We start from the raw sequence: 144,179 nt of genomic DNA, 5'->3' as shown, positions 1-144,179 counted from the left end.
CAGGAAGCCTGCTTCTCCCTCTCCCAATCCCCCTGCTTGTGTTCCCTCTCTCGCTGTGTCTCTCTCTCTGTCAAATAAATAAAATCATTAAAAAAAAAAAAGAAGGATTTACGCTTCTGAATTCAAGGTTTACTATAAGGCCACAGTAATCAAAACAATGTGGTGTTTGTGTAAGAACTGACAAATATTTCCATGTAAGAGAGTGGTGAGCCCAGATATAGACCCACACTTAAATCCACCCACACTTACTTGGTTTTTTTTGTTTGTTTGTTCTTTTTTTTTTTAAAAGATTTGTTTATTTATTTATTTATTTATTTATTTATTTGAGAGAGAGAGAATGAGAGACAGAGAGCATGAGAGGGAGGAGGGTCAGAGGGAGAAGCAGACTCCCTGCCGAGCAGGGAGCCCGATGCGGGACTCGATCCCGGGACTCCGGGATCATGACCTGAGCCGAAGGCAGTCGCTTAACCAACTGAGCCACCCAGGCGTCCCTTATTTGGTTTTTAAGAAGGTTACTGAAGCAATCCAGTGGGGGAAGGAAAAGGAAAAAAAAAAGTCTGACAAACTGGGTGTGCAACTGAAAAAAATGAACCTTGACTCTTCCTTCGCATCACACACAACATTTTATTAAAGAGAGATCACAGGCCTTAACCTAACACCTAAAACCACAATCTTTTCTTAAAAAAGCATAATTTGGGGGTAGGCAAAGTTTCTTAGACAGGACACAGAAAGCAGTAATATTAAAAAAAAAGATAAATTAGACTTGATCATAATTATGAAGATATCATCATTCATTAAGAAAATGAGTAGGGGGGCGCCTGGGTGGCTCAGTTGGTTAAGCGACTGCCTTCGGCTCAGGTCATGATCCTGGAGTCCCTGGATCGAGTCCCGCATCGGGCTGCCTGCTCGGCAGGGAGCCTGCTTCTCCCTCTCCCACTCCCCCTGCTTGTGTTCCCTCTCTCGCTGTGTCTTTCTCTGTCAAATAAATAAATAAAATCTTTAAAAAAAAAAAATGAGTAGGTAACCCACAAAATGGGAGAAAACACAAATATAAATCTGACAATAGACTGATACTTGTGTATATAAAAAATTCCTAAAATGCAATAATAAATAAGAAACAACCTAATTTTAAAAATGAGTGAAATCTTTGGGCGCCTGGGTGGCTCAGATGGTTAAGCGTCTGCCTTCGGCTCAGGTCATGATCTCAGGGTCCTGGGATCGAGTCCCGCATCGGGTTCCCTGCTCAGTGCAGAGCCTGCTTCTCCCTCTCCCTCTGCCACTCCCTCTGCTTGTGCTCTTCTGTCTATCTCTCTGTCAAAATAAATAAATAAAATCTTAAAAAAAAAATGAGTGAAATCTTCAAATATACAAGGGAAAATACACAAATGGATAATAAGCATATAAAAATTGTTAAATATCATTAATCAGCCAAAAAATGAAAATTAAAAACCATAATGAGATATTACTACACACTCACTGGAAAGAGTGAAAAATAATAGTGACAAATGTTGGTAAAGATGTTGGGGGGGTGTAAAATGGCATAAACTTGACTAAAAGATCCGGCAGTTTCTTATAAAAGTAATTATACTCTACCTTACCGAATGCCCAACAATTTCAATCATGGGTAATTATCCCAAAGAAATCAAGTATATGTGTCCATAAAAACATGTACAAAGATGTTCATAGTAACTTCATTCATAATTGTGTAAACTTCACACAATCCATGTGTGTAATCATATCAGCATGGATAAAATATATTTATACAATGGCATACCATTTAGTTAAAAAAAATACTATTTAGTTAAAAAAAAAAAGACTACCCCAAAACAAACAACATGGATGAACTTCAAAAATATTTGAGTGAAATATCTCTTATTTAAGAGAGTGAATATGATCCCATTGATAGGAAGTTATAAATCACGCAACACTATAGTAGAAAAAAGTCAGAGCTATGACGGTCTCTGGGAGACAGGGATTAGAATGAACTGGAAGGCAATGGGGGAACTCTTTAGGGTTTAGGTTACACAGGTGCATACACGTGTTGAAAGTCAGAGAATGTACACTAAAGATTTGTGCATTTCGTTGTATGCAAATTTTATATCAAAAGAAAAACTCAGCAAATACTGAACCGAAAGTAGCAATGCACACTCTTTTAGAGGGAAAGGTACTGATGTTGCAGTGTACTTTGGTGAACTGGTGGATAGAGGATGGATAGATGGGTAGATATATGATAGTGGAAGAGTGTTCACTGTAAAATTCTGTGAGTTGTGCTGTTGTTTAGGACTTTTCATTAAAAATGCTAGAAAAAAGTAACTGTGGTAGAGCCATATTCTGTATGAATGGAAATGAGCAAATACTGCTATAGGACAAGATGTGGATCAGTCTCACAAACATAATATGGAATTTAAAAAAGGCATACAATGATACACAGCGCAGAATTCCATTAACATGTAATACAAAAGCAAGTAAACTTAATCTTTCTGTGTATGACATAATGAAGTGTTTGTCTGGGGAAGGAGGAGGTGGTGGCTGGGCAAGAGCATGAGGGAGGTTTCTGGGGGGCTCATTGTCCTCTATTTCCTGCTATGAGTGGTGAATGCACTGACATGCTCTTGATGAAAATTCAACAAGCTGTACATTCATGATTTGTATACTGTTCTGTATATATTTAAAATATAATTACTGGGGCGCCTGGGTGGCTCAGTCATTAAGCGTCTGCCTTCGGCTCAGGTCATGATCCCAGGGTCCTGGAATTGAGCCCCGCATAGGGTTCCCTGCTCCTCAGGAAGCCTGCTTCTCCCCCTCCCACTCCCCCTGCTTGTGTTCCCTCTCTCGCTGTGTCTCTCTCTGTCAAATAAATAAAATCTTTAATATATATATATATAATTACTAATATTTAAAAAGTACATATATAATACAAATCCTGATACAAAAAGCTGAGCTTTTATCTAGAAATATAGAATAAAAAGATAAAAACATGGAATATGAAAGGAAATTTTATTTTTTTAAAGATTTATTTATTTTAGAGAGAAATAGAGAGCAAGAGTGCAAGAGCAAGGGGCAGGGGAGGGGCAGAGAGAGAAGCCTTAAGCAGACTCCCTGCTGAGGAGGGAGACTGACTCAGGGCTGGATCCTGGACCCTGAGATCCTGACCTGAGCTGAAACCAAGAGTTGGATGTGTAACTGACTGAGCCACCCAGGTGCCCCTAAAAGGGAACTTTAAATACAAATAAGATCACATGATGGGCCAGTTTTTTCCCTAAAAGTGGTTTCAAAGGAGAGAACACAGGAAAAGAAAGAGGGGAAATGATCCAAATAGTGATAGAAAAAGAAAGCTAAAAATTTAAGGAATACCTGAGTCCTCAGACCGAAAATGCCTTAGGGTGTATATCTACATTTTAGAGGAAAGATTTAGCATGAAATATCCTTTTGAAATTTTACATTACCAAGGATAAAGAAAAAGACACTTCCAAAGAGAAAACAGAGAGTAAAATAAAGTTATCTTCTATATAAAGGAAAGAAAACCAGATGGGCATGATTTCTTCTTAGCAACAATGGATACTAGAAGACAATGGAATAATGCCTTCATGACTTGGCAGAAAAAGTATTTTGAACCTCAAATAGCCTACACGCCAAAATCATATGACAAAAGAACAAAAACAAATATTCAAGAACTTAAAAGAGAAAACCTCCTATAAGTATTTTGGGGAAAGAGGGGCAAGAGCTACTCAAGGAGACACTTTAGTCAAAAATATTTCAAGAAAGAAGGTACTGAAATCCATGATAGTGACATTAACCCAGGAATATGGTGGAATGGATTCCAAGATGATAACCAAATAGCAGGTGTTAGACATATCCCTCCAAACTAGTCATTTACCCAAGAGAATGATGAAGAAGGTAATTGATCTTGGTGTTACAGAAATGAAATCACATATTGTGCTTTTCTCAAAAAGGCACTGCGTTAAACTGGGATGGAGGTGAAGGGTGAGGAGGGAGTTTGTATGCTCCATTTCTTACTTTTCTGTGCTATTTGAATTATTTCCATTTGATATATTGCTTGTATAATACATACTTGTATATCATAGAAGTTGTGAGTCAAAAGATCATACGTAGTCACATTGGTTATCTGTTTTACAAGGAAAATACCAATGCCTGTGAAGGCCTATGTTACTAATGTCTCTTACTTGTTTACATTTCTTTTAGAGGGGAGAATCATGAACCAGAGTTTACCTTTTCATATCTACTTCTTTTTGGGACTGTTGCCCTTGTGGATACCGTGTACATCCTCTGCCAATAAATGTGTTGTTAGACATGAAATAGCTGACTGCAGCCATCTGAAGTTGACTCAAGTGCCTGATGACCTTCCGGCAAACATAACAGTGTTGAATCTCACCCATAATCAGCTCCGAAGATTACCATCTGCCAATTTTACAAGATATAGCCAACTTACTATCTTGGATGGAGGATTTAACTGCATCTCAAAACTGGAGCCAGAATTGTGCCAAAAACTCCCTCTGTTGGAAATTTTGAACCTCCAACACAATGAGCTATCTCACCTTTCAGATCAAACTTTTGTCTTCTGCATGAATTTGACTGAACTCCATCTAATGTCCAATTCAATCAAGAAGATTCAAAATAATCCCTTTCAAAACCTGAAGGTAAGATGAAAATGTTCATCTCCATATAAAAATTTAAAAATATGTTATCTCATGTTAAGTTTTCAAGTCACTTATGAATCTTTAGACTTTGTATCTAAATATCAAGGTGAAGAATAAGAAAACCAATCTTACCCCATTTATGTTTGAAAATGTTTTCAAAAGGGAAAATAGCATCTTAAACCAATTTCAGTCGTAAATTTTTTTTTAAAGATTTTATTTATTTATTTGACAGAGACACAGTGAGAGAGGGAACACAAGCAAGCAGGGGGAGTGGAAAAAGGAGAAGCAGGCTTCCCGCTGAGCGGGGAGCCCGATGTGGGGCTCGATCCCAGGACACTGGGATCATGATCTGAGCCGAAGGCAGATGCTTAACGACTGAGCTACTCAGGCACCCCCTTCAGTCTTAATTTTTAAAGAACTTTTGCCTCTCTTGCTCCCTCCCATTAAAAATTTAACTTAGACACAAGAGGTAGAGATCAAAGAAGAATCTGATCTGTGATAACCAAAGAAGAATCAGAATATACCACGAGGAACACAGCAAATAAAACTCTGAGTGCTGCTGATTTAGTACCTGAAGTAATAATAAAAAATGCCATATCCAAATTCTGACTTAAATGAAGTTAACAAATTGATGAATGATAAAGCAAATTGTTCAATTAAAAATTATGTACTCTTGGGGCGCCTGGGTGACTCAGTCATTAAGCATCTGCCTTCGACTCAGATGATCCCAGGTCCTGGGATCGAGCTCCGCATCCGGGCTCCCTGCTCCGCGGGAAGCCTGCTTCTCCCTCTCACCTCCTCCTGCTCTGTTCCTTCTCTCGCTGTGTCTCTCTCTGTCAAATAAATAAATAAAATCTTTAAAAAAGAACAACTACGTACTCTTGATTTAAGAACTCTCTTTACAAGATTGCTTTTCCAACGGCCACCATCTTTTTTTTCAGTGCTTTGCTTGAATTTTGCATGTGTGAAAATGTATGTTATTGTCTCTCAATCTGAGACAATTATTAAGTACTTTTCTTAAACCAAAGCCATTTTTAAAACTCTGTTTTCTTCATTTTATGGACCTAGAAAAAATTTGGCATTCTTTGACCTCATGTGCCAAGAATAGTGTACAAACTTAAATATGCTTTAAAACATTTATAAAATGATTTGCTTGCTAGTGATTTGAAAATTCTTTCTTGTGCCTCCTTAGATTCTGAAGTGGACGAAATGTCTTTGGACACAAAGACCTCAAAATCTGGTTAGAGTAATCCTTGGCAAAATGTTCTTTTATTTTTAAAACATAAATAAAAGTCTTACTCTCTTTGAACACATTGCATAAGATTCTGGCCTAATATATATCAGCTTTTCATTACCTTTTACCCGAGTGGAAGTCTGTGTGTTAAAAAGTAGCACTAGGGTGGTAAAATGTCCCACGAAACAAACAAAAATGAATATTCTGCACTAGTCATGATGCAGACTTTACGTAAGTGTCAGTCTTTCTCAATATAAAAAATCTTTTTAGGATTTCATGGACAGCAAAGTTCTACTCACACTTCTTTAAGAAGAAAATTTTTTCTTCTTTTTTTCTGTTGTTTAGTTTCAAGGCTGATGATGCATGACACTCTATGTTTGTTAAGCCACATGAATATTCCTCACATCATAAAGAAATGCTTATTATAAACAAATGCTTATTTTTTAAGATTTTATTTATTTTTGTGAGAGAGAGAGAGCGTGAGTGCACAAGTGGGGGTTGGGGGGGCAGACTGAGAAGAAGACTCCCTGCTGAACAGGGAGCCCAATGCAGGGCTTGATCCCAGGACCCTGAGATCATGACCTGAGCTGAAGGCAGATGCTTAAGCAACTGAGCCACCCAGGTACCCCTAAATAAATGCTTATTATGAATACTCCTTATATCATGAATAAATGAGCTTAAGTCCTTTTGTTTTGGTAAGAGAAATAAAATGATTCTTTTTTAAATGAATCTTGAAATAAGAAACACAATGCTTGCAATAATGGTATTTTCAATCACACAAAGATTTTTTTATTACTCCTACTGTAAGTTTTCTAGAATAGTAGAGAGGTAACTTTTTGCTGTTATTTCTGAGTTATTTCTAAGATTCAAGTACATTTAAAGGAACTATTTTTGGAGGCAAGACTAACGTACATCTTTTTTCTTTCTCAGAATTTAATCAAATTAGATCTATCTCATAATGGTTTATCATCTACTAAATTAGGAAGTCAGCTCCAACTGGAAAATCTCCAAGAGCTTCTGTTATCAAATAATAAAATTAATGTACTGAGACCTGAAGAACTTGATTTCCTTGGTAATTCTTCTTTAAAAAAATTAGAGTTGTCATCAAATCCAATTAAAGAGGTAAGAAGTAAGGTAAAATTATTTTGTGTTCTACCTTTAAGTGTGGGCAGTCCCTAACTGTGTCACATGGATAAGAATCTAAAGATTCCCAGAGAAAGGGGTGATAACGTTTGCCACGTCTTCCAGAAATCCTTCATACTTCCTGCTTGGGGACACTGATGTCATCCTCACAGAAAGAGAGAGTCCGGTAGCAGTAAGGAGCTGAGGCTCTGCTGCCTAATAGAAGTGGGTTAAAATCCCTGTTCCAATTACAGGCTAGTACTTGGACTTTGGGGAACCTACTTAACCTCTCTGGGTCTTACTTTCCTCACTTGTAAAGTGGAAACAATACTATTTATCCCATAAAATCTCTGAAAGAATTAAAATAGCGTGATAGTTAAGAGAATGGGCTTTAGAGTTGGGTTAGCTAGCTCTGCATCCGGGCTTTCTCTCCTAATGATTGTGTAATCAGGCAAATTATTCAAATTCTTCATGCTCCAGTTCCCCAACTGTAAAATTGGTAAAATAATAACTATGTCATAGGCTGTACGGTAAAGAATTTAGCAGTGTCTGGCATGTAAGTGCTCCATAAATGATAACTAGCATTAAAATATAAAAATCCTCCTATAATGGGATCTACCTAACTAACCTTCTCTTTGGATCCATGATAGTCAATTCATTAACTACTTTCATATACAGATATGTCTGCATTTTATTCCTTTACAGGCTGAGAATAAGAATATTGGAAATCATAAACTAAGTCAGATTTTTAAAAGCTGTATTCATTTTCAGAATAAAAATAGACTATGTATTGGTCCTGAGATAATATAATATAAACAAACAACAAATGAACATTTTACTCAATACTCGGGCTAAGTTTTGAACAGCATTTTTTAAATTTAGAACATTTGTTGTAGAAGTCTTATAAAATATGTAAGTAGTGGGGGGGAGGGGATAAAAATCATCCCAAAGTCCATATTCCAGAGACAGCCAGTATTAGCATTTAGGTATTTTTAGCTCCAGCTTTTCTCCAAGTGATAATAAGAAAAAACAACAGCAGGTGGAATTCAGAGTACAAATTCAAAATACACTGTGTGTCAGACACTGTGATAAGTTCTATATACATATATGTTTTTTAAAAAATTTTTTTACCTAGTCCTGTAACTAAATTATTCTTTTTTTTAATTCTTATGTTAATCCCCATACATTACATCATTAGTTTTAGATGAAGAGTTCCATGATTCATTGTGTAACTAAATTATTCTTATCATCATTTTACACAAGGGTAAATTGAGATAAGGAAGGATTGAGGAACTTGCCCAAGGTCTCACAAGTGGTTATCTGGTGACAGAACTGGGTTTCTGGCAGTGTCAGATCAGAGCCCATGCTCTCCACAGCTGTTCCGTATTGCCTCCCTCCGGCGACAGCGTATCCTGCCATTTAAAAGTAATATCATATGGAATATGACTCAGCCGTCAGAAAGGATGAATACCCAACTTGTGCATCAACATGGATGGGACTGGAGGAGATGATGCTAAGTAAAAGAAGTCAAGCAGAGAAAGTCGGTTATCATACCGTTTCCCTTATTTGCGGAACATAACGAATAGCATGGAGGACATTAGGAGAAGGAAGGGAAAAATGAAGGGGGCAGAAATCGGAGGGGGAGATGAACCATGAGAGACTATGGACTCCAGGAAACAAACTGAGGGTTCTAGAGGGGAGAGGGTGGGGGCATTGGTTAGCCTGGTGATGGGTATTAAGGAGGGCACGCACTGCATGAAGCACTGGATGTTATACGCAAAGAATCGTGGAACACTACATCAAAAACTAATGATGTAATGAAGGGGACTGACATAATAAAAAAGTAATATCATATCATGAACATTCTCCATATCATTAAGAATTATTCAAAAACTCAATTTTGATTACTGTAAAATAGTGCTGTCATGTAAGCTCATCCTAATTAATTTAACAATCTTCTGCTTCGTAGTCCAATTCCCTTTACTTACAGTGAAGTACACTTTCTTCCCCATTTTTGCCTTTTCTTCCATTAGCCTTCACATCTCACTAAATGACACGCAGTAGGAGTCGGAGCCTTTGCTCTCCTGGTGTTGAACCACCACCCAGGACTGGCTACTGCCCTCTGTATTCCTTCCCTCCTGCTGCCTCTGTTCTCTCCTTCTGGCGCTGAACCCCACCCAAGGCTTCTGGTGAGGGAGTGGGGTCAGAGCAGAAGGGATCTGGAAGCACTATCATGAAATAAAGTCAGGAGAAAAAACTGTAGTGGAAAGACAAAGAGCAAGGCTGGAGCTCAGAGTCACAGAAGGACAAGTGGGAGTCATTGTTTCATAATACAATCCACCCTTTCATTTCATGTGCTCATTGAGAACTGCGGTCATCAAGACAAACAGGATCTGCCCCAGTGGTGACTTTACAAATACCTTATTAATTACAATTATACTCAGATCAAGTAAAAGCACCAGGCACCTAACCTAGACTGGGAGGTCAGGGAAGGCCCCCTGACGAGGAGACCCTTAAATGCTTGGTGGAAGGTAGTCAGAGGCCCGGAAGGGTAAGGGGTTGGAACAGGAGGGGGGTGTTGCAGGCACAGAGTAAGGAGCGGTGCAGTGGAGGTGTGGGGAAGAAATGCAGAGAAGATGGTGAAGGGGAATGGGACTGAGTAAAGAATTGTTTAAGCTTTTCAAGAGTCATGCAGATGCCACTGTGTTTTGGTTATTAACCTCCTTTCCCCCCCAACTTTAGTTCTCTCCAGGGTGTTTTCATGCAATTGGAAAATTATTTGGCCTCTCTCTGAACAATGCTCAGCTGACCCCCAGCCTCACAGAGAAGCTCTGTTTGGAACTGTCAAACACAAGCATTCAGAATCTATCCCTGAGCAACGCCCAGCTGTACAGAACAAGCAATATGACTTTCATTGGATTGAAAGACACAAATCTCACCATGCTCGATCTTTCCCACAACAACTTAAATGTGATTGAGAATAATTCCTTTGCTTGGCTTCCACATCTAGAATATTTCTTCCTGGAGTATAATAGCATAGAGCATTTGTTTTCTCGCTCCTTTTATGGGCTTCTCAATGTGAGATACCTGGATTTGCGACGCTCTTTTTCTAAACAAAGCATTTCCCTTGCTTTGCATCCCAAGATTGATGATTTTTCCTTTCAGTGGCTAAAATGTTTGGAGTATCTTAACATGGAAGACAACAACTTTCCAGGCATAAAAAGCAATATGTTCATGGGATTGATAAAGCTGAAACACTTAAGTCTCTCCAACTCCTTCGCAAGTTTGCGAACTTTAACCAATGAAACATTTTTGTCCCTTGCTCAGTCTCCTTTAGTCACACTCAATCTAACCAAAAACAAAATCTCAAAAATAGAGAGTGGTGCTTTTTCTTGGTTGGGCCACCTACAGGTACTCGACCTTGGCCTTAATGAAATCGGGCAAGAACTCACAGGCCAAGAATGGAGAGGTCTAGAAAATATTTTTGAAATCTACCTTTCCTACAACAAATACCTACAACTGACTAGCAGCTCTTTTGTCTTGGTTCCAAGCCTCCGACGACTAATGCTCCGAAGAGTGGCCCTTAGAAATGTGGACAGCTCCCCTTCACCTTTTCATCCTCTTCAAAACTTGACTATTCTGGATCTAAGCAACAACAATATAGCCAACATAAATGCTGAACTGTTGGAGGGTCTTGAGAAACTAGAAATTCTGGATTTGCAGCATAACAACTTAGCAAGGCTATGGAAACATGCAAACCCCGGTGGTCCTGTTCATTTTCTAAAGGGTCTTTCTCACCTCCACATTCTTAATTTAGAGTCTAATGGCTTTGATGAGATCCCAGCAGAAGTATTCAAGGACTTACTTGAATTAAAAAGCATTGATTTAGGATTGAATAATTTAAATATATTTCCACCATCTGTCTTTGATGGTCAGGCATCTCTAAAGTCATTGAACCTTCAGAAGAATCTCATAACGTCAGTTGAGAAGAATGTTTTTGGGCCAGCCTTCAGGAACCTGAGTAATTTAGATATGAGCTTTAATCCATTTGATTGTACCTGTGAAAGTATTGCCTGGTTTGTTAATTGGATTAACAGGACCCATACCAACATCTCTGAGCTATCAAGCCATTACCTCTGCAATACTCCACCTCAATATCATGGTTTCCCCGTGATGCTTTTTGATATATCACCCTGCAAAGACAGTGCCCCCTTTAAACTCTTTTTCATAATAAATACCAGTGTCTCACTGATTTTTATCGTTATCGTACTGCTTATCCATTTTGAAGGCTGGAGGATATCTTTTTACTGGAATGTTTTAGTGCATCGAATTCTTGGTTTCAAAGAAATAGACAGACAGCCAGAGCAGTTTGAATATGCAGCGTATATAATTCATGCCTATAAAGATAAGGATTGGGTCTGGGAACACTTCTTTTCAATGGAAGAAAAAGATCAAACTCTCAAATTTTGTCTCGAAGAAAGGGACTTTGAGGCAGGTGTCCTTGAACTTGAATCAATTGTTAATAGCATCAAAAGGAGCAGAAAAACTATTTTTGTTGTAACACAGAATCTACTAAAAGATCCATTATGCAAAAGGTAGGTGAACATTGTGAAGTTTTAAGTATGTACTTATTTTTTTGATTGAGCTTTTAAATATTACTTACATTATGACTCACAACTCAAAGAATTTTAAAAATAAATTTCTTAAAAAATAACCTGATTATTAGGGACAGATAAAAACAAATTTAAGGAGGATGTGAGAGCTTTTGTCTGTTAAAAACTGTATACTGGTATATAACATATTTCAATATTTTTTTCCCTTAGATTCAAGGTGCACCAAGCAGTTCAACAAGCTATTGAACAAAATCTGGATTCCATTATATTGATCTTTCTTGAGGAGATCCCAGATTATAAACTGAACCATGCACTCTGTTTGCGAAGAGGGATGTTTAAATCTCATTGCATCTTGAGCTGGCCAGTTCAGAAAGAACGGGTAAATGCCTTTCATCATAAATTGCAAGTAGCGCTTGGATCCAGAAATTCAGTACATTAAGTTTATTTCAAGAATAAGGTAACAGAGGAGTAACTTTCCCAACTTACAAAGTTTCATAGTCAATTTAGGCTTTATTTGAAAATAATGTAAATCTGTTTATTCATATTTAGAGAGTACTGTCCCATGATTCTATCTCTTCTATCTCTCTATTGCAGGCCTTTTATTACCAGCTGAGTTAATTGGACCCAAAATAAACATATAAGAATATCTTCTACAAATGAATATACAATTGGTTACTGAGGTCTATGACAACTTAAAAATTTTTTAAATATTCCTCATTTAAAGAAAAGTTAGAATTATGGGAAGGTTTCTGATAATTATATTTGGAGTTTTTTTAGATGCACTCATAGTAGAATAAGAGATAATTGTTTTAGTGGATACAATGCTATTTCAACTGTGAAAGAGTAAAGTACATACCCCAATTTTTAAAAGCTTAGGTATAGTATTTTTTCAACTGGAAAGCTTTCGTTTTAGTGGTGCCCGTCTCACTGTTGATTTTGTTAAGTGTTAAAGCCCATTTTAATATACAGATTCGTGGTCAGAAAACATTTGCGGTTCATTTTGATCACTTAGTAAAATAAATATTTTAGTAAATACTTACTTATATTTTCCTGATATTTGGGTTTCTGCTATAGGTGTTAGAAGAAACAATTCTCTTAAAAATATTACAAAAAAAAAAAAAAAGATTACAGAAAGGCTTGCTTCCTGAAGGTTAATTAGTAGATTGGCTTTGTGGAGATAAAATATTCTTTTCTCTTGGTCACACACTCAGGAGATGGCCCTGGTCAAATCATTTGGTCCCACTGGGATTCCTTGACTCCTGAGCTTGAAAATTATGGTGATAAACAAAATCTTAAATAATCCCATATAATTAATGATGACTATGGTATAGTGCCTTCACATGAAATATATTATGTCATAAAATTATATGCTATGTACATGTTAGTCCTCTTCTAGAAAGACTATTATTTTAAATTTTATTTTTGTCTTACAATGAAAAGAATCTAATTATTGGAAATAGACAAGAATAGCCTTTTAAAACACCTTTATAGTTCTGGTATTCAAATATAAGAGAGGGTTGAAATGATAAGCTGAGTTAATTTCTATATTAGAAGCACCTGTTTGCTAAATTTAGGGAGCATCTGAGGTATTGCATTTTGGAACTTTGATTTAAATAGTTCAGTATTCTCAGGGCTAAGCTCACAGAATCCTGAAGTAATATCCACTGTATTGCTGGTTCTGAAAGAGTCTCTCAACAATGTGAATGTGTGGAGGACTCATTTTCACTTTCCCATTATACATCATCCTTGCACACGAGACACTTGTTCTATAGCTTTTTTTGTTAAAGTGTGTTTTCTGCCTGTAAAATAATCTCATTTTATTTTGGCATCATAAGCTATAAATAAATAAATGAATGAATAAATAAAATTAAACTTTTATGATGCCAAAATAAAATTAACAATTACTATTTTTCTTGATGTGCTTTGTATGTTATCTATGTATCAATGGTCTCAATTTCATTAAAATATTTCTAAGTGAATTTTTCTTATGAATTAATGTTTCATCAGTTTGTGAAAAGGCTTTCATTCTCTTATTTATTTGCTTATAAGATAGTTGATCAAATGGCTACAACTTAAATTGAGTTCAAATGTCATTTTTTTAAAGTTGCTGAATAGATAGAAGATGCACAAGAGATGACCCATTTAACTGAATATAAGTCACGCTAATAAAAGGTGAGAGTCTTGACATGTGTTTGACCTACACAGGAAGAAACATCCTGAACTTCAGCAAGCTGTCCTTTATAATTGTTCTCAGGAGGAGTCCTCATCCCTGGGGTTCGAAACAAGGGAAGTGCAGAAAAGGATGTTTGTCTGACCTATTTAATTTCCAAGAGTGAAGTGGCTTGCTTGAATGCTCTCAAGGTGCCATCATGTTTTCTGTTTACTCCATCTTCTTCCTGTTTTTCACTTTCAAAACAAATTCCACCTGAATCAACATTGAGTTTAAAATCAACCTGGGAATTTAGATTTTACCTAAAAATGGCATCTTTTTGACTGTAATAAGAAGTAAATGCTATCGTTAGCATTTACGAGGGGGGTTTTGTTAGCGAGGAGGGGGGTTTTCAATGCCATTTATTTAATGATGTCTAATTATTCAAATGTCTACCTTAGGTTATTTGTAAAGGGAACTCAATAGTAACTGATGGTGGCCATTGGAAAATGTAAAGATGCTCAATATGAAGAGCTTAAAAAATATTTCTTGCAATCTATAGAGGTAGAAAGCAGACTAGTGGCTGTCTGGACCTAGGGATGAGAATGGGGAGTAACTATAAGTGGTGCAAGAGATTTTGGGGTGATGAAAATATTCTAAAATTGGAATGTGGTAATGATTGTACAACTCTGTAAGTTTTTTACTAAGAATCATTGAATCATTCTTAAAACAGGTGAATTTTGTGGTATATGAATTATATATTAATAAAGCTGGTAGAAAAACAGTATTCATGGAGCAGTGTGCCTTGCCCTGTGCTAAGCATGATGGGGCACAAAGGAGATGAGCTAAATTTTAGAAAATGGGGCAAGAAGAGTTAGGGTAGGAAGGGACTATCAAAGATGGACCCGAACAAAAGTCTCCATGGAAGAGGATCAGACCTTTCAAAGGTGGGTAGGATTTTGTTGAGTGCAGAGGCAGGTGGCAGAATGAACAGTAAGATGGAAGGAAGGAGGCATAAACTTGGTGTTGGATGGTCACAGGGATGCTGCAGAGGATGGAACCATGTTGTAGAGAGCATGAGAGAGGAATTTAGATTTAAGGAGTCAGGTGTTTTGAAATTATAACTTTATGGGTTTCAATTGGCAAAACCAGAATTAAAATAAAATTCCTTCCTGTGATCTACGACTTAGATTTCTGTGACAACTCGGTGAATAGAGGATGTAACTTCTAACTTGACAGTACAAATATCCAGGCATACTCCCACATCACAGAAGGAGACTTAACGCACTAATTTTTTCCTATAAACATGGAAATCTATATTAAAGTAACCAAAAGAGGCCAATTAATTGGTCATTAGTTGCTAATTACACTAGGTGATATATTAGCCATTTTTAGCTCCTGCAAGTCCTTAGCCTTCTCCATCTTCCTGTGCAAGGGAGAAACTGGTTCTGTCATGTGACTTTCCCCCCACCCACTTCGTGAGCCATCTTGCATACATTGGGCAGGAGTCATGGGACTTTTCACTGATGGAACTTTTCTGGTTCTATGTGAGAATTGCTGGGTAGCCAGTTTTGAATTCTTAGCTCCCCTTTATCTTAAGTCAGTTCCCCAGGAAATAGACCCTGGGATGGAGAGGTACATGCAGCAGGTTTGGGGGTGTGCTCTGATTTATGAGGGAGTGAAATCAACTGGATTGGGAAGAGGGAGAATGATGATCTGCGATGCAATTGCAGGTTGCAGCAGAGGCCCTAGCAGACCCTAGGAGACCTCACAGGTTTCACGCCAAAAAGGGGACTGGACCACTCTACCCTCATCTCAGCCAATCCATATTGGATGTAGGTAGTCCCAGGGAGGAAGCATGCCCTTGAGCAAAAAGCTTTGCCAAAAACAATTCCAAAGGAGGAGCTCAGTTGGGAAGCATGAGGAGTGAACTCTCCGGGCAACTGGAAGAATAGGTGCCTGGGTCCTGAAGGTGAGATCTGAGCGGTTCCCAACAGCATCCATGACACCTTCCAAGGGATTTAAAAATTAAAATAGATATAGCTCAGTTGGTTTCTTTGAGCACTTCTGCAAGCTTCCAACCATTTTATTTTTTAAAAAATATAGTCTCTTCTAGACATTCTGGAAAACAAATGGCTTTATAGGAAGCCAACATTTAAAAAAATAATAATAAGGATGCTTTAACATTGTCAGTGTCTTCCAGTCAAAGAACAAGTTGGGTTTATTACTCACTGAACTGAAGGAGGATACACAGCATGGAGATCTAGGGGCGGGGGGGGGGTCTCAGTAAGAAGGTATGTGAAAGGTTTGGGCTTTTCTTGGGTGATTTGGGGGGAGGGCATACAGAAGCAGAGTTTCCTTCTAGATTTCATGCTGTTAGAGGAGGGGGAAATTTTGTGATGCTGTTAGAGAGGGGGCACCTTTATCTCAATAAAGCTTGTCTGTAGAGAGAAGAGACTAGAACCCAGATGAAGTTGTACTTGGTAAAGAAGTAGCAGCTTAGCCAAGAGAGGAGTGTTTATGGCATTTTGAAGGTAACACCATGACCTTATTTTTGTCTGTTCTTATACAAAATTAGGAAGTGGTCATGCTTTGTCTCATTTTATAGTGTCAGCGTTGCCTTGTCCAAGGTTGATATTCTGTGGGGATGTTTCTGTCCACCAAGAGGATAACGTGGCCTAGCTGTGAGTGCTGGGCTGGTTCTGGATGTCAGGGGCTACTCTTTGCTTTTCTCAGCGGCTTTCAATGCAGGTATCTTTTTGGCTCCTGGAAGAAATACCGTTTCATCTTAGTGAGCACTTGGTTTCCAGTGCCAGAAACTCAACGTTGTTTAGGCAGAAAGGGAGAATGTTTGTGGTCTATAACCAAACGGGAAAAAGGCAGGGATATAACCAGCTGTCGAGGAGAACTAGAACAGGGACTCAAACACGACCACACCTCATCCCTACTCCTCTCTGTACGTTAGTTAATGCCCTTGGTTTGTACTGCTAGAAGGGGGTGTGTGTGTGCACGGGATCTCTTAGGCTCCCAGTTCACGTCCACAATCCCAATTTCTAAAACCTCAGGAAAGCCCTCTGATTAGCCCAGTTTGGGTTATATGTCCATGCCGTGCCATGGCAGTGGGGTCCTGTGGTTGGCAGCACCCACCAGAACCAGGCAGATAGAATGCTGTTTCCCAAAGAGGGGAGCTGGACAGACCCAGCGGTTCATGACCACCATTTGAGACCTGTAGAACTGGCCTACTAAATACGCTGGACTTGGTGAGGTGCAAAAAGGAAACTGTGTTATTCTTTCTTCCTCTCAAAGTTCTTTTTAAGAAAATTCTGCCATTTGGTTGAAACCTCAGGCTTGTCATGGAGCTTTTCAGACACTCTTAGAGGGTACAAAGCGTTGTCCAACCTCATTATCACAAACCTCTGGTCCAGTAGTAATAACAAACTCTTGCCCAATTAGGCTTCTCTACTTCCCCAGCTGGGGTCTGCTTCCATCTGCTGGAAGACCCCTTTGATCCCATTGAAGTGGGTGATGGTGTTGGCTTCTTGTCTCTCTGCTCACTCCACCTGCTCTCCCACTGGCTAACTGAACACCTGTAGAATCTCAGGAGTTCAGAACACAGAGGAATGAAGGGACATCAAGGACAGAGACAGCTACACTTGACCGGTATGGGTATGATCTGGCCTCTGGGCCTTGGCAGCATAATTCTGGGTGGCTGGCTCTTTCTGTCATGGGATGCTTTTGTCACTTCTTCAGAGATGCAGAATCTTCCCTTGGAGCCTAACTCACAGGCGAGGCATGGCTGTGGTTAGCTACTCCCAGCACAGATTCTTCAGGTGACTTCCTGGCATCTAATAAAATGAATTCAAAACTTTCCATCACTCTGTCTCCACCCAATCTTTCAAACTTGTCTCCACTATAGCTGTATACATCTAAGGTGCTGATTGGTGTTCCTCACTGGTCTTCCAAGATAGCATCCCATAAAAGGGCCCCTGCCAAGTAAATGTGGGAAGCGCTGTATGCTATTCCTCCTTTCAGAAATACACAATGATCATCAGGGTATTACAAAGCTAAGATGTCCTGCTTTAAAGATAGGTATTTAACTTTTTATGATCAAGGCATTCCCTAAGCCAATTTGATCATAGAACCCTTCTCATCATTTGACTTGTTAACATCCTGCTTCCTGCATGTTCTGCATACCACACTTTTGCAAATCTAACCATAAATGTTAGACTAAAGTTTGTAGCAGTGGACATAGAAAGGAAACAAACACATTCCATTCTGTGAAAATATATGTTTACCGTGCAGAAATTTTATTATGTTTCTGGGGGAGACCACGAACAATAGAGAATCGGGGATTCGGGATGCTCCAGAATTTCCTCTAACCTCCTCCAACTCTGCAGTAACTATTCCAAGAATATGTTGGTACTCCGTTAGCAATGGTCCAAGGAGTTCTAGCCCCCATTGAAAACCTTAGTTCACATTTGAAGTTGTGTGTGTGTGTGTGTGTGTGTGTGTGTGTGTGAGATGTTGCTCTTTCTTCTCTTGCTTCACTTCCAGCACACAGTAAATAGTCACAAAATATTTGCTAGTGAATGATTAAAGAACCAAGTGAATGAATACACCCCGAACTCGAGCCACCTGGAACTGCTTGTGGTTTTGCTCACATGCCTGGCTCTTTCACGTTTCCATCTCTACATAAATGTGTTCTGCTTTCACGGCTGTCCTACATCCTTTTCTTGGCAAAAGCATGCAGTTTCAAGGGTTAGGTCAGGCATTGGCTTCTCCGATAAGGAGACCTAACCCTTGGCCTAATCTGACCTAACCTTGAAACTTAGAGCCTTCCTAAACACACCTCCTCCCTGGGATGAGTTAGTTGGCTTTTATCCTGTGCCAAGCACTCTTGGATAGAAGAGCTCAATCTCTTAAACAGTGTGAGTGCCTGCAAAGAGTCTACAGAGGATGTAACCTTAAGACCCACTGTGGCCAGTGCAAGAATCTGTGCAAATCCTGGATAGAAGGGGCTTGGTGTCAGCCATGTGACTTTGGAGGGGGCTCTTGGGTCAGAGCCTTTTCTCTGCTCTACTTGTTTACAGAAGATAACCTTTCAGTGCAAGGGGATTTGAAGACCTGTTCTGCTCTGGTTGTTTTGGTGTAAAGCAATCTTGACTGGGATAAACACTGGGTCAAGTGAGATCGTCCTTCCTCAGAGAAACCCTGTTACCTAAGCAGTGGTAAGAAACAGAGGGTCCCTCTAGACTTCCCTGATAACAGTTCCAACTTCCCAGCTTGGCCGCTTAGTGATTCTGCAGCTTCTGATGTAACCTCTCTCTAGTGGCTCATCTGGCATTTTCTGGCCTTAAAGTGTGTGTGTTCCCAATACCAAACCTACCCCAGAGGAGAGTGGAACAGGCAGAACTACCCCCCACCCTCACCCCCACACTCATTAGGAAACATCTGGTGATTTCTGAACACAAGAGGAGGTGCTTAAGGGATGGTCTAGGGGTGGGAAGCTGGAGTTTCTGTTAATCTTGGCACGGTATGTTTTGAACATCATATCTTTGAACAAATTCCAAGGGGTGCCATTGGGTCCACTTCAAACTTTAAGGACAGATTTGCCTATCACATAGTACATCCTCCCTGTTCCTTCTATCTCTCTTGTTTCTCTTATCTGCTTTTGCTATTCTTTTCCCTCCTCTGTTCTACACCTGGTGTGGAGGCATGCTTAGGAGAAAAACACAAATCATATTAATTTAAAAAATCCCTCAGAGGAAAATATTATTGTACCCTTGATCTATCCTTTTAGGACCATACTCTACTGCAGAGTGGCTAAGCTGCTTGGGCAGTATTACTCTTGAACTTGTAAACACCAGAATGCATTCTTCTGGGCAGAAAGGTAGGGGAAAGGGTCATTGGGCCTTCATGGGGCAAAGGCTTTTTTCCAAGCCCAGGTATCACTTCTCAGCTTGGCTGTACTTGGAGAAAATTATACTTGTGGGTGTTATCAAACAACACCAAAACACAAGGGAATCCCCTATCTAAGATGTGGCCGAGTGAAATATCTCGCATATACTTTGCAGATTTAAAAATATATGTATATCTATTCAAGTCCTTAGCCCATTTTTTTTCCTTAACCCATTCTTAAATCAAGTTATTAGGTTTTTGCGTGTGTGTGTGTGGGGGGGGGGGTTGGTTTGTTGTGTTTTGTTTTGTTTTGTTTTGCTGTTGAGTTACAGGAGTTCCCCTAAAGTTTCTAGAACCAGTTTTGACGTGTGGTGGTGGTGGTAGTTTTCCTGCCCTACTAAGCAGTTCTCCAACACCAACTGGGTGTCCTACAATTCAACTCACTTCCAACACTGTCTCCTGGGAGGTACGGTCAGATCCCATAGTTTAAGGGCTCAGTCCTGCAAGACTGTTTTCCCCACCCCTCTACGTCAGAAACCAGTCACAAGTCCAGGGTGTCCCCAGTGCTTCTGACAGACCAGCTACAGATCAATGACCCCCTTCTCAGGTTTGACCCCTTATTGAGTGCTATGGAATGTGCTATGATTATAAAGCAGGATAACCCTTATTTCTCCTTCGCTGATGATTAGTTGAGGGATGGACTTTTAATCTAGTTCTAGCGAATGAGACTCAATTGGTCAGTTTGAGAAGCTTCTGGAAAGTATTTTGTTCTTTAATGAGAGGGAGAATGAAGGAGTGGGCTGTACCTTCTTTTTGCTTTGAGGGAAAGATGGTTGGTGCTCAGGGTGCTATCTTGGGGCCACCAGGAAACAGGCCATACATAAAACACTGTGACAATGTATGAACAAAAAAGAAAAAAAAGATTTGGCATCTCTGATGATGTTGGCAATTTAGGGCACCATTCTCAGAACCAGTTTATTGTGGGCTTCTTGCTCTGTGAGTGCTTGAGCCACGGTTGATGAGAGCACCTTAAAAGCCTCATCAGTCTGCTCTCTGCTCTCTCTGTGCTGTATCTGTTCCTACACCCAGTAGATTTAGTCATGATCTATTCATAATCTCTGTGATCTAAAGCTGCTTTTTGATTAGTTTAAAGTTATTCTTGTTTTAATATTTTTCCTTTGGTAGAATCCAGAACCCTTAATCAAATACAAAGACAATTTTCCTGAGGCTTTTGAGGTTTTGATCTAGTTTACTTTTCTTTTATTGTGTTTTTCATAGAAAACAAATAATATGAACTTACTGAAAATATTCAAATAGTACAAAAGTGAGTACATCTGGAAGTAAATGTAGCTATAATTTCCTTTCAGATCTTCCCTCAGGGTTATTCACTGTAACCTGAGATTATGTGATAAACATTAATATCATATAATAAAATGGCATATAATAAAAACTAGCATCTACTGAGAGCTTACTCTGTGCTAGGCTCTGTTTCAGTTGCCAAGCATGTATTAATTAATATAACTCTCAGAAAGTACCATTATTTCAGATAGGAACTATTTGCATCCCTGGATTATAGTTGAGGAAACTAAGCGACAGTAAGAGGCATGGGTGTTGATCCATGGCAGAGATGACATGAACCTAGCGAGTCTCGCTCCAGAGTCTAGCATACTGTAGTGTCTCTATTGTGGTTGTTTGTAAATATTTGTTGCATCAACAAATGTCTTTTATTATTAAGAAGCTTTAAATTTTTTTTAAAAGATTTATTTATTCATTTGAGGGGCAGGGAGGGGCAAAGGGAGAGGGAGAGAAGCACTCCCCATTGAGTGCATGGAGCCTGAGTCAGAGGAGGGGCTCCATCTCACCACCCTGAGCCAATACCAAGAGTCTGAAGCTCAACTGACTGACCCACCCAGGCGCCCCAAGAAGCTTTAAATTTTTTTATAATCAAATCTGATAGTCTTTTTCCTTGCAGGTTCTGGCCTTGGTGTCATGCTACGTAAGGCAGTTTAAATTCTTAAACAGATTAATCACTCAGATTATTTGTTTTAAGTTTCAGGTTTCCAAAACATAACATTTCTTCATAGCAACATGGTCATAACTTCCTGATATTTTCTCAGTGATGCAGCCAAGCATCATTATACACATCAGAAAACCAATGCATCTAATTATTAATTAGCCAATATAATCAGAAGAGTTTTATCACAGAAAACACTGCTTTGACATAGTCTTTTGAAAAATCAACACTGCCACAGTTAGAAGCAATGGTTTACTGCATTTGCTTTCATGACTACATCTGAGTTAGATCTTTGCGGTACATCACCTGGGGCTCATGTTATGAGAATGGTAATTAACAGAGAAGCCTGGTAGCATCTAACATCTGTCTGAAAGACTGCTGATGGATGAACAATGGGTGTAAAAAACCTAGCATCTCGCTAGGAATTGTTTACCATGTTTGCAATTATAGGCCATTTTGAAAGGACCTTCAGACAAAAGGATCAATCATTCATTCATTGTGCCTTCCTCAGGAGGCTGGGTGGCCAGAATGTTTTATCCACTGCTTTCACTGACAATGATACTTCTTCCCCTGTCCTTTCTATGACTCGGGCCACTCTCTGTATAGATTTGAGACAATTATGATTTTAATTTGTGACCAGCTTTATAGAACAAATACCCCACTGAAGATGTTCATAAACATACCAGCCAGATACTATGATCATGAATTACCCCAATAATTAATTAATACCCAGATAGTGTATTCGTTTCCCAGGGCTGCCATAACAAAGTGGCTGCCACAAACTGGGTGGCTTGAAACAACAGAAATTTATTCTGTCGTTGTTCTGGAAGCTACAAGAGGGTATCAGGTGCTGGTAGGACCATGCTCTCTCTGAGACCTGTAGGGAAGAATCTTCCTGGCCTCTTTCTAGCTTCTGGTTGTCAATCCCTGACAGTCCTTGGCTTGCAGATGCATCATTACAATCTCTGCCTCTGTCAATACCTGATGTTCTCCCTCTGTGTTTGTCTTCAAATTTCTCTCTTCATCCTCGCATGGCAGCCATATTGAATTAGGACCCATCCTAATGCACTTGTCCTAACTTGATTACATCTCTAAAGACCCTATTTCCAAATAAGGCCACTTTCACACAAACTGAGGGTTAGGACTTCAGCATATCTTTTTGGGGGACATGATTCAACCAAAACAGATAGAATACATGTAGACACATCTTAGAGGTAGAATACTTTCAAGCCGGGTTCTGGAAGAACGTGAGCTTTTCTGTAGTCTTATTAACGGTATCTATATACTTAAAGAAAAGCATGTGCAGAGAAAGGAAGTGGTTAGTGATTTAAGCACAGAAATGTCTAAAATAAGGTTGCTCTTCTAAGAGGGAGAAGTTGTTGGCTCTATGGTTACTTGTCCCTTTGGTATAAAACATACATATACATATACATATACATATACATATACATATACATATACATATATATATATATGACTTACTCCCCTTGACTTGATTCTCTGCTCACCTAACAATCTTCCAACTTAATTTGGTCTTAACAGGAATTCCTTCAAAGGAAAAGAGCAGAAAACAGCTCTGCAGTTGTGTAATTATTAGTTAACACATTTGAATATGGGCTTATACACCAGTATTTTTTGAGTCAGGTTAGTGGAGCTCCATCCTAAGAGGCCGGTCAGCTCTGAAGGTCTTGAGCTGATCCGATTTTCCGAGTCCAAAAAATCTGTCTGAGATGTGGTAGCAAACAAGTACCGCTCCCCAGGAACTGGGTGACTTGAACCAGGCTTCACTCAGCAGTGGTTCCCCTTTGCTGCCTGTCCCTTCAAGTTATAGTACATATGTTCGGACTCAATCAGACGATTAACAGCTTAAACACTGAAAGTGCATGCTCTAGCAATGATCTCTACTTGCCTTGAGGATTTAATTGTTCGATGAACCAGAATCAAGATCCTTATGAAATAAACAAACAGAAAATCTTTAGGAAACAGATTTACAATCTTGAATGAGTGCTGTATGAAAACAGAAACAGTTGAATGTTCTAATGCACCTCACACACCCCTGAGGCCATCTGATGAGTTGCTACGAAAGAGAAACAATGAGAATATGAGAAATGTTGATGGTCCAAAACCCTGCTGCTTCTGGTTTCCTTGCATGATGACAGAGCTGGTGCTGCTTGCTCGGTTTGACCCTGAGGCCTTGGCCTCTAGTTTCTAGATGTGTCTGTTACTTTTCCCCACTCTTTCCCTCATTTTGATTCTTCACGGTGCGCTGGTGCTTTATATGCCGCAACTGCATGCTCTTCCCCTTCCCAGCACCCGAGGCCTTTTATAATCTGACCCTCCTCTGCCTTGTCTCTTACTTCTCTTAAGCACACATGTGTTCGTCTTTCCTCAAGCTCATGCTGACTGCGGTGCCTGCCTTGTTTTCTGGGGCACTCACCTGACACTTAGCTTGTGATAGAAAGCGGATTATTCCACACTGTGGGAGGAGAACTTCTCCTTTTTTACATCTTAATGCTTAACACAATCTTGAAGTAGAAAAGTGCCCAGTGCATGTTTGATCCTGGTAGTCGGTTGCAGAAAAGGGCTCATGATAGGTTGGCTGTCTTCAAGCCAATGAAAAGCTTGGCATTATTATAGAAATGTCCCATGGCTCAGAATCCAGTTTGATAACTTCCAAAAGACTAATGTATATAGTCATGAATATCAGTTAATTTATTCATTACCAGCCTTATCCATGTCTTTTCCTCACCTCAAATCAGAAAATAAACCTCCTGAGATCAAAACAGAAACTCTCTACTAAACATTAGTGGATAAACCCTGTCACTATCTTATTTTTAAATCTTGCTCAAAATTGACCCCACGCTACTGCAGATATATTCACACTCATAACTTTATCTTTCACACATATTTCTTCAGATTTAGCAAAATGCAATTGATTCCACTTAATAAAGAACTCTTACCTTTCATATCTGCCTTTGAGTTTGTATCCAGTCAGTCTGATTATAGTCAGAGTTCTCAAACATTTTAGTTATAAAATCTCTTGGTTCACTCCAATAGGTGTTTTGAATACATGCATTGTATATGGATTTTACTATCAGAGCCCAATCTTCTTTCCAAGTTCTTGGGTGAGGCACCTTGCTGTTATTCCCCTATGTCGTCTTTAGTGACACACGTTGAACTCGGCACTGAGGTGGCAGGAGTGGGCACTGCTCTTTCAAGTCCCCCCGCCTGAATACACGTTTGTACTAACCTTCCCTCATATCAGAGGGCTGGCCATCTTCCTGACCTTGGCGCATTTGGTCTTGCCACGTCTTTTTTTTTTTTTTTTTTAAAGATTTTATTTATTTATTTGCGAGAGAGAGAATGAGCGACAGAGAGCATGAGAGGGAGGAGGGTCAGAGGGAGAAGCAGACTCCCCGCCGAGCAGGGAGCCCGATGCGGGACTCGATCCCGGGACTCCAGGATCATGACCTGAGCCGAAGGCAGTCGCCTAACCGACTGAGCCACCCAGGCGCCCCCTTGCCACGTCTTTTGACAAGATCTTGGAGCCAGGGTTATCTTTCTCGGGGTGAGGGAGAAATTGCAGTGTTCCTTTAAGGCGCGAATCAAGGAGGGGAGCCAGTGTGTGCCTTGCGGACACAGCCCCAAGCTGCAGTCTGGGGCCCAATGAGCAATGAGCTAAGCAGGGCTTTTGTTTAGCTTAGCAACCGGCCGCGCGGTCCCGGGGGCCCGTTGGGGTATCTCCGGCGGGCGGAGGCCCAAGTCACCCTCCAGCCCGCGGTGGCGCTGGGCGGCTGCGGCACGTCCCCCCCCGGGCTCCCAGACCTTTGGCCCTCGCGGGTCTCGAAGCCCGAGGCAGAGAAGGGGCTGCTGCCCACAGAGGGCGGCCGCCGCCGGCAGTCTCAGCACGCCGCGGGCCGACCAGGCCGTCGGGGCAGGTCAGGCTAAAGCTACGCGGGGCTGAGCGCCGCGAGAGGTTCCTCCGCCGCCGGGAGAGCGCGCCCGAGGCCCCCCAGGCTCCGCGGCGGGCGGGGACCCCGGGACGCCCGCCCCAGCCCGGGACAGCCGGGCCGGACCCCTGAGGGCGGCGCTGGATGGAGCCCAGCAGCCCGGCCTCCCGTGGTCTGGAGGTTCAGGCAGCAGCGGGGACAGCATCTCCAAGACTGGGACATGAAGGTCGCTGTGTTGGACCTGGGGTCTCTCTTTGCCCAAATCTTCCAGGCCTCGCAGGCGCCCCCGGCCGCCCCCTCCAGCCCCTCGGGAGGCGCCGCCGCCGCACGGCGGGCGGGCTCCAGCGCGGGCGCCTCGCTCCACACGGCCCTGACCCTGACCGCCTTGCGCGCTCGGGCGCCCGCCTCGCCCGCCGCCTCGAGGGCGCCGCCCGCCTCGCTCCATCCGCCGCTCCCCGCCTCTTACCCCAGGGCCTCGGTGGCGAGCCGCGCGGCGGAGGCAGTAGGGAGCCCCCTCTCGCTGCCCGGTAGCCCGAGAGCAGCCAGGGCTCAGCCCCTGCCCCCGGGCCCCTCCAGCGGGGGCTGCAGCGCCGCGGGCTCCCCCGCCCACCTGGCGGCCTCGGCGCGGCGGGCTGCGGGCGCTGGCGGGGGCTCCGCGGGCAGCAGCAGTCTCGCCGCGAGCCCACGGACCACCCGCCGGTCTGGCCCCGGAGAGCGAGAGCCCGGCGCTTGGGTGCCCCCTGGGCCTGGCCCCAAGACTCTCTTCTTCACCCTGCCGCACGTCGGCGAGGAGCGGGCCTCGGACAGCGGCGCGGAGGACGGCGGAGACGCGTGAGTAGCCGCGGGGTCCTTGTCTGTCTGGGTTAGGACGCCTCCCTCTCCGTGCCACACCCACCTTGCCTGGCGCGCGTTAGGAAAGTTTGCTATTTGCAGGTAACCTCCACTAACTCCCCTGGGCACCCCCTTCCCCCCCCCCAACCTTGCACTTTCCCTGAGGCCTTATTGCGTGGCTTCCTATTCTTTTCAAACACACGCTGCGACGTGCTTTTGCTCAACTTCGTCAAGGATAATCCTCCGCTGTTTATTAGCGGAGAGGGACGGGAGACCAAGCAGGGCTTGAAGGAAAGGACAGCATTTTGTTTCTCTTCTGCCTGAAGCGTTCATTTAGATCGTTGGATACCCTGGTTTCCTTGGGGACTTGAAAGGAGTCCCTTTCGCTCGGGCAGAATAAGACAGATGTGCAGCCGAACCGAATACACACTTCGGCAGCTACGATTTTAAGACAGGGTGAGACACGGTGCTTGCCTACTTTTCAAAGATCAGCCACAACCCTTATCCCAAATGGGATGGGTTTTCTTTGTGTGACATCTAATTAATTTACATATGTACAACATTATCTGACACACAGGGGATTTGTAATGCTCAGGACACTTCTGATCATATACCCTAGAGCTTCCTAGTTATTGCCATAGTGCGCTCTAGTACTACGGAAACGCCGGCTGACTTTATGGGAACATTTCACTGGAGATCGGGCAACACTGTCCTCAACACACACACATGCACGCACACGCACATACGCGCACACGCGCGCGCAAACACGCGCGCACACACACACAATCCTTCCACCATCAAGAGCGGTGATGAAAACATTGCTCTAAAAATGTGCAGTTCAGAATTAAGGTGAATTTTATTTTTTAACCAGCAGAGCATACGGCGATTCTTAAGTGGGCACAAAAATGTTCAGCCTTCTGAATCCTACAAAAGAATAGTGAAATGGTCAAAGGCAGGCCAGAGGGGCCCATTCACAGATGGAAATGTCTACATTATAACCTAGGGAAGGAAGAATAGTCAGTCCTGCTAGCACAGAAGCTCTTCCCCACCAGGTCTTTCCCCCCCCCGCCCCCCCCCATGGATTGGAGAACTTCTGCATTAAAATGGATTCTAACCCTATCACAATTTAAATAACTGCATTTTCACAATACTGCGTGACATTCATCTCAGTGCAAAAATAAACAATTAAATAACATTAAGTTGTTTCTTTTCATTTAAAACAGCATAGTAGGAAATGCATTAATCAATTGATTTTTTTCAAAGGAAATTCAATTGCATTTGGATAAGTGGCTAGAATACCTATCCTAAAGAATTAAGCCTTTGTTATTGTCTACTGGCCCTTAACACTTATGCTGTTAATGTTTTATGAGCAAACAGTTTTACACACTGACTTTAAACTCTAGGCTTAGAGCTTTATACAAAAAGGCACCCAGACATTCAGCATGGCCAGGGAAAGAACTGGGTGCTGGTTTCAGTTCTCAAGCGTCTTAGTCCATGTTTCTATTGTCTGAACATTTTTAATAGGTACTTTTTGAATGACACTGTATTTGGCATTATATACAGAAGTGACTCTTCTGCATTAGTAAATGTATCCAATTTTACTGAAAGTACAGGCATTGAATTTTTGATAATTGCTATGAGAAATAATATGCACAGCATTCAAGAATCTTTCTGATTATGCGTGTTCATACTCTCCTGAGACATCAGACAGCCCTCTGAGTGCACCATTTTTCTTTTGTAGATACACAAATCCTCATATTCTCTTCCTTTCATGCCTCAATCCTTTTTCATTTATAAAGTTTACAAAGGGACAAGGAGAAAGAAAGTATTAAGCTGCTTTTTCCTTCAATACTACAGACGTTTTGCTCCTTGAAGTATATTTTTTTTCCCTCCTGGATTTCTGGGTTGGCTCTTTATAACATTGAATAAACAGACATCATTCAATGATGGATTTACATTATACAACTACAACCTCACCTGCCAGTTTGCAGATAGCTGCTACGAATTATTAGCCTGCTTGATTAATATTAAAATAGAGTATTTAGTTTTCTAAACCCCAGGGACATGAGGAGGTGGAGGTGGTTAATGAAGGAGTAGGAAGAAAAAAGCAGTAGGTAGAGAGAGTATGGAGACATGGAAACAACTGGAAATAAACCCTTGGGAAACATGAATCTAATGGTAAGACCATTACACTCAGTTACAAAGCAAAATCCTCATTCACAGTTTATATTTCTTTGAAGAAAACCCATGTATTTTACATTCTGATTCTGTACTGTTCTATTAAAACTAAAAATAGTGAAATTAATTGGAGTGGGGAAATATGCAAACTTTCTTTCAGTTCTGGATCTTTCTTCTCTCTCTCTCTCTCTCTCTCTTTTTTCCTTTTTTTACTACACTGGCTGTATAGCAGGACAAATTTTGATCTCTGAACCACGGATTTGATAAATGAATGGCCCACCGAAGAAAGGCTTGCCCTTTGCATTCCACGAGGTGCATTGGCTGCCACATCTGAACCAGAGGCAGAGGATACTGAGTTCCCTTCTTCACCTCACCTTCTTGCACTCCCCGCTATGTGATCCCACACTTTTTGTCTTCACCCTCACTTCCCCGTGCCTTACTGCCTTTCCTTTACACTGTGCACCTTATTCACACTGTTTTCCAGTCTCGCCCACACCCTGCACTGCCTCTTTGCACTTCTGAACTACACAATTACCACCTTGTGAAAGTCTTATTCTGTTTGTTCTGGAAATGTAAGAATTGCTAACAGTAGGTAAGGGAGATAGCTATATAGATGGATAATAACTATATAGATGTATATGAATGTTGGTAGATTGTGAACTTCACATGGTCAGAAAGGATTTCTATCTTTTATAAGTCATAGCTGCTGGCATATAATTAATGCCTTTTTTTTTTTTTGAGTGATTGAGTTCCATGGTCAGAGTCATGTTAGTGTGGAAATTATTGCAGTAACTGCCTTCAGGGCTTGTTAACTTGGCTGGCAATAACACGAATGCAGGGGCTTATCTCTCAGTTCATCTGTTCCTGAAGCAGCCCAGGGTTGGAGTGACGCCCGTGCACCCAGGAATCAGAAGAGTGGGATTCCAATCTCAAACCACTTGCTAGCTGTGTAATTCTGGGCAGGTTATTCAGTGTTCCAAACTGTAGGTTTTCCTACTTGATAGAATGCAGCTGATAATAATAACTTGCCTCATAGGGATGTTCTGAAAATTAATTGCAATAATATCTTAAGTGCCTAACACATGGAGAAATGCTTTAAAAATGTTAGCCATGATCACCATCTGTTTCTTGGCACAGAAATGACATTTGAGAGCATGTTTCCTGAAAGGATAGGAGGACCTGAAGGAAGGAGTGACCGAAAAAAAGAACTCATTTACAGTTAGCATCTGACTGTACTAAAAGGCGTCTTTTAGTTCCGTTATTTGGGAGAACAAATTAGAGTCCTCTAATCTTTCATCACAACTGACAGAAAATAAAGGTTACCTTCATTAGTACGACCACTGATTGTGATATAATACCTAGAAGAAATGTATTTGCCACTCTGGGATCAGACTTTTAATTTTTAGATTTACAGACACTGCAGAATAATCAGTAACATCACAAATTGTTTCCAGCCCACCCTTTGTACAGCTCTTGGCCATTCCTACCTGCTAGCCTTGTGATTCATGTTCACATATTACATCCTATTTGGACTGTAAACTCTTTGTCCTGTGCCACCGAAGACAACATATGCAATAAATAAAACAATAAATACAAAGTAAAAAATATAACAATAAATGTAAAATAAAAAACAATTTTATTAACTTTCATGGGTAATCGCATAAAAATTTAGAGGCAATTTAAATGTCCTTCCTTAGGAATAATTGCTGTCTTGAGTCTTTCTGTTTCGTTGTCTTAGAGTTTCCCCAAAGTTAGTAACGTTTTCTACTGGGACTTTGCATTTCCACAGGGATGAATAGTGAGCTCGGTAGACAATGGTCATATGACTGTTACTTTCTATTACACTCTTATGACCATTACCTTTATTAAAAATACTAATAATTTGAGTTGGTTGTCCACGTATTTGCTTAATTGTCCAAGCATTTGCTTCAACCCAAGAAAACAATTTTATTTTTACTGTCTTATGGAATCGTTTTTTATGCTTTCAATTATCTTCTTTACTTTGTTATATTTAAAAATCTCAAAAATTATACTTGAGCTAATAATTATATGTTCTGCTGTGTATTTAAAGAACACCTTTTGGTATTTTTTTCTAATGTCGTAGCTAATATATGTAGCACTTGATATGTGCCAGGTACATAACAACATTCCTATAATGTGGGATATAAAATCTTGATAGTTCTGAAATTGTACTAGTTAATTTAAATTAGGATAGTTTTTAGAGCATAGGTTTGAAGTCACATTGACTTTGACTAAATCCCACTTTATAATTTTTCTGAGAATACTAAGAATAGAATACTAATTAAGTATTCACCTTGTCTTTAAGCCTTGCCTTTTCATCCCTAAAATGGGTGTTGATAATAATACCAAGTCAAAGAGATATTGTAAGCATTAAAAGTGATAATATATGCAAACATCTCCCATTGGTGGCTGGGACATAAGCACTCAATAAGTAGTTATTACTATTGGCTCCTAATTATCATTTTCAGTATCTTTTTACTTATCACCCATCATCAGCATTCTTTGTATAAAGTACAGTTTATTGCTATGATCTTCGGTAAAGATTAATATATGATTTTCAAAACATAGCTGTCAACGTGTGTTTATAAAATACCTGTTCCATTTAAGACCCATACAGAGCTCGACCTTCTGAGTATTCGGAGCAACAATTGGAAATGAATCTTATCATCAAAGAGTAAGAAAAATAAGATGAACGATTCAGGAGAGGTTTCAGACAAATTGCCATGTGCACATGGTTAGGGGAGAAGGTGTCCATAGATAATAGGAAGGGAGAGGCTCAGGAATTTGAGTCCTTGGGACACATAGAGTCTTGGGATTAGGAAGGACATTTCAGGAGACTAAAACTGTGTGAGCAAATCATGGAGGCAGAAAACTATATGTCATATAAGGAGTTCAATTTGTTAGGAGCACAGTGTTTGTGAAAAGGCATTAGGAGAAAACCGGGGAGAGGCTTGGATTCCAGACTGTGTTTAGTAAACACTGGAGCGGCCACTAAATGTTTTTAGACAGAGAAGTGGCATGAACAGGACTGAACTTTAGAAGGATGAAGCTAATGCACAGGAGAGTGTAAGCCCAGAAATAGTAGAAGGCTCTGGCAATAGACCCCTTGAGAGGTATGAGGGCCGGGGATGCAGATGATAAAAATAAAGATACTGGGATGATAAGTATCACAAGAATGGCAATGCATTGGTGCAGCTGGAGGAAGCAAGAAGGAGAGATGAAGATCATTTTACATGGCTGCAGGGAGAATGCCATTAATAAAGCGGGAACACAGAAGAAGTGGGTTTGTTGTGTAGATGAGGAATTCACTGTGGGATGCATATTGAGTTGAAATCTTAGGAAAACAACTGAAGAAGGTGTCAGCCAGAGAGCCAGACATTCGTGAGTGGAACTTGGGAGAAGGATTAAGGACTGGAAATATAAATATGGCAGCTTCCCATGTACAGTGGTGGTGAATATGTACAGCAATTACAAATTATATAACAGCGCATTACATCCTTTGCAAGATACAGTAATCCTTTTTGTTGTTGTTAATGGGTGTTTTAAGATCTTCTAAAATGAGAGGTGTTTCTTTTCTGTGCTAGACTAGCGTTTCTCGACACATGTCCTGTCATTTCCTGTTCCTAGCCCATGGCGGGGGCTAGGAAGTACAGGAAGTGGGAATAAGCATTTAGACACTTCTATAGTAATTGACAGAGTAACTTTATGCCTATTGGCTGATAAGAAAACATTTGTATTTGTATTTTGTGCATCTTTTTTTTCCCATTTCATTTTCTAGCTAATTGATTTTTATTATGCTTTGACAATTATTTATCCACAATGAATTGGAAAAATTTTTTAAATGGTCTGACACTACACAATAGTTTGAGAAGCACCGAGACAGACTTGACTTAGATACCTTTAGACCACAAGGAGCAAAATATTTCAGGACACCAAGAGAGAAAAGGCCAGCCAAGTGATTATACTGTCTTTTTACTCTCCCTAAAATACAGGGCTAAGTACATTCAGAGTACCCTCTGGTTAAAGATGAGATTCTTCCAGTTGCTCAAATAATCCAGACTTGCAAATATGCTCTATTCACAATACCTTTGGGAGCTGGGGCCCTGGGGATACAACCTGTAGCCAAGAGTCCACTGCTCAATAGGACGGGATGTCTCATACTATTGCTTTTTTTTGTTTTTTGAAGTCATAAGCCAAAGGCTATGTCCACCATGACTCTCAAAATTCATTCACAACCCTTGATGGCAATTTGCCTTATAAAGCATAACTTGCAAACACAGATACTTTCCAAACAAAAGGAACTTTTGACAGGAAATTTGCAAACATTATATGCTTTCTTCTCTTGTTGCCCATCTATCCTCTTTGGGAACAGTCATTTGCTTGTGATTGAGAGATGATCACAATGTATTAATCTCTTCTGAATCCCATAGAAAGGAAGCATGTCACAGTGAGGGCACTGATATTATGCCCTCTGAGACTATTTTCCCATATTTTAAATTTACATTTGAGGCTCACATTCTGCCAAAGTGGTAGAAACTAAAACTCAGTAGTCTGAGATTTCTCCCATCTTTATCTTGGGTTTGAGCCACTTTCTTGGTGGCGGGGTGGAGGTGGGTGTTGCTTACATGGGACTGGGATATTCAGTGCCAGGGAAGGAGCCCACTTGTTTGTTGATAACCTCTATCCTCGCTGGATCCACTGAAATGTCCATAATCTTATCTTATCCTTCTGTATAACGCAGGTCTCATGCATATATCCACCAAGACTCTTCAAGTTAGGGCTCCCTCCCTTATTTCTGCGAGAGCCCTTGGGGTCAGCTTGTTGCTCTCATACCAGCATTCTCCATGATAGGACTTCCAGAAGAATGCCAATCCACACCACATAGCCTTTCTTTCCTCTGGGATCCTTACCCTAGGTCTCCTGAAGGATCAGGGCACAGGTCCCCTCTGATCCCTTACCGTAGATCCTTGAGAAATCCTCTAGGAATTCCTGGTGCTGAATGCCTGATTCAGGGACCCACCAGTTCATGGGAATGAGAAAAGACATTCCTTCCTCCACTAGGCCCATTACTGCACTAGTACAAATCAAGCAGAGGACTGGCTAGATTTCAATCTACCTCCTGGCTTTGTGCCTTCTCTAGGGTATAGTGTCCTTGAACGACTATTTTGCTTTGTAGTAGCCACTCAAGTCCCACTTCCTCATTTCTTAATCTCCCTAAGATTCCCTTCTCAGAGACAGAAGATCTGACCCACAGAATCTTCCCATTCTTAGGAATCTGTTTCTCTTCTGAGGGTTCGGACGAACCTCCCTGATATTTGTGTTTTTCCCTCAATCTTTTACTAGGCTAAAAGTCCATACCAATCTTGTAAGTTCAAGCTTTACTAAAAACATACACACACATAAAAATTGAGGAGGAAAAAAACCCTGCTGCATTCTATTTTCTGAAGCAATAAGCAAAAAAACTTTGGATTATACATTGTGGGAGGGGACAAAAGAACATGAAAACACTAGGGGAAAAAAATATCAGTTGGAATACATTTAAAAATACTTAACATGAGAACACTTTTCCCCTCACCAGAGCAGTGTGGATATTTGTTTAATTCAACAACAGCCAAACCACTCACTTCTTGGATATAATTTTACAATCTGTAGGCAAACATTTTGCTTTGTTACAAAAAACTATCTGAACATTCTTTGGTTCTAGGAATACTAGGTATTTTACATATGCATGTTAAATAGGACATGATTCATAAAATACTTTGTGCTATTTACTAAATAAATGAATAAATACTCTTCATTAAACATGTATTGAAAAAATTCAAAAAACTGAACTTTTATTCTTGAAAGGTAAAAATAGTCAACGAAGATACTATGTTTCATAAAGCACAGAAATTAAAGCTTTTGAAATGAGTAAATCTCCAGTTCTGAACTTGGAAGTGAATGGTGTTTGGCAATGACAAGAAAAACAGTCAAGCCAAGCCTTTCCCTACTTTTGATTAATAAGCAGATTATTAAGGCTAAATAAACTAAGTACAAAAAGAACTAAATAAAATGTTCTTTTCATATGCACATATACATGTATATTCTTCTTAGGATCATTGTCATCTTAAATTTATTGTAATGCCAATAATAAAGATGAAACCCAACTTGGAAGCTCACAAATTACATTAGGTTTTTAATGCTAATAATTAAATTTCAGAGAGTGTCACTAGATGCCTAGAAGGTTAAAATGGGGACTTCTTTTCAAATGAAACATTTAATTCAAATTTCTACCATTCATCAGTGAAGTCTTAGAAGTCATTCATGTATATCCAAGATTCTTTATAATCTAGTTGAATTAAGTGTCCCCATGGAAGAAGGTGAGCCCCTCCCCTTTAAAATCCAGTAATTTCAGGGCGCCTGGGTGGCTCAGTTGGTTGGGCGACTGCCTTCGGCTCAGGTCATGATCCTGGAGTCCCGGGATCGAGTCCCGCATCGGACTCCCTGCTCAGCGGGGAGTCTGCTTCTCCCTCTGATCCTCCCCCTCTCATGCTCTCTGTCTCCCATTCTCTCTCTCAGATAAATAAATAAAAAATCTTTAAAAAATAAAATAAAATAAAATAAAATCCAGTAATTTCAGTGCTGAATTGATGCATAAAGATAAATCCTAAGGAACTTTAATTTAATTTAAATTAATTAATTTAAAAATATATTTTAAAGAAGCAGGTGACATATTCTCAAGAAAAAGTCTACCTCAGTCAGACTTTTGTTTTACTCACTAGTTTTAACATTTTTATAAGCATGTTGACTAATGTGAGCATTCCTCAAATATGTGTTATTCTGCAAAGCCAAGATTTTTAGCATTGGAAACAACAGCTGGTATTTCCATGTCTACTAGGTACCAAAGGCTGCATTTATAGACATTATCATGAATCCCCCAAACAAACATACAAGGTAGGAATTTTATTTCCATTTTACAGATGAAGAAGTTGAGGCTCAGAAAGGAACAGAAATTATTTACTTGCACATGGCTAATGGGTGGAAAAAATAACATTCAAATCCAGGCAGTCAATCTATATCGTGTACCTATATGTATACGTGTTTTTTAATGAATTGTTTAAGATGGTAAGGAGGATAAAAATCTATTTCTGTGGTAATTGGTAGTATTTTCCCTGGAACAAACTGACTCTAAGAAATTTTACCCTTTCCAAAAATAAATCTGAAAAAATAAATATTATGTTAATAAGCAATCTAAGAGTATCTTTCTTAGAATAATACTTCTAGTAATACTGATAAGGGGACCAAATTTAAGGTTTAGTTTTGTCCATTTTGCAGTGCAGATAAAAAAGTGACTTTTATCCCAAAGCTATGACTTCTTTAAAATAAAACATTAGTTTATCAACTCTCTTCCCTTTTATTGTATATAGTATTCTTATAAATTATTTCATATATATTTAATAGCATATCAAATATTTTATTCATACTAGTAAGGCAGATAATTAGCAAGCATTGTCTTACTAGTAAAAATGGAGAAACAGCAATTAGATACGGCCCTTGCTAGGGGAAAGGTTATATCTTCACTTCAGCATTTTCTTAATCAGACGTTTCACTTAAGGTTTTAGAAGAAGCCTGATAATTAAATATTGACCACTGTAATTCTTGCCAGCCACTTATATTCATGTTTATCTAATGAATTTTTTTTTCTTTCACATAACATTTAACATTTTGGACCTTGCTTGTTGGTTTCTAACTTAATGATATAATTTTGAGTATCTGAAAAATCAAGTAATGAGGTATTTATTTTAAGGATTCTGTGGCGATTTTGAGCTGATTTTCCACTTCGGAACCACCGAGGAGGCTGGCTGAAGAGTAAAATGGACTTTTGCAGTGATAAAGTTGTCCTGTGAGTCAGTTACACATATTGCGGTGACGGAAGTTGTTTCAGAGGCAAGAGTGGCAGTTTGTGTGATTCTCTGAGATTCCCTCCATCCCCATGAAGCAGTAGCGTGCTGGAGTTGTTTGGAGTCAATTGTGTGCAACTCTTTCCTGTTCCACACTGAGTGGCACCCCATTGGTGGCTGGAAGCTGGCCAAGGAGGGAGTATTCACACCCTGCAAATCTGCAAACGGCTCACATCAGGACTTATGTTTTTCCAGAGAACTGGTTTACCAGCACACCATTGCTAATAAGTATAAAAGTATATTTACTTCCAAAGCCATCCTGATATGACAGGTAGATTGGAACAAAAGGATGTTTTTAGCAATAGCTTATGAAATTACTGAAAATGGTTCTCTCATACGAACACTTAAAAGAGGTGTTGGGAGCTCTGCCTTTCAGAAGTCACAGAGCTGGACAGTAGATAGGGGGTCCCTGTCAAGGAGGGGCTCTCAACCTTGGTTTCCTCCGCATTAGAGGATGACATTTTTACGTGTAAGACACGTTTTCATGCACAGTTGTTCATGTAATCCTTTACTCTCCACATATAAGAATATGAAAATGTGGTCCTGAAAGCACTCTATTTTGTAATGCCCATTGTTGATAAAATTAGTTTCAAATTTGTGGTTCATAGCTCACAATGAAGATTGAAGTTAAGGGCCATGATTTTATTTTATTTTATTTTATTTATTTATTTTTAAAGATTTTATTTATTTATTTCAGAGAGAGAGAATGAGAGACAGAGAGCACGAGAGGGAAGAGGGCAGAGGGAGAAGCAGACCCCCCGCTGAGCAGGGAGCCCCATATGGGACTCGATCCCGGGACTCCAGGATCATGACCTGAGCCGAAGGCAGTCGCTTAACCAACTGAGCCACCCAGGCGCCCAAGGGCCATGATTTTAGATGATACAGGGATAAGAAGAAATTATGCCCTGAGGGAGGACTCAGAATAGTTTTCTGTCTTGAAGAGTAACTCGGCTAAATGTTATCAAAAGCGAAACAAAACAAAAACAAACGAAGAAACTCTTTGAGAAACACCTTAGCACACAATACATTTTCCTTATAATGAGGAAAATGCGTTTTTGAGTTTATTATAGCCAATGGTTGAGCTGTGCTTACTGGAAATATGTCTGTTATGTTTCAGAGCTCATGATTTTTGTGAATTCAAGGTCAATATTAAATTCGGTTTAGGATTAGAATGTTTATTTTTATTATTTAATGCACTTCAGTTGCTCATTTGTTTAATACTGACACTTTAAGTTTAGCAACCTCTATTTTTGTTTCAAGCTGACCATGAAGCAGGATGCAACCATGTTTTCACATAAAACATTTATGAATTCTTCCTCATTAAAGCATTAGGGGAAAATGTATATTTTGCTGAAGACTTTCCTGGGACATGAATGGTGATTTATATGACGCATTGTACAATATTTTGCTACAAAAATTCCCTTAATTCTACTTCCAGCAATAGCAGACTAGACTGTGTCAGACCAACCACCACCTGAGTGCAAGTAGGAAGACTGGACAATAAACAACAACAACAAAACACTCAGGAGTTAGGGCGAACTGGAAAGAGACCAGCACCAAAGAGACTGAAACCCAGACTTAAATCTTCTTAATTACTGATTGGATTAATGTGATTTGGGATGGCTAGAGCCCCCAGCCCAGTCTGCCATAAGAAGCAAATTTAATTCTCTCTGAATTTAGCTATAAGCAACAACTTTATATTGTTTACCAAAGAAACAGTTTACATATAAGAATACAGAAATACTGAATATAAATGTATGGATGGCATGTTTGTACATGTAAATTCTAATGAAAAAGAAAGCTGGTGTAGCTTTTATAATATCAGACCAAGTAAATTTTAAACCAAGAAGCATTGGTTGGCTCAGTCAGTGTCCGACTCTTGGTTTCGGCTCAGGTTGTGGTCTCGGGGTCCTGAGATCGAACCCCACATTGGGTTCTGCACTCAGCAGAGAGTCTGCTGGAGGTTCTCTCTCTCTCCCTTTGCCCTTCCCCCCCGCCTCAAGTAAATAAATAAATCTTTAGAAATAAAAAGACTTAGAAACAGATAAACTGAGTATTTCCACAGCAGAGACCTGGTAACATTAATTATTTGACAAATTACCCAGGTACAGTATCCTTTTCCAGTTCATGCTGCTTTTTAACAAAGAGCAAACTTTATAGACGTATTATCCATTTCAGCAAATTAAGCCATCTGTATTGATAAAAACCTTATTTCAAAATCAAGAATTACTGAACTTCATTGAATTTATGATGTTAATGATTGTAAGACACTCTTCTGAATTTGTTTTCCACTCAGCATTGTCAAGGCCTTGGTTTTTCCACACAGCATTTTCTATGCCATTAAAACATAGATGAAACAGTTTTTTAAATACGAATCCAGTAAAATATAAAAAGCTATTGGTGCTGGGCTCTTTTTCTTTTTTTTTTTTTTAAGATTTTATTTATTTATTTGAGAGGGAGAGAGACAGCAGAGTGAGTGAAAGAGAGAGAGAAAGCACGATGGGGGGAGTGGGGAGAGGCAGAGGGAGAGAGAGAAGCAGGCTCCCCCATGCAGGGACTCCATCCCACGACCCTGAGATCATGACCTGAGGCGAAGGCAGACGCTTAACCAACTGAGCCACCCAGGCGCCCCTGGTGCTGGGCGCTCTTAAGCTGGCTTTGCAGTTGGTAACATAGAGCCAGCCTATACCTGACCCTGCTTAGGGAATGTGAATAAACACTGATTCAATACCGCTCCCATGTCCTCCCTAAGGGCATTTGTTGTTAAAGTTTACATAAGTGCTTCTGTGTTGTCTCCAGATTTCCTTCCAAGTCACTAATACGCATTATGCAAATTGGAGGGTGATTTTTTTTTTAATGTGGTAAAATATGTATAACATAAAATATACCATTTTAACCACTTTTTTTGAGAGAGAGAGAGCAAGTTCGAGCTGGGGGCAGGGTGAGCAGAGGGAGAGGGAGAGAGAGAATCCTAAGCAGGCTCCACACCCAGCACAGAGCCTGATGTGGGGCTTGATCTCACAACCCTGAGATCATGACCCGAGCCAAAATCTAGAGTCAGACGCCTAACCAACTGAGCCACCCAGGTGCCCCTCATTTTCACCATTTTTAAATGTGTAATTCAATGACATTTAGTGCATTCACAGTAGTATGCAACCATTCATCTTCATAACTTTCTCATCATCCCAAATAGAAACTCTGTAGCAACGAAACAATAGTTCCCCATTCCTCTGTTCCCCCAGCCCCTGGCAACCACCTGCAACTTTCTATCTCTATGAAACTGATTACTGTAGAAATCTCATGTAAGCGGAGTCATATACTATTTGTCTTTTTGTGTTGGGCTTATTTCACTGAACAAGTCTTTAAGGTCCATCCATGTTGTAGCAGATATCAAAATTTCACTCCTTTTTTAAGGCTGAATATTTAATTGTAAGCATAGACCACATTCTGTTTATCTGTTCATATGTTTGTTGATGAATATTTGGGTTATTTCCATCTTTTGGCCAGTGCAAATAATGCTATTATGAATAATGGTATACAAGTATCTGCCAGAGTCTCTGCTTTTAACCCTTGGGGTATTTGCTGCATCATATAGTAATTCTGTGTTTCATTTTGCAAGGAACCACCAGATTGTTTTCCATAGTAGCTGCACCATTTTACATGCCCACCAATAATACAAGGGTTCCAATTCCTCCACATCCTCACCAACACATGTTATGTTTTATTCTTTTGGATAATAGTCATCCTAATGAGTGTGACATGGGAGGCTCATCTTTTTTATGGTTTGTGACAAGGACTTTCTGATTGCAGCTCTGCTGGCCACTGTAAGATGCTGTTGGTGATGCACATCCCAACCTCAGAGATTCAAATTGAGAAATTATGGTTCTTATTTTTCACTTTTGCAACTTTTTAGACTGGCATTTTTTAAAGACTGTTTTTTTTTTTTTTAAGATTTTATTTATTTATTTGACAGAGAGAGACATAGTGAGAGCAGGAACACAAGCAGGGGGAGTAGGAGAGAGAGAAGCAGGCTTCCCGCGGAGCAGGGAGCCCGATATGGGACTCGATCCCAGGACCCTGGGATCATGACCTGAGCCGAAGGCAGACGCTTAATGACTGAGCCACCCAGGCGCCCCTTAAAGACTGTTTTTTGAGCCGTTTGAAGTTCACAGCAAAACAGAATGACAGTAAAGATATTTTGCATATACCCCCTGCCCGACACATGCAGAACCTTCCCTATTATCAACATCTCCCACCAGAGTTAGATATTTGTTATGAATGATAAACCTACATGGACACATCATTATCACTCCAAATCCATAGTTTACATTAGGGTTCAGCCTTGACGTTTTATATTGTATGAATTTGGACAAATGTATGACATATATCTACCACTGAAATACCACACAGAGTATTTCCACTGCCCTAAGAATTCTCTGTGCTCTGTTCATCCCTCCCTCTCCCTAACCCTTGATGAACACTGATCTTTTTACTTTCTCCATATTTTGCCATTTTCAGAATGTCGTATATTTGGAATTATACAGTATGTAGCCTTTTCAGATTGCTTCTTTCACTTAGTAATGTGTATTTAAGTTTCCTCTCTGTCCTTTCACAGCTTGATAGCTCATTTCTTTTTAGAGCTGAATATTTCATTGTCTGGAAGTACTTCAGTTTATTTAGCTATTCACCTACTGAAGGTAGGTCGCTTGGTTGCCTCTTAGTTTTGGCGATTATGAATAAAGCTGCTGTAAACATCTGTGTGCAGGTATTGTGTAGACATAATTTTTCACTCCTTTGGGTGAATACCAGTAAGTGGGATTGCTGGGTTGTATTGTGAGAATATGTTTAGGGGGCACCTGGGTGGCTCAGTGGGTTGAGCATCGGACTTCTGGTTTCGGCTCAGGTCATGATCTCCCGGTCGTGGGATGCAGCCCCGCTTCTGGACCTGCGCTCAGCACGGAGTCTGCTTCAGATTCTTTCTCCCTATCCTTCTGCCCCTTCCCGCTCGCACTCTTCCTCTCTCTCAAATAAATAAATAAAATATTTAAAAAAAAAGAGTAGGTTTAGGGGCACCTGGGTGGCTCAGTTGGTTAAGCGACTGCCTTCGGCTCAGGTCATGATCCTGGAGTCCCTGGATCGAGTCCCGCATCGGACTCCCTGCTCGGCAGGGGGTCTGCTTCTCCCTCTGACCCTCCTCCCTCTCATGTGCTCTCTCTCATTCTCTCTCTCTCTCAAATAAATAAATAAAAATCTTAAAAAAAAAAAAAAGAGTAGGTTTAGTTTTGTAAGAAACTGCCGAACTGTCTTCCAAAATGGATGTACCATTTTCCATTCCCACCAGCTATAAAAGAGCTCCTGTTGCTCTACTCCTTACCAGCATTTGGTGGTGTTCTGCATTTTGGCCCTTGCAACTGATGTGTAGTAGTGTCTCGTTGTTCTTTTAATTTGCAGTTCCCTGATGACCTATGATGTGGAGTATCTTTTCATTTGCTTGTTTGCCATCTGTACATCTTTGGTGGGGTGTCTGTTAAGGTCTTTGGCCCATTTTTTTAAACCAGTTTGTTCGTTTTCTTATTGTTGGTCTTTAAGAGTTCTTTCTATATTTTGGATAATAGTTCTTTATCAAATGTGTCTTTTGCAAATATTTTCTCCCAGTCTGGTTTCCCAGGCTTGTCTTTTCATTCTCTTGACAATGTCCTTCACATAATAGAAATTTTTTATTTTAATGAAGGCCCACTTGTCAATTCTTTCTTTCATGGGGCATGCCTTTGGTGTTGTATCTAAAAGGTCATTGCCAAACCTTAACTCATCCAGATTTTCTTCTATGTTATCTTCTAGGAGTTTTATAGTTCTTTGTTTGTTTTACATGTAGGTTTATGACCCATTTCAGGTTAATTTTTGGAGAAGGTTTAAGGTCTGTCTAGATTGACTTTTTCACGTGTGGATATCCAGTTATTTTAGCACCATTTGTTGAAGAGATTGTCTTTGCTCCATTGTATTGTCTTCATTTTTTTGTCCATGATTAGCTGAATATATTTGCATTCATAGATCTCTGGGCTCTCTACTCTGTTCCACTGATCTATTGTGTACTCTTTTACCAATACCAACCTTGATTATGGTAGCTTTATAGTAAGTCTTGAAGTCAGGTAGCATCAGTTCCTTAACTTAGTTCTTCTCCTTCAATATTGTGTTGGTTTTTCTGGGGCTTCTGTGTCTCCATATAAACTTTAAAATCAATTCTAGATATCAGTTTGTTGATATCCACAAAATAACTTGCTGGGATTTTGATTGCAATTGCATTAAATCTGAGATTGATTTGGGAAGAACTAATACCTTGACAATATTGAGTCCTCCTATCATGATCATGTAATATTTCTCTATTGATTTAGTTCTCCCTTGATTTCTTTCATCAGAATTCTGTAGTTTTCCTTATATAGATTTTGTACGTATTTTGTTAGTTGTATATCTAAATAATTCATTTTGGGGGTGTGCAAATGTAAATAGTGTATTTTTAATTTTAATTTTCACTTGTTCATTGCTGATATATAGGAAAGCAATTCACTTTTTTATATTAATCTTGGATCCTGCAACTTTGCTATAATCACTTATTAGTTCCAGGAGGTTTTTTGTGTTTTTTTTCCCCCAATTCTTTTGGATTTTCTACAAGACAATTAGATAGTCTGTGATCAAAGATAGTTTTCTTTCTTTCAAGTCAATATACATTTTCTTTCATTTTTGTGTCTTACTGAATTTGGTAGGACTTCCAGCACCATGTTGGAAAGTGAGTGGTGAAAGAGGACATCCTGACCTATTCCTGACCTTAGTGGGAAAGCTTCTAGTTTCTTATCATTGAGTAAGATGTTAGCTGTAGGCTTTTTGTAGATGTCTTTATCAATTTGAAAAAATTCCCCCCTATCCACTTTACTGAGAGTTTTTTTCATGTATGGACATTGGATTTTATCAAATGCATTTTATGCATCTATTGATATAATCATGTTATTTTTCTTTAGCCTGTTGATATGATTGATTACATTAATTGATTTTTGTATGGTAAACCAGCCTTGCATACCTGCAATAAATCCTACTTGGTGATCGTATATAATTCTTTTTATACATTGTTGGATTCAATTTACTAGTAATTTGTTGAGGATTTTTGCATTTATCTTCATGGGAGATATTGATCTGTAGTTTTTTTGTGATGTCTGTCTGGTTTTGGTATTATCGTGATGCTGTCCACATAGAATGAGTTAGGAAGTATTTCCTCTGCTTTTATCCTCTGAAAGAGATTTAGAGAATCGGTATAATTTCTTCCTTCAATGTTTGGTAGAATTCACCAGTGAACTTACTTGGGCCTGGTGCTTTCTGTTTTGGAATGTTTTTAATTATTGATTTAATTTATTTAATAGATTTAAGTGGCCTATTCAGATTGTCCATTTGTTTTTGTATGAGTTTTGGCAGATTGTGTCTTTTAAGGAATTGGTCTGTTCCATCTTGGTTATTGAGTTTGTGAGTACTGAGTTGCTCAGAGTATTCCTTTATTAAACTTTTAATGTCCATGGTTTTTGTAGTGATATTCCCTCCTTCATTTCTGATTTCAGTAATTTGTGTCCTCCTCTCTCTGTCTCTCTCTTTCTCTCTTTTTTTCTGGCTAGAGGCTTATTGATTTTTATTAAGCTTTTCAAAGAACCATCTTTTGATTTCATTGATTTTTCTCCATTAAATTTCCTGTTTCCAATTTTTTATTTCTGCTCTAATTCTTATTATCTCTTTTCTTCTGTTTACTTTGGATTCCATTTGCTCTTCCTTTTCTAGTTTCCTATGGTGGGAGCTTAGAAGATTGATTTTAAATCTTCTTTCCTAATATATGCATTCAATGCTATAATTTCCTTTTAAGCACTGTTTTTGCAGTATCCCACAAATGTTGACAGCAAAATCACAAACTAAAAATACAAAAATGCAAAAAAAACCCCACAAACATGGCATTAAACAGACTACAGAAATAATACTTGATAGTATTGGAGCAAAAATAAGAAGGTAAAGTGCTGCCCTGTTCCACCTCAGCTGAGAACATGCAATTCAGGCAATTCAGGTTTTTTGTTGCTCTACGCATGTCTGTGAATAAGCATGAAAGCACCCTGAGTATTAATTTTGGAATTACAAATAAATTTTAGCAAGTAGGTGAATTCATAAATACGAAATCCATGAATAATGAGGATCAACTGTAATTTGATATTTTAATGACATCAAATGGAACTGAAACTTATAATAATGATCTAGCAATTATTACCAAGTCTTCATTTTCTGCTCTACTAATTAAAAGAATGAGTGAAATTGGGGTGCCTGGGTGGTTCAGTTGGTTAAGCGACTGCCTTCAGCTCAGGTCATGATCCCGGAGTTCCAGGATCGAGTCCCACTTTGGGCTCCCTGCTCAGCGGGGAATCTGCTTCTCCCTCTGACCCCCTCCCCTCTCGTGCTCTCTCTCACTCTCTCTTTCTCAAATAAATAAATAAAATCTTTTAAAAAAAAGGATTAGTGAAATTAAACATTAAAACACACTTTTTTTGAAAAATTTGACTATATTGATGCTGCAGTGGGGGAAATTAAACTCTTCATAGAATATACGTAGGTAGTTTTTTTCAGTTTGAAAATCTGATGAATTCTTTATAAAAATATTTATAAAAAATTTTTCAGATTGTTGTTTCCTCTATCACTTTCTACTATAATAGTACAGTAAAGTTAATGCTTAAAAGTAAGACAAAATACTGATTACAGGTTGTTATTTAATCCATTTATCCAGTGTATTAGTTTGACACATAAATTTCTGGTTTTCTGGTTCAAACAGTACATGACTGGCAATTTCATATGATCTTACCTAAAAATTATTGTCCTTAATAGATTGCAGCACTAATTTAGAAATTATTGGACTTCTAAATAACCAATTTAGGTGTTTTGTTTTGAATAAAATACAAATTCTCTATCTTTCTGTAATTATATATAACCTGTTAACCTCATAGATTACTTAGGACTTTCTAAGTTTTTTATAGTCTTCATATTAAAAGTCTAATAATTTTTCCCTCTGTCACGCTTTTCAGATACAACATTCCTCTAAATTTAAAAACTTTTCCATGTGCTTTATTAAATATAGTGTGCTTGAGCTTCTCCAGATCTTTTGTAGAGGGCTTGTGAGGTGTATGCCATGCATAAAAGACTGAAGTATGGCGTTGAATAAGCTTTATCTTCAATAACTTGTTAGACTGTTGGCTTTGTCATGTCATTGACTTCTTTGTGCTTCAGTTTACCCGTCTGCAGAATGGTACTAAAAGTATTTCCTCTTCAAAGAATTAATTATGAAACTTAAATGCACTGACTTGTAGCAAGTGCTTTAAAGCAGGGACGGGGATGTGATTAGTCTCCAAGAAATGTTATCGAATATTATTATAGAACATATTTGGTATATCCATAAGAGATGTCCATAGGCCATCTTTATGAGAGAAGGAGCTTCAGCAGAAATCTGCAAATTAGATCAGAGATGAATCTTAGAAATGGCAAACTTTTGAACTCAGACTAGACAGATCTGGATAAAACTGTTTGTCCTCGATAATTTACTAACATTGCTCACCCTCAGTTTTCTTTTCTGTACCTAAAAGTAGCCACCCACCAGGGTGTTGTTAGGTTTAGCAGTAAGTTATGTAGGTCCCCGAGCCTATTTGTCTACCAAAGTGTTAGCACTCCATCCACAGACAATGTTAGTAACTTGATACTTTCTGTCAGCTGTGCATACTAGATATTGTTCACTGCAATAGTGATTTTTAATGCAAACAGGATTCCATATCTGCACTGGAAAGAAAATTCACTAAATCCTAAATCTTGCAAAAAGACATACATGGTATTAAAACCCACCTGGGCATGTTCTTCCGTGTTGACAGATGAGAAAGATTGACATCTAGTGGCGCTCTAGTAGGATTACATGCAAACATTTCAATCCCAAAGGAGTCAAATAATGTAGTTGTATTTTGCATCCCATAGGCTGTTCCTAGAAAAAAATTCATATAAAGCAAATTTCTGTTGTTACTTAATATCAGATATTACTTATTATAGTTTATTATAATTCTTTAAAAATAATGTCCTTATAAATTTTACTATCTAGGTAAATTTTTTTCATTTTTAGGTTAAATTATATTAATTCTAGGGATGCCTGGGTGGCTCAGTTTGTTGAGTGTCCAACTCTTGATTTCAGCTCAGATCATGATCTCAGGGTTGTGAGAATGAGCTCCACATTGCCCAGCATGGAGCCTGCCTAAGATTCTCTCTCTCCCTCTCCCTCTGCCCCTCCCCACCCTCCACTCTCTCTTTCTCTCTCAAAAAAAAAAAAAGTATATATATATATATATATATACATATAAATTCTACATTTTTCTATAATTTTCTATAAGCTATGGACTTCACAGTTTACCTAACACATTATAAGATTATTATACTGTTCACATTAAAATAATAAAACATAATATTGTTTTATTGGTCTTGTTGGAAAGTAGTTACTAACTTGTAAAATATATTTAAATGTGTAGAAGAGTTTACCACAAACATTTTTTAAATAGACTTTATTTCAGAACAGTTTTAAATGTACAGAAAGGTTGCTCCCTGTTATTAATATCTTATACTATAATGGTACATTTGTTACAAATAATGAACCAACATTGATGTATTATTATTAACTAAAATTCGCATTTCATTCCAATTTCACCAGTATATTTAGCCAAGATTCTCCAGGAAAACAGAATAGGATGCATCTTTATGTCTACACCTGCATCTATATTTATAGATTTACATAAAAAGATGTGTTTTGAGAGAGAGAGAGAGATTTATTTTAAGGAATTGGCTCACATGATGGTGGGGGCTTACTAAGTCTAAAATCTGCAGGATAGGTTGGCAGATTGGAGACCCAGGGAAGAGTTATAGTTTGAGTCTGAAGGCAGTCTGGTTGCAGAATTCCTTCTTGCTTAAGAAAAGCCAGTCTTTGTTCTCTTAAGGGCTTCAACTGATTGGATGAGGCCCACCCACATTATGGAGGATAATCTGCTTTATTCGAAGTCCACTGGTTTAAAGTGAGCCATTACAACCAGTTTTTCCCCAATGTCCTTCTTCTGTTCCAAGATCCTATCCAGGATACCATATTACATTCAATCATCTATCTCCTTAGTATTCCCTGGTTTGAGAAAGTTTCTCAGACTTTCCTTGTTTTGATGACCTTGAGAATTTGAAGAGTACGGTATTTCGTAGAATGTTTCTCAATTAGAATTTGTCTTACGTTTTTATCATGACTAGGCTGCGATTATGGGTTTCTGGGAGGAAGACCACAGAGATGAAGTGACATTATCTTCCTATCTTCGTAAGGACATGCTATCCTCGTAACGCATCACTAATGATGCTGAACTTGATCCCCTGGCTGAGGGAGTGCTTGTCAGATGTTTCTGCTGTAAATCTGTCTTGCCCCCTTTGTGTACTCTACTTTTTGGAATCAAGCCCACAGTCAAGGTTGAGGGTAAGAGGTGTTAAGCTCCATCTCCTGAAAGGAGCAATTACATGATTCATTTATAATTCTTCTGTAGGAGATTCACCTCTATTCACCTCTTTCCCTCCATTTATTTATTTGGTTCATTCATTCATTTATATCAGTATGCACTCATAGATATTTATTTTGCTCTTTGGACTGTAATTCAATACCACATTATTTATTTTGTTACTCAAATTGTTATAGCTTTAGCCATTCAGGGCTCTTTCAGGTTGGTTCCCGAGTCTCTCTGACATGCCCCCACTCTTTTGTAGGGTTTTGAGTACTTCTTTATTTTCTGGCACTATGAATGCTCCAGGTACATTTTTATATTTTCCCTGCCCCAGCCCTGGAATCATCTTTCTCCAAGGAACCCTAGTTCCTCCTATTGGAGAATGGTACTAGAAACCAAGATCTAGGTGCTGGGTATGCTCATCGCTACTGGGGACAGCAATGTGGTGGAGAAAGAAAATAACATGTGTGTCTATATGTGTATATTTGCAAAGCAAGGACACAGTTTTGATATGAACAATTTCCATTTACATGATACCTGTGCAAAGGCAAGGCTGCCTGTACTGGATAAATATAAAAGTCTATATGCAACCTTTGTATATTGCAAGAATATAAGATATATATATTGCAATATATAAGAATAAAATGAACACAAGTGAACTCTCCATTCAGTTTTCTTTTTAAACTCTCACTGGAAGTGACTCAATGTTTGGAGAGCTGAAAGGGGGAATAATTTAAGTCACAATGTTTTATGCATCTACATGCACTTTCCAAAAATCATCTCTAATTCATACAACTCTACAAGCAAGAGAATAATATTAGACTTCTTTTTGACAACTTATGCTCAGAGAATTATTACCAGCTCAGGACTCCCTCAAATCAAGTCAATTTTTAGACAATTTAAATGTTGCTTGATTGATATATCTTTATTGATATATCTTTATCTATTGATATTGATATATTGATATATCTTTAAATTACTAATAGATTTTCAGAGGGTGATCACATGTACAATTTCATTTCATCCTAATGAATTCTCCAAAATAGGCTGAGGCAGATTCTGATATCCTTATTTTAGGAATTGAGGCCTCCTATTTAATTACTGTGATTATTGATCCCAAGCTCCCAGCCCCCACTAGAATGTAAAACACTCAAACAAGAATGTGGAAATAGCTATTTACTTTCAGTTCTCAACTATGGTTTAAGTAATCAATAAAGGACGAAAATTGTATGCACTAAGTACAAATAACATTGAGAAAAATGTTTTTCTTTTATAAACCATATTCAAATGTAGAATATTTTTAATTCTTTTTTTTTAAATGAATTTTTTTCTGCCTATATAAATTTCAATGTGTCTTTAAGGATAAACTGACAGGATCAGTAACTTTCAGTTCTGATAATGCAGTTAAGCCTCTAATTGTGTATTGATGATGTTTATGACAACTACATAGAATATGTGTGTATTTAGAAGAGAATACATATGTATTCTCATATATATGTATATGTGTATGTATATATACATATATACATATATATATATCTTGTGTATATAAATATTTCACAATTTCAGGCTTGGCTAAGAATGATGGAGTCTTAAACTGTTTAAGCCAAATTAAAGATAAAAGTCAGGGGATTTATTCTTTTGGGCTCCTGTCCAGTATAGAAGCCACTCACCACATGTAGTGAATGAGCACTTGAAATGTGGCTAGTCCTAATTGAGGTAGGCTGTAAGTATAAAATACACACTGGATTTCAAAGACAGTATCCCCCCAAAAGTATTTAAAATATCCCAATAATTTTATATTGATTACATGTTGAAATGATAATATTTTAGATCTATTGGATTAAATAAAAATATTATTAAAATTAATTTCAACTGTTTATTTTAACTTGATGAATGTGGATACAAGAAAATTTAAAAATATGTGTGTGGCTCACATTATTTTTCTACTGGAACACACTGCTCTCTAGACCAATCCATTGGGAAGATCCTGTGACTTTTGTCTCTAAATCAATGTTGCTTTGGGTTTTGAAATTTGAGAGAGGAGAGATATGCACTAAATAAGGAGCTGTCCAATTTTTGAGCAGATTTCATAGGAAATATAAGAGCCAGCACATGTTGGGTTTGGAAAGTAAGCTGTTTCAACCTCACAGGCTCTCTGAGCACAATTAAGAAATGAACTCCATGCACAGATGAGATCTGGGGCAGCGGTAAAGGTGAAACCAAAGGTTTGGCCAACTAAAAACCTCAGGGAGATTTAGGGGTGTAAGAGCCTTGTCCCATGGCAGCCTCCAAGGTGCCCCAATGACCTGTCCCAGAAAGAAAAGTCAGAGTGGCTTATGGCTAATGGAGTGAACTCTGAAGAAATTCAAAGGAAAGCACACAAGTTATGTGAGGGGATTATATTAGAGGAGGAGTACAAGCATGACCAGCTTGGACTAGAAGTGACTGTGAGGAAGCAGGCTGAGGGCCTACTCAGTTGCAAACCTGGGCCATTTCTTCCTTATGAGGATAACTCAGAGGGTGGAAGCAAGAGCCCAGAAGGCAGAGCGAAGAACTCGGAGGAAGCCAGGGAGCAGAAGTGGGTCCTAATGAGGAAATTGGAAACAGGAGCCTGCTTGGATTCCAATAGCCGTGGACCAGTGACCGCTGTGTCTCCCACCGCCCTTCCCCTGGACACCAGTGCTGGCTCTGGTTCTTCAGTCTCTGTCTCTCCATTGTTCGTGTGCATGCAGGAGGCCTCTGGCTTGTCTCTTTAGTTCACAGGTCTTCAGATCCAGAGGAAACGCCCCCAAGGAGGAGCCTCCTCATCCTCACTTGGACATGATTGAAATGATCAAATTTTAGGGAATTTTGAGTGGCCTGAGTGTATTGTGCAAGTGGGGGAGGGAGTGTAAATAATGTCTGGAGAGAAAGTGGATATAGAGTAAAAATGTGCTTTGACACACTTCCCACTGAGAGATGGGTTCTATTTTCCAACGCTTTGAACCTGCGAATGTTTTGATAATGGAGTACAATGTAAGTGACACTATGCCCATTCAGAGCCCGCCTTTAATGGAGCGGACAGCCCCTGCCTTGGTTTCTTAGAGCCCTGAGTTGCCATGTGGGAGTTCTGACTGTCCTGCTGGAGAGTTTACCCAGGGAGGTCCCGAGACTACCTGAGAGAAGGGCCCAGCTGTGCCCAGCCTTCCAGCCATCCCTCCACCCCAAAGTGCTAGATACGATGTGGGTGAAGCCTTATTGAAATCTCCAGCCCAGCCCAGAGGCCAGTTGAGCAATGCCACGGAGCCACATGCCACGTGGAACAGACAAATCACCCAGCCAAGTCTTGCCAGAATTCCTGACTGCTGTGGTTTGTGAGCATAACAAAATGACTTCTTTTAATCCACTAAATATGGGGTAGTTTATTGTGCAATAGTAGATACCTGGGACACACACACACACGCCACATCCTAGTTGAGTGACCTGGAACATTTTTACTTAAGGTCTCTGTCTTCAGTATTTTCATCAGTAAAATTGGATGATAGTATCTACCTAGCATGGGTGTTAAAAAAAAATTAAACAAAACAACATACATATAAAGCAGCCAGCATGTATTTGGATCATAATATTCTTCTTTCTTTTGTTTCTCTGTCAAGTCTCCCTTAACATATCAATAGTATTAGTGGGTATGTGTTTACTTTGGACACCATCAGTTTTCCTGATAGACACACACCTGCACACTCGCTCCCCACATATATACACATATGTGTGGATCACGATTTTTTTTATTATGTTATGTTAATCACCATACATTACATCATTAGTTTTTGATGTAGTGGATCACGATTTAAAATCTTATTAAGTTTAGGATTTATAACCATCTACCACTTCAAAACTGATTATTTGTGGTGGTAAATGTGGTGAGGATTCCAGTATTTCCAGAAAGGGATTGTTTCGTTGTTGGTAGTGGTTTCTTATTGTCCTCTCAGGGTTGTTCCTTGAAAGTCAGATTAAAAATAAATAAACCAGATTTTTCACTAATAAATGGAAGAGGCATGCTGTACCTCTGTAAATTCAGGAAGCTGAGCATCTTGGATTTACTAGGTCTGAGACTTCAATATTTTTTTAAACTTCCCTTCTGCCTACCCTCCCCACCGCACCCCTGCCCAACTAGGAATCCTTTGATGGGAGGAGGTGGACAGGTGAAATCTTTCTGTAGTTCTCGGTCTTTCTCCTGTTAGTTAAAGGTCTACTTAAAAGAATTAAGGATAGAGGCGCCTGGGTGGCTCAGTCGGTTAAGTGGCTGCCTTCGGCTCAGGTCACGATCCTGGGGTCTTGGGATCGAGCCCCAGGTCTGGCTCCCTGCTCGGCGGAGAGCCTGCTTCTCCCTGTCCCTCTGCCTGCCACTCTGCCTACTTGTGTTCTCTCTCTGTCAAATAAATAAATAAAATCTTAAAAAAAAAGAGAGAGAGAGAGAGAATTAAGGATAGCAAACACCTGTCCGGACAGAGCCTCCTGCCCAGGCAGGCCCTGGGGAGGGGTGAGAAGGCCAGAAGGTGCGCACTGGAGGCGCAGGGAGGGCGGCAGGGCGGGTGCCACGAGGCCGAATGGCTGGCGGCCAAAGCTCAGGTCACCGGATTATGAAATCCGGCCTCTGACAGCAGGACTTCTCCAAGGTTAGGTTCCTGGGAACGCGGGAGGCGGACGCGGGGCAGGGAGGTGGCGGGTGGGGCGGGGAGCGTTGGAGACCCGGCGCCTGGCCCAGGCCGACCTCCGCCAAGGGCGCTGCGGCCGGGGAGGAGGAGGGAAGGGCGTGCGCCGAGGGGACGGGAGGCGTCGCCCCGCCGCGCCGGAATTTGGCCGGTGCGGGGCCGGGGGACCTGGAGGGGAAGGCAGTCGGGGCGCCCCGCGAGCAGCCGCGCCTATGGGCCGCGCAGACCGGCCCGGAGCGCCCCTGGCCGCGCCGCCCCAGACTCGAGCTTCCCGGGAGCGACGCGACTGCCCGTGCAGGGCTAGCGGGCCGGGGGCGCAGGGCTGGGCGGGCGGGGAGCCGAGGCCCCGGGGGCGCGGGGGCGCACGGCCGCCCGCCGCCTGCAGGGGGCTCGCGCGGGGCGTCAGCGCCCGGAGGCGCCCAGGCCTCGGGGCGCGGGGCCCAGACCCGGGGACGCGAGCCCAGGCCTGGGGCTGATTGTGATTGGGTAAGTCTTGATCTGGCGGGGGAGGTCGGATGAACTTTCTGTCGTGTCATGTTTTTGTGCCATGTGTGTGATTTTTTTCCCCCCTGGCTGGAAAGCTGGAATTCATCTGGTCTGTTTCCCCGCATCGATTCATGAAATCTCTCGTGCTGACATCATCCCGCTTCCCCAAGCGAAGTTGCTCACTTGCACTGAGAAGCATCCGTCGCGTCCGAGATGACAGATTCTCCCTCAGCCCCGAGAGCAGCAGTTGCTCCTAGGATGTGCTTGTCTTAAGTCAGGGCGGCGCTGAGTGTTTTTCATGGGAGGAGGGGCTTCGTGAGAGCCAGTCCACCCAGAAAACCATCCTGCATTTCAACCCATGCAGAATACAAGTCTTCATTTCAGGCAATCCTTTTTAAGCAGAAATACAAAATTTTGGAAGCCTCGATCACTGTTTAATACTGTCTACAAGGCAAAGTGGCAGAGGTTTGTGGGCTATCAAGAGTTAAGTTTTAAAAAGTAAAAATAGATCCTAGAGTCATTACCTTGACACTGGAAATGAGTGACTCCTAGAGATTGGGACTCAGCCTTCACTTTGACGCACTGACAGATTAGGGCCATATAGTTCAGTGGGTGCACTTCAGTCTGCCCTAAAACCCATATCCTGTTTCCAAATGGACAGCCTTAAATGTACCCATTAGCAGTTTTTTAACATCTCTAAAATTTAAGCAGTATAGACAGGAACTAGTGTAAAACTTATATGTCTATGTATAATGTAATAAAAGCTTAATAGACATTCCACCACCTTCAAGTTTTAACATATTTATAGGACACATCCTGTAAACCCTGTATACTTTTTTAGACTGCATCATTTATGTAGGAATTGATAGTTCACAGGGAATTAAAAATGTTCAATGTTATGCATGAAGTCACAGTACAATGGTTAGGGGAGAGAAATCAAAGATTCAAAGCAAAACATAAAAAGAAAAAACAAAAGGCAAATTGTAAAGCTTCTGTTTTTGGTTAACAATGTCAGTAATTTGGGGTCCCTGGAGAGACATGCAGATGGCCTGGGTCCAGGGAGCAGCTCCATCCCTATCTTCTTGGTGATATTGGGTAGTCATTGCATTAATAGGCTCAAGTTCCTCTTCAGAATTCCTCTGAACTCTGTGGTCAAATAAACACTCAAGTTCAAGAAGTTCCACGGAAATAGAGAGACTTTTGAGTAGGTGAGACAGGAAGAGCAGGGGAGAAAAAAGTTAGAGAAATAGTATGGAAGTAGATGGTGGTTGAGGGCATCCATTTTACAGTAATTCCTCCCCCTGCACCCCCCCACCCCATCCCTGCATCTTGAAGATCTGTCATCAGCTCTACTTTGAAGTAAGTAGTAATGCCATCTGCGAAAGGCTATGGTGTTATATGAAGAGAGGAAGTAGTTCTTTCATTCTGTAAATCATTTTCTTAGGTTGGAAAGACTCCCTCCTCTCCACCCCTCCCAAAAAAAGGTGAATTTTCTGGAGGAAGAGATGATTGTTCATTGGAAACAAAACAAACAGGCATGTGTCTGCTTAGTGAATTTTGTTTTCCAGTCTCACAAAAGGCAGAGGAAGAGCCGAAAGCAAGAAACAATTTCATCCAACCATTCAGTTGTAAAAGTCACTTTTGGAGATAGATGTGAGTTACTCCAAGAGCTGTGAATTTTCTGTCTTTATAAAGGATAAACAAATCTCCAGAAATGTCTTGAACTGGAAGAGTATGTTTGTGTCTGGTCACAATGTAACCTCTTGTAGTAAGCATGAATTTACAGAGTAAAAACATGTTCTTTGTTTGGCTCACGAATTTAATCTTTACTATTGATTCTTTCAGTGAACATGGAGCATCTCTATGTGACAGGCATTCTTTTAGGTGCTGCTGATAAAAAAAAATAAATAAAGTGTCAAAATCATCCCAATAAAAAGCTGAGGGCCGGAAAGAGATCTATATAATACGAAATGCTGCGGGAGGTACAAAGAAACAGCTCAGTGTTTTTATCGAGTGGCTCATGATAACGATAACAGTCAGCAAGAGCAGCCTGACTGACCGAGCACTGATTTATGAAAACACTTCACATACTTTAAGTTAGGTCTCACAACAACTGTAGGAAAACGTGTACGGTATTGTCACTGTTTTACAGATGCGTGTATTGGTACCAGGAGAAGAGAAGCAACTTGCTTAGAGTGCACAGCCTATCAGGGGCAGAGCAGGATTCTAATCTACCCTTGTTATTCTTATACAGATTATTATTTTTTTAAGATTTTATTTATTTATTTGACAGTGAGAGAGAGAGCGCACACAAGGAGGCAGAGCAGTAGGCAGAGGGAGAGGGAGAAGCGGGCTCCCCGCGGAGTAGGGAGCCGGATGCTGAACTCGATCCCCGGAACCCGGGATCATGACCTGAGCCGAAGGTTTAACTGACTGAGCCACCCAGGTGCCCCTCTTATACAGATTATTATGAAAGAACGTATTTTATTTTAATTCACCACCCCGAGGTTTAAAATTATCTCTCAGCAAGAAGCAGATTAACTCACATGTTAGCATATATTTCTTAAAGCTCAAAGCAGCTCTTTTTGATGTAAATTTTAGTTGAATGTCTCTTTTTTCATCATAAGTATTTTTATGTTTATTTAAAGAGTTATTGAGTCACATGGAAATGATAAATAATTGATGGTTTTGAAGCAACTGAACAAGGCAAAAGGTAAAGCAGTTTATTAGCATAAAAGCTTGTCCTGTATTCTTTTCTCTTAGCACCTTTATCCTCAGAACCGCTTGATTGTACTTAGGACATATGAGCAATAAGGAGGGCAAAAATTTTACAATTCTATTCTTCTCATATAAGACATATGTATGGAAGGCAGAGGCTCTTGCTAACCTCTGTAGTAATGAACTTGTTTTTCAAATTCCATTTGTTGTAGAGTACTGTAGGTACATAACTAAGGGCAGAATTTATTCCCTGTATTAATATTTTTTAAAACTCCATTTACATTCAGGGCGCCTGGGTGGCTCAGTTGCTTAAGCAACTGCCTTAGGCTCAGATCATGATTCTGGAATGCCAGGAGTCGCATTGGGCTCCCGCTCAGCAGGGAGTCTCCTTCTCTCTCTGACCCTCTCCCCTCTCATGCTTTCTCTCTCTCTCTCTCATTCTTTCTCTCTCAAATAAATACATAAAATCTTTTTTAAAAACTCCATTTACATTCAGAAATACAAATGTTGTAAATTAGGCACCATTTTAATTGATGACAGCAAACTTTTTTTTAATGAATGTTACTGTGGTATCATTGTTAGAAATATTGAAAGTTGACTTCTTTTTCCAAATCACTGTCATATCTTCAGTTAATACAAGATATGAGTAATTTGTATGGGAAAATATTATTTCTGTAAAAGAATACAAGGTGTTTACTATTAAACGTTAGGAAGCTACTTTGACTAAGAGGGAAGTAAATGTTTTAAGAGGTTCACTGAAAGGGCATTTTAATGATTAACACTAACTTTCATACACCAGTCAGGCTTAGTACCTTATTTAAAGTTTAGAGATTTCTTCTGTGTTAGTTTTCCATTAATTTTAATATTTTAAAACTCTCTACACATCAGGCTACAAACCAAACAATGGTGCAAAATTAAAATGAGTTATTGTTTGTGTGTTTCAGTCATTTTTTTGATTCATTCATGTGTTTGGTGACTAAAGAGAATTTAATATATTTCAGAATTAATATGGAATTATTGATTTTTTTTCTCCTGGAAGGCTAGTTGCTTTTGTAATCACAAGGGCACTGGACACTGGTCAAAGGACAAGTGGGACCTGAAGTCCAGCTCATGTTGCATTTGCCTCGGAGCGAGGCTGTGTCTGCCCAGAGTTTTGGGCAACTTTTACGAGTCTGGCCAAGTCATAGAAAAGTTGTTGTTGTTGTTTTCCGTTTTACATAAAGGGGCATGTAGGTTCATGGCAAACTTGTTCTAAGAAAAATAAGAATGGTAAGGTCCCATGCCTCAGTTTCTTGAGGATATGTGGTGTGTGTGTGTGTGCATGCGCACATGTGTGTTTTGGGGGGCATGGCAAGAGGAGAGGAGCAACTTTATGCAGAAGGACATTTTAAAAGTTTTCATGAATAAAATTATTACATTAGAGATACTTTTCATATTTTACTTTATTTTTCAGAAGAGGACTATCAGAAGGATCTGGGAAGCAAAGTTTGGCTGTGAAAAGCAAAGATCCTTTACCTACACATTTTACAAGCAATGTGCAGAAAGCCATTGATAAATATACCTGGTAAGAATGAACGCGCTGCAATGCTTCTGATTGCAAAATCAAAACATGCCCATAATGAATATAGGAAGCGGTATCAGTGATTGCATTTCTAAGAGTAAAAAAAAAAAAAAAAAGTTTCATGTTTAGTGTAATGAAATGTTACACTGCACGAATGTTTTAAAATCAGTTTTAAGGGCGCCTGGGTGGCTCAGTCGGTTAAGCATCTGCCTTCAGCTCAGGTCATGATCCCAGGGTCCTGCTCGGCGGGAGCCTGCTTCTCCCTCTCCCACTCCCCCTGCTTGTGTTCCCGCTTTCGCTCTCTCTCTCTCTGTCAAATAAATAAATAAAATCTTTTTTTTTTTTAAAAAAAACAGTTTTAAAATCGGCTCTAAGAAGTAAAACCACTTCCAGTTTAATCTCTTCCCAGGAAATGGTCTTTATGGGCTTATGTTTGTCTCTGCAGTGAACCTGGGTCATCATTTACATCCAGTGGCAGCACCACGCCTGCAGGGACCCACAACTCTTGGTCTCGGTCTGGGACACAGAGTTCTACCACTGGCTTATCAACTGAGAGGAGCTCCATTTACTCTTGGAGAGATGACGTATGTCTCAGCATCTTTTGTATAATTCCGTGATTACAATTTGTAATGAATTGCTTTCTTACTTTTAAATCATCTTTTTACCACTTTTGAAAGCATTACTTATTGGACACGTACACATACATCCCTATGAGCGTGTTTACATGTCACATCATGGAAAAATTTAAAAATATAGAAAAGATAAGGAAAAATAAAAATCACTCAATCTCATAACCCAGAGTCATAGCTGTTGATACTTTTGGTTTTTCCCCCACTTCCCAACCCCTCCCCCTCCGTATGTTGTATATGATCACTTCTGTCCTATCCGAGACTGGAAATTCAGGACAGACTTTGACAATGAGCAACTTAAATACCAGAAAAAACGTGGAGAAGTAAAAATTGTACAAAATCACCGTGATTTAGGGGAGTTTCCCCCCAATATTCTAAATCAGATCTTTTACTTTCACCTCTCACCCTAGCAGAAGCTGGTAACTTGAACGCTATTTTTGTTCTCTGCGGGAGTGGGATTCTTAGCTGTGTGGACCAGAGTCTCCAGCTCAGGCTTTGTTGGGCACTCTGCCAGCCTGTCTCTATTCCCTCAAGTGCCGCTGAGAACAGGGACCCAGCCCTTTGTGAAGCCCACGTGGCCATGCAAGGAAGTCGACTACATTACCTTGGATGCTCTGACTCCAGCTCTTTTTTGGTGTGTGTGCTGTTTCCTTTGCTGTCTTGAAAGCAGTTGGCCATTTGGAAGGCACCCGTGGGTCCACTTCCTCGGATGGGGGCTGTGTGGTAGCTGGGCTTCTCACAGCAGTGGGAGGGACCCTGGAAGGCATCAGCTCCAAACCATTCAGGCCTTTTCCAACAGGGCGGGCCTGGCTCACCTGTGATAAACAGTCCGCACCCTCACTCCAGCGTCTGCAGGTGGGAAGAAGGCTGAGGACCATCGCTTCATACCGTCCCAATCCTGCGATTCTTTCAGTACACGTTTTTACGTAATTCTGTGGAGAGTCTTGTGACTTTCATTTATAGAACTGAAATGACTTAAGGCCCTACAATTGCTTTTCATTTAAAAACTTTAACTTACTTTTTTGATAGGTCATATTTGCAAAAAGCAACAAAAGCCAAAAGAGAGGGAATTGAAAGTAAGCCCTTTTACTCTCCTCAGCCACCTGGTTGCCTGCCGAGAGGCAAAAATTCTTAGTTTTTACCTGATTTGCATTTTAAAAGAGATCATTCAATTCCCCTGTTGTCTGGGAATCTGGTTTATTATCAATTTAAGAGAAGATGCAAAACAAAAAAAATTACTGAGTATCATTCTATGAAAATCAATCCGGTTTGACCATCTTGGATCAGGTATGTCAAAATGAGTGTGCACTTTATTGCTCTGAGTTGTGGATTAGATTTTAGGTTCACATTCCCCTAAAAGAAAATATAGCCAGGGCTCTTCATTAAAAGAAGGTAAATGGCCCTTTGTATAAAAGTCATTTTCCTTTTCAGTGATACCATCAGAAGAAAAACTAGCTGGTATTTTGCAGCTGTGCTTAAGTGTGTCATGCTCACTATATGAGGGACTTATGTCTGTGTACATATATGTACATGTATACATATGGATATATAGGTATGTGTACATGTGAGTATATCAATGTCTGTCAATATGTGTACCTTTACCTATATTTATATCTACTTAAAATCTCGAATAAGTCTCATAACGCATGTGGTAGAAATGATCTCTATTTAACAGTTACAGAAGCTGAGTCTCCCAGTGGGATGTAATTTCTCAGAAGAGTAAAAATTGGGCCACTGGTATGTCTGACTGCAAAGTCCACATTCTTGTTATCACATCATATTTCTTCCTATATAAAGGGCACTTTAAATCTGTAAGTGTTAATGATCGTGAAGGCTGTCTTTCTACAACTTTTAGTCTTGTAACTAAATGTGCATTTCTGTTTTAGGAGTTTGACAAGGCGAACGCAGAGAAAGTCCAGCAGTTATTCTGGGAGGTGGAGGAAATGTTATTTGAAGGGAAAGTAAGCCCTCATACTCAGAATCTAGTGGCCGAATGCAGTGAGTGGGCAAAAAGATCCCTCCATCTGAGGTAGGGAAGTTGTTCATAGTAACTCTCTGAAATGCGTTCTGGAAACACCCACTCCTGGCCTGTTTAATACAATTAGTATATTTTGACTGAAAGCAGTTGCCCAGTCAAAATATGTATCCAGAACACATGTCTTTACTAAGAAAGCACAGCTTTTGAAATGGTGTCTGAGGAAATATTGGGACATTCCAGATACCCAAGTGCGTCTTAACTTGTGAGAAACAAATCTAGCTCATTTTCAGAAGGGCATTACATATGTAACAAATGCAAGAGTGGTAGAAGTGATCCTTTACCTTCACATTCACTAGTATGTGAACAACACATCAGTCTTTAGAGCTGAGGACACTACTTGGGGTCAGGGTTGGGAGAGAAACAGAGTAATTATTTGATGAATGATTGGATAGATGAATCTTCCTAACTAACCAAGATTCCTTATGTAGGAAGGATCACTTATTTTTTTTAATCCCTCTGGGATTTTATGTATGTATGTATGTATGTATGTATGTAATTATTTATTTATTGTTATTGTTTTTTTAATTTATCTTTTTTCAGTAGACTCCACACCCAGTGAGGAGCCCAGTGTGGGGCTTGAACTCATGACCTTGAGATCTAAGATCTGAGCTGAAATCAAGAGTTGGACCTTTAACTGATTCAGGTGCCCCAGGATCACTTATTTTTTCATATCAAAGATGGAAAATATAGATTGGGTCTGAAGGAAAGCTTTTCTTCTTTCAGTGATTCGGCCAAATCCACTTAGGAGAAAAATCCATCTCCGTTATCAGAAGTTCCTCTATATTGTATGGGGAGAATAGATTAGAGCCCTCATACAAATGTAGATGGATTTTCTGGTTACCTCAACTAGGTAACTTAAAAAAAAATCTTGGCTACGTAGTCTTTAAATCTTTCTATTCAGTCCTCCATAAGCCCTCGTCTTGAAGAATATAATACGTCCACCTAGTATTAATTGTGGATGCTTACTTTTTAGGCATGGGGCACTTACCAAAAAGTCAGGACCTCAGACCTGCTCCTGTCCCTCTTGTCTTATATAGTTAAGATAAAAATGAAGGAGGGGAGGGTGGAAAAAGAAAAGACTGCAAGGAGGGGCGCCTGAGTGGCTCAATGGTTAAGCGTCGGCCTTCGGCTCAGGTCATGATCCAGGGTCCTGGGATCGAGCTCCACATCGGGCTCCCTGCTCAGCGGGGAGTCTGCTTCTCCCTCTCCCTCTGCTGCATCCTCTGCTCATGCTTGCTCTCTTTCTCTTTCTCTCTCTCAAATAAATAAATAAAATCTAAAATTAAAAAAAAAAAGTTAAAAAAAGAAAAGACTGCAAGGAATATAAGCCGGGTATATATATTTGTATAGTTTTATTCATTATGTAAGTATTAGTGAACATTTATAGAGAGCTCCTGTGTGCCCAGCGTTACCCTAGCTGTCTGAATCTGGTACATGTTATCTCTAAACCACTCATCAGTCCTCCAGGTAACTATGGTTATATCTCGTGTACAAACAGCAAACAGATGAAATCGGTGGCTTAGAGAGCCTGAGAACATTGCCTCAGATCTCTTTGTCAGTAGCGAGAACAATCTGTCCCGCTCCCTCAAAGCCTACACTTTCTCTTTGACACCATGGTGCTTCTCACATACCAGTATGTTCCTTATCACTTCATACATGCGCCTTCAAAATATTTTGTTATCTGACTTTAAGCGTCGCAAAGAATTTTTCCTTTTTCCAATCAAAAATATTAGTAAGTTCCTTTTTTTTTTCTTTTTTTTTACCTTGCAGAGTATTAGGAAGACAGCTCATCGTGCCAACTGATGAAGGGTTCCAACATTTCCAGGGCAGTGAGCCTAGTACTGTGGTCCACAAACCCTTCCTAGATGCCTGTGGACACAACCGCAACAGCAGAGGGTAGGTTCCTATAAGTAACTTTTGAAAGTATTTTTAATTTCATTTCAGTTAAATTTTTCATGTCTGTCTTAGCCATGAGCCTTGGCTCCACTGGTTTGGAAACTTAGATTTCAGTGAAGGGCAGGTACAGAGCACTTTTTTCCCAAGATGCTTCTGATTCTAGATTGATGATGATGATGATGAGTGTGTGTAATACAGATAACAAGGAAGTTAACTTTTGAACTGTTGTTTCAAAGACTCGAAAGGTGGGCCAGATGAAAAATAAAAAAACTGACTCCCTTGTGATGCATCCTAAGCTCCAACTCAATAGCAGAAGAACTTAAGTTCTATCCCATTTTCTTTTGATAAATCCCTCTATGCCAGTCACACATATTTGGGACTATGCCATGACATCATTTTATTACAGCAAAGGGGATGCAAACTCATCGAGTAATTTAAGCTTTTAAGAGGCCCTTAAAAATTTTCAATGATGCCTGTGTTAAAATGTTGCTTTTAAGGATATGATTTTATCAAATTTTTAAGCAATGATTTTTTTTGTTTGGGATTCTGTACTTTATGGATAATTTAAAGACTCGCCAAAATCATGCAAGCACTATAGTCTTGACGTTCTACAAACTCTCATGGAGGATCTGCTTCTCCCCATAGATTGTGCGTCTCTGGCTCTCAAATACTCCCTGAGATGTGCTCAGCCCCTGCCCTGGAGGGCCCCGAGGGCCCAAAGGTTGCTGGCCTAACGGCAGGCTCACCCCAGGAAGAAGAGGTTTATGACGTGGATGGAAAGATTGAAGAATATTTTGCTTTTGACAGAAAAGAAGAGTAAGTGGAATTTATTTAACATTGACTTAGTGTAATTATATTAATTTACTTGGCATTTATTTTGATTATTTGCTCATTTAGTGTCTTCTATATTTTTTACGTGTCCAAAAGATTTTCCATTCTTTTGAGAGTAATATGCTTCCAAAAGCTTTTCAATTCCTAGCAGGATATGTCTTTGCTAGATCAGTGCTTCCCTCCCCCGCCTTTTTTGGACAACATGGCACAGCTAGAAAACAAGAATTGTGTTCAGCATGCTGGTGAAAGTGCACGAGGCTCCTAGTAGCCTTCATTCCCTGAGGACTCCAGGCTGCCCTTCTAGAAAGACAAAGGGAAGGCCCAGTCTCTGCACTAAATACAGAGACTTAAATTGGTTCTTTGAAAAGAGCTACAAATATTGAATAATAAAAAGTTGCCTGTGATTGAAAATGGATACATTAAAAAGTAACAATGTGCTGTTAAAAAAGAATGTTATGTTTATACACGTATAATGTACATGTGCATACATATTAGAGAGAGAGAGACAAGTAGTTGGATAGTACTATTTTAACTTTAACCATTGATACTTTTAGTAATTACAATGGGTTTTGTTCTTAGTGATGATGAATGTCTTGAACAAAAATCAGCTCACCGCCATAGGATGTGGCAGAAACATGGACTTCCTCCCCTTTCTCCTCATGACTGTATCAAAGATGCGGTGGCTGCAGAAGTGTTTGATCACATCTGGGCAAGTGTCGTAGAGATATTGGAAGAGCTGATCAGAAAAAATTGGGAAGTTACACTCACAGGTACTTATTTGTAGCATTTGGCCCTAATGGAAAAAAAAAAAAAAGACCCCTGTTGCTCAGCTTTGTGTCTCCACCCAACTTGGCCACACCTAGGATATGATCGAGTGAGAAGAGAAGTAGGTTTTCTCCCCTTATTCATAAATGATCTTGAATCCCTTCAAAAAGGACATTATTATTATTTTGAGTTATAAAAATGGGGCGCCTGCGTGGCTCAATCATTAAGCGTCTGCCGTCGGCTCATGTCATGATCCCCGGGGTCCTGGGATCGAGCTTCGCATCGGGCTCCTTGCTTGGCGGGGAGCCTGCTTCTCCCTCTGCCTGCTGTTCCCCTGCTTGTGTTCCCTCTCTCGCTGTGTCTCTCTCTGTCAAATAAATAAATAAAATCTTTAAAAAAAATGTATATGCACTTTGGAACAATAACATAGAAATGCACAAGAAAGAAGCTTAAAGTCACTTTAAAAATCTCTAATAATAGGATAACTTCTCTAATAATGGGAGATCGGTTTTTAATTGTTTATGACTTTATTTGTAAAGCAAAATAGAAACATAGATAATTTAATAATCACTTCATTTAACCTTATAAAGTGTTCTCTTAACTACTTGAAATTGAGAAGAAACAAATCCTAGAAATGTCTGTGGTAGATGTTAATGGCTAATGTTATGGAATCAGTTTGTACAATAGGGTACTGCTCATGTTAATTTAAATATATTCTTTTTCCAACCAAAGGGGTTAATTGGGATATTATAAAATACCAAGAATTTTTCTTGCCCCAGCGTATAATCCCTAGTTTTCTACCTACCACTGAAATGATAGGCATGTGTGTATGGAAAGCATCACATCAGCCAATGGCTCTGTGGGGTCTCTGCTCTATGCAGGGTTCAGTGGCCATAGCAGACTCACGATAACTCAAAAACAAAGATTCTCTTTGAACAGTGAATTCTATGTATATATATTTGATAACGTGTTTCCTAATAATATTAATTTTTTTGTTGTTGACACAGAAGGAAAGAAACAAAAAGAAAAATTGAAAGTAGCTGAGAATAAATCTCCACTGATACTCATTTCCCGTATTAACACTGATGCACCAAGTGTTCCCCCATCCAGAAGCTCTGAAGCTCGAAGCATATCCCTGGTTCCTCATCTTAATCCACCTCAGGTAAATGCTTTTCTGCTAGTATCTTTCTTTCCTTCAGTATTTTTTATCTCTGTCCTGGTTTGTCAGCGTGCTCCTTTATTATCGAATATTTGGTTCTGTTCGTCAATTAGACCAAAATCTAAAAATAATCTTTTCATGGAGTGTAGTAGCATCACCACGTTCTATAATAGAGTAGGGACACTCAGATTTGAGACTTATCACATGCTTGGAGCTGTAGAGCTCTTTCTATATTTTTAAGGAGAAAAAATGCTTTTCCCCAACATTTTGTGCCAATTTGAAGGTTACGGATGTTCTCCTATCTTCCCACCAAAATGATAAAAAACAAAAGTCAATGAGAATATGTTGGGTTCATTCAACATTTATTGAGTTTGCATTAAGTGCACTGTATTAGGTGTTTTGAGGAGATACACAGATGAACAAAGCATGGTCCCCGATCTAGTAAAAGGAAAAGCATAATACAAGTCACATGCAATACATTGTGTGAGTCATGTGCAAAACAAGGCCTTAGGAGAATAAAGGAGAGAGTGATTCATCCTGACTGGGGCTTGAATCTTGATCTTTTAGGTTGGAGGTGAAAATTGAGCAGAAACATGAAGAAATGAGTAGGACTTGCATGGGTAGGAAGTCTGCATGGGTCATTTCAGGCCAAGGAGAGGCATGGAGGGGTTAGAGGTGAGGATGCTGGGACCAGCAGGGGCATTGAACCAAGACCAGGGCATTGAGAGTCAGGAATGGATGAGAGGATTATGTTGGACATGTTGTTTAACTTTTCTAACCTTGAATATCCTTTATCTAGAGAATGATGTCCAAGATATTGTTATGAGGATAGAATCATATAAATAGGTGAGAGTTCCTAACACAGAACCTGGTGCATGCTAAGCACTCAATACCTTTTTCTCGAATTGCTTCCTTAGTCAAAGATCTGGTGGAGGGTGAGGCTGGAAAGTCTGAGCTTGTTAATTTGGGTCCTTCCTCTTTTCTTTTGGATAAGTCTGGCCAGTGGTTTATCGATTTTATTAATTCTTTCCAAGAACCAGCTTCTAGCTTCGTTGATCTGCTCTACTGTATTTCTGGTTTCTAATTCATTGATCTCTGCTCTAATCTTTATTATTTCTCTTCTCCTGCTTGGCTTAGGCTTTATTTGTTGTTCTTTCTCCATTTCTTTAAGGTGTAAAGTTAGCGTGTATATTCGGGATTTTTCTATTTTTTTCAGTGAGACGTAGATGGCTATGTATTTCCTCCTTAGAACTACCTTTGCAGTATCCCATAGGTTTTGGACCGATGTGTTTTCGTTCTCATTGGTTTCCATGAATTAAGTTCTTCTTTAATTTCCTGGTCAACCCAAACATTCTTAAGCAGGATGGTGTTTAGCTTCCAAGTGTTTGAATTCCTTCCAATTTTTTTCTTGTGATTGAGTTCCAATTTCAAAGCACTGTGGTCTGAGAATATCCAGGGAATAATCTCAATCTTTTGGTATCAGTTGAGACCTGATTTGTGACCCAGTATGTGGTCTATTCTGGAGAAAGTTCCACGTACATTCAAGAAGAATGAGTATTCTGTTGTTTTAGGGTAGAATGTTCTGTATATATCTATGAAGTCCATCTGGTCCAGTGTGTCATTCAAATTTCTTGTTTCTTTGTTGATCTTCTGCTTAGTGGATTTGTCTATTGCTGAGAGTGGAGTGTTGAGGTTTCCTACTATTAAAATATTATTATCAATATGTTTCTTTATTTTGGGCACCTGGGTGGCTCAGTCATTAAGCATCTGCCTTCAGCTCAGGTCATGATCCCAGGGTCCTGGGATCGAGCCCCACATCGGGCTCCCTGCTCTGCGGGGAGCCTGCTTCTCCCTCTCCCACTGCCCCTGCTTGTGTTCCCTCTCTCGCTGTCTCTCTCTCTGTCAAATAAATAAATAAAATCTTTAAAAAAAAATATGTTTCTTTACTTTGGTTAACAGTTGGCTTATGTAGTTGGCTGTTCCCATGTTGGGGGCAGAGATATTTACAATTGTTTGATCTTCTTGTTGGATAGACACTTTAAGAATGATACAGTGTCCTTCTGTATCTCCTACTACAGTCTTTAGCTTAAAATCTAATTTGTCTGATACGAGAATTGCTACCCCATCTTTCTTTTTAGGTCTGTTGGCATGAAAAGTTGTTCTCCATCCCCTCACTTTCAGTCTAGATGTGTATTTAGGTTCAAATGAGTCTCTTGTAGACAGCATATGGATGGGTCCTTTTTATCCAATCTGCAACCCTGTGCCGTTTCATGGGAGCATTTAGGCCGTTCACATTGAGAGTGATTGTTGAAAGATATGATTTTATTGCCATCATGTTGCCTGTGAAGTCCTTGTTTCTGTAGATTGTCTCTGTAAATTTCTGTTGTATATTACTCTTGGGGGTCTTTCTTATTTTATAGAACCCCCCCTTAATATTTCTTGCAGGGCCAGCTTGATGGTTACATATTCTTTCAGTTTCTGCTGGTCTTGGAAGCTCCTTGTCTCTCCATCCATTCTGAATGATAGCCTTGCCAGATAAATTATCCTTGGCTGCATGTTCTTCACGTTTAGTACCCTGAATATGTTTTGCCAGCTCTTTCTGGCTTGCCAGGTCTCTGTGGACAGTTCTGATGTTATTCTGATGTTCCTCCCTCTGTATGTAAGAAATCTCTTCTGCCTCGCCGCTTTCAAGATTGTTTCCTTGGATCTAAGATTGGCAAATTGTACAATTATATGTTGGGGTGTCGATCTGTTCTCATTGATCTTGGGAGGGGTCCTCTCTGCCTCTAGGACATGAATGTTTCTCTCATTTCCCAGATTAAGGAAGTTCTCAGCTACGATTTGCTCAAATATATCTTCTAGACCTCTCTCTCTCTCCACCCCCTCAGGGATCCCAATAATTTCTGATATTGGAACGTTTCATTCTGTCACTAATCTCTCTCAGTTTGATTCCTTGGGTTTTAATTTGTTTTTCCCATGCCGCTTCTATTTCCATCTTTTCTATCATCTTATCCTCTATCTCACTAATTCGTTCTTCTGCCTCCGTCACCCTGGCAATCAGAGTATCCAGTTTAGACTGCATTTCATTCATAGCATTTTTAAGTTCGGCCTGATTAGATATAATTTCTGCCCTTAGAGATTCTATATTGTCATTAATATTTTTCTCAAGCCTAGATATCACCTTGATAATTGTTACTCTGAAGTCTATTTCTGACATCTTGCTTATATCCATATCCATTAGGTCTGTCGCAGAGGCCACAGTCTCTGAGTCTTTTCTTTGTTGGGGGTTCCTCCCCTTAGTCATTCTGTTGAGGGGTGGTTGTGGGAATGTACAGAATCCAAAGTATTAACCATGGCCCAAGCAAGATGCACCTGTTTTATAGGGACCTTAGGGTTGTTGTCCTCTTGTTCTTCTAGCCTGTCTTCCGGGGGAGGGGCCTGCTGCGCTGTGACTCAGGCCCCCAGGCTTGGGCAGAGTTGCCCTGCCCCCTGTGGGGGGAGGGGTGGAAGAGGACGGGGTATGGGCTCAGTGAAAACCATTTTTTTCGGGCTTTTGTTCTCTGGCGGCTTTTCACGTCTCTTCCAAGAGTCAGAGCAGAAGTGACACATCCAAACCTCTGTCTCAGAACAGAGAGATCGCAGTCTGCTCTTCACTGAGCTCTCCAGGCCACACTGTCTCTGTTTCTGTCTGCGCTGCTAAGACCCACAGCCTCTCTGGTTGTGCACCCCTCAGCAACTCTCCTAGCGCTGGAACCCAGGCCGTCTCTGCCCTTCGTGCTTCTAAAACCATGAGCCACCCCTGGTTCGTGCGGGCCCATGCACCTGCAGCTCCTGGATCCTGTCTGGGGGCTGCACTAAAGTCCTTTCCCGGCCACTACCTGTCTCAAGTCTGTGCCCTGTCCCCAGCGTGGGAGGCTTTTGAGCTCCAGTGTTGTATCACCTTCTGGGCACCAGCTTATGGCAGCTCCCTCCCCTTCTGTTTATCTTCTGATATCTGCATGCAGAATCACAGCTCACCGCTTTATACCTCAAGATCGTGGGATATATTCTGTTTGTAGAGACCCAAATGTATCTTCTTACATCTCAGGCTGATTTCGTGGGTGTTCAGAATGGTCTGGTAGATATCCAGCTCAATTCAGGGGACCGGTTGAAATAGGGTCCCCTACTCCTCCACCATCTTTTCCATCTCCAAGGCTGAGCCTCTTCATGGGAGACCTTCAGTAGTGCTAAGGAGCTTAGACTATGTCCCTCACAGCTCGTCTTATGTGGGGGAGCAGAGAAAAAGGAAAAGCCAGGATTCCTGGTCTTGAGGTCCGTGCAGTTTAGCCAGAGGGAGTCAAGCCCTGCCAAGCACCACTACACACATGCATGCAGGTGCATGCACGCAACATGAGGCAGCGGGGAGATGGTCGAGCGGGTGAGAGCTTGCGCTGTAGGACTCCAAGTACAGGGTCCGACGTCACAGTTTATTAGCTCTGTGATCCTGAATCGGTCCCTCAAAGCCTTCGTCTCGTTATCTGTGGGATCTGTGAATCAGGGCGCTGTGAGAGGTAAACGAAATAAGACACATAGTGCAATGCGTAGTGTAGAGAAGGCACTCAATAAGCATTAGTTTTCGTTATAACCAGACATGAATCGTATGCTCTATCCCACCGTATGCTATCCTATCCTATCCTATATTGTAATTTGATGTCCTTTAGCTCATAAATGCCACAGAGTTCAGGGGGAAAGTGGCATACTTCCATAAAGTAGAGTGATACGTGAACCAAATCCTAAATGGTAGGTAACATTCAGTAAGGCTGCCTCGAGGCAGAGGCGGAAATCTGCTCCCCGCAAAGGAGCAAGTGAACGGACAATCTTCACAAGGAATAGTGTGTATGGTCCTGGGGGCAGAAGTTGAAAATAGAAATGTCTAATAGGATTGTTTTACTCTATAGTGTAAGGGCTTTACAGTAAGCCTTCTTTGCTTTTGCTGTTCAAAATAAACTTTCAGAACTGCTACCGTTTATTGTATTTTTTGATCTTTTTAAACTGCTCAGGCAGGTTCAACAGTGTTCACCACTTTGCATATTCAAATATGCAGTACGAATCCCATAAAAATGGGCAGCTGATGATAACATGGAAAAGAATCCTTAAGTATTAGACAATATAAGTAAACTTGAGAAATATGGAAATTTTTAAGTCTAAAGGGTTTTTTACAAGTATTTTCTTTTTATACCTTCTAATGGGTTTTGAAAATGTTTTTTACAGCTAATTTGTTGTTTTCATTTGGATCAGTGTTAAAAGAAAATGAATGGACAACAAAGTTGAAAGTAAAAATGAAGTATTATTAGAGCTTATTTTGAAATAAAGCGTCCTACTGGTAATTACAACAGGTCTTAATTTATTCCTCTAACATTTCTTTTTAATGTTCAACATGGGGAAAATGTGGCTGTGGCTTCTACATCTATTCTCCAACTAGAATATGGTTCTAGTTTCAGAAATCCTGTTTCCCTGAATCTAAATGTTGTTTTCCATCCTAGTTGGCCATATCATGGGACCAGATAGGGAATTCATGATTATTTACCCTCACTTCATGCTTCCACCACTGTTATCTAATTTATTTCTCATATGAAGTATGTGTCATTATCCTCAACTTAAAGATTAGGGAATTAAGACTCCAAGAACAAAGTAGTCTTTCCAAGACCACCTATCGGGGAGCTGTGGGAACTGGGATTCAAATGTAAGCCTTCGAGATCTGGTGTTTGGGTTTTTTCCCAGGCTGTTGTGCCACTCTCAGGGCAGCTAGCTGGGGCCAGCTGTGAAGGATAGGGTAGGAGAAGAGGTCCGAGGCAACAGCTCAGTTAGGAGCTGGGGTACTCTTTCTTTGCTTCTCCAGATTCTCTCTCAACCGTCCTCCCCCTGCTGTGCTCTGGAGGCTGGCACACGCTAGCAGTATGGAGGGCTCCCTTGTCCTGCAGCTCTAGGAGCTCAGAGCAAGGCGGGGAGAATGGCAGGACGTTGTTTACTTCTGGCCTCTCTGCCACATTCCACATTCCACCAATAACTGTGGCATTGGTGGCATTTCCACCAAGCAGCTACCCTGTCCAGATTCCAGAAATCTCTCCCTCATTATTTGCCACTCCGAGCCTGCATATGGTAATGCGTCCCTGCTGTTAGGTTGTTATATTGCCTGGGGGAATTAAGCCAGTCCTTGTTAATTTCTCTTCCCACATCTTTGTAACATATCATCCGTGTTACATTTTTTCCTCAAATTAGCTGGTTGGAGTGTGCCATTTTTTTTCCCGCTGATTCCTGAGAGACACCGGTGATCACAATAGCACTGGGTGCTTTTTAATTTGTATTGTTTTTACTTTTCTCAGATTCATCGCTTCTCCAACAATTTTTATAGTGATTTGAGTGGTGTGATGACAATTCAAGCAAAGCCACTGCAGCAGAGACCTACCTATTTCTCAGATAGAATACAGTACGTATAAGAAATAATTACCCTGCCTCTTCTGTATGCTGGATACCCTTGAGCACTGAAGACTGCAGAGGATGTGGGATAAGGAGCATCCTGTTTAACCCCATATGCGCTAGGTGTGCCTGAGCCCATTCGGGGAAGGAGACAGCCACGCATGAGAATGAAGACACACTATTCTAACATCAACCACAAAATGATCACCGTTAGGTTAGGGCAGATAGATAAGGGGAAGAGAGCTGTGAATTCTTAATCTTGTGGGCTATACTGTAGGATTACAATCAGTGAGAACCTTAGATTTTTTCCCCCCTGTGGAAGATGCTTCATTGAAATAGAAATTGAATTGGAAATGATAGCCTGTCCATTCACTCAACCAATATTTAGGAGTATCTTCTTGAGCCAGGCACTGTTCTAGACAATACCTAGTAATGGACACATGTATGTGTGCCCTGTTGTCCTGAGGCTGACATCTGAGTCATCAGCTTGACTTCCATCCATCCCCCAGGAATGAGCAAGAGGACAGATCATTGGGTGCAGGGCCTAGTGCCCTTTCTTTGTCACGGCACCGCCTGGGACGAACCTCCTCCGATGTTCGCATACTCCACACTTCTGAAAGGAAAACACCTGCGTACACGAGGCTGCCTTCTCTTACTTCAGACTCACAGAGGATGAAAACCCCCAATGTGTACAATGATGAAGTTCTTAGGGGAACAAAACTGTAAGTCCTGTCTCTCTCCTGGTAGACCAGATGTCACAGAGGACGGAGACGCTTGCCAGTTAGGGCTTATGGATTCGTATGCACGAAGCATCCTCTATCAAATTTTATGTGGCTACTTTCCAAGTAGTTCATGAATTTGAGTATTTCACATGAGTTGTGTTGCGTAGTCAAGTTCGCTGTATACTAGAATATAATGTCAGGTAATGTACCCAGAGCCATACAATAAAATGCGCCTGTAATGGTGAGGTGATCTTGGATGGGAAATCAGTGGCCTCATCTGTAAAACTAACAGTTAGCTAATGCTTTCAAATTACATAATTAATTCTTTCTCATTATGAGGTTGAAAAAAATTAATGTGCATAAAATGATACACAAATAAAAGGGACATATATAACTATTAGCTTTTTGTTTGTTTCAAATTTTTATTTAAATTCTAGTTAGTTAACACAGTGTGATATTGGTTTCAGAAGTAGCATAACTATTAGTTTTTATTTATCTCTAAGGCTATGTTTCGCTGCACGTGAGGAGTTTCAGAAAAGTTTTGACCTTAGGGATCAACTTCAAATCATTGCCTTGTTAGAAAGGAATCTGTCCCCTCCTTCACTGCAGAATTACGAAGGAGCAATCCAACTTTCTCACTCATAAGGGCCAGTGTTTATTGGGTGCATCCTGTCACCAGCACCAGCTAAAGGAGTCACATTTATTATTTATTCCCTGCCACAAATCTTTTGAGTTGGTCTTCGTAGTATCCCAGATCCAAGGTGAAGAGACAGAGGCTGAGAGAAGTTGCATAACTTGCCCGAGATGATCCCACAAGGGAGAGAGAGGCAGAGCTGGGACTCTGCACAGTGCTGTGGAGCTTTGGAGACCACGGCCCCGGGGCCCTTGGGGCCACCCGCCTCTTGCCTCAAGGGAGCCAGTGTTTAAGGGGTTGCCTTAGGCTCCCCCCCCCCCGCAGGGGTGGAGGCAAAGCAGCTGCCAGGGCTTAACCAGCCCCTGGGTTTTTCAGGATGCATTCCACAGTGCCAAGCCACAATTGGTTTTTTGATGGGTCACTGTTTCTTTCATAATCTGGAACCGGTATTTCCAGCGTTATTTGGGGTATTCCAGTTATCCGGGGCTATTTGCTCTGGCAGTTCTTCCAGGAGCTCTCCCCCTCCTCCGTTCTCACTGGGGACCACCAGGGACACCTCCCCCCTGCCAGTGTCACAAGCCCCTCACTGGCCCTCTCTTCCTCCTCCCAGCCCACCTGGGCTCCACCGTCAGGCTTTCATCCCAAACCTTTTCTGTTTTCTATTGAAGTAAGTCAGATGCCTCCAGCTGTCCATTCCCTTCATGCTCTGGCCCCTTCTTATCTGTAGACCCGTGTTTTTCAACTTTTTTGTTATTACTGCCATACTAAGGAGCCCTTTTAGACTCTTTTTCCTAATTCCTCCCCCACCCGTGGAATTTTAATGCCACAAATATACTGTACAGTCTATGTACTGTTCTTTATATCTGTGTTTTATGCATAAAAAGAACAAGGTTTGTTTTTTTTTTGGTCCCACCAACAATTCATGTTTGCCCGTTGGGGGCAATGTCACCATCTTTGACTCTGCATTCCTATATCTTCCCATTACTTCTCCTCACCCATCTTGACTGGGGGCAGCCTTATCATCTCTCTGACCCACAAACAGACCAGCTATGTGTGTTCTGACTTCCGTGATTTTGTTCGTGCTCTGTCTTTCACTTTTATTAAAATAAACTTTTTTTTTTTTAAACTATCAAAGTACAACAAGTTCTCTGTGGAACATTAGAACAATACCAAAAATATAAGTAGGTATCAAAGATCCCCTGTATGTCCAACACATAGAAATAGAAAAATGATAACTTGGTAAGATGACTACCAATTTTGTCTGTGGTTATGTTTCTTCTTTTCTCTTCTTTCCCTTATCTTTTTTCTAAGACTACATTATCCTACTATTGTAGCACTTTTTCGTATGATTTTTTCACTTAATTCATATTTTCCATGTTGTTAAATATTTCTGAAAGCATGATTTTAATGACTAGAAAATAACATGTGGGTATGTGATAATCTATTAAGTATTTCCATTATGGAAACTTTTCATTCCTTCTATATTTTCACTATTATGATGTATAGTGAGCATCATTTTTTAAAAGATTTTATTTATTTATTTGTCAGAGAGAGAGACCATGAGCCAGGGGAGGGGGTGGCAGAGGAAGAAGCACACTCCCCACTGAGTAAGGAGCCCGATGAGGGACTCGATCCCAGGAACCCGGGAAAATGACCTGTGCCAAAGGCAGACGCTTAACTGACTGATGAACCACCCAGGAGTCCCTGAACATCATTTTTATATAAATCATTTTTTAACTTTTTATTAAATTCCAGTTAGTTAACATACAGTGTAGTATTACTTTCAGGTGTACAATATCATTTTATATAAATCTTGATAAGGAAGACTTCAAATTGTGTCCTGGTGGTATAGTCCTAGAAGTAAAGCTACCAGGTCAAAGGTTATGGATATTTTTAAGACTCTTGAAATATTTTTCCAAAGCTCTTCCCAGAATGGTTCTCACAGTTTATAATCCCACTGGCAGGACAAAAGGATCTTTCCTTGCAGCCTCTAAACTATGGGTAGTATATGTATTTTAAAACATCACAGGTCAAAAGGGTCATATTTTAGCTTTCATAACTTTATTATTAGTGAATAAATGAATTAGAATTTATCCGAGACAATCCATCTCTATTCTTGTGTATCATTCAAAACCTTGGATTCCTTATTGATTTCCATCTGGATGATCATGTTTTCAGGAACCTGCAAGGGCCTGGCAGCTGAGCACTCAGTAAATACAGGTTGACATCACTGCTGACCGAGGAGGAGGTGACTGGAGCTCGTGGTCAGTCCCTCTCCACATTGGTCTTGCTGACACTTCTCATTCTACATGAGCATTTCTTTTTGGAAGGCAGTTGTGATTAGTAGTTCAGATGGGGAGCTTCAGGTGGGGTCTGGCCCCCTCTCTCTGCAGCTAGCTGCTCAGCCAAATGTTGTTTTGTTTACAGGCAAACTGGCATGGAGTGTGTGTCCTCCCCACCGGTTCAAGCCTCCCGGCACAGGTTACCCCCAATAGGCTTAGAGACCGGTGAGCAGAATATGGCAGTTCCTGGATCTCGACCTGTTTCTGTAAGACAGATTTCATTCTGTTTAAGTGCACCATTTAGATTGTCTCTTGGGAAACAGACAAACAAGCAGAATATAACGTTGGCCCTTCCCAATGAACTCAGTGCCATCAAATGTCTCATAATCTGCTTCCTGAAAGTAACTGGCTTGCAACAAGGGACAGGAGGTGGGAGGATTAATTCACTGTTTTGTGAAATACAAACATGATTTGAACTAAGTCAGAAAGTTCAGGTGTCAAGGAACATCTGATAGGATGGTAGAGGGAACTAAAGAGCATGAAGGTCAGGTCAGGAGACAGGGAGATCTGTGTTTGAACCCTGCCAGGTAAACTCTGTATGACTTGTAGACATATTCTCCCTGCACCTTAATTTTCTCACCCATAAAAGGGTCAAAGTGATTCCTTCCTCAAAGAATTGTTATAAGGGTGAAATGAATTTATAGATGGTAGATTATGCCTCCGTAAAGTAAGACCTCAGGAAAACACCTGTGACATTTTTATCAGCCCTCATTCTCACACCTGCACCCATGCTCAACGCGGCCACACGATGGCAAATGGTCTGGGCAGGTCTGGGGTCTCTAGTCTGCATAAGCACATTTCCCCCCAGATGTACGATGACTCCTCACTTCACTCCCATACAAGTAACTTGTCTCTGTTTCGCAAAACATAGAAGGACCCCAGTTGTGGGAGTATAAAGGACTAAAGAGAAAACCCAACAGAAACGTTTTCTCTTGCATTCCTTTGCCTCCTCGAGTACTGCAATAGAACCCATTCCTAGAGAGGCAGGAGTTGCAAAGGGTTGATGTGTAACCTTAGCATGTGGCTTAAAGTCATAAAAGAAGGCAAACATCACATAAAAAAAAAAAAGTCTGATGCTTCACAAATGCAAAATTACATGGCTATTATAATTTAACAGTAAGAATTTTAGGTGGTTAAGTTTTTGAATCCATGTTTATTTCTGAGGTCACTACCATTTAATCAGGTTACATAATAAAATTACATAATTGAAATGTATATTGATATTCATGCATGATGGACCTTATACTTCACAGTATATAAATAAAAGTTTTGAATTAACAAGTGAATGAGCACATAGAGATCTTCTTTTGCCTTTTTTAAGGATTGCATTTGCCTTAAACCAGAACATATTATCCTTTATTCAGTACAGAGGGAGGCACCCACAAAACCGTGTGCTAAGTGCGATTCCTGACAGTTCAGAGCGATCACCTCTTCGAGAAAGATCTCTGACCATAGAACACTTTTCAAGACCCAGCACGACCCATGCGTTTCGGGTGGGTTGCCTGTTAACCCTAAATATGATTTTTTAAAATGTCTGAAACAATAAAACTCATCCCTCATTTTATTTTTCTTCCAATAGTTAGATACTCCCCGGAAAGGTTCGTTGACCCTGATGGAATTTGCCAGCCACACATGGACAAGTCAGAGTTTCTTCACAGGTCAGTTTTCTCCACATATAAATAAAATGATATAATAGGTGAGGTTCAAGTTTTGGAAAGAGAAATTGAGAATTATCTACCTTAACAGGACTATTTTGACCTTGTAGGAGAAAATACCAAGTGTTTCTCCACTATGTCCAGACACAGAAGTCTCTAGAAAGAGCAAAACCTCAGAGAGAAGCACCTATCCACTGTTTGGCATAATGGGGAAAATGTGCCCAAACGCTCTTCATTAAATCAGAGGCCTCACTCTCAGCAAAAGGACAATTCTGTCTCATGAGTCTTACGAGAAATCAGTGTCTCTCTCTGCAATAGAGTTTTCATGTTTTCCATGAAACCCTAATCTTAGTTCTCTTTGAAGACCTAATTATAAAAATGCTTCATAAAATTAATACAAATATTCTAACTATTTTATAATGGAGAGTTGTACAGATAAATACTTATTTTCAGCCTAGTAGCTATTTTTAGAGTCAAGTTTCTAGTCTGAATTCAGGCCATTGATGTTTCAGTTTTCAAAACTGTTGCCAGCATTTTGTTTAAGGAGGCAACATAGGGTCGTCATGAGTTGTGATATTCTGGAATCAAATGCCTGTTTTCCATCCTACTTGCTGAGCTGTCTTAGGAGAACCTCAACCTCTCTGGGCCTCAAGTTCCTCTTTTATAATAGTCTGGGTGGATAAAACCGTTGTTGGAAAAACATATGCAAAGTACTTAGCTAGATTCCAGGCATCTATTCTTTGTTTAAAAATTATGAATAATTTGTATTCTAGATAATCTGAAATGTAAAGGACTGCTGTTTTAAGGCAAATGCTATAGTTTAAAAATAAATCTGGGGGGCGCCTGGGTGGCTCAGTTGGTTAAGCAACTGCCTTCCGCTCAGGTCATGATCCTGGAGTCCCGGGATCGAGTCCCGCATCGGGCTCCCTGCTCGGCGGGGAGTCTGCTTCTCCCTCTGACCCTCCCCCCTCTCATGTGCTCTCTCTCTCTCTCTCATTCTCTCTCTCAAATAAATAAATGAAATCTTTAAAAAATAAATAAATAAAAATAAATCTGGTAAAAGGGAAGCACTGGGACAACACAGCAATTTTATCGCTGTTTACACCAGCCCTTCTATAGTTCTATAGCGTAGTGGTGTCCAAGATTCTTAAGCCCTTTACAATTTTTCTGCTATGTGAATAGTCCTAAGCTACTGTGGCTTTCTGTCGTTTTTCTTTGTATATTCCCTAGCAGCACTCACTCTCACTGTCAGTGATGGTAATTTGTTCTCTAAAAGGCAGCCATGCCCTATTATAAGTATCAGTCTGACTTGTAGATGGTCGGAGGAAAGTAGGCATCAAAGCGTGTTTATTAATAAATAACAACGTGCCAAGTGCTCACTCTGTGCCAAGTTCTGTGCTGAGGGCCGGCATTCAAACACCGAAGACATTTTGGTCTGTGCCTCAAGGAACACTCAGTGTAGTAGGGAAGATGGAAAGGACCACGAGGGAGGTGAGCAGGACCGCCAGCTGGATATGCAGATGGGTAAACAGACAGAGAAGCTTCCCAGAGGAGCCAAGAGCCATGCCATGCAGGATGGGCATCACGTGGTACGAGAGAGAGAGAGAGAGAGAGAGAGAGAGAGAGATTCCATGGGTGGCCAGGAGACCGTGGTGCTGAAGGAGAGAGCTCATGGAATTTTGATGAATTCATTTTTGGAGATGTTGCCTGTAGCATGTTGACCGGAGCTATCTAATAGTTTGTTAAGGCACACAGGGTTAGAGGTTCGGAGAGGGAACTGGGCTCTGAATTTGTTTTAAATCTGCACACTTAATTTTCCCCCAATACTAAGTCAGTATATTCTCTTATCGATAATTTTGTGACTATTGTTACTGATGATCAGAAGCCTTTTTCATTTCTATAAGAGTAACTGAGGGTGCATGAGAGAGATATTCTTGTATTTCTAAGCATTCATTTTCTTTTCCTCTGACAAGCAGGTGTGTAATCTCTTTCTTAACCTTTGCTTCTGGGTCAGAAACAAAAGGAGCTATTAACTTATCAACATTTGTTCTGTGGCAGAAAAAAACAGAGAAAAGGAGAAGCTGTGGGGTATCCCCACTGGGGATTGGAAGGATCTCTTCAGGCAGCTGACATTGCTTCTGTCCCCATGAAGTAGTAGGGCCGCCAGACCATCTGGGTCTCAGGGATCCACCTCTGTGTAGAAGGTTCTAGCAAATCCACCTGCTCTGGGAGGACACAGGGCCAGCACCCAGGCTTTAGTGGAGGGGAGCCGCCTTCTTTCTTCTCAGGACCCAAAACGACAGTTTTTGTCTATTTCCTGGTTTATGTAAAAGTGACATGAAAATAGTTTTTTTCTTTTTTAAAAATATCATCTGCATGGAATCCTTTTGAGAGCTGGAATTATTAACATTTTAATGAGAGTTACTTTTTGGTTGGTGTTTCAGGTTCACAATATCCACCTAAATCTTTTCAGAGGACGACTCTGACTACAAGAAAGAGATTCCAAGTGGCATCTTGATGGAACTTGGACTTCAAAGCCTCAGCCCACCATTTGTCGCTTGAAAAATGGAAGAACAAGTATTATACTATGTATCTGTTTGTCTGACAGTGAGATGTGAGCCTGTCTGAGAGAAATGCAAACAAATAAACAACTTACTTTTGAACACTTGCATTGCAAAGAGAATACAAGTCAAATTCACCAACCTGCTTTCCTGGAAGCATTACAATAAAAGTTCTTTAGGCTTTGCTCAGAAGAATCTGATCTGTGTTTATCATCCATCATTTTATCAATTATACACAGACACACACGTAATTAGTGTATGTTTACACATACTACTTAACAGTGTGAGAGGATATTATCTAGGAATATGCCATTTTGTAACGTTGTGTTTTGAAATGTGTTTTTTGTCTCATTCTGTTTTTGATCCATCAAAATCCTGGTCACTAATAAATATCACTCCCTTCTCGAGAAAATAGCAAAGCCATCTTTGGTACAATATGTCAGTTTGACTAAGGTTCAGATGATCCTAATCATTGCTCTGACTTTCTTACACCTTTTTTAAAAAAGTACTTTAGTCACAAGCCTCTTTGAGGAATGTCAGTGGCTGTCTCCTGAGCCAATTAGGTTTTACTGGTTTTCTTGCTCAAACTCAGTTTATTCAAAAGTAGCCCAAACTTACTGATTTTTAAAGCTGAATATCAACATAATTAAAATATATTATGTATGGTTTCCTCTTCGTTGTTTGCAGGCGAAGGTGTTCATCCACTGGAGGGAAGGTTTCAGCAGACCTCATCCTTATTTGATCACAGTGTGACCTTTGCTCAGATGTCAACTCTGCCATAAAGCCTTCCCGATCCCTCTGCCTAAAGTAGCAGTTCTCTCCTCTCTGTCCCCTTGCCCTGCTTTGTTTTCCTTCAGAGCATGTGTCCCTATCTGCTAGTCATATAGAAAATGGAATAGGGAATGCCAAGGAGAAGTGATTGACTGGAGGCCAGGCTCTAGGGCCATTTTCTTTGCTCCCCCACCCCATGTTTTTCCTCTATAGAGACTTGTATTCTTAGGCTCACTTTTAGATTCTCAGATCTCAAATCACCATAATTTCCTTTTTTCTATCAGATACTTATAGTTTATCAGTCTATTTTTTATTAATCCAAAATAAAACTTTATCTATCTATCTATCTATCTATCTATCTATCTATCATCATATAAATGTATGATAAATTATTTTCAGACATATTTCTGGTTGTAAGAAAAGAGGATCTTGGCCTATTTATAGATGTCTGCAGTTGAAAAGTGTGTTGGGACTGGAATTAGCGTTGTCCTTGACCACGGAGTGACAGAACAAACATGACGCTAGCTAGAGTCGTCATGCCTCTGACTGATCATTTCTCCCTTACATTCCTGACTCATTTCTTACAGTAACGGAGCATGCTCGGGAATAGATGGATGGCCAAAGCTCTGTAACTCTAGGTAATATTTTTAATGCTCAGTTACCCATACAAAGCAGACTGGAGCATTTTGAGAATTTTCTAAATTCTCCCTCAACATCAGCTTATAGAAACTTTCAAGAGAAAATATCGGTTTGTTTTTTTTTTAAAGATTTTATTTATTCATTTGACAGAGAGAGACACAACGAGAGAGGGAACACAAGCAGGGGGAGTGGGAGAGGGAGAAGCAGGCTTCCTGCCGAGCAGGGAGCCCAATGCGAGGCTCGATCCCAGGACCCTGGGATCATGACCTGAGCCGAAGGCAGACGCTTAATGACTGATCCACCCAGGTGCCCCGAAAATATTGGTCTTAACTTAGCAGCCCCCAAATATGAGGAATTACTCGACATGGGAGCAGTCTGGAGTCCCGGTTCCTGTGGGCCTCTAGTTTGGTTTCTCTGGTCCCTAATTATACCTATCTGTACCCTTTCTATCCACCCTGCTCTTAACAGAACTGCTCAGGCTAATTTCTGCCCGTTTCCAGGAATCATGCAACTCCTTCACTAATCAGCGCAGACTTCTTAGAAGGAAAATGGTATTCATTCTAAACTAACATTAAGGTAGAGTATCCAAGATAAATTATTTTCTCATGCAGAACCACTGAATATGTTTTATGGTAGCTTTACTTTATGTGGCTTCTGAGTTTTGTAAATGATAATCTATTATTTATATATGTATTGATAAAAATGCTTTCAAAGATAGAACCCGGTGTAGCAATCCTGATTTGCATCTTCTAAATCTTTTCAAGAGGAGGATAAAGTATGATTTTAGAGATAATAGAGATTTGGTTCTGCCACTGACTTTAAAAACACTTGTTTATAGCATATATTTTTACACTTGTATTAAAGATAATATTTTATTTATAGGTTAAGTGACATTTAGAGGTTAGTAAATAATGCTTATGTCAAGGATGGTGCTTTTTGAACTGATTAGGGAAAAATTGGGGCAGTGTTTTCATAATAATCTACCTTGATAAATGAGTCTTAGAATTTCTCCGTTAAAAATTGAAAAAGTCGAATAACTCCTGAGATAAGTTTTTAAATGAAGGTTAATAACTACATTTACTGAAATGTCTGTTAATTCATCCAAAACCAAGGAAGAAATGAAGAAATTTTAAAATAATATAAAAACAGGGACACCTGGGTGGCTCGGTCAGTTAAATGTCTGCCTTCAGCTCAGGTCATGATCCCAGGGTTCTGGGATTGAGTCCCAAATCGGGCTCCCTGCTTGGTGGGGAGTCTGCTTCTCCCTCTGCCTGCAGCTTCCCCCTGCTTGTGCTCTCTCTCTCTCTCTCTCTCTGACAAATAAATAAAATCTTAAGAAAAAAATAAAAATATAAAAACATGTAAAATACCATAGAAAACTGCTAAATTTTATAAATTTAATATCAACGGAAGTATCCATACTGATGTTATTCTGAACTAGAACGGGATTTCCATGCCAATTATGAGGTACATTTTTATAAAATGTCATAAAACATGTGGGTATTATATTTTTATTGTCCTTGCTTCATTATGACCACAGATCTTATTCAGGAATTTTAGCTCTTTAATTTTTAATAAAAGTATTGAAAGAATTTTCAAGACTTCATTACACTCATAAAACTTCTTTCCGTTCCCAATTTTTATATTATTTGTGTACCTCTCCAGTTTCTAATACACGGGTTATTCACTCGTTTATTTCTAACTGCATAGCATACTTTTCCCAGTAAATTAAAAATACATAACCATACATGTTTGGGAGGGTTTATCTCATTTATGAATACCCCAATATAAGCTTTTTTTCCCCCAGGCAATGACATTCCTGTGTGATAATCATGGATTTATTATTTCATCAAATATTCATCAAGCACCTTCTTTGTGTCAGATTCTGTTCTAAACATTGGACTGAACAAGACAAAGTCCAAAGTCTTTGCCCTAATAGAACTTAGATTCTAGCAGAGGAGGACGATTATAAACAAATCGAGGGGCGCCTGGGTGGCTCAGTTGGTTAAGCCTCTGCCTTCGGCTCAGGTCATGATCCCAGGGTCCTGGGATCGAGCCCCGCATCGGGCTCCCTGCTCGGTGGGAAGCCTGCCTCTCCCCCCTCCACTCCCCCTGCCTGTGCTCCTCTCTCACTGTGTCTCTCTCTGTCAAATAAATAAATAAAATCTTTAAAAAATAAATAAATAAAATAAATCGATACCAACATGATGCAAGGTCATGTAGCAATAGTGCTGTGAAGAAACGTACAAAGGGGTGAGGTAACAGTGGAAAAAGCTGCAACTTTAGATAAAATAGTCAGGAAAGGCTTTATTGCAGAGGTAATATTTGAGCAAAGACTTGAAGATAGGAAAAGAAACATGTATATATGAAAAAGCATTCTAGACAGGAAAAAACACACAGCCCTAAAACAGGAGCATACCTGGAGGTTTGAGGAACAGAAAAGAGGCCAGTGGGACGTGGCATGGAATTAGCAAGTGGGTTAAAATCCTTTTTGACCTTGGAAATGGTAAATTATCTGAAATAGGAAGCCCCTGGAGAGTTTTCAGGAGGAGTGATGTAATCTGACTCCAGAGGATGTTCAGGATCAGATGGTAGTGGTACAGCTGGTGAGGAGTCAAGGGACTTTGGATATCTTTTGAAATTTGAGTCAATAGGATTTGCTTTTGCATTGTATATGGATTGTGATGAAAAGGAATCAAGATTGATTCCTACGCTTTGGCTTAACACTAGGGAGCATGCTGTGAATGTCATGTTTGAGATGCCCATAAGAGGGGCATCTGGGTGGCTCAGTTGGTTAAGCATCTGCCAGTCAGTTAAGCATCTGCCTTTGGCTCAGGTCATGATCCCAGGGTCCTAGGATCAAGTCCCGCATCAGGCTCCCTGCTCAGTGGAGAGTCTGCTTATTCTTCTCCCTCTACGTCCCACCCTCCGCTCAGGCTCTCTCTCTCTCTCTCTCTCTCTCCTCTCTCTCTCTCAAATAAATATTTTTTTTAAAAAAAGAGAGAGATGCCTACTAGATGCCTAAGTGGGGATGCTGAGACATTTGGTTAACTGTACCTGGGGTTTAGAGAAGAAGTACAGACTGGAGGGATATATTTGGCAACTGTCAACATCTAGATGGTATTTGAGTGCCAAAGTGGATGAAATAACCAAGAGAGTGAGTGTAGACATGCAGGGAAAACAAGAGTTCTGGGCCCTGGGCCTCTTAACATCTAGAGGAACAGGATGTGAAGAGAAACTAGCAAAGCTAACTGAGAAGGAATGACTGGTGCGGGAGAACAAACATTAAAGAATGTGAAATGCTCAAAGTCAAGTGGGGGAAAAATGTTTTCCGAGGAGGTGACAAGGACTCAAATATGTTGAATGCTGTTGATAAGGGCCGAGAAATGACTTAAAGACTTAGCCACAGGGAAGATACTGGTGACGTTGACAAGATCTGTGTTAGCGAAATGGACAAGGCCTGATTGCAGAGGGTTCAGGAGAGAAATATGAGGAGAGGAATTGAAGCCAACAGGCATGGCCAGTCTTTTGAGGGATTTTTCTGTAAAGGGGAGCAGGGGAATGGATCTAAAGGTAGATGTGGACTCAATCCTTTAGAAGAGAAAGAAAAAAATCATGTGATATACTTAGAGATTAAATAAATCATTTTCGTAAGGTCTTAATGTGATTAAACAATATAGAAGTGAGTAGAAGACAAGAATATAGACAAGAATATAGAAGTGACTAAAAGACAAAAAGACAAAAGACAACTTATAGTGTAAGTTCTTCTCCATTCCCACTCCATAGAATTGATCAGTATTTTTCTTTCTAGAGAAACTTTTTCTCCCAAAGATGACATGGCATTATATATTCAGTTCTGCAACTTGTTTTATTATTAGCTTTCTACTTAGTATTTCATGAGCCTCTTTCCACATTGGTACTTACAGATGACTTAAAAAAAAAAAAAAAAATCAGTTGGAGAAAAGCCCTAGGCAGTGTTTCTCTACTTCAAAGAGGTCCTGTAAATGCCTGTGTGAAACCTATACGCTGCAGATAAAACTAATCTAAGCAAAGTAGGAATCCAGAGCATGTCTCAACTTACCATCTTCCTTGACACTTTTGCTATAGTTTAGGGACTTGCTACCAGGAGAGGGGCACTCCCAGCCCAAAGCCCTTAAACAAACCGAGGGTTGGGGGGGGGGGCGGTGGCGGGAAGTGGGGGGATGGGTTAGCCCGGTGATGGGTATTAAAGAGGGCACTTTCTGCATGGAGCACTGGGTGTTATACGCAAACAATGAATCATGGAACACTACATCAAAAACTAATGAGGTCATGTATGGGGATTAACATAACATAATAAAAAAAATTTTTTTAAAAGACTATATGAAAAAAAAAATAAAGGGAAACCTCATCAGAAATGGAGCGGGAGGCCAGCAGGGGGAGCTCTCGCACCCTACCATTCTTCCTCAATTGCAGACCCAACGCAAAGAGAGGTACTTGCAGGTGATACTACTTTACTATCCCAGGAGGGAGGGAGAAAAGTTTTTCTCCTTCCCTAGCAACAGCACAGCCAATGAGAGACTGTCACAGTTCAGCCAATGAGAAGCCACTACACTTGGAATTCCCACATTAGCCAATGGACTTGTTTCTAACACACCGCCAATTCCCTCCTTCCTCTATAAGAGAGCGCTTTTTTTTCTTCTTCCTTCTCTGGGCTTGTCGATGGTTTTGCTGTCTTTCGTATGCCTCAAAGTGCAGTTCTCTGCTACAACCAAGTATACTTCCCATTTTGCGGGTAAAATAACTGACAGTTTTATTTTGAAGGTTAAGGCACGATTGAGGTATCCCAGAAAAAGAGGGAAATCGGTAGTTAGGGAACACAACCCTTAAGCAGAATTCCAGCATCCTTGTCACTGCCCTTTTCCTTCTGCAGGCTCAGTGATTGGTCTTCATTCCCTTTGGGGATTACGTCAGAATTACTGTCTCCTTACCAAAACCTCCTTTCCCAGCTTCTCTGATTTCCACTTCTTTCAAAGGCGTTGACCTTTTCCCTGACTTGTTCTTTTAGGTGCTGGCTTTTCAGGGTCCCAAGGATATTTTGGAAAATATTTGGATCACAGCAACCCAGCTTTCCCTTCTCAATCAAGCACGTGATGCAAACTGAAAACTGGTGCTCCTACGGTTGTTTTGTCCCTAAAACTCCCGTAGATCAGAGTAGATCGTGTTCTGAATGGTGCAGAAGCTGCGTGCAATCCCGGGGGCAGGCAGCCAGTCCTAACAGAGTGGAATGCTGCAGGGTTGTGCAAGGAAGCATGAAGTTAGAGACCCTGCCGGGCGGGGGGGTGGGGGGGGGGGTGGGGGGGGACCAAAAAAAAGCTCCTAAGGTTGAATTTCAAACCGGATGCCTCTTTATTTCAATTTTTACACATATTGTTGTCTCTAGCTGGAGTTCTGTGACCAGCACCAGGGACCTAAAACCCAACGCTCAGCCCACCTGGGCCACGCGCGGTTGCCTCAAATTGCACTCTCATTCTCCTCCCACTTCACTTAAGTGCCTTCATTTACATTCAGCAACACTCTATGGAACCCCGAAGCTGTTTTCCCGGTCTTTCGGTTTCAGCTTGACCAAATAAAGAGGCCCGTGTGCATTACGCAGGTTTTTGCCGAACGCAGTAACAACCCCATCCGTGCTTTTCCTGGAGCCTGCGAGGCTCCCGCCTAGTCCCGAGAACCAGGGCGGCCCCTGCAGCGGGAAGCCCGGGTCTCGGGGTCCCCGTTTCAGGGAGGCCAGGCCTGGGCCTGTCCCCGGTGGGAAGAGGAGGAAGCAGTGAGCGGGCCGGGCGCCACCTCTTCGCCCTTCGGGGCGCGCTGGCCTCCCTGCGGAGTCCCGAAACTCCTCCCAGGACCAGCGCACTTGACCTCCAGGGGACCGACCAGCACCCCGCCCCTGCTCTCCGGGCAGTCTCGGTCCGGGTGCGGAGCAGACCGCTGGCGCGATGCTGGTGCTGTGGCTGGTGCACTGGGGGCAGAAGCTGCTGATGTGGGGCGCGCTGAGCGCCATCTCGGTGGGGGGCGCCGCCCTAATCCTGAACCTCCTGCAGATGCTGGCGAGCTACGCGCGGAAATGGCAGCAGATGAGGCCCGTCCCCGCGTTACCCGGCGCCTTCCCGTTCGTGGGACACTCGCTGGGGATGAAGCCGGGCGGGACAGGTAAGGGACCGCGCCCAGGCCGGCCGGCTGCCCCCGGGGATCGGGGGGCTCCCTGCCTGCGGGGCCCCCGCCTATCAGGAAGCCCCAGGGTGCAGGAGCTCCTCGGGGCCTCAGCCGGCTCTGCACCTTCTCCCCGCGCGCCCGCCTTCTCGGCAACCGAGAGCACCTCTACTTGCGGTGCTGGCTTGTTAGGAGAGAAGAATCTGTCACCCGCTGGAGAGTGGATTCCCAGTTCTATCCAGTTTGCCCTGTGACACCTGGTAAAATTGTCAGGGCTCCCTGCTTCACGTGAACTTTTTCTTTATGCATAGGCTAGAACGCAGTATTTCTAACGTCCTGTCCTTCTGCGTTTTCTCTTCTTTCTCACTTCCTAGCTACTCCTATCTCAAAGCACTTCCAGGCTTGTCTCTTGGCTGTTAAAACCTGAAGGGCAGAAAGTTCCCTGGAACTGGGCAAGTATCTTAAAACAGTACCATCATCCTCCACCCACCCACTGCCCTCTGGAAAATCAAAACCTGAAGGGCAGAAAGTTCCCTGGAACTGGGCAAGTATCTTAAAACAGTACCATCATCCTCCACCCACCCACTGCCCTCTGGAAAATCAGGGACTAGAGATTGATTTGAGACTTCTCTCCCTCCCCACATCGCAAGACTTGACCACAACTTCCTTTCTCGACCTTCTTATTTTAGTTTTTTTTTTTTTTTTAAAGATTTTATTTATTTATTCTTGAGAGACAGAGAGAGAGAGAGGCAGAGGGAGAAGCAGGCTCCCAAGGAGCAGGGAGCCCGATGTGGGACTCGATCCCAGGACCCTGGGATCATGACCTGAGCCGAAGGCAGACGCTTAACCATCTGAGCCACCCAGGCGCCCATCTTATTTTAGTTTTAAGGAGGTTACATAATAACAGTAAACTCTGAGGGCAGGGCCTTCTGGCAAACTTACACAGCATGCTTTAAAGGCCTTAGTTATTACACAGTGAATTGTTTTCTACTGATATCTTTTTGAAGAGACTGATTTATGCTTTGTTGATGAGAAAAACAAAACACTTTAAGTTAGAAAGCTCTCAACGTACCTGGTTTTTACAGTTTCCCATCGGGGACAGTGAATTAGATCTTAGCACTTCACTTCATTTTAATGGGTGTATACGTTGGGATACCCAGAACTGAAAAAATTTGCCCAAAATGAAGTATTCTAAAATAAGCCTAGGGCCACAACCTTTAGTTTCACATCAGATTAATTGTAAATAACAGTTTTACAAGTTGAACATTAGCTCCAAAGCTTGAGGCATTCTTTTTCAGCTCAGACCCCCCCACCCACCCCCAAAAGGCCGTCATTTCAACTTCACAGAAATAGATAAGGCCTCATGGGGGAGTGTTTATCAAAATATTGAAAATGTTTTCTAGCAGAAGAAATCCAAGTTAACTTTTCATCACCTAAACATCAATGTGACTAATGTTACAAATGATCCAATAATGCATTTAGATATATGAAAACCATGTTTGTAAAAATTATCTTAGTTAATACTAAAACCAGAGCTAACCTCTCCTTCTACCCTGAGGCCTTATAGCATTAAAAAAATAATTGTGTACATATATTAATCTCCCACCCCCAAAAAGAAATAACATGCTTTAAAAAATCTCATCATATTCTTTTGGGAAATTTTTTTAAGAATTGAAATCTCCAGTGAATGAGACCTGTTTCAAAATATACGGTGAGTTGACTGGAATATTTAAAATAATTCTCCCTGGAGTTACTTTCTGGGTGAAGAGAATGACAATATACTGGCTTTTACAAAGGGACTTTTTAATCCAGCAAGTACTGGATTTTGGCATCAGGCAAAGCTCTGCTCACTCTAAATTTGAGAAGTTGTTTCAAACTCTCTAAAAGGAAGAGAGCAAGAGAAGAAAAAGGAACAGAGAAGAACTACAACAACAGCCAGAAAACACTGAACAGAATGGCAATATCAATAATTAAATGTAAATGGACTGAGTTCTCCAATCAAAAGACATGGTGTGGCTGAATGGATAGAAAAACAAGACCTATCTATATGCTGCATATGAAAGACTCACTTTAGACACAAGGACACACACAGACCGAACATGAAGTGGTAGAAAAAAGATGTTTCATGCAAATGGAAACCAAGAGAAAGCTGGGAAGCTATACTTGTACCAGGCAAAATAGACTTTAAGACAAAGATTAAAAAAACCAAGAGGGCATTCCATAATGATAAAGGGGTCAATCCAACAAGAAGATATAGCATTTGTAAATATATATACACCTAACAGACGAGCACCAAAATATATAAGGCAAACATGAAAGCTAAGTTAGAGGGTTTTTTTTTTAAACCCTTTACTTGTAAAAGTAATTGTATGACAGAGTTATTTTAAGGAGTAAATTTAATGCATGGTGTTTCTAGACCACTGTCTAGAACTTGGTTAGAGTAAGTTCCTTAATTTTCAATCAAACATGGAGCCCTGCCTTGTACCCAACATTGAGCTAAACAAAGTGGTTGATGTTGGATTATTCTAAGATATATTCCCTGTTCTCAGTGACCTTGACTCTTGGGCAGGAGGCTGTGCTTTTGATTTGTGGCCACTGTCCAAATTCTGGTCTCAATAATCTCACCTGGAGTTCTGCAGTTGACTTTTCATTGGCCTTTCAAACCAATCTCTTGCTTTTTAGTCCATTATGTCAACACCTGCCTTTTCCAACTGTTCTCTGATATTGGACCCGATACCTTCAAACCACGGGCTCACACTTTCCTGTCTCCTCTGTCAGATCAGACCAAGGCAGGCGGTGATTATCACAAAGCGTGGTATTTTGACACTGTTGATTTGACCCAGCTCTTTTCATAGAAACTTTGACAACTGTTTGGACCAGGAGACATTTTGAAGCAATAGCATGTAATGGTTAAGATAGCACATTGTAGGATCTTAACTGCCTTAAGTACAAAGGCAGATTCTGTCATTTACTAGCTCTGTGATATTGGGCAAGTTAGCTGTGCACAGTTTCCTCAACTGGGACAGTAATAATAGTGACTTTCCTCTAACTATGGTGAGGCATAAAAGACCATGTACCAAGAACCTTAACACGAGCTCTGACGTATAATAACTTGCTGCAGTAAATGAACATGACATAATGGATGTTAGCTATTTTAGGATGATTATTACCAGGTTTTGATGTGCCGAAATATGCACTTTAAAAAAAAAATCAGTGTTTATTTAGCATCATACGCGATGGACATCTGTGAGCCTTAGCTCCTCTCCTCCTGTATTTTGTGCAGCCTGCCCTGAAGCTTACTGATGAATGAGGAGCAGAGATGGGCTAAGCATGTACACATATTGGCATTGAAAACGAGCTGAAAAGTTGAATGGTTCATTTTTTATGCCATGTCCATTTGTCCTTGGTGCCCAAATATCTATGTCAAAATAGCTCTGTCAAAAATCTTAAGTACTGTATTAGTAGTCTCACAGTGGGGTTGGAATTAGCCTTGCTGTTGTTAATCAGGCATTCCCTTTGTCCAGAAGAAGCCCTGAATTCCCATATGCCTACCAACTAGCCTGCCCCTCCCCACCCCTCCCTACCTAGATTTTCCCAGCAATTTCTGCCCCATTTCCTGACATGTAATCAACTCCCCAGCTAGGACTCAAATCCTCCCTTAACTTCATCTTGTTCGACTTGTGTTCTGAAAGCATGTCTAACCTTTGCCATGTCTTTTCTCTGAGGTCTGAACCCTGTATATTAATTCTTTATTCACTGGCTACTGTCCTTTGTTCCTACCCAGATGACATTCATCAATATGGCATTTCCTCACGGAGAGTTTTGTCATGGCTTGATCTCTCATAATGCCATACTGCATTCTCCAGAGGGGGGCCTGATGGAAAAGTGTTGACTCCCAAGTTTTCCACACTCCTTTGATGCTGCGGTTGGGATTGATGGTCATCATTTCCCCACACCTGAAGCAAGGGCCTGCCATATCACACAGCCAATGCCCCTAACCCTGGCAGCATTGAATCCCAGCCTTTTCCCCACCCCCAGTGGCCTCAGTATACCCAGGTGATCTCACCACATTAGTGCTCTTGTCCTAAAATATGACTCCAGTCATGCTAGTCCTCATCAGAAACTTCCAATTACTCCTTACAGTGTATAAAAGAAAATCAAAGCCTCCAACGCTCCAACCTCCTGTTCCAATGGTATCACCCCATCTTATGCTTTGGCTGCACCTTTGGGGAATTTCCAGACCTCCATGCTTCTGCTCTGCTGTTTCTGCTGCTTGGCTTACATTCTGTAAGCCCCTGTTTCCCCTTTTCTGCCTATAAAAATAAAACTCATTTTTTAATGCTCAAATGCCATCTCCTTCATGAAATTTTTTTCAGCCCTCTCAATGAGAATCAAGAACTCCTCAGACTAGAACTTGTCTTTTAGCAACCATTTCATTTTCTCTGGTGTTACAAAAGTCGCCATCTTCCATGGTTAGAAGATCCTTGAGAGTAGGGATTGGGTCCTTTGGAGGTGCATGTTCCTTGGATGTTATCTTCCTCACAATTAAATTACCCTCGCCATTCAATCATGTCATTAAATAGGGACTGTGTGGTTTACCTTGAAGATGTGAGAGACGTGGGAAATATTAAGTGACTTGCCCAAAGTAAATAAGTAAACAAAAAACAAAACAAAAAAACAACTCAAAAGACACGACAAGAAACTCTTTGAAAATTAAATATTTTCTCCCAGAATTTTTTCAGCAGGTCATTTATTACAGCGAAGAATACCGACACCAGCCACTCCTGAAACTCTGGCTTGGGCCCATACCGGTAATAGCCATTTATAATGCAGAAAGCGTGGAGGTGAGTGTGCGGTCAATATGACCACTATTCCACTGCATGTCTGATGGTGTGAGAGTCTCATCAGAATAAATACAGCAACAATGTTCTTATATTTAATTGAATTCAGTATATTCAGCATTTCATTACGTATTTTTGGCTATGTGGGTGCCATTTAATGCTTTCCAGATATCGTCTAAATCCTGGGGAGGGTAGCAGCCTCTGGACAAAGCAGCCTCTGGACACATTTGTTATCAGGTCCAAGATATCTGTTCTCCTTTTTTTTTTTTTTTTTTTTGAAAATCTGCATAAGGATATAGTTTTGTAGAACCATAAATAGATTATTCTGTAAGGTGAGCACACATGTTATCTGCCAGGCACTGTTTCAGGAGTCCAAAAATGTAAGACTAACAAAGTATGAGTGTTTTTCTTAAGGTGATCAGAGTCTCAGATCTGTTACAAATTTATTATTCCAAGGTAATTTTCTTAAAAAAGAATTCTCCCCTGATATCGATAGGGTAGATATCATTAATCCATGCTGTTGAGATAACTGCTCAGAAAGATTGTATACCTTTTACTTAACATTATGACACCAGGGAGATTATCTTGTGGTTTGATGAGAAAAGGATTTGGGTCAGGGAGTAAGAATGGGATAAACAGAGCTTCTTGGAACAAAATTAAACATAACTTCCTAGGCAATAATGCTGGGATATGTCTTTCTTAGTTATTGCAGTGAAAATGTTGAATTTCTCTGGTACCACACTGTAGCAGCCTGGTTCAGAATAGACAGTGAGGAGACAGGTGTAGGATTTCAGCCACTGCTGACTTGGTATGAGCAGGTCTGGTGTGTGTGAGAGATCTGTCCAGAGTGCAGGACTGGAGTGAGGAGCCTGGGGAGCATTTTGTGCTCAGACCTAAATACTCATCCCTTCTACTCCACTTGGATTCTAGGTGATCTGATCACATTCATGGCTTTCAGTGTTACTCACATGCTGGAGATACTCAAATGTGTACTTCTAGGTCAAGTCTTTATCCTGAGCATCATTCCTGTTTCAGACCATAGCAACTTGAATGTCTCCAAGTCAGTATGCCCAAAAATGAACTTGTGATTTTTATCTCCCTGGACATGGTCATCCTTGGATTCATTTATCTTCTCTCTCCTATCCTCCTACCCTCAATAAATGACTCCACTTGGTTCCTAGTTCATGGTAGGATCCAGGGCATCACCTTAGACATTTTCCTTTTTCTCAACTCCATTTATTCCCAAGACTGAATGACAGTTATATGTTCAAAACTCTACCTGACTTTCTTTAAGGCACAGGAATAAAAATGAATCACAGAGAAATAATACTTATAAGATGTTCCTTTAAAAAGCAGTGGTCTAGCCAGGTAGAATTCAACTTAAGAGTTGAAATTGTTTTGATGTCTATATATCTCTCAATTTTTTTTCTCTTTCCAAGGTAATTTTAACTAGTTCAAGTCAAATTGACAAATCCTATATGTACAAGTTCCTGGTACCATGGCTTGGCCTGGGACTTCTTACAAGGTAAGTCAGTGTAGATTTGTAAAGCTGTCTCATAGAAACAGTTACTTCAATAGGTAACGTGTTATGTCAGGAATGGCCACGAAGTAGTTCTCCTGTCTGCAAGACTGTGCTACCAGGAAGTGGGGGAGAAAGCTGGAAGGAAAGGTCTGGAGAACAATGGGCTCTGACAGAGAGGAGTCCAGGGTGTATGGTCATCTACAGCCACGGGACTCAATAATGATGATGACCAGTGTTTCAAGAAGAGTCAGGTCCTGATGTATGAATGGAGTAAAGCAAAGAAGAACTTGGGGCAGGCAGATCTTGAAAATCTAGTGGAAAAGGCAGTCATCTCCAGCAAAGTATATGGAGCACAAAATCTCAGTCCGGAAATAGGACTCCATCCTCTGAGAGAGGGCCTGCCAAGAAAAAGGCAGGACCCTTGTGGGGTCTGTGGAGAATATGAAGATAGTAGAGATCAAAGTAGAATCATAGACCATAGGGATCATCTGAGGACTGAGGTTTTAATAGAGGGGAGAAAAAATAAATTTTAGAAACTCGGAGCTTGGAAATTTAGAAAAATTCTTAAATTTTTCAATTTTTATGAGTGCCCCTTTAAATTTTAGTAGCATAGAATAATATCTAAACTATCCACATTCTGTAGCTATCTATATGAATCTTTGTCATTCTGACCAAAGCATTTGAGAATCTATAGATTAAGCTCTTTGAGGAGAGTTTTGTTGACTTGGCTAAATTTATACTTTGTTTCTGATGTAGCTTCTCTTGTTTGTAACCATGTATTTTGTTTCTAGTACTGGAAGCAAGTGGCGATCTAGGAGAAAAATGTTAACACCTACTTTCCATTTTACAATTCTGGAAGATTTCTTAGATATCATGAATAAACAAGCAAATATATTGGTTAATAAGCTTGAAAAACATGTTAACCAAGAAGCATTTAACTGCTTTTTTTACATCACTCTTTGTACCTTAGATATAATTTGTGGTAAGTTTCATTGACTTGTTCCTAAAGTTACGGTGTAGAGATAGGATGGCCCAAACAGAAAATAATATTCCAGTGGGAAGGTGACCGAGGGGATCTTGAAGGGATACTGGGTTTTTCAGGGTGGTCTTATTGCTCGGCCCTCTGGGAAGCAGCAGCCCCTGGGAGGGCTTTGAGCAAAACAGTCACAGAGCCAACATGCCTGGGAAGGCAGAGGGAAGAAGGAGCAGGAACGGGGAGTAGAAGATATAGGAGAAGAAGCAAAAGGGGGAGAGAACAATTTTAAAATCTCTGAGGACAAGAACAGGACTTATATCTTTTTTTTTAAGTGTTTGCGATTGGAAAATAAACAGAGGATATGTGCTCGAACTGAATGGTTGCTTCTTGCCTGTGTTTTGCAGAAACAGCTATGGGGAAGAATATTGGTGCTCAGAGTAATGATGATTCCAAATATGTCCATGCAGTTTATAAGTAAGTGAAGTCCTTTTAATTATCTTTAAAATGGTTCCTGATTAGGGCTTAAAAAATTATAACTAATAATTTGTGAGTATCTTTTTCATTGTTTCAAAATGAAACTTTATACTGAAATGGACGTAGTCATTTAAGTATGTATTTGGCCAGTAGTGGAATGGTTTTGTAAATCATGACACACCCAGATTATGCCATAATTTAAAATGATTATTTTGTAATATATTGAAAGATTATATTATGATGCTAAGTGATAAAGATAAAATGAGTTTTTTAGTATGATTACCACTAGGTATAAAAATTATTTATAGAAAGAAAAAACTAGAAGATACTATACCAAAATCTTAGCTATGGTTATTATTGTTTTGTGTGTGTGCTTCTCTTTCTTATACTGTTCTGTTTTTGTTGTTGTTCATTCTCCTTTCCCATAGTTTCTGCTCTGACTATGTATTATTTTTTAATTGAAATAATCAATTTTACTTTAAAAATGGCTTGCGGGGGCGCCTGGGTGGCTCAGTTGGTTGGGCAGCTGCCTTCAGCTCAGGTCATGATCCTGGAGTCCCGGGATCGAGTCCCGCATCGGGCTCCCTGCTCGGCGGGGAGTCTGCTTCTCCCTCTGACCCTCCCCCACTCATGCTCTCTCTCATTCTCTCTCTCAATAAATAAAATCTTAAAAAAAAAAAAATGGCTTGCAAGTATTCAACTATTAAGAGTCAGGGCCAGGATTTGAATTAATGTTTCCTATCTTTAAGTTCACTGTTCATTTCATTTTATTTTTATAAGTATTTACTGAGCATCTGTCACCTGCCACTCATGGCCTTAGGTGCTGAGTAGTTTTATAGCAACACACAAACAGGAAGAATAGCAGGGAGACACACATGGAAACAAACGAACGCAAACATAAATTCTAATAATTGCTTAGAAAGAAAAGATCAAGTTGACATTAGAAGGAAAACGGGGTGGCACCTAGATGGCTCAGTCCATTAAGTGTCCAACTCTTCATTTTGGCTCAGGTCATGATCTCAGGGTTGTGAGATCAAGCCCCTCGTGGGGCTCTGTGTTGAGCGTGGAGCCTACTTGGGATTCTCTCTCTCCCTCTGCCCCTCTGCTTGAGCTTTGTCTCTCTTTCTCTCTTGAGAAAGAAAGAAAGAGAGAAAGAAAGAAGAGAAAGAGAAAAGGAAAGGAAAAGAAAGAAAAGAAAAAGGAAAACAGGGACACGTCCTATGGATGAGTGGTCAGGAAACGTATCTTTGAAGAACTGTCTAAAAGTGTCTAAGCCAGTCTCAAAGAAGGGGGATCTATTGAGGTCTTACTTCTTTATCACTGGAAATGACAAGGGAGGTACTCAGGACAGCTGTGTGACCAATGGGTATCTGACGAGCACTTCTTTTTGGAAGAGGGCAACCACTTGTATTCTGTCACTCCAGAGGAGTGATCAAGCTAATGAGTGGATATTAAAAAGAGGCAGATATCATCCCAACATGTGATCCAAGAGCCACAGCAGCCTTGGGAGGTCAAGAACTCTTTCTGAAGAAACAGAAGCACACATCAGATGGCCATCTAGTAAGGATGTTCTATAATGAATTCTTCCTTCTGCTAATGAAACCATTAAAATTGTAAGCTTCATTGGATATGTAAAAGCCCATGCATTCATTGTTGAGCATAAAACACGGGTCTCTTAGTAGCCTCTAAGACAAATCATCCTCATTTCCATATATTACCCTTGTTGAGAGCAGGCACCAAATAGGTGCTAAAGAAATACATTTTCCCCCATGTATCAGCTAATGTATTTTTCCTATGTATAGAATGAGTGATGTGATACATCAGAGAATGAAGATGCCCTGGCTCTGGCTTGATTTTTTGTTTCTTATGCTTAAAGAAGGACGGGAACACAAAAGGAGCCTAGAGATCCTACATAATTTTACCAATAATGTAAGTCCTCAGTTTATTTTTGTATTGTGGTAAAATATACCTAATATAAAAATTTGCCATTATAGCCATTTTAAATGTCCAACTTGGTGGCATTAAATACATTCACAATGCTATGCAGCCATCACCACTATCCATTTCCAGAACTTTTTTAAATCCATGACTTTTATGTTTTGTGAATATACCCGGTGTAGGACCATGAAGCCCGTGCCTCATAAAATTTGAATTGAATAACGGAAAAAAGTAGGCAACATGATTACATTTCAATTACGTATTTAGTAAATATTAATTAAGCACTTGTTAAGTGGCAAATGCACTATCAAATGTTAGAAATATAGTAATGAGTAGGACATCTATGTTCCCTACTCTAAAAAGGTTTGTTTAGTAAAGGAGGTTATCTATTAAAAAATGACAAAATGCAATACGAACTGTGAATATTTATTAACAAACAGGGTGCTGTATTAAGAGAATAAAAAGATGAGGATTATAAGGGTCTTATGGAAAACGTATGGAAAGACAGTAGTTTTCAAAGGCAAGGGGCCTTTATACTAGTATTTCAACTTGGAAGAAATTAAAATTAACTGGATATTACTATTTTATGTCCAGTTCAATGATAACAAAGAGATAGTGATGTTGTTTTGGATATAGGATGTCAGTCTGTGTTAAAGATGAATCTAGAGCAATCACCTGGCTTAGGAGACTTGCCAACAGTTTGTATTTTATGGGTATAATTGAGTTCTTCCTCAGTTTTCATGCATTAATATCAATATCAATAATTAATGAATTTCAAACTGGATGAACAGTATTATTCATTTAATAAGTATTGAAAATTGCATACTGAATGCGAGGCACCAGGGGTTCCATCAGGAGATCTTGCGCTCAAAGAACTTAGGGTCTATTCATTCAAACCATTTAGTAGCAGGTTTGGTCAATTGCCTAATAGGAGAAAAAAAAGTTGAGTTGATGGGCTTTAATGCTTTCATTCATTCAGCAAATAATGAGCGTTCTCAAAATGCCAGGCAGTGCTCTAGAGGTTGGAAATATATCAATGAACAAAGACAAATTTGCTACCATGTGGGTCATACATTTGACTTAGAGGAGAAGGGCACAAAATAGGAAGTATAACATCATGCCAGATGGCAAGGGAAATGGGAAAAAATAAAGCAGGCTTGGAAAGATAGTGCTAGGGACTAGCATCGCAGGCATCAGGGAAGGTCTTTCTGATAGTGTGACAATGAGCAGAGATTTGAAAGAAAGGAGGGAGCCAGCCCTGCGGAGGAAGGAGGAAGGAGGAAGGAGTAGTCTCACCAGAAGGAACAGCAAGCAAACAGGTGAACTGACCGGCAACTTGCTATTTCTTTTTTCCAATACGACATGTAATTGAGCGATGTGTAGTCTACTCTATAAGGATTGCATTCTCTCCAGCACCAATACTTTTAGAGATGATTATGCTATACCCCATTGGAAAGACTGTAAAAATAGCACTTGAAAATTCTGAAGTTGCCTGACATTAAATTCATTTTTAGAAGTCTTATCAAATAATGCCCTAAAATAGGGGCGCCTGGGTGGCTCAGTTGTTAAGCGTCTGCCTTCGGCTCAAGTCATGATCTCAGGGTCCTGGGATCGAGTGCCGCATCAGGCTCCCTGCTCAGCGGGAAGCCTGCTTCTCTCTCTTCCACTCCCCCTGCTTGTGTTCCCTCTAGCTGTCTCTCTCTCTCTCTGTCAAATAAGTAAATAAAATCTTAAAAAAAAAAAATAATGCCCTAAAATTGAACAGGAAACTTGACTATACTTTTACAAGAGCCTAAGTTATTGTTGTGATAGCAAGGATAGGAAAGGTTTAGAAAAAATAAGCTAAAGAAGCTAGTATATTTTCATAGGAAAGTGTATTTTTAGGTTATAATAAATTGCAGACAAAACATGTCATTGTTAAATCATAGGTCATCGCTGAACGGGCCAATGAAATGAAGAGAGAAGAACACGGAAGTGCTGACAAGGACTCTTCCCCCTTCAAAACTAAACACAGGGCTTTTCTTGACTTGCTTTTAAATGTGACTGATGATGAAGGGAACAAGCTAAGTCATGAAGATATTCGAGAAGAAGTTGACACCTTCATGTTTGAGGTATTCTATGTCATCATGTTATTTTCAGGTATCACTAACTAAACCTCAGTTATTTTTTAGAACCTTTAATATTATTTTTTAAGTTTAATGAAATTTTATTTATTTATTTTAAAGATTTATTTATTTTAGAGAGGGGGGAGGGGCAGAGGGAGAGAGAGAATCCCAAGCAGACTCCCCACTGAGCACGGAGCCCCATGTGGTTTTCCATCCCACAGCCTGAGATCATGACCTGAGCCAAAACCAAGAGTTGGACGCTTAACCGACTGCGCCACCCAGGTGCCCCTAATGAAATTTTAAAGTAGCTTAATATAACTAAGGAAGAGTCATTAGATTAGCATTAAAGATTATAAAATTTAAGAACCTAATTAAGTATCAGAACAATTTCCTTGTTCAGAAAATCTTTGATTCATGGTGGGTACAGTGTAGACACGTTTTTTTTTTTTCCCTCAAGAAAACCTAAGGTCTGTCAGGCTTTTCTAAGCAGAAGAGCAGCCAGAAATTACTGTCAGTCTCTATATCGCTTCGGGCTTCCTTTTAATCTCTAAAACCCATGAGTCTCTTCCTTCACTAGCTTCTTTTAAAGAAGCCTGTTTTCTTCCTGCCTCTACCAATGAGTACTTAGCTACTGCTCTGAGCTGCCCTAACTAAAGAAGAAAGCAAGAGCCCTCCCGTAGAGAATTTAACCAGTTTGTAAATCTAAAAAGATTTCTGATCTTCAAATAATAATAGCAATAATAAAAGATGCAGTTTTTACAGAGATAATTCTAATTAACCGTATTAAATACTACAAGGAGTGAGTCTCTCAATGTGTGGATTGCCAAGTAAAGAAATGGTTTTTTTAAGCACCACGTGGTAGTATTTTGGAAGTGGAGGAAAGCAAAAGGCATCAGTGGTTTTCGACGGCTCAGCTTATGCTCAGTGGTGTGTTACCTGCTCCGCCTAGAGCCGTCTGGATGTGATGCTAGCGCTCGTCTGTCCGATCTTCCTGAGGGAGGACAGTCTGCGTGCTGGAGCGGAAAGCGGGCGGTGTTGAGCGTCTGTCCACTTGGGTTCTCCTCCTGGTTCATACTGGCCATATGAGATGCTTTCAGTCATCCCCGATCTCTGTCACAGCTTTCCTGTGTAAAATAGAGAGATGGCCTAGATCAGTGATTTCAAACTTCTTTTTTAAGCAGAGCACTTTATTGAAAAGAAATGTTATGCAGAAAATCAGAAAATGGACATCTACTTAGTTAAAAAGTGGAGAGGGGTTCAGCATGTGGGCTCTGGGGCCAAGTCCCAGCCATACCTTGTCCTGGAGGTGTGACCTTGGGCACCTCATCCAGCCTTTCTGGGCTTCAGCGTCCTCATTGTCAGACAACAGGCCTCACTGATTAGATTAATAATTTTTAAAGTGTCCTGAGAGGGACACCTGGGTGGCTCAGTCGGTTAAACAGCTGCCTTCAGCTCGGGTCATGATCCCAGGGTCCTGGGATCGAGTCCCACATCGGGCTCCCTGCTCTGCAGGAAGCCTGCTTCTCCGGCTCCCTCTAGTGTTTCCCCCACTTGTGCTCTCTGGCTCTCTCTCTGTCAAATTAAAAAAAAAAAAAAAAAAAGTAAAATGTCCTGAGAATCGTGCCTGACACGTAGGAAGTATGTAGCAGATATTGGCTGTTATTCAGTGTTGAAGGGGAGAGACCTTCTCACATCTCCACCCTGTATACACACACACACACACACACACACACGTGTGCATACACACACACGGACACATACACACATACACTGTCATCCATGCACCTCTACGGACACATACATTCATGTATATGGCACACACACATCCATCTCCCACCGGTGACCTCTCACACTCATGAAAACAACCAGACCAGTGAATGATCTCTTTCTTCCAGTTTTAACATTCTTTGAAATCCTGAGGTTTTTTTCTTTGCATTGAATAGGAGGCATGCCCCCGACTGTAATAGTGAGACCTCCTCCCTAAGGTGGATGTGCCCTGCCTTTCATTGCCTGGCTGCCAGCCACTAGATATGCAGGTTTCTGCCCCTGCCCTAGCCCAGTGGTGCGCTCCTGTAAAGTCCGTGCTTTGTTTTGCTTCATCCAGCTTTCTCTGGGTAGCAGACAAAATGAAATAGGACGTTCAGCCTCAGTATTTGATCTCAGAAATGTGAATAACAGTATCAAGTGTTTCGTGAAGTTTTTGTGAAGAACAATTGTGTTAGTTTCTGCCAAAGTACTTAGTGTTTTGCCTAGAACTCAGCACATATTAAAATGAAGATATTTATCAACTTCTTGCTGTGGAGAATGCTCAGAACTGCATATATACTCCCTGGTGTCCAGCATCGACAGGTAAAGCCTACCTTGCAAAGGAGGGGAAAGTAGAGAAGTACAGATCTGGCAAGCTGGCTCACAAAAAGCAGACTTTTCCCGCCTTTTCTTTTTTTTAAGATTTTATTTATTTATTTGAAAGAAAGCACGAGCACGGGGTGGCAGGCAGAGGGAGAAGCAGACTCCCCGCCGAGCAGGGAGCCCGATGCGGGCCCCGATCCCAGGACCCCAGGATCACAACCTGAGCCGAAGGCAGCCGCTTCACCAGCTGAGCCACCCAGGCGCCCCTGGCCTTTTCCCCCTTTAAAGCTGCCCGGTGCGCCTGTTCCTTGGAATGCCCCTTTATTGGCATAGCTGAGCCACTTCTCACCAAGTAGAAAGCTCCATGTAGTGGTGAAATGTCTCTCTAAGCATGATCCTCCCCCTTGAAGGGATTATTTTACATGTTTGCTTCTCACCAAGGTGAGGTGCTGTGGGCAATTAATTTGTTATGTTCTGGAGTCACACTGCAGCTGTCAAAGCCAGAGACAGTTCAAAACAGAGCCATCATTCGTGACCTTTTCGATACCGCTCTGCTTCTTAAGCCATGTCTCTTCTCACATCCGCAGGGCCATGATACGACAGCAGCAGCAATAAACTGGTCCTTGTATCTATTGGGTTCTCACCCAGAAGCCCAGAAACGAGTGGACAGGGAACTGGAAGAAGTGTTTGGTATGTTTGGCCCCATCATTAGCTGCCCCATGGGTCCCAAGTCCACTGAAACCAACGCCATTCATGCTCCTCGAGGATGTGCAGTAGGACCTGTTGTAGAGACACTGTCATAAGCAGGAAAGCTCCCATATAGGACCCCTTCCAGTACTGGAGCCTTTGCGAGGCCTCTTCTGCTCACCTCCAGGCATTTGCTACCTGCCTGGCATGTGACTGCATTGGGCCAGATGCTGGGGTTGCACAAATAAATGCTGTATCTCCAAGGACCTCACTGCTTAGTAGGTGAGCCAGCCATTGTGCATGAAGCATGCAGTCCTGGCTATGCACTGGAGTGACATGGAGAAGGTGCTCTTTGGGAGCAGCGAGGAACAGGTGATGTTAGTTAGAGGGCGTCCAGGAAAGCTGTTCCATATTGGATTGCATCTGGCCACAAATGGGAGGAGAGGTGGGGTCTGCTGGTGGACATAAATTTCTATTATACAACCAGCAATCTGCTGGTTATATAGCTAGTTATACAAGGTATAGGACTGTAGGTAGGGAGTCCTAGGCTGCAGTCAATAGGGATGTCATCAGAGGCCCAGTCTTGCTCTTTTTTCTCTCTGTTCTTCACCATTCTGGCTTTTGTCTTCTTGATTGTTGTTCTAGGTCTCATGTTTGTCTTCAAGACAAGAGGAAAGGGGAAGGGGGAATGAAGGATGTATTAGTTTCCTGGGGCTGCTATAACAAATTCTATAAACTGGGTGGCTTAAAACAACAGATATGTATTCTTTCACAGTTCTGAACACCAGAAATCCAAAATCATTATTGCTGAGCCTAAATCAATGTGCTGACAGGTTGTTCTCCTTCCGGAAGCCTAGGGGAAATCTGTTCTTTCTCACTTCTGGTGCCTGCCAGCATTCCTTGGTTTATGGTCCATCACTCAAATCTCTGCCTCTATTCACAGCACCTTCTCTTCTCTCTCTGTGTGTGTGTGCGTGTGTGTGTGAGAGAGAGAGAGAGAGAGCGAGAGCTCTCTTCCTCTCTTATAAAGACATTTGTGATGACATTCAGAGCCCACCTGTATAATCCAGGATAATCTCCCCATTTTTAGATCATTAACTGAATCAAATCTGCAAAGACACCCTTTTCCCAAATAAGGGAACATTTACAGGTCCCAGGGATTAGTACGTGAGACATGTAGGGGCCATCGTCAGCCGACCACAAGGGGCCACACATTGTGCCATCACTTTTATCCTTTGTTTAATCACACATCACATGGCTCCCAAAGCTGGGAGGAGAAAATGAAAGATTGGGTCAGCCAACCAACAAAGTGTATCTGATGCAGTTGCATTGAGAAAAGAACTAAGAAAGGAAAAATGAAGATAAAAGGAGGAGAGGGCAGGCATTCTAGAATGAGGAGAACAGATGAACAATGACACAGAAGTGGAAACGTTTGGAGGACAGTAGTAAATAGTGAGCGGCAGCTAGAATTTAGAACATATAGCAGAACGTATTGAAAGATGAGGTTGGACAAGTAGTTTATGTGTTGAGGTTGGACAAGTGTTCATGTGATGTGAGGACTAGAATTTCATATCAAGAGGGAAGACTTTATTTTGTGGAATGGAGACAATCTAAACTTATTGGCTCTGTTTCTATAGTCATTTTTTTTCTGTATTGATTTTAATTTCTCTCATATTGCCTATGGTGAATTAATTTGGTCTTTGAAAAGCTCACACATTATTTTGGGATACGTTCACATTTTGTATCCTCTACAATGTGTAGCTCATTGCTGGTCTCAAAAATACTTTTTGATCTCACATCATTAAAACACCATTATTCTAGATGCTTTATTCTGCTCCTCCTCATGTTTTCTTTGATGGTATGGTGCCTCACTTTTTCTTCTATCCCCAGTATTAGCTCTAAAATTTCATGAGCAACTAATCTTTGGACATTGAGTTGCAAGTATTAATTCCTCTTGTTACACATAAAATTAACCATTTATTTGTGTATGTTTAGTTGTAACAAAGCAACTTGTAACTGATCATCCTTTTCCCCCCAGTGAAACAAAAAGAAAATTTTAAAATAAACAGGAAAATAATTACAATAGAGAATGTCAATTCCAGATAAGGTCTTACAGGCTTGCTGTGTCTCCCATTGAGTGGTAGGGCTCAAGTCCTGAGGAGAGAATTTTATTTCTAAAGTGTCATCCTAAACTGCAAGGATGCCCATTAAACAACACAATTAAACATGCCAAAGGAGAAATCATGTTGTCAAGATGCCCACTTTACCTGCCTAAGCATCTCTAACCCACCCTTCCCTGATCTTCTAGAAACCCATTTAAAAATAAATAAATAAAAGCACGAGAAAGTAGACAGATACATATTGGTAAATGCTAACTGTCCATATTCACGTAAAGACACAGTGTAATCTCTGAGCCCAATATTGAGGAAAAGGAGAAGAGCTAGAATTCTGTGCACTACCACATGGGGACCAAGCACTCCCCAGCTTCTAGCAGAGCTAAGGGAGCAGAAGGGTTGTTTTTTTGTTTTTGTTTTGTTTTGTTTTAGTTTTTTTGGTCCCCCACAGAGCACAATAGTGTTGTTTATATGAAGTTTTGGTTGAGACAGAAAGGGATAAAAATGAATTGGAATAGGAAAGGGTAGAGTTTCTCTTCCCAGTGTATTGTGCTCAAGGTATTGCCCACCCCACCCTGCCCCCAAATAAGTTGAGAACCATGGTGTAAAGGAGAGAAGAGAGATTTCAAGAACAGCATGACTGAGCACAAGGGGACTGGAGAAAATTAAAACAAGAAGATTGGAATCCATCAGTCTTCCATTTGTCATCTCCTCCACCCTCTTTTCCTCCCTCCCCTACTTCCTCATCTTCTCCTTCATTCTCATTCCCCTCTTCATTAGTATATTCTCCTCCTCCTCCATCCCCTTCTTCATCATCCATGTCAGGAACTAAGTGGTACTGTCATGGATTTGGCCAAATACCATCTTGGATGTCCTCTCCTAACTCATCTGTACCTGACTAAGAATGGTCAGTAAACCAGAGAAAGAAGCTCTCTGGTTCCTCATGCTCCCTCTTCCTGCTGGCTTTATTTTGCATTTGACTTGAGCATCTCATCAAATCCTTTCAATTTCCATTTGATTTCAGTAGGCTTTGAAGATGGATCACATTCTCATCCAGATGAAATTCTTTGGAGAGAAATTTATTTTTGAAGGAAGGGTTTTTTTATCAAAATGAATATCTATTCTATAACCTGATTTAATATCTTCAAATTCGGTCACTTTGACTCTGGTCAGATAATACAGTGCCTCTTCATCTTCCTCTCCAAGTAATGGCAGATTTGTGGGTGGCTGACAGATGCTGTTACCCCAGAATTTGGGATTTAGGTGATCAATTCCAACCTCCTTTGAAAACACAGTTGGGGTGGTTTGTTATACTTCTGTTATCCCTTCAAAATTCTTCACTGGTTTTTTCCTTAAGTCCATCTATTTCATTTTGTACTTCATCAGTATGTTCAGTTGCTCCTTGCTATTCTTTTCCTTCCTGTGGCACATCCAGAGAGGGAGAGGTTGATGTCTCCTCTGGCCTGGAGGCAGGAGGCAATCTTAGTGTCTTTGTTTGATGCAGGAACAAAAAGCATTTAGGGGCCATGTTGGGGGGAGAGTCCAAGAATCTGACCCAAGAGAAGATGCACATCTGGAAGCTCTGACAACTCAAAATTAACCATTTTAAAGTGTATGATTTAGTACATTCACAATGTTGTACAACCATTACTCCATCTAATTCCAAGACATTTTCAGTACCCCGAAAGGTAACCCTGTACTGTTAATCAGCCATACCCCATTCCCTCTTCCTCCAGCCCCCAGCAACCAATAATTTACTCTCTGTCTCTATGGATTTACCTGTTCTGAGAACTTCCTATGAATGGAATCATACTATGCATGACCTTTTTTGTCTGGTTTCTTTTACTTAATGCGTCTCATTTTATCAGGTATAATATTAGAAATCCTACTTTGGCTGTAGGTATTTAACATTTGGTGCTTTGATTAATTCCTCCTTGATGTCCCATTCCCCAAGCCCGTAGAGTTCTTTCATTGTCATCTCATGTATTTCCTTTAACCAGGGAAGTCTGATCATCCTGCTTCCTTAGAGGACCTGAAGAAACTCAAATACTTGGAATGTGTCATTAAGGAGAGCCTTCGCCTTTTTCCTCCTGTTCCTTTGTTTGCCCGTAATCTTACTGAAGATTGTGAAGTTGGTAAGAACTCTGTAATCAGGAGAGTAGGGAGAATGGATTTTTTAATGTCCATCTTACTCCATTCTTACGACATATTGCCTACCTCTTGACAGGGGGTTACAAAATTGTGCAAGGCTCTCAAGCCATCATCGTTCCCTATGCACTGCATAGAGATCCAAGATACTTCCCAAATCCTGAGGAGTTCCAGCCCGAGCGGTTCTTTCCTGAGAATTTGCAAGGACGCCATCCATATGCATACGTGCCCTTCTCTGCTGGACCCAGAAACTGTATAGGTTTGTATCCATCAGAATTGGTTTCACCTTTCCAGCCCACATGGTAGTGGGTTTCTCAGAATAATTTCTTTGAGATGTAGTGTCTCATAGGCAACAGTCTTAAAAAACTGATCTCCTTTCTCCTCCCCCTCACTATACATTACTGTTCCAAAAAAGACTGTCATAAGGATTAATTTTCTAGGACTGCCATTACAAAATACTACCAGCTGGTCTGGCTTAAACAACAGATAATCATTTTCTCATATTCTGGAAGCTGGAAGTCTGAAATCGAGGGGTCAGCAGGGTTGGTTTCTTCTGAGGCCTTTCTAAAGCTCAGCTTATAGATGGTCATCTCCCTGTATCTCCACGGGGTCTTTCCTGTGTGTTTCGTGTCCTCATTTCTTCTTTTTTTTTTTAGAAAAAAAAAAAAAAACAGTCAGATTGGATTAGGGTCCATCCATGTAACCTCATTTTAAGTTAATTAACCTCTATAAAAATCCTATCTGCAAAAACAGTCACATTCCAAGGTACGAGGGTTAGGGCTTCAACATATGAATATGGGGGGACACAGTTCAGCCCATAACATAAAGCACAATCAGTTACATGGTAGAGTTTTAAAATGTTGTTGATTTTGGATCAAAGTAGAATATATTTTATATAGTAGAAAACTTATTTGTAGTGATTAGCTGTATTTAACCTAATATCTGTGTTTGTTGCTTTTAAGAATTGCATCTTGCAAGATGAAAACATAGAATGCTTACCATATGGTCAGCTGAAGTACTTAAAACAAAATGAATGCACATCACCATGCATTACAAACACTTTGGCTTTAGGATCTCTAGCATTTTATCATCCATGTAAATGCAGGTGTTAGTAAAATGAGGTCAGATTTAAATGGATGAATCTGAAGCATATTTACTATAGTAAATTAAAGGCCCAATAAGAAAGCCATCTAAAGTAGTGATTCTCATGCTTCAGTGACCAGAATTCATCTGGGTTATTGCTCAAATACAAATACCTACCCCACTCCAACTATTTGGATGCACTGGGTAGGAGCAGAGAAGGGAACTGAAGAATCTTCATTTTTAACAAACATCCCAAGGATTCTGATTGTCCCTACTGTGGAAATATAAAATCACTTGCTTCCTCTAATAGGACCTATGATTTCTCAGATTTAAGATATATGTATAAATAAAGTAATGCTATTTACATTAATTTGAAGGTCAAAGATTTGCCATAATGGAAGAAAAGGCCATTCTTTCCTGCATCCTGAGGCATTTTTGGGTAGAATCCAACCAGAAAAGAGAAGAACTTGGTCTAGCAGGAGAGTTGATTCTTCGTCCAGCTAATGGCATCTGGATCAAGTTGAAGAGGAGAAATACAGATGAATCCTAACCATATAATTGGACTGTGCCTTTGTCATGTAAAAGTTCTTTCTTGAAGGAAATTGGATTTATAATTTCTAGATCAGAGTTCAACACTCTTAGTCCCTAGACCTATTTCTTTCTTGTCCCTGCTTACGTTGCAGTCAAGTCCAACAAAGAGTTTTATATTTTCATCACCACCATAGATCTTACCCTTGGTTTTGATCCCAAAAGTAGAGTTAACTGATGATGGCACCCAAATAAACATAGGACAAGTTTTTCAACAGAGGTAGCCACTGACCAACTCAATTTCAATTGGCAGATCCAAAGGATATAATTTAATTAAAGTTCCAGAATTTTTTTTAAGGTATTCTTATTGACTGGGGAACATATATATGCATGTACACATATGCATTTACTTTGAAAAAGGTGATTAATTAAGTACTTAGACATAAGAAGCTTAAGTTTTTAAATTATATGAGTGGCATCAATTATGAGAAGAATTATTATTATAGCGCTTTTTGGATTTTATCACCTAGAGTAGATAATTTGTAAGTTGACTCATAGGTTCTGTTCCTATTTCCCTTTTGATTAAGTCCTTATAGCCATGACTTCATTATTCATAGTATCACAACTACCCTTATATATCGTACAAGGTTGGGAAAGATTCCTCTTGGTAATAACCAATCCCCCACATTGTGTCAGGGTTGAGTAATGGCTTTCGGAGCTGGACGGTCCTTATTGCTTATCTAGGTGTACTCCCTTTTATTAGAAGAAGGGAATGAGGTCAATGAGAAGGTAAGTTTCTGCCCAGAGTCATGCTACGAGTGGGCGATAGGGCCAGATATAGAGGTCTGTACTCTACATCTCTCCACTCCCAGTGCGATAGGCTTCACTATGTCTGCTTTTACTTTATTGGAACTCAGGTCTGTAACTAGATGTGTCATTACAACACAGATTTTCTGCCTCTTATTTTGGATATTTCTTCTAGAATTCTTCCATCATTAAAGGAAAAGATAAGCCATTCATCTATATTTAGTAACCAGTAATATCTCACTTAGTTTAGGGTTAGGCAAGTAAATTCAATGCTCCAGAACATACCTATCGAGCTGATAGCTGACATACATTCTCTGAATTTTAATTCCATAGGTAGTATCTCTACTCCCTCACTCAGTGACTTTAAAAAACATTTAATAAACTTAATAAGATTGTTTTTTCAATACTCCCAAGGCAATAGCAGATAGAAGCAACAAATTAAGAGGATGGAATTTCTATTCTTCAAAGAATATCAGAGGAAGAGATTATAAAACCAAAGCCATTTGCAAGCACTTCAGGCTGAGTTATTTAGGGCAGGGTCAGAAGCTCTACCCACATTACAATCCCAAGAAACCCTTGTGCAGACAACCCAGTTGCTAAATTGATGAGAAAAAGTCAAGGAAGTATATGATACAGTTGAAAAAGAGTCCCATCATATGCTTACCTTTGTTATCTAAAAAGTGGATATAGGCAGAAAATCTTATTCCCAGATGACTATAGATAATCAAAGTTTTATTCTTGGAAATTAGCATTATTTCTCAATTTTATGCATTTAGATATAAAACTTGTGTTATTTTTCCTTCCTTTCCTTTTCTTCCCCCTTTCTTTTTTTAGTGACCCTACATTGGATGTAAAACTAAATTTAAAGTAAAACATTTTTTGATGTTACCTTTTATTTTTTTTTTATTTTATTTTTTTTAAAGATTTTATTTATTTATTTGAGAGAGAGAATGAGACAGAGAGAGAGAGCATGAGATGGAGGATCAGAGGGAGAAGCAGACTCCCTGCCGAGCAGGGAGCCCGATGCGGGACTCGATCCCGGGACTCCAGGATCGTGACCTGAGCCGAAGGCAGTCGCTTAACCGACTGAGCCACCCAGGCACCCTGATGTTACCTTTTAGCCTAAGGTCTTCATGTGGCCCCAGAATAATTTGTTATTTGTGTTTTAATGGGAAATTCTCTTAACCATGTTAGAGGTGGAATTGAGAAATTATGTTATACTCTGTGGTATCAAAACGCAGATGCTGGCTTTTTATTTTTTTTTAAATAAGACGATGATCTAATATCTGTGACCCTATTACCTGTCTTACTACTGCTTGACAGAGGTATCTCAAGAAAAATAAATTAAATTTTAATCATACATGCTACATTTTATTTTAAGAACTGATGTCAGTTTGAAATATAGATAGGTTTAAAGGCAAATTAGTGGGTGACCAATTCATAATGAGTAATAAAAGAAATAGCACGTTTGAGCTGATGTCAACAGTACTACTCAGATTTTCTAACAAAATGTTCCTTGTACCATTGTCATAGACTGATTTTGAGTTTTCCTGACTCTGAAGAATTAACCAGAGGAGAAATAGAAATACCAACACATTTTGCTCAGCAGAAACTGAAATCTCGGGGCACCTGGGTGGCTCAGTTGGTTAAGCGACTGCCTTTGGCTCAGGTCATGATCCTGAAGTCCTAGGATCGAGTCCCACATCGGGCTCCCTGCTCAGCGGGGGGTCTGCTTCCCCCTCTGCCCTCTTCCCTCTTGTGCTCTCTGTCTCTCAAATAAATAAATAAAATCTTTAAAAAAAAAAAAAAAAGAAACTGAAATCTCCCACAGAAGCCTGGGAATCAACAAAACTATCAGCATCATTGGATCTCAGGCATTTATAGTCTATAAACCTTACCAGGTGATGGATTAGTGAACTGATTGATGTTCTGTTCATTGTCAAGACAACTAAAGAATGTCAGTTTTTGGACCAAGTGACCTGTCTCACAGTGAAAGAAATGCTGTGAAAAAAAAAATCAATTTTTACTCTGGAATATATCTGGAAGACGAAAATGTTTTTCTTTCCAGCATCTAATGAGATGCTGGTAGGCACATGACAAATTTTTTAGTCTGTCTGGAAGCCTCCCCCCCTTTTTTAAGGAACAGTACCCTCTTTATCTTTGGAACTATCCCATGATAAATACCTCCCCCCTTTTATTAAGGAACAGTACCCTTTTTATCTTTGGAACTATCCCATGATAAATACCTCCCCCCTTTTTCTTCCGTTTCTCACCTTTTTGCTTCCCCAACATGCACACTGTGAATACACAGTTTTAGTTGATGATGCCATGTTCTTAGGCAATCTTGTTCTTTTGACTTAAGTTGATTGACCCAAGCAGGGGCCAACTCTGAGTTCTGCCTTTGGGAATCAGTGGAGGTTTTAAGTTGTGAGACTGGGGATCAACTGATAGTTGAGCCTCTGGAGCAGCCACTAGGAGATGGGAAGAAGGTGATGGGTAAAGAAGAAGCAGAGGGAAGAAATGGAGAGAATCCTGGAAGGTCCACATCCTGCGTTCCAGGCGATGCGGAAGCTCACCTGCATGTCTGCCCTGTGCACTGTTGGGTTGTTCTCCTCTACCCTGGAGCTCAAGGGCCAGGCTATTGTCATTTTGCTTAGGTTGATTATCTTTCATTTCTAACCAAAAGCAACTTAGTGTTTGTCAGCTCAGCTATGGGATGAAGGAAGTTGCTCTATTCTTTGGACATGATCTTAGATTTTCATCCTCTGTCCTTTGTGCTGTTCAATACTTCCCTAGGCTGGATAACATCAGCCAATAACATATGTCTGCTAGTCATTTAAATGCAATAGAATTTTTAATAAGATTTAACTGACACTGTATTAGTTTCAGGTATATAGCACCATGATTTGATGTTTTTATGTATGTGAAATGATAAATGCAATAGCATTTGAGGACATACAGGGTTTCCACCTTTTCTAAGATGATAGGAAATGAAAAGTCCAGTGCTTTATTTTAGAATATAGCTGGGATTAGCCAAACACAAGAGTCTAGTTTCTTAGCTCCCTCCCGATGTATTCCCCAGACTAATTCATCATTATTTCTTGCTTTAATTAAACCAGATTCACCCCAGTTTTCATTCTGGCTATCTGTATTCCAAATTCCAGGGACAAATCTCTCATCTGTAATTACTACGAATGGACTGTGTATTCTGTCCTCTGCTTCTTGTGCAGAAATTCACCAAACAGGAGTATTTCTTTGGACCTTTTACACTGAATTCAATTTCTAAATTCACTCCCAGCCTGCAGTTGTTCCTCCCCCAACTCTCTTGATCCCATGAGATACCTTGTGGTCCCTCCTTTTTCCTTCCCATCACTTCCTGCCTCCTCCTCCCCAGAATTTGCTTGTGATTGCGGTTCACATGAGTCCTTTCCTGTCTTTCCTGGTATTCGCCAATGTAGGTCTTGTGGAAATTAAGGCTCAAACTCCTATTTCTATATCAAAAACTTATGATAGCCTTTAACTCAAAAGAAGATCATTACTGTATGTACGCATGATTATCTTATTTCTAGACTGTTTTAAACTTATTTTTGAATGCTATACATAGTTTAAAAATATGTGTTTTAGCTGAATGGTAACAGGTGTGTCAGCACAAGCCTGCTTTCTGGGCACTCCCAGGATGGAGGCTTACCTCTCTTTCACCATATTGTACTCTTGGCCTCCTTTCTTGCTCAAGTCAATCGCCAGTTTGAAGTTTTATGCTTATGGAAACAGAATAAATTAAGACCTTTAATCCACTCGGACACACTTAATGTTCTTCATATGGCCACAGCTTTGTAGGCATGTGATTGTGCTTCAGACTTTTTGGCCTCCTGTGCCTCCATCATTAATTGTTATTCCATCAGTACTGCTTGATGTTGTATCCAGGGCTGATTCCTTATCACCAGAAACAATGTTGTTTATGAAAGCCAAGGATGGCAGTGTCTCCTATTGAGCAATTAAATGGAACCTCGAGAGGACATCTGCTCCCCACAGAGCATATTCATGGGATTAAGGCCAGTCTGGCTATTAGTCCAATAATTGCTGTCAGTAGTATCTATGACTGGCAGCTCATCCTCACTTATAAGAATGACAGTGACTTTCATACGTGACTTAGATGGTCCACAACTGTGGGTAAAGGACCATCCTGTCCTCAATATCTTGCTCTCTTCCTTCTTTCCTTCCTTCCTCCCTTCTGCCATCCCTCCTCCCTTCCTACTTCCTTCCTTCTCTCTTTCTCTGTTTCTCTCTCTCTTTCTCTCTTTCTTTCTTTCTTTCTCTTTCTCTTCCTTCCTTCCTTCTCTCTTTCTCTGTTTCTCTCTGTTTCTCCCTTTCTTTCTCTCTCTTTCTCTTCCTTCCTCCTTCCTTCCTTCCTTCTCTCTTTCTCTGTTTCTCTCTCTTTCTCTCTTTCTTTCTTTCTCTTTCTCTTCCTTCCTTCCTTAGTTCCTTCCTTCCTTAGTTCCTTCCTTCTTTCCTTCCTTCTTCCCTTCTCCCATCCCGCCCTCCCTTCTTCCTTCCTTCCTTCTCTCTTTCTCTGTTTCTCTCTCTCTTTCTCTTCCTTCCTTCCTTCTCTCTTTCTCTGTTTCTCTCTCTCTTTCTTTCTCTCTCTTCCTTTCTTCTCTCTCTCTCTCTTTCTTTCCTTCCTTCCTTCCTTCCCCTTCTGTCCTTCCATCCATCCTTCCTTCCTTAAGAAAATTTAATTTCTTATTTATTTATGTATTTATTCATCATTTCACTCTTTCCTTCAATAAATGTTTGCCAAGTACTACTCAGGGCTCTGGGGCTAGAGACCCAAGCCTATCAGCAAGGTGTGAGGGCTAACATGCAGCAGAAAAACAATATAAAAATGAGCAAATAGGGAACACAATGTAGATAGTGGTAGGTGCTGTGAAGAAAAATAAAGCATAGTAGAGGCAGGAGGGATGGAAGATGCCTTTTTAAATGAGATGTTTAACAATGGCATCTCATGTTTCCTACTGCCCTTTCCTCTTTTTGATCCCTCACAAATAGTCTATTCTACACTCCCCTTATAGCTGTTACCCTACCACAGCTGTTCTGCTAAAATATTTATTTTGTAATTTATTCTATTATATATAATATATATTATATATACTAATATATATTATAAAATATATTAATATATATTTTATTTATGTATGTATTTATAACAGTGGTGTTACATATATAAGAGACCTTAGTTCTCACTGAGGTGCACTGGGAAGAGCAGAGCCTAAAGTGTGACCCTTCGCAGGGACATTTAATGCTGTAGAGATGCAGAGAGCAGAAATCTTTCAAGAGATGCAAGCACCAAAGACCTTTCTCAGTGAACTGAGGTTCTTTTCCTAATGAGCAGCAGAGTGTAGCTTTTGTTCATCTATCTCCTTCCCGGTCACCCCATCTCCTGGACACACAGCAGCTTCATTAGAGACTCAGGCCTTTTAAAAACAAACAAACAAACAAACAAAAACCCCACAGGTTCTCTGAAAGCTCCCATGGCAGATCACCACCCTGCCGCCGGCCCACCCTCCCACCCAAGGCGCCTGTCTTCCACTAGGGACTCCTCCACTCCCTCCCCCCAGAAGTGTCCAGTTCCAAACCCTCTCTCTCCAGGCCACTGTCACTTCAGATAATAAAGCTTCTATATTAGTGTTCTCTCGCTGTAACAACTGACTGCAATCTTAACAGTTTAAAACAACCCTAATTTATCCTTTCTGTGGTCTAGATCTAAGATCAGTAGGTGGGCTTAGCCGGGTTCCCTTTTTGATATCTCACAAACCCCACATCAAGCGGTGGGTGTCATGGGAAGAATCCTCATCCAAGCTCATTCGGTTTGTTGGAAGCATCAGAGGCCACTCTCAGGGCTTTGCTGCAGGTCCTCATCCATGTCAAAGCCAACTACTCCCCCTTCACACCTGGGTTCTGCCTTCTCCTTAGGCTAACAGCAGAAGAAAACCATGCTTTCAAAGAGCCCCCAGGATGGGATTAGGCCCCCACATCATCTCCATTTTGATTAGCTCAAAATCAACTCTTTAGCAATCCTAATTGCACCTGCAAAATTGCTTCTGTCACATAACACCGCATGATCATGGACAGACAGGGCATCTCATCCTACATTCAGTCCCCGGGATTAGACCGGGAAATCTTAGGGAACATTTTATAATTCTGCCTACCATTGCCTCTTTTCAACTTATTTCTGATTTGGCTCTTCTAAAAAGAAACTGTTAGTTTTGTTGTATTACTAGAACATAACTTATGTTTTGCTGTAAGAGAAGTTCAAATGGAACACAGAAGTATGTAAAAAGGTTAAAATCTGTAATCTCACTTTTTAGGGAAACAACCTCAAGGGTTTTTGCTGTGCTTTGGAGGCAAGGTAACTTCATTCCACTCATTGTTTTTTCTGTTGAGGCTGGTAACAGATGAGATCCCAAACTTAAATTCTTTTATATTGCACAAGGCAGAGGATTCTTTTTGTTGACTGCTGGTGTACTAGTTGATACATTGAATCTACAAGGTGGCACAGCATGCATATTTGAAATATGCTACTTCATTACAGCCAGAAAATATTTTATCGGCAACATTATACTACATTTTTAATAAGCACAGTTCTGCATTGCAGCAATATGCATAAAATATTTATATAAGAATCAACTCCCTAAAAATCTAACTTACTAAGCAGAATGATGTACTATAATTTTGAGGGTTAGAAAACAAAGGAGATATAGTGGACAAGTGAATATGGTCTTTAAATAGTTTAAAAAGCACACAAAAAAAGAGAATAAATTATTTTGTATGGATCTAGTAAGTAAATCTAGGACTGAAGGATAGAAGTTGCAAGAAGGGGGTACCTGGATGGTTCAGCTGACTCTTGATTTTGGCTCAGGTCATGATCTCAGGGTCGTGAGACATGCCAGCCCTGGAGAAAACTATTGAACAGCTTTGGGAAGGAGGCAGACCCAAGAAGTCAGCCCCGCATTGGGCTCTGTGCTGAGCTTGGAGCCTGCTTAAAGATTCTCTCTCTCCTTCTCCCTCTGCCCCCGCACCCACCCTGCTCCACACACAGGCTAAAAATAATTATTTATTTATTTATTTATTTATTTATTTATTTATTTATTTATAAAATATTAAAGTAGTTGCAAGAAGGTATATTTCAGTATATAAGGATACTTTTTATTAAAAATAAAAATAAATAGAACTCCCTGGGCAGGAACAGATTTCTAGGAAAACCAGTATATTTTTTTCCAGATGAGGCATCCTGACTGCTAAGAGTGTTATATAGCAGGTTTCAGCTTACTTCATCTGAAAAGCACCAGATAGTAAACCTTTTCTGCTTTGTAGGCCATACTGTCTGTCACAACTCCTTAACTCGGTAGTTGTAGAATGAAAGCAAGTATAGACAATTACATGAATGAATGGGCATGGCTGTGTTCCAGTAAAACTTTATTTACAAAAACAGGCACCGGGCCAGGTTTGGTCTGTGAACTGTGGTTTGTCAACTCCTGCTATATATCATTTCCTAAACTGGGTGAGAAAAGGACCTAATCATCCTCCAATTCCCTTCCATACTCAAAACTTCAGTGTTACATGCTTCTTTGATGAGGATGTGGAAAAGCATAGATATCATTAGTCAAAAGATCCTTCCAGATCCTTCCACAGCCATTTAATTCCCCTCTACCCATACCCATTCCTCATTCAGTTGTCATCCAGGTAATTGCAATGGGAAATTTCAGTTAAATGAAATTTAAGCTGCATGACTCCAAATAACGGGGAATGCTATGCACATTTTTAAATATGGAAATCTGGGCATGCATTGTGGGGCCCTAAAATGAAATAGTTAATATATTAAATAGCTGAACACAGGAATGGGACCTTCATGGAATATGTTGACAGGACAAAAAGTTGAAACTGTTGGCAGAAAACCAAAGTCAATATCAGAGCCAAGCAAATACTGCGTGCAGTGCCCCGTTAGGAGAGCTGGAGGACCATCCATTTTTAAGTGGCGGGAGACACCCTCACCTCCAGAGCCAGAGAAGCAATTGGGCTCTCAGGTAGAGAATTTCTATTATTCTGATTGCTTCCAAATAGTTGTGTTTTTTTTTAATTAAGCATAATTCTACTTTGAGAAGAAGCTATCAGTATATGTTCTAATTTCCAGTGTATTTATAGAGTGTAGAAGAAACTGATATTCTTCTATATGAAGTCTTTTAGCATAAGATATTTTAAAATCAAAGAGAATATTGACTGCTTTAAAATTTTTCAATGGGCATTAGTATTTTGAGAGCTTTTCTTAGGGATTCTGGACCCTAACCATTATTATTTGCCATTATTTATTGCCATTATTTACAATCAGTTTCTTTTTGTTCAAGTCAAGAGGTTTCACAGCCATTTAATTCCCCTCTACCAGTTCCCTTTCCATAATTATCAATAATATCGGCAGTAAGTGAGCAAGGAACACAACAGTAGTCTAGAGATCTCAGTTTGTATCTTGTGCCAAGTCTCCAGCATAAAATATTCAGAAAGCTCTTGTTCCCTGTGCTGGTAATTATGTGCTTAGACTTGCAATGCAGACATTTATAAGAAGATCACTATCACCTTAAATGAAGGTTCATGTTAAATATGATGTTACCAGCAGGGTCACGCGTGTGTTGCTTTCTCTTTTAGGATGATTTCATTCAGGCAAGCAGCTTATCTCACTTGCTTCTTTGCTACCGTTTCCTGTGGTGAGTGGATTCTCTCTAAGATCTAAAGTTGTGTGTGGGAGAGAAATAGTTAACAAGACATGCCAGCCCTGGAGAAAACTATTGAACAGCTTTGGGAAGGAGGCAGACCCAAGAAGTCAGGACACAAGTCCTTTTACTATCCAGGGGCAACTGCCACTTCTCAGATGTGTTGCCTGAGATATACCAGGGTGGGGGAGCCCGGAAGTGAGAACGTCTTTGGGCATGTGTGAGCAGAAACTGCTGTTGGCAAATAACTCTCTACAAAAAAGATCTTAAACACTCAGCCCTCTATTTTTATTATCAATATATTTTAAAAATCAACTTTATCTGAATATCCAGCGTGCAGACATTTTAGAGTGTCTGGATCCAACCCAAATGTTGTAATAGGTACCGGGTGCGTATTTTTACTCTTTTAGGCCACTGGGGAACTGCTTCAGAAATGAAAGTATTTGGCTTAAATTTAAATTAGTAAATCATCCATTTGGATAGTTTTGATTTCAACACCAGGTTTTGAACGTATTTCTCTCTCTAGCCATTCCACTAAATTTTCAGGGACTAAAGATGATTCTGGACACTGTTTTTCATCAATCGTTCTGGAATGGAGTTTTCTCTGAGCAACCATTATGGGTAGATTCTGAGTCTGTGCTGACTTAACACGGCCATACCATAATGGTTATTTACCTACCTCTCAGATGTATGGCTAAGATAAACACCTTTTGGATAAGGGTTACATTTGTAAAGAGATATAATTTCTTCAGGAAGAAGCTGTTTTTCCCCTCCTAAACCAAAATCCCCCCCATGTTTAATTGCTTTTTTGAGCCATGATCATTAAATCCATTGAATGCTGAGGAGTAGAAGCCAGAGATGCCATAGACCATGGCCACTTCAGTTTTATCTTTTTGGCAAAAAAAAAAAAAAAAAAAAATTATGATCATCCTAGGAAAATTAGAGGTGCAGGTAAGCAGAAAATGAGAAACTGCCTATTATCTGTAGTCTTATAACACAGAAATGGCCACTGTTAAAAATTTTTTTTGGTCTTTCAGAAATTTTTCTACACATGTCTATTTACACATTTAACAAAGATGTTATTAATTATAGATACTTTGTTTATAACTTATGTTTCCCATTTATAGCTGTCTTTTTATACATATCATGTTTTTTTGGAGCTTAGTAATCTTCCCTAGTCATGGTATTTTTGTATACACATTCTTATACACACATTTATTTCTGTAGAATAAAATTTTGGAAATAAAAATGTTAGAAAGGTGTGAATATTTTGGAAGGTTTTGTGATGTACATCATGTAATTATCTTTCAAAAAGGTGATTCTCCAGTTAACCCTCTCCACCAGCAGATAAGAATGATCATTTATCCCACTTAGGCCAACTCCAGTAGTTGTCTATATGACTTGATATATATTCACCTTTCTGGAAACTGTATCCTAATTTGTTTCTGGGAAACTGCTGCCTCCAAGTTTGGGTCTCTGAGGTGGTGACCCAAGCAGTAAACAGGGGCACACATCCTGCTGGCTACAGTGACCCGATCAGAGCCAAAGGTCTGCAACGAGACCTTTGCTTACACTTCTAGAAATAAGACTCTTCTTCTTACTATTAATTCCAATTGACTTGAACTATTGGAGAATGCAAAGCCCTGAGCTTCTGGCACCTTGCCACTCTGTGGATCCTGAGAGCAACAGTAACAGAGCAAAGGGATGAAGACAAATTCAATCTTGATGGGATCAGCCCAGTACCCTGTCCAGTGATTCCTGAAGCCAAATCTGCCATGGACTTTGGCCTCTGAACCAATACATTTCATTTATACTAAGTCACATTGAACTAGGTTTTTTATCATTTGCAGCAAAATCAGTACATCAACATTGGTAACTTAGATAATTAAAAATTTTTGCTAATCTGGTGAGTAAAATGGCATCAGCTGTTTTAACTTGACTGTATTTATGATTCTTACCAATTTTTCTTATACTTACTATTTGCTTGTGTTTCTTTTGTAAATTACCTTTTCATATCCTTTGCCCATTTTTTTAAAATGTAGTGTTTTCTTCTCCTTATCGATTATGTAGTTTTTTTTTTTAATAAGACCAAATAACCTGCCCAAAGTCCATGGACATATGAGACAGTGTGACATTATTTTATGTTATGGGATAACTTAATGTAACAGTGCTTTAAAACACTCTAAAATACAATAGGAACAAGCCCATCCTCGTTATTGTCACCACCATTATCATCATCATTTCCAACTTATGAGGATAAGCAAGAACACCTATTAGAAATTTCCTCCCAGCCTGTTCCAAAGTTGGTGTGTTTCAGTTGCCCCATTCTATCAGCCAAGTCACATGGCAGTTCACAAAGGCTTAGTTGCAGAACGGAAACTCCCAGGCTAGCACAGGGTATTGTTTGTACTCATGTTTGTGCACTGGGATGGGGGAGGATGGCTGCTTGGTAACTAGGAATCAGCCAAATACACCAATTATTTAAAACACAGGTTACTTTGCAGTTAGCGTTGTCACTGGACCAGCTATTCAGGGTTCTGTGTGTATCTGAAATCTAGGCCTATACACCTGGCAATTTGTATTCCCATAAGCTTCCACCTGAAGGGATCTCTGCTTTTTCTAAAAATGAAACTTACCGAAGGGTTAATCATCTTAGCCACACCTCCGAGAGGAAGAAAATCGATCTTGCTGGGTTAGGTCATCCTAATAGAGCTCAGGGCTAGAATCCCCAGAGGTGTAGGATAGTGCAGAGGAAATTCTAATCTTCAGTGCTTAATGAAACATGTGTCTAAGCTGCCCATTCCCCGAAGGGCAATACAAAAATAGACGTCCTAGGGATGGACAAAGCTGTCATTGGAATATCCTGTGGTTAACAGACAGTTGACAGACAGATAAATGCACTGCCTGAGTTGGAAAAGCTTATTAAGCTGACTTTAAAGCGGGTCTTTCAAGGTAAACTCAAATTCATGTATTAAAGTTTACTTTTAATATATGAAACAGTGGAACAGTAAAGGTAGCACTTAATACTCTAATAATATGTGGGATGCAGGGTACTTTAGAACTGTGAACAATTCCAAACAGCAAATAGTTCAGAATGGATTTTCAATTTAGCATATGCATGCATTTGCATTTTCTTGTAGAAATCGAGCAAATAAACGTACTTATCCCAATAAGTACCCAATAACTCTTGGTTTGTTTAAATTAAACTGAGATGAGGAACAATATTTGACATCGCACACTAGAAAAGGGAACAGGATTAGGAATGAAAAGAGCTAGGTTTCTCTCCTAGTACATTCACTAGCCATGTGGGTCTTTCGCAAGTCTGTATTGCCCTGAGACTCAGTTACTTAACTTCTTTCTGTAAAAACAAATCAAAACAAAACAAAAAAGTCAGAGGCATATACTGAAGTCTGTCTCTAACTCCCCTTACAGAGCTATTTGTTATGAAGGGTTTTGAGAAAGAGATCCTACATTGTTTTTTTTTTTAATGTGTTTATTTGACTATAGTTGACACATAATGTTATAATAGTTCTAGGTGTACAACATAGTGATTCAACCTCTCTGTACATTCTATTCTCCACACAAGTCTAGCTACCATGTCACCATACAACACTGTATAACAGTATCATTGACTATAGTTCCTATGCTGTGCCTTTTATGCCCATGACTTATTTATTCCATAACTAGAAGCCTTTTATTTTATTTTATTTTATTTTATTTTATTTTATTTTATTTTATTTTATTTTATTTTAAAGTAGGCTCCATACCCAGCATGGAGCCCAATGCGGGACTTGAACTCATGACCCTAAGATCAAGACCTGAGCTGAGATCAAGAGTTGGGCGCTTAATTGACTAAGCCACCCAGGAGCCCTGGGTATTATTTTTTTTTAATATTTTATTTATTTATTTGAGAGAGAGAGAGAGAGCACAAGTAGGGGTGGAGGAGAGGAGAGGGGCAGAGGGAGAGGGAGAAGCAGGGAGCTGGCTGCAGGGCTCAATCTCAGGATCCTGAGATCATGACCTGAACCAAAGGCAGATACTCAACCAAGTGAGCCACCCAGGTGCTTCCCTGCCTGTTATTTTTAAGTCATGGTATTTTCATAGCATGTTAGACTACAGGGAGAAACCAAGCTAGAATTGTGTTTTCTTGTGGATAATTTATGTGCAAATTATCCTATGATTTTGTAAAAATCAACCAAGTTTTTTTATGTAGAAGTACCCATAGAATGACTTTAAATAACATTATGCCTTGTTGAAATAGTCACCTCAATATGTTTCATTCTACCTCTGTAGTTAAAGTCCTGTTGTAAAGCTCTTTGGGTGTTTAGTGGAGGAAATAAGAAGGTTCAGAACACAGATATAGTTCTATCAAAATAATTATTCGCATTCATTGCAAATTAATGTTTTTTTTTTTTCAATTATTGTATCACAGGATGCCTGACTCAACTGTATAAAAATACCTTCTTCAGAGGTGGAGACCTAACCGCCGCATACACCCCGAATGCCCAACACTGTCAGATGATGTGCACGTTCCATCCTAGGTGTTTGCTCTTCAGTTTTCTTCCTGAAAGTTCCACCAATGACACAGGCAAAAGGTAAAAGCTGATATGTCGTTATTGGAGAAACCAGTAATTTTGCAAAACAGAACGAGTTGTGGACAAAAAGGTGTAGATATTGCAGGGTTATGTTTCTCAAATGAGGTCCAAGGGCCAGCTTCACTGGAATCACCTGGAGTGGTTCTTAACTGCTAAACATTCCACAAGGCACAGGGAAGCCCCCATGACAAAGATTTTCTGGTCCCAAATGTCAATAATGCAGACGTTAAGAAACCTGCATGTCAAGCAGTTGCTGCATTGACCTAAAGTCATAGACACTGGGCAGTGTCTATCCAAGGCCTCAGGAAGAATGCTTGAAAATCATTGGGTTGAGTGATTGTCTCGAGAAAGGGTCTAAAAATGGGTGACTATTTCACCTGAACAAGGGAACATACTATCTGACTCAGGATTGTATTTGTGGATAGCACAGTCCTAAGAAGGTATAATGGAAGGCAAATATTTTGTTGAGAATGTCACTGAGTAAGATCCAGAGCTTGTGACCTCGGGAAAGGTCTGTTCTGAATGGGCCTGTAGCGGGCACCTGTGATATGATTAGTGTGTGTGTGCATGTGCATGCGTGCATGTGCGTGTAAGTGTGTGTGCATGCACATGCAAATATATATTATTAACTGGCATTTTGGAAAAGTAGGAGTCCTGAAAAAATAGCCATTGAAGATCTTATGAGGTCATAAAGTTGACTGAGTGTAGCCATGGTTTCATCACAATTTTCTCTCACTTTGATCAATATCCAGAATGAGCATTTCTTCATTGTTCTCATTTCCATATCCATAGGTCTTTTCTTTTATCTTAACTCCATTTGAATTTAAAAACTGGGAATTAGATCATCACCCCCTGATTCTACATGTTAAACTTGTACAGAAAACCCAGACTCTGTGTGAGAGGGATCAACTTTAAGTTGAGTTAGGTTCAAGAATCTTTGTGAAAGATTGCCATTAGGATAGACATTAAAGACAGAATGAAGTCTACCATTAGTGGGAACCTAGAAGGAGTTAGTAAGTAAGCTGAACATCATAGATCCAACTCTCATGACTGATTTAATTTCTTAAGTAAAAACAATCACCAGGTGAGAACATAATTCCCCAAATTGTAGGAACACGGGAAAAATCATTATCTCTTTAATATGATTGACTTTCTGTACTTAAAAGTGTTTTTTAAGAAAGAAAAACAATGCTGAAGTTAGGTATTACAAAGACTGTTAGATTTTGTGGAATTTCCTCTAAGAGTGTTCTTTCCAGCAAGCATCAGAGAAGCTCTATTATTTTCCTTATTCTACCATATTTATTAGTGTATAAAAAACATTAGACATCTCCTCAATGTGTGTTTATTATTCTACTTTCTAACTGAAAGTACTTTTAAAAACAGATTTGGTTGCTTCTTGAAAGATAGTGCTTCAGGAATCCTGCCAAGAGTGTCACGGACAAATGCAATTTCCGGACATTCCTTAAAGCAATGTGGTCATCAAATAAGTGGTAAGTTGTCGATTTCAGAGATAAATCTGAGCAAATAATGGGTTTACCTTAAAATGTCTTCTGCATAAGCTCTGTACTGCCGTGGACATTCGAAGGGAGCACTCAGAAAGATAGCAGAGATTAACTGGATGTATCCTCCATCTCGTCTTTATCAGTTCCAAGCTCAAGGAACCTCTATTGCTTATGAGGTTAGCACTACAGTGTAAGATTTGTAGAAAGTGAATACACATTCAAATGATAGCTGCCCCCTTCTCCCACCCCCGATTGCAGATAAAAATCTTAAAGAGAACACAGAGAGCGTTTCTATCCCTGTTTTACTTGAGATAATTTGCACACTCGTGGTTCTCAGCCAGGGCTGATTTTGTCCTTCATCAGGGGACAACTGGCAAGGACTGGAGACATTTTTGGTTGTCACAACACAGGGGAATGCTACTGGCATCTGGTAGACAGAGGTCAGAGATGCTGCTAAACATTCCACAAGGCACAGGGAAGCCCCCATGACAAAGATTTTCTGGTCTCAAATGTCAATAATGCAGAAGTTAAGAAACCTCATTAAGCCCCCAAACTGAAGGTCTGGGCTCTGTAAATCTTGCTAATGAAAATCATACTTCTTAGAAAAAAATGTGAGGGCTAAGAGGCCAGGAGATTTAAATTCTGACACTTATTGCTACTAATGTCTTGGGAAACAATTTCTAATCCTATCCTAATTTAAGGGAGATGAACTATTTCTCTGACATAACTGATTTGAAAGTGAGAAGTACTGAAAAGATTCTCAACTGATGGTCTGGCAGAACCTTGAAATAAACATGCTGTGACTGTATATCATTGCTATTTTACCTTTACTATTTACAGTTAATTTTGTAGTTTCAAATTTCAGGTGTTTTAAAGTTTTCTATCCTCCCTTCCCCATTAACACGACTCCCTCAATACGTATGTGTGCTTTGTGCATGCATTTGTATAGGAACCAGTCCTTAGTTAGGAACATAGAGATCTGACTTAGCCAATATGTAGTTTACCTGAGGACGAGTACATGTCCTATGTTATAAGATCAAATTCATATCTTAATACAACTTAGGGCAAATCATTCGATTAAGCATTATTTTTAATTATGCCATCATAGTAAAATTTAAAGAACAGTATTTTGCTTTTCTCAATACTCCTAGTTATTGTTATTTTTTTCTCAAACTTAGTCTTACAGAACTTATTTAATGTTCCCTCCTAACTCTCCCTGAGTATCTCAAATTAAAGTGAATAATTGCTCCCAAGGACATAGAGTCCCTAAACTTGGGACCAATTTTGGTTTAAAACATTATAGATAGGTTTATAGCTTTCCACTGATCATAAAGAAAAGTTTTTAGTTTGTAAGTATCCTATCCCAACTCAGCTGATTTTTTTTTCTCATGTACAGCAGAATTGGAAAGAGACTTCATTTCTAGAATCTACAAACTCCTATGTGCATGAATCACTGTGAATTATCCACTGCCCTGCCCACCTCAATATATAGTTTTTCCTACTAGTTTGTACATTTTCTGTCATTACCATCATTAAATCTAGCTTTATGACTTTTTCAACGTCTTAGGAGTGGAACATTACGTACAGCAGATTATGGTTTATACTGCTGATTTCCTTATCCAAGGGTCTAACTAACAAATCTGAGTGCTTAAAAAAAAAGAAAAAAGCCTAAATCATAAATCTGGTTCACTATCTGTCCAAAGAATTACCTATATTTTTTCTTTTCAACTGAAAGTGGAATTTAACAAAATTTTAAAGCAAGAATAAAGATGGTTTCATCATGAATATACAAAACTCTTCACCTTTTATAATGATTTGACACATAGATGTCAATGACAGGACCTACAATGAAATTCACAATCAGACAGAAGTAGGTGAAAGCTGAGAAATAAGCAAAGAGATAGAGAAGCTCCTTCACTCAGTGCAAGAAATTGAGGGCACATCAGTTTGCTTAATAATGCAGATCCCTCGCACAATCATCAGGACCCTCACTATTGTAGCTTTGTCTGTCTTCCATTGCTCATTGATAATTTCAGGGTGAAATATTACCTATATAGTTGCACATACCTACAGTTTTGGAAACAAAGTAACTCCTTCTCCATGCTAGTGCTCTAAAACATATTGGAATGTGTTTAAGTAGAGTTTGATAATGTCGTGATGTAATGAGAATTCTAAATCCCCTAATTAAAAGAGCAGTTGTGAAAAACAGAATCCTTCAAAACTACCCTGCCTAATGGATGATCTACTTCTAGAAGGAAACTGACCAAATTTGCTCTGTGTATTTTATTTGTACAGCTTGCCACCGAGACATTCATAAAGGAATTGATATGAGAGGAGTCAATTTTAATGTCTCTAAGGTAAAAAATGTTGAAGAATGCCAAAAAATGTGCACCAACAGCATCCACTGCCAATTTTTCACGTATGCCACTGAAAGATTTTACAATGCAGCGTACCGGTAAGTACATTCATAGTGTTTGTTCTTTCTGATGGTGCTTTTAAGATTTAATTGTACTCTTTGTAAACTTTTTCCCCCAATGGAAGACCAAATAGGGCTTTTAGACCTAACCACTCTGCTTATTTATTTACTCGGTTCTGGTGTCATTTTGCTAAGGAGAATAATTTCCATTTTGGGGAAGTGAGGGTTTGGTTGAAAATGTCTCCCATCCCATTCTCACCCTAACCTTCCCTGTGCAGAGCAGAAAAATGTCTCTTTGATTAAAAACACAAACCCCCCGACACACTCAGTATCAAAGTCATTGCTCTGATTGCTTTATTTCCCACTGACCAAGGGTCATTTCAATGCAAAAAGGATTGCTACATGCATCTTGCAGTTTAGGAACAGAAGTAACCTCTTTTCTTCACATTTAGAAACGCCTGTCTTTTAAAGAACGGTCCAGGAGGAACGCCCATCAGTATAAAGGTGCTGACTAATGTGGTATCTGGATTTTCACTGAAGCCCTGTGCACTCTCAGAAATTGGTAATTATATGGCTACTATTTCCCTATGTGATTATAGCATGCAGAATTAGAGTCCCCCAAAGACATCCGTATTCTAATTCCTGGAACATGTGTGTATGTTACATTACATGGCAAATGGGGCTTTGTAGATGTGATCAAGCTAAGGATTTTGAAATGGAAGATTTTTCCAGATTACGTGAGTGGGCCTGATGTGGTCACAAGAGTCCTTATAAGAGAAAGAGGAAGATAGAAAGGTCATAGTGATAAGTTTTGAAGAGGTTACACTGCTGGCTTCCAAGATGGAGAAAAGATCCACAAGCCAAGGAACGCAGGTTGCCTAGAAGCTGGGAAAGGCAAGGAAACAGGTCCTCCTGTAGAGCTTCCCAAAGGAAAAAAGCCCTGCCAACATCTTGACTGTAGCCCGGGGAGACCCATTCCAGGCTTCTGACCTTCAGAACTGTGAGATACTAAATTTGTGTTATTTGCAGGCACTGGGTTTGCGATAATTTGTTACAGCGATAATAGGGGACGAGTGCCACAACACTGCAGAGAAACCCTAAGGTCATTTCTTGGTGGTGTCTGTTGATTAGTGAAATGACTCAACCATAACGAATCAAGAAAGTGCTGTAGTTTCAGACATTTAGGTAATTTCAGTTCAATTATCCAGGAAATTGTCATGGCCTTCCACCTTATTTAGTGACCAGCATGTTAGTGATAAGATGTTACTGAAACTGAATCACCAATACTCAATGCTACACAGTATCCAGTGCCAACTCCTGCCAAACTCCGCAGCAGGTGCTGGGTGAGGACCCCCTGAGGGAGATTGGGAAGTTGGCAACAGGGCATCTCTTTTCCTATTTGTTTCCATTCTCCTCCAGTCCTTACATGCCCAGAACCAGTAAGTTTCCTAGCCTTTGATGGGGTATTTTTGGGAGTGTCAGGCATGCCATCAATGTGCAGACAGGCATTTTGCAACTTTGCCTTGGCCTTTGCTTTCTGCTGACCCAGGGCGCAACATCAGCCAGTCTGAGAGCTTAGGACATTCTCAGATCTCTCATGGACATGTGCACAGCCCTGGTCATGCAGCCCTGTACTTGTATATGGCCTTCTAGAGTCCCAGGAATATGGCAAAGATTTTCACCACCACCCTCTTTCCCTTCATTTTCCTTTTAAGAATTTTGTCAGCTTGTTGTTTGCTCCAGCTATTACTGTTGCCCTAGGAAGCTGCAATGTTATGTAACTGGCACTTTTTGTTTGTTTGTTTTTTTCTTTGCTCTTGACAAACACTTGCAAGGAAAAAGCTGTTAATACTGAAGAAAGCTCTGAGTCATGTCAAATAAACCCAATCCTTGTGGGTGGAATTTTCCTGAGAATTTCCAGACAGGTCAAATAATGGTGTTTAACTGGGGATGGGGATGGAGTATTGGAGTAGCCCCAAACCCACTCCACCCCCTCTCGGGCTGCTAGGCTACTGGCTGGTTTTCAGCACGATTGTGGGGCTGTTTTCAAGGTTTCCATGGTGCTGGGGAGAGGAGAATGGGAACAAGGCAAATTAAAACCCCACAAAACTCACTGTTCTTATAGATATTCAGCTGTTTTTCTTGAATAAGTACTCCTGGACTGTTATAATTTGATTAATTTTTATTAATTTCTAGAGTTCTGAAAACATTGATTTTGACAATTTTGCCCATGCTCTCATTACTTCCATGGAGGAGAGGATTTTCAGAGGTCCTTCCTCTGTCATTCCCACTCACATCCTGTAGTGCCTTTGATAAAACAAAACAAAACAAAACAAATGAAACCAAAACACTAGCTTTAAAAAAGAAAATGGTCTTAACAAGATAGCTCCTGTGTTTTTGTCATCTGGATGGGTCAGGTAGTGACCGAAACATTGTATACAGCTCTGGGTTGCATATTTTGTGTGTAGCAATGGTCAACCCTGAGCACTTCCAAAGGGGGTAACCAGGAAAGTAAGATATCTAGAAGTAATGGAAAACACAAACTGGCTAGAAGAATAGGTTAAAGGCATTTAACCTGAAAAAGATCAGGATGACTGTCTCAATTTTTTGTTTATAGAGGGCTTTCATTAGAGATTAGATTAATCTGTGTGGTTCCATTAGGCAGATTAAGGTAGATGCTCCTATGAAGAAAATAGGAAAAACATTCCTAACACCTAGAATGGTCCAGAAAAGAATTGGGCCTTGCCATAAGGTAGTGAGCTCCTCATCACTATAAATATCTTAGTAAAAGGTAAACAACTTGTCAGGGACGTCCTTTAGGGGATGTAGTTGTAGGTTGGCATGGATGACCGTAAATTCTCTTCCAGCTTCCAGAGTCTGTGTTTTGCTTTCTTTTTTGAAAGATTTAATTAGTTGAGACCTAATTTCCTAGACTGCCCCTATGTAGATATTATGTCACGGGAGGTACTTTCTCTTGATACAACTATGTTCATTTAAATTAGGACTCTTTTTGTCCTTCTTATAATTGCTATCATTATTCCATAATTTTAATAAAATTTATGTCATCAAATTGAGTCAACTGAGTAAATAATATGAACACAAATAAAAGTGTAATTAAGACATAAGATTAGGGGCATCTGGGTGGCTCAGTTGGCTAAGCATGTGACTCTTGGTTTCAGCTCAGGTCATGATCTCAGAGTCCTGAGATTGAGCCCTGTGTCAGGCTTGGCGCTCAGTGTGGAGTCTGCTTGTTCTCCACCCCCCCCTCATAAATAAATCAAATATTTAAAAAAATAAGATTATATACAGGTAATGAAAGTGGGCTTTCTCCTGTTCTAATTTCAATGGACACATGGCATTTTTGTTAGCTACCTGATATTTTTGTTAATCTGTTTTTATTAAAATCTTTTTCACAATATTCAGGAAAATGTAACATAAAACCTTATCTCCTAAAATCCGGAATTCATGTTCAGGGTAATAGAAAGAAACTCTGAGGGGCGCCTGGGTGGCTCAGTTGGTTAAGCGACTGCCTTCAACTCAGGTCATGATCCTGGAGTCCCAGGATCAAGTCCCGCATCGGGCTCCCTGCTCGGCGGGGAGTCTGCTTCTCCCTCTGACCCTCTTCCCTCTCATACTCTCTCTCATTCTCTCTCTCAAATAAATAAATAGGGCGCCTGGGTGGCTCAGTCGGTTAAGCGGCTGCCTTCGGCTCAGGTCATGATCCCAGAGTCCCGGGATCGAGTCCCGCATCGGGCTCCCTGCTCAGCGGGGAGTCTGCTTCTCCCTCTGACCCTCCCCCCCTCTCATGTGCTCTCTCTCTCTCTCTCTCTCTCATTCTCTCTCTCAAATAAATAAAATCTAAAAAAAAAAAGAGAGAGAAACTCTGAGCATATGCTAAGTAACCTAAATATTTTGCACGGGTCAGGATGGAGCTGAGAGCCTAAGTTGAGGTATTTCATTTCTCTGACATAGGAGTCCATCTCTTATCAGATTTAGACCAATTTTTCCTTCTTCCAAATGGCAAACAACAAGTCTCAGCATATTTTAACAGACACTGTTTTCACTTAGGATATCTGGTACTATAAGTAACCGTCATAATTTCCTCAGCTATGATGACAAAGGACAGGTCACTTGAGCGTCATGTCACTTGCTGAGGACTGTCTTCCGTCCGTGAGTTCACAGGTTGCCGCATGGACATTTTCCAGCACCTCACATTTGCAGATGTGGACATCACCAGAGCTGTCACCCCAGATGCTTTTGTATGTCAAACCATTTGCACCTACCATCCCAGCTGCCTCTTCTTTACATTCTACACAAAGGCGTGGCATCTAGAACCACAAAGGTGAGTAGGACTGTGTATCATCACTGTGATTTTATAGTTTGAATCTTTGAAAACTTCTGTTCATTCCCCTCAGGGCACTTGAACCCCGGGGTTAAGTAGGTCCTTTCCTGCCAGGGGTAGATTAGTTAAGAGCTCAGCTGACTTTCCCACCTACCTTCTCTTCCTGAAACATAGCATTGGATCCATGGAAGAAAAGGATCCCATACCTTTCTTACTGATCTTAATGTTTTGTCTTATTAACCTGAAGCAAAACCCACTCACTGCCAGCATATCCATTAATGTTGTCTCTGATTCCTGTGTTTCAGAAACTAGAGCCCTGTTTATCCTGATTGACCTCTCTACCCTCTGATGACCTGCCTTTTTTTTTTTAAGATTTTATTTATTTATTAGAGAGAGAGAGACAGCGAGAGAGGGAACACAAGCAGGGGGAGTGGGAGAGGGAGAAGCAGGCTTTAAAACAATAAGATTATATACAGATAATTGATGCAGGGCTTGATCCCAGGACCCTGGGATCACGACCTGAGCCGAAGGCAGACGCTTAGCGACTGAGCCACCCAGGTGCTCCTTCCCTTTTCCTTCTATACATAGGTGGCACTAAGAGAAAGGTGCGTAGTTATACAATAGCATCAGCAGCAGAAACCCCCAGAATTTGGTCTTGGCTCTTTTTTTTTTTTTCTTTTTCTTTTTCTTTTCAATGAGAAGGTGGAACTTTACCATTCTCCTCTTTCCAGGTTATCTGTGCCTATCAGTTTTCTTCAGAGGGAGATGTGGCTTGGTTTACATTTGATCTCTGATTTATTAGAGTCCTGTGGTCTGCTTTACTTTGAAAAGAGTTTCTCAGAGGAATAAAATTTGCAGAGGTGCTTTTCAAAATATGAAGTGCTTTTGTGTTTGCTTTAATGCAATTTTGTTTCTCTCTCTTTTGCTTTTTTTTTTTTTAATAGAAATGTTTGCTTTCTTAAGACTTCCAAAAGTGGGACACCAAGTTCCCCTACTCCTCAGGAAAACGCCATATCTGGATATAGCCTTTTAACCTGCAAAACCTTACCTGGTAATGTGATTCAATAATAATAGTACATAAAATGCGATACACTTTATGATCTTCTAACAAGTAATAGCGATGAAACTAATCCTCGGTACTGAAAACCTGGGTAAATGTGGGTTTATCGCTGTCTTCATTTTATATGTCTCTATGTCTCTAATTCACACAGAGCCTTGTCATTCCAAAATTTACTCAGGAGTTGATTTTGAAGGGGAAGAACTGAATGTGACCTTCGTTGAAGGAGTGAGTGTTTGCCAAGAGACTTGTACAAAGATGATTCGTTGTCAGTTTTTTACTTATTCTTTACGCCCAGAAGACTGTAGAGGAGAGAAGTTAGTGAAATTTTATTTTTCAAAGACTGTCAGCAAGACAATTTCATGAATTATCCCCCTCTGTGAAGGTTTAATCTTTATACTGATCATTTTATCTAGGTGCAAGTGTTCCTTACGGTTATCTTTGGACGGTTCCCCAACTAGGATTACATATGGGACACAAGCAAGCTCTGGTTATTCTTTGAGGTTGTGTAGAAGTGGGGATAGTTCTGGTGAGTAAGCCGCACTTGTTCATGGAACCGTAAAGGGATGGCTGTGTTGTCTTCATAGCTTGCTTTGTCTGATGTAATAGAATTATTATGTATTTTGTTTTCCTTGGCTGAGGTGAACTCTGACTCACCTCAAATTCCAACCGTTAATGTCAAGACTCTCTTTTTAGTCTGCACAACAAAAACAAACACACGCATTGTTGGAGGAACCAACTCTTCTTGGGGAGAGTGGCCCTGGCAAGTCAGCCTGCAAGTGAAGCTGAGAGCTCAGAGCCACCTATGTGGAGGGTCAATCATTGGACACCAGTGGGTCCTAACTGCCGCCCATTGCTTTGATGGGTAAGTTTTGGATGTATCTTATCCAGCGTCTTAACTTGCCTTTTTGTTTTGAAGAATCTGTGATCGGTGTCTCGATCATCATGTCAGTGTATTAATCAAAGTTTATTTTTTGACAAAAGACATTTTAAAGAAGGGCTGGTATTCAAAATGTCAAATAGCTCATAGGACCTGTCTGAGCACTGAATGATCTGACCTAGCAGAACACAGTGTGGTCTGTTTGCAGGATTGACACTCTTGGGGGCATGCCACTCCTGCTTTAAAGAATAAGGAAAAGAGGCCCCACCTGCTACCACCTCCATCCGCCACTCCCCAAATATATTCTTCAAAGACTTAATTTCCAGGCCCATAGAGATTTTACTTTCAGCTCTTCGATTCACAAAGGTACTGAATAATATTAATAATGAAAACAAAAATGCAAATTTATTACCCTATATAGTTCAGTGAATAGAATCAGATATAATATTCTAAAACACTTAGACTTTGTAGTTAGAACAGGGCTTGAGTCCAAGCTCTGTCACTTATTAGAGGTATGAGTGACCTTGGGTGATTTGTAAATCTCTCTTTGCTTTATTTCCCTACCTGTGAAATATGAATAATAATGATATCTAATTCATGAGTTATTAAAAGGGTTAAGCGACACACTTACAGTCCTTAGCACTATACCTGGAACATAAAAATTACAAAAAAATAAGCTATAATTAAATAAGAATAAGAGTTTATAAGAGATAATATACACAAAAACACTGATTTAACTGAAAGAAAACCACTTTGCCCCTATCTGCACGATTTTCTCTATAGTTTCATGCAAATACATCTTGCACCTCTCAATGATGATAAAAATGTCCCAGTCTTTACCAAAGATAAGACTTTGCTTTAGATCAGAATTTTAGGTTTACTTTGTATGTATTCATATTTAATAAAATTAATTTAGGGGCACATGGGTGGCTCAGCTGGTTAAGCGTCTGACTTTGGCTAAGGTCATGATCTCAGGGTCCTGGGATTGAGTTGGGCATGGGCTCTGCACTCAGTGGGGAGTTGGCTTGTCCCTCTGCCCCTCCCCCTGCTCATACTCTCTCTCTCAAATAAATAAATAAGATCTTTTTTTAAAAAAGAATTAATTTAAATTTTCACACTTCTCAAAATATATTTTATTATTTGATTTTTTATATTTATTTTTATTGTATTCTGATTTTGTTTTTTGGCCATGCCATGAAGTGTGCTTTATTTTCATTAAACATACAAGTAATTTTCCCTAACAGTCCAAGGCAAACTGGAGGATTGGCAGTTCAAGGGGGGGGTCCTCTGAGATCCCCACAGGCTGGTGGCATCTGCTCAGGGTGCCGGGTTCACGGCCCAGCTTGTCACTTGTCCATTTTGCAGGTGGTTCTACATGTCAGGACTGGGCTCTCTCCAAGATGACAGGGGTGGGGAATCCTCCAGGTTTTTAGGAAATTTCTCTCTGCCTCTTCTGCTCAGTGGTCTCCGGTGGGAGAGCCTGTTTTCCTCAGCTTGGCCTTACAGAAGCTGGTGCTTCCTGGCTTGTCTGTTACTTTCTGAAATCACCCTGGAGTTCCTCTCAGAGCCCTGTGCCTGGTGCTCCCCCTTGCTTTGCTGCAACCGGAAGCCCAGACAGAGAACTTTCATTTATTTTTTTTAAGATTTGATTTATTTGCGAGAGAGAGAGTGAAAGAGAAACAGCACGGGAGAGGGCAGGGTCCAAGGGGAAAGCAGACTCCTCACTGAGCAGGGAGCCCGACGTGAGGCTCGATCCCAGGACCCTAGGATCATGACCTGACGCCAAAGGCAGACGCTTAACCGACTGAGCCACCCAGGTGCCCTAGACAGAGAACTTTGAAATAACACTGAAGTCTCCCTAAATTTGCCCAATGAGGGGGGCTTGCATAAGATCAGTCTGACCTCTTGACAATTCTGGATATTCTGGATTTCATGGAAGCAATTGCTTTCAGCTTTGCTGAACTGGGCAGGATTTTCCCATAATAAACTGTGAATCTCTCCCAACCGGTTTCACTCAGATTTGGGACAGCAACGTTCTTGTATTTTTACTTATAGTAACATGAAATAACTACACAAATGTACATTTTCAGTGTTTTTAACTAAATCTTCAGAGATTCAGTACTCCTGCTGGTGGTGATGACCAATTGTGTGGAAGAGAAATTAGATAAGTAAAAATACGCCGTACGTAGTATTTTCTTCCCAGAAAAGTACTATTTTCAAAAGGTAAAGTTGAAAGGAAAATGGACCAATATCAAAGGCTGGTCTTTCTGGTTTCAAATAGGTCTTTCTTTTTCCTTCCTAGGCTTCCCTTGTTGAATGTTTGGCACATTTATAGTGGAATTTTAAATCTGTCAGAGATAACAAAAGAAACACCTTTCTCACAAATAAAAGAGCTCATTATTCACCCAAATTACAAAATCTCAGATGGCGGTGGTCACGATATTGCCTTAATAAAACTTGAGACTCCTTTGAATTATACGGGTACGTAGCATATTTAAGGAGAAGCTATACAGCTGAGTTCAATGGTTTCCATTTTCACATCACTTTGAACGAGAGGGCAGAATCTAGACGGATTGTCCTTATTTTCTGGTTGGTGGAGTTGGGGGAAAGGTGGGGAATTGCCAAGGGAGACACCTGTGACTTGGATAAATCTCTTCTACTTAAGGGTAAGAAATAGTAATTGGTTTCTTCAGGTAGGAATAGAACTGCATATACATTATTGAGATAATACACCTGGTGAATGTCTTGGTCCTTTGGGAAGCATGGCTCCCTTTGACAAGAATAGCAGGATTACTACTGCTTTGGGCATATTAGGAATATAGAAAGGTAAGAAGGGCCAGATACTAATTCCCAGGTCTAACTTGAGTGGAGACATTGAAGTAGCAGGAAGCTCCGGGAAGCAGGTAGTGTGATGGTGGGAGGTTTGGCCTCTGTGGGACAATGCTCCCCAGTTGGTGAACGCCCGCTGTCCCGTAACGATTCTGTGACCTCGGGCAAGTTTCTTTTACCTCTTTGCACCTTGAATCTCCTCATCTATAAAATGAGCATGACAGTCACCTGTTGGTTTGTTATAAAAATTTCTAGTTAATAAGTTAAAGCACTTAAACAGCACTTAAAATAGTGCCTGTAACAGTGGAAACACTCTGTTATTACTATTAAAAGTGTCACACACAGGGTAAAACACACCAACTTCTAAATGCTTTTGACAGAAATTTTGCTCCAAGTTTTAAGGTTTAATCCAGAAAATCTGACACCAAAAATGTCATCTGGAAATGAGTCTGATGATGAGAAATTTTCTTGAATCACTGACCTTAGCAACTGAGCAGAAAGAAAAAGGGTCATTCTTCTTGGTGCTACCCTATGGAAAGAGACTATGGGAAAAGGAAAGTGTGTATTTTTGGTCAATATCCATAACTTTATTTAACCAAACTCTAATCTCAAAACCACTTTTCAGAATTCCAAAAACCAATATGCCTACCTTCCAAAGCTGATACAAATACAACTTATACTAATTGTTGGGTAACCGGATGGGGCTTCACAAAAGAAAAAGGTACAGCATGACATTTTAAATGTTGTTCTTAAAACAAGTCTTTTATGTTAAAGTACATGGAGTGAATCCGTTTAACTGGCCTCTGTCTGAAATTTCCTCCAAACTCATGACCTTTCCAATCTATCTATTCTCAAATATTTACTCAGTGATTTCTGAGATGTATTTTTGTTTGGGTCTGGAAAAATGTATAAGGTTACCTTTTAAGCATCTTACTTAATAATAAAGATCACTTGTTTGACTTCATATAAAGGACTGGTGCCATATAACCCTAACAAGACCACTCAAGCTTATCCTGTCCTCACTATTAATAATGTTCCCATCTCTCAATGCTGTCGCTCTGCCTTCATACCAAGGGCCAGGAGTATAGGCAGGCACACCATCTCTCTTTCTGGAAGGCTCTAAATCTTTTTGTTGTTGTTGTTGTTTCATGCATCCTTCCTGCAATCTGATGAAGCTGGTGAGCCACTTTTCTAATGGTGTTTTAAACACTTAAAGAAAACACACAGAAATATGAAGGAAGCCAGTGAAATTGCAATAGAGTTATCAAAATACATTTAAAAGATGTGATATGGTAACACATGAGTTTCTTTATGAATATGTTAAACAGCAAGTTTTTCAAGTAACTACCATAATTTTGAAATTGTGGTGAGCGCAGCTGATATTTTCCGTTATCGGCCCTAACTGTCATGTGAAAATATCATGACTGTGATGCAAAAATATCTGTACTCTCTACTGATGGCGAAGTCCTCGATACTGCTAATACTCCCATTTTTATTGCCTGCATTCAAAACTGAAGGTAGTGTTAGATTTCCATTGGAGATTGGTGAAAATAAAGATATTTTCCTATCCAAGTTTATAGAGCAAGTGAATTCTTTCTGTGGACCTCAGTTTAAGAACTCCTGCTCATGGGTAGTTGGTGTATCTCAGTTGCCCTTGAATTTCCCAGGAAACAGACTATTCTCCCTTTTCAAAATTTTGTTCCTGATAGACAATACAAGGAATAATATTTGCATCATTCTTTATGTATTTAAGGATGTCAAGCTCTTTCCTTCTTTCCTAATGTAGTCCTTTATTCAATGAATTCAGTTTTTTCAAGTTTTTGACTAGTATCTTAAGACAGGAAGAAATTTTAAGAGTAACCTTAACTAAACAAGGAAAGCTCCCAACATATGTTCAAGGGGAACCTGGACACTGGTGGAAATTTAATTATTTGTAAATAAATTGTTCTTCATGGGAAATACTTGCATTTACTCGAAGAACAAACTACTCCTCTGTTGCCAGAGGTTTGGTGGGTTTTCCCCCCCCCCCCAAATCATATATTTTAAAATGATCGTGTTGAATATATAAAACAAGAACTGAAAGGTAAGAACTTCCAGCTTTTGGGTTGGAGGTGATAGGAGGGAATTTCTGAGAGGTTTCTATTGAGATAAGAGGATGGCAGAGAATCCGGAGGCAAAGTCTTTGGTCAGCCTGGGGGGCTGGGGTTGTCTTAACATTGCACAGCAGAGGGAAAGCACATGCTCTCTCTCTCTCTCTCTCTCGGTTTCTCAATTTCTTTCTCTTTTACTCTCTCTCTCTCTGTTGGTGTGATTAACTCTACTTTTTCATCCTTACTATTCTTATCTAAAGAAATGACCTTAATGAAAGTTCATTATTCTGATTTGCTTTAAGACTTTGGTATTTTCATGGTCACTGTATTTCCTCCTTCTGAAACTTCATATTGGTTATCTCATAGGGGAAATTCAAAATACCCTACAAAAGGCAAATATTCCTTTGGTACCAAGCGAAGAATGCCAGAAAAAATATAGAGATTATGTAATAACCAAACAGATGATCTGTGCTGGCTATAAAGAAGGAGGAAAAGATGCCTGTAAGGTAATACTTTCAATTATGAAAAAACACACAGTGGTCTGCTTGAGAAAATCAACTGGAAAATATATTCTCCATAGTATATGTCATTATATTTTTCTTTAAAAATTCAGAGCCAAATAATCCAACAATTTCATAAGCAACCTTTGATGAGCTGAATATATATGCATTTATATAATTTTTATTATATATATGTTACAATCTGTGCAGAAGCATATTATGTTTAAAGGGAGCACCATTGTATATAATTGTACTAAAATATTAGAGCATTAGATCCATTTGACATTGAGATTATGATGTCAACATTTCCTTGTTGGACTAAACAGAAAATTCAACCATGCATTATTGAATTAAATTATTTTCATCACATCCAACAGCTAATGAGGAACATAAGCCACCTGAAGAACGATAAGGAACTGTATGTTTGTGTTGTATGCACTGTGGCTACAGAATTTTAAAGGCACAACTGTCATACTTTCTATTACTTTATTTTTCCACCCACTGTGACACAGGGGGATTCAGGCGGTCCCTTAGTTTGTAAACACAACGGAATCTGGCATTTGGTGGGTATCACCAGTTGGGGTGAAGGCTGTGCCCGCAGAGAACATCCAGGTGTCTACACCAAAGTTGCTGAGTATGTGGACTGGATTTTAGAGAAAACACAGCCCGGTGATGGGCATACCGATCTTTGATGAAGACACTGGCGTGAAGAAGCTTTATAGAGGTGGGAAAGAGCCCAGTTTGTAGCGTAAGTTTTACAGCTTGGGTCCAAGTCAAATACTGAGCCTTGGGGTCCTCGTCTGCAAACATGTGGAGAGTGGTATCTACTTCATGTCCTTGTCATAAGGGCAAAAAGAGACAATGCACACAAAAGCTGCTGAGGAAAATGTCGTGCAGAGGCAGGCTTTCAGCGTTCAGTAACAATCCTAATAATGGGAGATAAAAAATGACCATTTCCATGATTATTTGTTGTGAAATAAAATGGCAAAAGAATGTGATTTACAAGTGTTTTCTTCTGATTGTGAGACAGAATGGAAGGTAAGTGACTCCCGATTCTAGCACAGTGCTTGGACTGGGTCACTCTTATCGGACTGCTGGCTCTGGAACTCAATCTATCTTAGAGATGGTAATTTCTTCTCTCTTCCTCACCTGCATGGTCATGAAAAACTACTACTGCCTGACTCACTTGGGGTGAAGAGCCAGTAAGCTTGGGTTTTGTTCCGCCAAGTGTAGAAGGTACACTTTTCCAAGAAAGAGATGGGTTTTCTGAACCTGGGAGAATAATAGTGCACTTCTTCATTTGGGCTTCTTGCCTTGTTACCTGGTGTTGGCACAAGGCCCTGGGGTTGGGTATGCAGGAGAGACCTGCGTGGTATCACACAGCCTTCATGGAGGACAAGGAATCTGCTCTGTGGGATGGGGTGAGGGTGTCTGGATATTGGGCTCTGCAGTAGTAATTCAAGAAGCATCGCGTATAAAGTATTTCATAACTTCAGTCTTGTCAATTTATGGTGGTAGGGAGCAGTCCTGGGAAAAAGAGTTGACATAAATCTGCATAGAACACAAATTCCAAACTTGTCAGTGATTACCACGACTGATACCAGCCTGCTGGATTCAGTTCAGTTAAACTGACTTCACATTTACAGAACTGACCATTGACAAAATATTGTGCAAAATAAGTAGAAAAAATAGAAAAGTGAAGTTTCTAAGCGATATTTTTTTCCTTCCACATTCTAAGACACAGTAAGTGGTAGAAAGGGCTAAAGCTGTGGGCGCTGAAGGAAAACCATGAGGTCTGGATTATTCACATGCCACACACTAGGAAACTGAAGGCTGGAGAGTTTACTCCAGAAATGCTCTAGGTTTTATAAAACGTGACTGGGTTCCATGAAATAATGAAAAATAAATACAACTTCAACTTGCACTTTGGCATGCCATAAAGATGGTGGTCCTTGTTCTGTGTGGGCGTCATTTTATCTTTAAAGGGGTGGGGTGAAGTGGTGTGCTATGAGAATCTTTTATTTCTGGCTTTTAGTATTAATTTGAATGGGTGTTTGCACAGGACTTTGGAATGCTTGCTGGGCAAGCACTGGTCAGGGAATGACCTCATTTGGGCAAAATCGGGAGGAAGTTTTGAAATGTGGACTTCCCCTGGGATATGAACAATTATTTTTTTTTTAAAGATTTTTTTAATTATTTATTTGAGAGAGATAGAGAGGGAGAGCACAAGCAGGTGGAGTGGCAGGCAGAGGGAGAGGGAGAAGCAGGCTCCCCGCTGAAGAAGGAGCCCGATGCAGGGCTTGATCCCAGGATCCTGGGATCATGACCTGAGCCGAAGGCAGCTGCTTAACCGACTGAGCCACCCAGGCGCCCCATGAACGATTATTTTTAAGTTGCTGATCAGGGCCCGCCGTCCTGGCATGGTCCCTGTTACCATGTTTTCACGTACAGAGGCGAACAGGAAGAGCCTTCGTGGGACTGAGAAACGTGCAAGAGGCTAAGAAGGCGAGGGGTTGGAATGACTTCACCCTCATGAGGAAGAGTGAGGAGGAGGTGTGGGTCACTGGCCGTGCCATCCAGGAGAGGGTGGTGGCAGCTCGGGGCCGGGAAGCTGGCACAGCTCTTGCCGATGACAACAGTGCATGCACATGGGGGACACACAGCACAAGTGCCCATCTAACCCGAGGTTAGCCCAGGGCTCCAACATCCATCTCATTCCTCATCAAGGTGTGCGAGACCTCTAATTTAAATGGAAAACTTTTAATTATTGTTTACCTCTATCTATCTCCTCACTAAATAGTGAGCAACTTTGAAGGTGGCTCTCTTACATTCATATTGCATATAAATGGGCATTCAGTGAATGTCTAATGAAGGAATGCATCTTTATTCTAAAGATGAGGCAGTGAAGCCTTGAAGAGATACAAAGATTATCTCTAGGTCCACTGGCAAGGACAGAGCCAGACTTGAGCATGGCATTCATATATCCCAGATGGTGTCTCTAGCCCCGATCATGTTGCCTCATTCTATGAGAAGGATAAAAGGTGACAGGAGCATTTATAACCATTATTTGTTATTTTCATTATCATCTAAAGCAGCGGCTCTCAACTGGGCACAACGCCACTCAGGAGATACGTGGCAAAGTCTAGAGACATTTTTGGTTGTCACACCTGGGCAAGGGGGTACATCCGGTGGATAGAAGCCAGAGACGTTGCTAGCCATCCTACATGGCAGAGGACAGTCCCTCACCACAAAGAGTGATCTAGTCCAAATATCAATAATGGCAGCGTTGAGAAACCCGACTGAAGGTCAGGCTTAACACCTTATAATGAAAAGAGGATATTTCAGGAACATCAAGAATGGGACTGTAGGACATGGGAAGAAGTGCCCCTTTTCAAAGTAAATCTTGATGAGAGCGAGAGGAGCGCCAAAAGCAAGCTGACTGTGGCTGTGACCGAGAAGGGGGTCTCTACCTGCAGTGTGCCTGTGTGATTTCCTTTGTCCCAGACAGGAGATTTTAGGTCATCAGTGCTTCTAAATTTTGACTTGCACTTGGGTTTCTGTAGACTAAGTTCTAGATTCTTCCTAAGGTTTTGTCTAGTAATTCCCTGTTTCCATTAGCCTTCAAAAGCATTTTATTTCACTGGGTGGGGTGGGGGGACCTTTACCTTTAAGGTAAAAGTAGTTGACATTGGAATTCTAAACTACAATGGCATTAGTTGGAAAAAGTCTTTAGAATACTTACTCTCAGTCTGAAAGGAAGGTCTATTTAATCTCAGAGAGTTTCTAAGCAAGTATGACTCCTACTCTGCTTTTATTTGAATGGACAAAACAATTTTGGAATTTTTATATTATTTCAGAGGCTTTAGAGGTTTCACTAACTAGCTAAACCAAACTTAGGAAGATATTATCTGGTTTCCCAATGAAGTATTGCTGTCATTAGAGTCTTCCTGTTTCTCTGAATAGGGTTCGAAGGTTATCATTATAGTCTTTTTATTGGAGCTTTAGGATAGAGATGGGGTTTCGTGGAGTAAACAATACAGGGATGTAAGGGCCTTATATAACTTCATGTATCAGTTTTCCATGAAAACCTGTCTTGGCATAAACTTGCCATTCTCTGTTTGAGCTTCATAAAAAGGAGCTCATCATAAATATGTGCTCTTAATATGTGTAGCTGGAATGTACTTAATTTTAAATGGGAAACCCAAGAAAGCAACTAAGGACTCTTTATGTCAAGATTGGTCACACAATCTTGGCAATAGATGAATTAAAACTATCTGAAGAACTGCCTTCTGGATAGAATGTCACACAGTCCTCAGCACTTTGCATAAAGCCCTCTTCTGAGTCCAAATCCCCCTTATAATTTTCTGCCCTCTGTGACACAATGCTGTCTTTTATTTTCTTTTCAAAAAGTCTCCCATGAGTTTATATGGGGCTAAGCTTCAAATCTACCTTACTTCACTAACTATACTCTCACTGTCTCCTTCAGTAAGTTCTCTTTTACAGCAGTTCCATTTCTGCAAATTTTGAAAGTGGCGTCCAGCGTTCCTAATCTTGGGTGGTCTTTCTACACAGACACTAGGCCACTGGAGACTAGGTATTCCACACTTTCATTCATTGAGAGCACATGTGTTGGGGGGAGGCAGAGGTAGAGGGAGAATCTTAAGCAGGCTCCTCATTCAGCGTGGAACCCCACGTAGGGCTCGATTTCACAGCCCTGAGATCCGAGCACTGGATGTTATACACAACTGATAAATTATTGAACGCTACATCTGAAACTAATGATATACTATATGTTGGCTAATTGAATTTAAATGAAGAATTTTTTTTTTTAATTTTTTAAATTTATTTATTTGACAGAGAGAGAGACAGCGAGAGAGGGAACACAAGCCGGGGGAGTGGGAGGGAGAAGCAGGCTTCCCGTGGAGCAGGGAGCCCGATGCGGGGCTTGATCCCAGGACCCTGGGATCACGACCCGAGCCACAGGCAGACGCTTAACGACTGAGCCACCCAGGCGCCCTAAATGAAGAATTAAAAAAAAAAAGAGAGTTGGCCACTTAACCGACTGAGCCACCCAGGCACCCCAACACACTTTCAGAAGCTGTTCAGATAATGTCAACCTTGTTGTAATGGACATAAAAGGAGATTGTCTCTATCTCCAAATATTGAGAGGCTCAAAGTAATTGGTGGCATCTTCTATGTTCAGAAGATCACACTCATATCAGCACAGTGTCCCTGTACAAAGTATAATATTTCCTCTGATACCAATAACTTCAGCAAGATCTCAAATGGGGAAAAACCTGTAATTTTATTTCTTCTTTCATCCTCAGAATTTTTTAAAATTGTGACTCCATTTATAAATGTAAAATCTTATTTTGCTTCTCTATGGAAAATAGAAGTCTTCTCTGAACCATAAAATTATCTTTCTCTTAAATTTATTTATTTATCTTCTTTTTGTGAAGGAACTAAAATTTACATAAATCGGACATATTAAAAAGGGTGTTTTTTTTTGTTTTGTTTTTTTAAAGATTTTATTTATTTGACAGAGAGAGAGACAGCAAAAGCAGGAACACAAGCAGGGGGAGTGGGAGAGGGAGAAGAAGTCTTCCTACTGAGCAGGGAGCCCGATGCGGGGCCCGATCCCAGGACCCTGAGATCATGACCTGAGCCAAAGGCAGACACTTAACGACTGAGCCACCCAGGCGCCCCGGGTGTTTGTTTTTTTTTTTTTAAAGATTTTATTTATTTATTTGACAGAGAGAGAGAGAGCACAAGCGGGGGGAGGGGGTTGGCAGGCAGAGGGAGAGGGAGAAGCAGACTCCCTACTGTGCAGGGAGCCCCATGAGGGGCTCAATCCCAGGACCCCAAGACCATGACCTGAGTTGAAGGCACACACTTAACCTACTGAGCCACCCAGGCACCCCTAAAAAGGGTTTTTAATTTTTTTTTTTTTTACTTATTTACGCTTCCAGGAGATCACATAGAAATCCTTAGGGCTAGTTATTGTCTAATGTTATAAATGAGGAACCTGAAACTCAGAGAGAAAGCAACTTGGCCAAGAACCCACAGGTGGCTGGTTTACAGTGCAGAAAGATGGCTTCCGCTCAAGTTCAATGAATAGTAAACTAATGAATAGTAACAGAGGACATGCCTCATCCACGGCTTCTATAGAGCTTTTAGCCCTTCTTTCAAGGTCAACAGGAAGGCGCTTAACAAATACAACCAGGTGAAACCCAAAAAAGTGTTTCACCAGCTTTCCTCTTTGTGAAGCACCAGGTCCTATCACTAGGGGGCGCCCTCCAAGACAAAGAGAATTGACCTGTTATGTTTCCATGGCTTTTCCTGCAAAAGCTAGACACGTGACTTCCTAGCTCTCTTTCTGTCTCAGTGCGCCAACATTTAAAGAAAGATACGGAAGTCCCATATTTTTTCCGTTTTTCAAAGAAAAAAAATTAAGTTAGACTTTCAGTGTTTGTGAGTGGAATAAAAAAGAGCTTAGCTTCTTAGACTAACTGTATCAACGTAGGCCTGGGAAGAAGCTTCCCGCCTCCAACAGGTGAGGTTCCGTCCCACTGCTATACTGTGTATGTCAGTCCATCAGACCTTCCTTGTTTTCTGTGTAGACTGTGAGGCTCGGGTTCGGCTGGATTTAATGATTAACAGCTGGTATTTGAACGTGTGGTTTGGTGAAGCTTTGGCAATACTGACCTGAGTTTGCCCAA

At 40.3% G+C, this 144,179-nt stretch overlaps 4 protein-coding genes and 1 pseudogene across 10 annotated transcripts in view; 4 read left to right on the top strand and 1 right to left on the bottom strand.

Moving 5' to 3' along the window:
* The window catches only part of TLR3 (toll like receptor 3), an 18,341-nt gene extending 2,988 nt beyond the window's left edge, over positions 1-15,353 (top strand). The window contains exons 2-8 of one of the 5 annotated variants that reach the window (XR_006791618.3): positions 4,204-4,658; positions 5,851-5,898; positions 6,823-7,014; positions 9,757-11,609; positions 11,838-12,006; positions 13,732-13,799; positions 13,882-15,353. Coding sequence is in view for 4 of the 5 variants with exons in the window: in XM_045879671.3 (XP_045735627.1) it covers positions 4,215-4,658; positions 5,851-5,898; positions 6,823-7,014; positions 9,757-11,609; positions 11,838-12,066 (2,766 nt within the window). In the remaining variant the exon portion in view is untranslated. Of the gene's footprint in view, positions 1-4,203; positions 4,659-5,850; positions 5,899-6,822; positions 7,015-9,756; positions 11,610-11,837; positions 13,230-13,731 lie in introns of those variants that run through there. The other 4 variants (XM_045879672.3, XM_064585666.1, XM_045879671.3 and 1 more) reach the window with 4 other exon arrangements.
* A 10,123-nt stretch (positions 15,354-25,476) lies between these two features.
* FAM149A (family with sequence similarity 149 member A) lies at positions 25,477-79,308 on the top strand. Of its 3 annotated transcripts, none has more exons than XM_045879674.3 (14): positions 25,477-26,469; positions 57,524-57,634; positions 58,077-58,215; positions 60,147-60,289; positions 62,069-62,194; positions 62,840-63,010; positions 63,605-63,795; positions 64,798-64,952; positions 71,312-71,415; positions 71,915-72,127; positions 75,189-75,309; positions 76,468-76,596; positions 76,683-76,761; positions 79,203-79,308. In XM_045879674.3, the coding sequence occupies exons 1-14, from the start codon at positions 25,859-25,861 to the stop codon at positions 79,274-79,276; spliced, it is 2,367 nt and encodes a 788-aa protein (XP_045735630.1). In that variant the 5' UTR covers positions 25,477-25,858; the 3' UTR covers positions 79,277-79,308. The 3 variants fall into 3 exon arrangements, with proteins under 3 accessions (XP_045735630.1, XP_045735631.1, XP_045735633.1); XM_045879675.3 differs by lacking the exon at positions 25,477-26,469 and adding an exon at positions 53,273-53,352; XM_045879677.3 differs by lacking the exons at positions 25,477-26,469; positions 57,524-57,634; positions 58,077-58,215 and adding exons at positions 59,698-59,812; positions 59,936-59,997.
* Positions 79,309-86,425: 7,117 nt separating this feature from the next.
* LOC123847863 (cytochrome P450 4V2) lies at positions 86,426-112,033 on the top strand. The gene is made up of 11 exons (XM_045879679.3): positions 86,426-86,918; positions 91,650-91,762; positions 93,199-93,284; positions 94,073-94,263; positions 94,662-94,731; positions 96,534-96,660; positions 98,598-98,780; positions 101,711-101,813; positions 105,925-106,059; positions 106,152-106,331; positions 107,533-112,033. Exons 1-11 carry the CDS (start codon positions 86,705-86,707, stop codon positions 107,703-107,705), a joined length of 1,575 nt encoding a protein of 524 aa, XP_045735635.1. The 5' UTR covers positions 86,426-86,704; the 3' UTR covers positions 107,706-112,033.
* On the top strand, positions 98,788-138,977 carry KLKB1 (kallikrein B1). Its single transcript, XM_045879678.3, has 15 exons — positions 98,788-98,808; positions 117,185-117,243; positions 121,682-121,844; positions 123,228-123,334; positions 125,642-125,801; positions 126,215-126,324; positions 129,945-130,104; positions 131,049-131,155; positions 131,316-131,478; positions 131,578-131,690; positions 131,858-132,026; positions 134,344-134,522; positions 135,496-135,591; positions 137,327-137,466; positions 137,973-138,977. The coding sequence occupies exons 2-15, from the start codon at positions 117,186-117,188 to the stop codon at positions 138,150-138,152; spliced, it is 1,905 nt and encodes a 634-aa protein (XP_045735634.1). The 5' UTR covers positions 98,788-98,808; position 117,185; the 3' UTR covers positions 138,153-138,977.
* Positions 104,550-105,902, bottom strand: LOC123849011 (protein SET-like; annotated as a pseudogene).
* Positions 138,978-144,179: the final 5,202 nt, after the last annotated feature.

The sequence above is a fragment of the Mirounga angustirostris genome, unplaced genomic scaffold (assembly GCF_029215605.1).
Source record: "Mirounga angustirostris isolate CCGP_5_RB_7025 unplaced genomic scaffold, mMirAng1.0.hap1 SCAF_2, whole genome shotgun sequence".
In the NCBI taxonomy this organism is placed as follows: domain Eukaryota; kingdom Metazoa; phylum Chordata; class Mammalia; order Carnivora; family Phocidae; genus Mirounga; species Mirounga angustirostris.
This window is presented reverse-complemented; position numbering and strand designations above follow the sequence as displayed.

Excerpts from the sequence above, each read along its gene's own strand:
- KLKB1 (XM_045879678.3), top strand. The coding sequence starts at position 117,186 with ATGATTTCATTCAGGCAAGCAGCTTATCTCACTTGCTTCTTTGCTACC. Across the intron at positions 121,845-123,227 it reads ACCAATGACACAGGCAAAAG|ATTTGGTTGCTTCTTGAAAG; the intron begins GTAAAAGCTGAT and ends TTTTAAAAACAG. Across the intron at positions 135,592-137,326 it reads GGGCTTCACAAAAGAAAAAG|GGGAAATTCAAAATACCCTA; the intron begins GTACAGCATGAC and ends GTTATCTCATAG.
- LOC123847863 (XM_045879679.3), top strand. The coding sequence starts at position 86,705 with ATGCTGGTGCTGTGGCTGGTGCACTGGGGGCAGAAGCTGCTGATGTGG. Across the intron at positions 86,919-91,649 it reads GATGAAGCCGGGCGGGACAG|AATTTTTTCAGCAGGTCATT; the intron begins GTAAGGGACCGC and ends ATTTTCTCCCAG. Across the intron at positions 101,814-105,924 it reads GGAACTGGAAGAAGTGTTTG|GGAAGTCTGATCATCCTGCT; the intron begins GTATGTTTGGCC and ends TCCTTTAACCAG.
- FAM149A (XM_045879674.3), top strand. The coding sequence starts at position 25,859 with ATGAAGGTCGCTGTGTTGGACCTGGGGTCTCTCTTTGCCCAAATCTTC. Across the intron at positions 72,128-75,188 it reads GTTCTTAGGGGAACAAAACT|GCAAACTGGCATGGAGTGTG; the intron begins GTAAGTCCTGTC and ends TTTTGTTTACAG. Across the intron at positions 75,310-76,467 it reads CTGGATCTCGACCTGTTTCT|TACAGAGGGAGGCACCCACA; the intron begins GTAAGACAGATT and ends TCCTTTATTCAG.